The sequence below is a fragment of the Chionomys nivalis genome, chromosome 21 (assembly GCF_950005125.1).
Source record: "Chionomys nivalis chromosome 21, mChiNiv1.1, whole genome shotgun sequence".
Lineage (NCBI taxonomy): Eukaryota > Metazoa > Chordata > Mammalia > Rodentia > Cricetidae > Chionomys > Chionomys nivalis.
Window position 1 is genome coordinate 26,521,088 of NC_080106.1, and position 144,179 is coordinate 26,665,266.

The following is a 144,179-nucleotide window of genomic DNA, read 5'->3' on the forward strand; positions in this document are numbered from 1 at the left end:
TCATAATTATTCTAGACATCATAAAAAATCAGTCATATAGCATAAGAGAAAATTTATGAGGTAGATAAATATATCTACCAACACTATCACACAATCTATCCTGCCATTAAAATCAGGAAACCAAGGTGGAAAATCATTATATGATAATTACATGTGTGGTCATCTATTTTAGCTAGGGTATTGAGACTTTGATCAGTCATCTGTCTTGAATGTATCTATGAAGGTTGTTTTTATATATGCTTAACAGTTAAGGGAGTCTCAAATAGAGGGTTATCATACATTCCTGGGGTCGTCTTCATTGAACACTTCAAAGTTCTTAAAAGATGGACTACAGTATCCAAAAAAGAAAACCATCTAACTCCAAAATCTTCTGCTTCAAGATTTAATGTTAGTTTCTCATTAAATTTCTTACTTGCCAGCCTTCTTAGCCAGACCAAAAATAAATTACAAATATATGAGCTAGTTTCTTAAAGTTGTTCTCTTTCATATATACGTAATACTGACCCTTATCTATGTGTGTAGATGGGTATCTATAGAAAAATAAATATATATCCTTTTGGTTTTCATCTCTTACATTATCCTTCTAGAGACAAGTTTTCAAACGACTCTAGAAATGGGAAATATAAGCTATTGTTTTGATGTATAATTCTATAGTGAAACTTTCAGTTTATCTATTTGTTGCAGAAAAATATTTTTGTATACTGTGAAGATGTGTCTTTGACAAGGTCCCTTCTGATTGGTTTAATAAAGAGCTAAATGAACACTAGCTAGGCAAGAGGTATGCACAGGACTTCCAGGCATGGAGAGGACACTGGGAAAAAGAGAGGCAGAGAAGTCAAGCAGAAACAGAGTCACAAACATAGAATAGAGCAAAGGAAAAAGTCACATCATAGAACTTCGGTTAATAATATTATGAGTTAATTTAAGTTATAAGAGCTAGCTAGGAACAAGCATAAGCAATAGGCTGAGCTTTCATAATTAATAGTATGTCTGTATGTCATTATTTTGGAACTGGATAGCAGGACAGAAAAAGACTCATTACATTTATTCCACTTTGATTAATAAAGTTCAAGCAAATGGTGACAATTTGTATGTGTGTGCATATGTGTAGGTATGTATACATGCATGTATGAGTGTCTTAGTTTTAGAATTTTGTTTGTGTTAAAATTATACAAACAATTACTTGCTTTAAAATAATACACACACAGACAAAATATCTAGTTCCTTCACGATACATTGTTTGTGCCCATCAGCCATCAATCTATTTTCAGTTAATCTGCTTAAGGATTAGGATGATTAATCAGCCATTCTTATTAATCAGTCCCTCAGCTTTGAATCACTTAAGGTTAAAATATAGTTCACATCAAATCTGCTTCATTGAACTAGAGGCGTGTTATTTTTTGTATTATTTAAAAAAAAACAAGAGAGAGAAGCATTCTCGAAAACAAAGCGGGATTTTGATTTGTGTCCATAACTGTTATTACTTATGATTGCGTTTTTAAGATTGAAGCCACTATTTGGCACAAATGTTAATACAAATTTGGTCTCATTTTAAAAGGTTGATCATATTTTAACATTTTGTGACTTTTTGGTTTTTGACTTATATTGCTGCAATAAATTTTTTCTAATGAAAGGTTACTGCATTTTTATACTTCCTCTATTTTCCTACAGTTGTGATAAAAAAGATTTTATTCCATTTCCAAAGCACAGTTCAAAGAGTGGTTTTTCTTTCAGGAAATCGCTGTGCAGAGTCTGGTACTTACAGGCTGATGCAAATGGTCTGCTTTCAAATTCTTGATGCTAACTCGACATTTCTAAATGTGAACACACGTTATTCCGTGCTCCTCTCTGATAATGTAGGATATGTAGACACATGTCAGTCAGATCCTGTACACCCAAGCTCTGGTCTTCATATTGCTTAAGACACAAGTAAAAGCATCTGTGACATACTCAAGTAGATTCCCAGGACAAGGGCCAGGAGAAAGGTTTTTCAGCTTTATTTAAACAGTCTCTCCTGTGATACTGCAGCTGAAAAAAAAATCACACACACAATACTCCGAAAGAGGAAAAGGGAGCACTGTAATTATTTTCCCTTGGGAAAGAGGTTTCTTTTACACCCGAAATGTAGATGTTGCCACTGAAAGCATCAATCACTCAGTGAAACAGACAATAACTGATTGCATAAGAGTCATCTTGCTAACAATTTGGGCGACTGAGCAACCTTTCTGATTAAAGCATTGACTTTGATTTATGAACTCTCAGAAAACTGTGCAATTAAATAAAAGCAGAATGTGAATCATAACGAAAATATTTCCTAAGTCACCACCTCTTCCATTGTGTTGAAAAGTAAGAAAATCATTCATAAGGGTTGAAGGTTGAAAAGAGAGACTGAGTCCTTGCAGCTGAGATGTCCCTGCTACACAGCTTCATTATTTGACTGTCTCCAAGGAAGACAGAAAACAGAATGCCACAGAAATGGCAAGAAACTTGTTTGCACAAGAAATTCCTTATTCCAAAGATAAAAGCCTCTTTCTCAAGAACATATTCATGGGTGCCAGACAACAATGCAAACTGCATTAATAGTAGGACTATTTCTCCTTTCACAGTGTTTACTCAATAGAGTTAGATCAACTCGTCAAAGATGCAAATATATTGCCTTACGTTAATGCTGAAAAAATACAGAAAATTTACAATGATCTCTAAACCTAATGTGTCTGACTGCCAGGAGGAGGAAGAATACATGAAGTTCATTTACCTCGTTTAACTTTTCAGAATATTCTAAACATTGTATGCTGTCTCTGTTATATAAATAAAACATGCAAGTCTTTGAGGTTTGAAATATTCTGCTTCTAATTACAAAATACATCCAAAATTCAAATCAGTGCCTATTTTATCTAATATCCCTGAAATTTTCCATGTATAATAATGACTTTCTGTTTAAACCCATTAATCATATTGTACAAATAGTAGATTAATACTTCCCCAACATTCTCACAGTAGATAAGATTATCTGCAGTTGTATCAACAATATATCTATATGATATATATATATATATAAAACCTTGAGCTACAGCTTAGAGGACAAAGGATGTAGTTCCTAATATTTAATTTTTAGCTGTCTCTTTCTACACAACAGTGAATCAGAAAGCATTCTCAAGAGATTGCATCATGGTATAGCCTGAATCAATGAATATATATCCATAATGAACTGAGGTTGAATATGTGCACAGTTGAAAATAAATTTAATTGTGTAAAGACACAGAGTTGCTTGATTTTGTCACTACAGTAGAAATTAGCCAATGTTGGTAAAATTAATACTTACATTTCTTAAAAGTCTGAAAACTCACAACATAGAATAATTCTTTAAATAACAAAAGGAAACACATCATACATGAGCGTTGTCTAATGCTCAATATTGCATTTAGTTCCTCTTAAAACTTGGGTTTTGCCGGGCGATGGTGGCGCACGCCTTTAATCCCAGCACTCGGGAGGCAGAGACAGGCGGATCTCTGTGAGTTCGAGGCCAGCCTGGTCTACAGAGCTAGTTCCAGGACAGGCTCCAAAGCCACAGAGAAACCCTGTCTCGAAAAAAAAAAAAAAAAAAAAACTTGGGTTTTATCATCTTATATGAGGAGACGATATAAGGATTCGCGTGGTGTTATGTGTGTGGGGGAATATTATAATGTGCTAACAGCTGATTGAATGTGTATGCAAATATACAAGTTCTGTGCTTCTTTTCCTTGTCAGTGGTCAAACTCAGTTCTCAGTGCCAACCCTAATAAAGGTGTTTCAGATCTAAATGGACACTATTGTCAAGCTTCCCAGGTGCATTTGAAGCTATTAAGGTCACCCCTCTGAAAGGTCTATATTCTTTTGATTTCAATGATACTATTTTTCTTTATTTGCTCTTTCATCTTTCTGTGCCTCCTTCACAAACTTTATTTCTTTTGTCCAGTCCATAAATATTAATGGTTGTAAGTGTTCTCAGGTAATTTCTTTCCTGTTTCAAATGTCTCCAAATGGATGATCTCATCCACTCCCATATTTATAATTCTCATTTTAAAGCTAATGACTCTCTAACTTACAGACAAGCATGAACACATTCTGGAACTCAAAATTTTCTATAACACAGTGGTCTCAAGAAGCACAAGAAGGTGGGAGGAGACAAAAGCTCCCAATTCATTCTGAGACAATTCCATCTGAGGACTTATAGAGACAATATAGCAATTTTGAAGAGGTAAGAGCTAGTGGCTGACTTCTCTGCTTCTCTAATCTTATAGTTTTCAACACCTAATATCTGAATCCAGGTTTTTATTATTAAGACCAATTAGAACTTGTTCTCAAAATGACAGAGAGAGAGACAGAGAGACAGAGACAGATAGATAGACAGGTATTTAGACAAATGATAGATTAGATAATTTCATGAATCCTGTAACTGTTCTAGCATAAACACTAATTTTACAGGTTCAAAGGTCCATCCTTGTGATACTATCTTACCTTATTTACTTTATTAGAGATGTTACTTCAAAATACAGCCTCTTTGTTTTCAATGAGCCAAGCAAGCACCACACTCACCAATAACATTTCATGCAAAATTAATTGTGTGTTTCCTTGCTTCCCACAAACTCACCTACTGAATCAAAGTTAAAGTAATACATCCAGCTATTTAATTAACTGCAGGTGTGCTCTCTTTCCCCTTACCACTTTGCCTTCTCCACATTTCAAAAGAGTTGGTTATAAATGTTTATTTTTTGATTCTTTTTTACTCTTCAACAAGTTTCTGACATTTGTACAATTTGTCTTGTGTGTCAGTAGTTCTTTATTTTTTGAACTGTATTTTGACCTATTCTTTGAGAATCTATACATGTGTACATGTATAGAATGAAGTATACAATGTTTGATTAGTTATAACATCCCAACTTTACCACTTCCATTTATTCCAAATCTCTCCTCTACAATAACATAACATAAATTCTAACATAAGTTCCGTTCTAACATAAGTTCCTTTTCGTTGTTGTCTTTTTTTCTTTGCCTGTTTTAATTCACTGAGTCCAATGAGGACTTCCAGTGTTTGCACGTGTGGAGCATCATCCAAGTGAACAGGATCTAACAGGGTGCACATCTAATACAAATAATCATAGATAGTAGAGAATAAGAAATCTAGCTCTTTGTTTTTTATTGCTGAGTAGTGTTTTTAAAATGATATACTATTATTTGTTTACCCAAGCACCTTTTGCAAAATGTTTAGGCTGTGTATACACCATCTACAAACACTTACATGCAAGCCTTTGAGTATGCATTTGTTGTGTTTTATTTAAGAAGCACATCTAGGAAATCCAAGGACCAGGATGGAGGGCAGGGAACCCTGATTGCTCTTAGGGCTGAAGAGGGAGGGGGACTTGATTGGGGGAGGGGGAGGGAAATGGGAGGTGGTGGCGGGGAGGAGGCAGAAATCTTAAATAAATAAATAAATAAAGAAGCACATCTGGAAATGAAATTCTAAGTTTGTTTATTGTCTAATTGTTTTAATATTTTATTAGTAAGAGTCAGTAGGAAGTCCAAGGTGTTTTCAAAACTCCAAGTCTTTGAAAGATTTGAACATTACCATGTCTTTTCTGAAAAGCTTATTAAAATCCAATATTTGATTTACTTTTCCAGGAAACTACACCTTGTATGTGTGCCTGGTCTTTGCTTCACATGGCTTTTATTATGCCCTAAATAGTAAGATGCTTGGAATAAAATCATAACAAAAATGCACCATTACAGAAGTACTGCTGTTCTATGTCTTCTGCCCAAATTATTTTTAAAATATGATTCGATGCCTAATAGCTCTCTATTACATCCCCAGGAGGTACAGTCCAGTAGTCATAAACGCTCTTAATCCTCACATATACAAACTATTGCAGATGTTTTGGGACAGGCTAAATAAACTTTTGTAAGTTTTCTATAATGTGCAGTTATAGTGCTGCAGTAGTTTAATGAAAGTTAAAGGGACCGTGGGATGAGAGATACTTTCATAATAAATGGATTGTGTTCATGATTTTGGGTTGTGGGGCTAGCCTTTCACAGCTGCGATATCTTTGCTTCTCAAAATGAGTATGTTAATATGACTCCATAAGTTTTGGTAAAATAATAGCATTGGCGATTCACTAAAGCTAATGACAAACTTCATTTGTGTAAAGGTTTTCCTTCAAGTCGTTTTATAATCTATGTTGTTTTTGCCTTCGATCTATAATGGACAAATCATTGACTCATCTGTTTGGATAGAAATCTTCAAATTCTGTGAGTTTAGTTTATGCTGTCAGTTCTCTATTTATATGACCTCAGTTGTTATCACTTCTATATATATTTGTTGTTTTTTTAACTACGAAATTGTATGACACTTGTATGTTATTCTTGCTCCTAGAGAAGACATCCTACTATGGGGCAGGACAGAATAACCACTAGTGTTGCCCATGCTCTCAAATGGTCACCAAACTCCTTCACTGAGTATCATCATATTCTGGGACACAATATTGGAAGTGTCTTATACAGCTCAGGTGGGATAGAACTCTGTTTACCCAGATGCCAGAATTGTTCCTCCTTTCATTTATATTTCCATTTCTTTTCCTATTCCTCTGAAATTACCTCTCAAATTAAAAACAAAAACAAAACTAATCAACCTTTTCCATACGTTATCAGAGTCTCAGCTTCTGGAGAAATAACTTACAATACACAATGATGAAAATTCACACAGCTTCCTATAGGGAAGGAATAGTTTTTAAAAGTCAGCACAGCTAAAACACAGACAGTCAGATGTTCAGCATTAAGAAGTGAACTTAAAAAGTAGGATGTAGTGTTAACAAGACATTTTTCTGTTCACCCATCCTCTTACCAAATGGCTCTTCACTCATAAAATAATACAAGTTTTGACTCCACTGAATTGAATTCATTTTAATTATATTTCTTACTAATATGGTCTTTTAAAATAATTTCCATTCAACATCTAGTTAATAGTGGTGCATATTTTGCACGTGTGTGCATATTTTGCTTATATCTGTGCGCATATATGAAGATCTAGGTAGAAATATGTATATATGGGCATGCCGATGGCAGCGGTCAAGAGTGTGCTTTTCTACATCACTTGTTGCCACTATTTATTTATTTATTTATTTATTTATTTATTTATTTATTTTGGTTCTGTAAGATAGGGTTTCTCTATGTAGCCCTAACTCTCCTGTATCTCACTCTATAAACAGCCTGGACTCAAACTTAGAGATCCACCTGCTTCTGACTCCTGAATGCAGGGATTAAAGTTGTGCATCACCACTGCTGGCTGATGATCTGTTTCTAACTCACTTTTCAACCTCTTTCCTGATGCCTAACTTACCATTCAACCATGTTATTTATATATTAGTTATTTATATATTTATATTAGTATTTATATAAATACTAATTTGCAACATTAAGATTTAGGAAACTTTTTTAGAAAAACAAGAATAGTGATAAATATTAATATATTAACAATAGTATCTAAGTCAAGAATATTTGTAAGAATGAGTCAACATAATACAACACATTATTTAAAAACCTTTGTTCTCGGTGCTGGAGAGATGGCTCAGAGGTTAAGAGTATTGCCTTTTCTTCCAAACGTCCTGAGTTCAATTCCCAGCAACCACATGGTGGCTCACAACCATCTGTAATGGGGTCTGGTGCCCTCTTCTGGCCTGCAGGAATACACACAGACAGAATATTGTATACATAATAATTAAAAAAATAAGTTAAAAAAAACCTTTGTTCTCACTGAATATTGACAACTTCTGTTCTTTGATATTAATATTTTATCTGTTATTTTAAAAATAATACCAAGTGAACACTTATACAAAAATAAGGTTCAAGGGCAATTGGTCCCTCTGAGAGCACAGGCAAACTTCAGATTCCCAGGAAATAACCCATTCCAGATGATTTAATCCATAGGTAAATAGCTCACTTTCAGCAATAGTCTGTTCCCAGGATTTTGTATATGTGAATGAAAAAATGTCATCTTACAGGTCAAAGACAAAGAGAGAGTAAATAATCTCATCTATTTCTAACAGTTGGTATTCTTCCAATATTTTCTGTGGCCCTAGGCGACAGCATATGATAAGTGAGATTATGTAAAAGGTACCAAACTAGTTTTGTTTACAAACCCCAGAATGTTAGTGTGTTCCTGTTGAGGCAAGATTGTTCTTACGAATCAATAGTGTGTTTCCATGAATTACCCAAGTTTGTAACCTGTGGCAAAGGCAAGATAAAAGCTTTCAGCTATTAAATAATTTTAAGTGCCAGGTCCTTTCAAATATCTCCTATTTTTAGTATTGTTATCATTAAGTTGAAAAGAGAGAACCTGTTTGCTTTCCTTTAAGTGTCAAGCAGCAGGTGCTTGATGCCAAAGATTATTTAATATAATTACGTGCTGTGTTAAAAATATGGGTGGGTGGTGCAGGGTGGTGGTGGCGCGAGTGAGGCAGAGGCAGGTGGATCTCTGTAAGTTCGAGGCCAGCCTGGTCTACAAGAGCTAGTTCCAGGACAGGAACCAAAAGCTACGGAGAAACCCTGTCTCGAAAATCAAAAAAAAAAAAAATATATATATATATATATATATATATATATATATATATATATATATATATATGGGTGGGTGGGAAGGATCTAGAATGAGTTGTGGGAGGGGAAACCATGTATTAAAAAATATATTTTAAGAAATAATTTAAGATGTGGAAGAAATATTACTTGATTCTGAGACAAATTAAACATTATTAAATGTTGGCTTGCTAAAATAGAACATGGTTTACAATTGCAATGCTTTCTGTGTACAAAATCTACTTCCTTATAATAAAAAGGTAGCCTAAGTGAATAAGGAAATTATTAACACACTGAGAGTTCAAAAGAGGTAATAAACTATTTCAAAGTGAGATCCATATAGGCTATAAAAGAAACATTTGAACCCAGGGAGACAGTATTCTTACTTAGCAAATGCTTAATCTCTATGCAGCAGACGGCTTCTAGCAAATGATGGAATTCTATTTTCTCACTTCTTAATGCCTGTCTGTTCTACCACCCAATGATTCAGCACTACTTGATGTTCATTGTAGACTAGTGTTCATCATTGACTATGTCAGATTCATGATTATTCATAATAAATAGATGCTTAATAAAAATAGGAAATTGGAGAATGATTTACAAGTCACCCCCTTTGTATTTTGGGGTGATAGACACTTTGCTCATGTCATTTTAAGAAATTAAGTATATGTGTAGTTCTACATTTTATTTTAGCACAAAGGTCAAGAAGCAATATATATAGTTCTATGAAATAAATATTTTAATAGCCGTACTGAATTTGGTACCTAATATCAAACTTTTTTCCCTGAATAGATCCAAACCCTGACGTACAGAACTTTGGATGGCTTTTACCTGATGAAAAAGGTACACTTTAGGTTAGATTTACAACATAAAATAGGGTATGCAAAGTTCGTGCTGAATGGAATCCTTACTTCCTTGGTGATAGAGTTATTCAAATCACAACAGTATTAAAATCTGGAAATCTTTTCTCGTTTTTGGTCACGGATGGGATATTAAAACAAAAGGATAGTTAAACTAATGTTATGTTAGCAACATGTAAGACAAAAGTAGAGAGGCCATAATTTGAAGGCTTTAGCAAAGATTATGTTTAGAATCTTAATCCCCATGGTAAAAAATGAAGACGGGGCTTAGTCAATGTAATTAGACCTTAAGAACTCTGACCATTTGGAAAGATTAATGCAATCATGGATTCTATACAATATGATTAGTTCTCAGTGGCCTGAGAGATGGCTTAGCATTTAAAAGAGTGTCCTGGTTTTATAGAGGACCACAATTTACTTCCCAGCATTCATCTCAGGAATCTCACATACAAAGTCTTGGGCCCTCAAAATCACCTTCACTCACATGCACATACAGAATAAGATACCATCACATATGCATTACTTAAAATAATAAAATAAGTCATTGTAAAAAAATATTAAAGATTTACAGTCCCTCCAATTTTTGCAATCCAAGACTCAGAAAGTAGATTTCCTCCAATGTAGCCCTTAAGTCTTGGACACTGCAGAATCTAGAACCAAGAGCTAGCATACTACAATTAATTAGAAGTAACACTCTATCAGTCATTCTCTATAGCAGCAGTAGATAGGAACCAAGGCACATGATTTTCCCAATGAACAGAATAGCCAGGAAAGAGACTTTTCCAGAAGCCTCTAACACTAAAAGAGATAAAGAAAAAAGAAAGAGCCCAGTTAGCACTTTGATTTTAGCCTAATGAGAATTGTGTCTAACTTCTGACCTAAATAACTATGCTGTAATAAATGTATCTTGTTTTAAACCATTAAACTTTCGATAATTTGTTATGACAGCAATGGAAAACTCATCTGCTAGGAACGAGATGAGGGTCACAGAAGGACACACACATCCTAGATGAAGACTTATGAGCATCTTGCTGCTCCCCGTAATAGCTCTATCACACTAAACTGTGTTCAGAGGCTTTATTTTCTCTAGAAGACTCTCCCTTGTGGATCAAGGACAAATTTTATTGCAGTAGATATCATAATTTCTGCAGCTGACATAAAAATACCTCTACAGAGTAACAATATAATATCACAGTCTCAGAGTTTCTGAAAGGTAACTGGAAGAAATATCATTTTTAAAAGCGCGAATTTTTGCCTTCAAACTTGCAATTTAATCTGCTGTCTCTGGGTTAGGCATCATGGCATATGACACGTAATGCCAGCAGTTGGGAGGCTGAGGCAGGAAGATCATGACATGAGCAGGTTCAGTGCTTTCTAGGCCAGCTACAGTATCATAAATATCTGAAATAGTCAAATAATATAAAACTTTTAAAATGGAAATATTGAAATGGAATATATTTTAGGTCTTCTGAATGTCAATGTCAGTTATATTAGGTTTGCAATGACAAGTGTCATACTGTTATTACAGGACACAGTCATTTTATATTTCAACGTTTTCTATATATTTTCCTTCTGTTCCCAGAAACGAAGAGTATTCATTTTAAAGACTCAGATCCTAGTCACAAGTGTTGAGTAAATCTACTTCCTGATAAGCCAATCTAATTTCATAAGTTTGAATGAAGGTACACAGTGCTGTGTTTTAGTGAACTTGTTTTGCTTCACATGTCTTTGTTTGGTTGTTACACTCATTGTATAAATCATATTAGCCATCCTTCCACTACTTCCAGTTTTCACATAATTTTATGACATGCATTGGGGGAAAACATTATGAAATATGAAATTGTAGCATTCTTAGTGTAAAGCAATAACAAATGTGTTATTGAAAATTCATTTTATATAATGTTTATCCTGTGAGTACTTGCCTTTCTCCCCTCATCATATTCTTATTTTATTTGACTTCTACAGCATATCACATTGATATTATAGATCATTTTGTAAGGTATAAGAAACTGTAGGTGAAAATAAGTAAGGCACATTCTACTCCTAGGGAGTCACTGGTTCTTTGCTTCTTATTTTCCAATCCTAAAGTAAGCATGACAGTATGCAGCACATATATTCAATATTTGATACATATAATTTAATTAAGATATCTAGGTGGACTCTTTTGTATCCTGCGGTCTAAGTGAAAGTGTAAGTTTAGTTTTACAACTGAGCTTCTGCATTATGAGTTAGGAACTACAAAGGGCAGAAGAGGTTGTCAATCTAAGTGCATGTTATCAAAAATATCATCTGGGTTTCTGAAGTCTCAGAGAATATCAGACTATCGTTTGATATAAGAAGAACTTATCCCTTGGGTTTTTGTGCTCTACTAATATGAGGTTTGACCACTGAATGTTAATTTATGTCCGTTATTTCGGTGCAGCACTGGGTAAAAAAGTATTTTTGTATGTTCCATAAGCTGGTTTTGGCATTATGGCAGAGAAAGAGAGAAATGTGCCTCAGGATAGCAACCTGTTATAAATACTTAGCAGAAAAGCAGGTAATATCTTCAGTAATTAACATAAAACATGGCATAGGTTCCATAGCAGAAACATGTAGACAGAACCACCATGTACACAGGATAATTATATGTAAATATTCCTTTGCAAGTCCAGTTTGTCTCCAAAGAGCATCATTCAAACTTAAAAGTTCATACATGCTTGTCCATGCATAGTCACATAAAAACATAATTACTATAATGATATGATTTGTTTCTACTATGAAGAGAGCAAACATTTTAGACAATATGTTAACTCAAATTATGAATTTATAACGACATGATCTAGTGACTTCTTGATACACTAAAACATAAAAGGCACATAGATAAATTACAAACAACTTTTATAATAGGATCAGCGTTTTGAATTATATCAGGAGTTTATATAATCACTATAAGGCAGTATGGCTCCAGGATCTCTATTGTAGTAGTTCAGTTTTCCATTGTATGACAAAGGTCTTCCTAGTCAAATAGAAACATATGCTTTATACACACAAGTAGACAGCAACTTTCCATCTTTTGATTAAATAATTAAAGAAAATATTTTAAGTAATGTGTGATAATAAAATAATGCATAGTTAAGTCTTCATAAATTAGATAACGATGGAAAAAAACGATATATCAGACATCACGTGGAAACAGCACACATCACTTAAAATCAGCACATAGAATGGTGGTCGCCCCATGGTACTGGTATCTTTTAAATGCTAGGATCTCTATTGTAACTAGGCTTTACCTCTACCACCACCAATGTATCCCCCTTCCTGGTCTCTCATACATGACAAGCTTCAGTGGTTCTGGTTTCTTTTTAATCACATCTGATCTTTCATGCCCAGCTCACCTGAACCATGACCCTAATAGAGTCTTTGTTTCCTCTGAAATGTAACAAGCCAGGACTTCATTATCTACATTAATCTCAGCATTCTTATTTCCAAGCTCCTATAGAACAGTTTGTTTCATTTTAGATTTCTAGGTAACAGTCTATCACCGAGGGAAATCTGGGCAACAAATGGAGTGGGATAGCTACCTGGAGGCAGGGGTGATGTATAGGCCATGAAAGAGTGCCGTTTACTGGTTTCCTTCTATGACCTGCTCAATACACTTTCTTGTATACCCCTGGACCATCCACCTAAGGTGGTACCTCACACAATGAACTGGATCTTCCCCTATCAAGTACTGATTAAGAAAATGACCCATTGGCTTTCTAGAGGCCAATTTTATAGAAATGTTTTCTCATGTACTGGTCTCTTCTTTGATAACTCTCACTTAGGTCAAGTCAACGACAAAACAAGCATAACAACCATTTACATTATACTCACTGACTCACTGAATATCTCCTCTGTCTCAACCAGTACGCACCTTAGTCACCAGTATTGATTATTGTATCCACAGGATCTGAATAGAACATCTGCAGTTAAGACTCTTGACCTATAACTGTATAACTCTGTAAGAGTAAGTAAGTAGCTTGTGTTAGAGGTTAGTTGCAAACAGAATCTATATAGGGAAAAATTTGGGCAGGGATTTGAGAGCCCATATTCCACCAAGTGATATCGGAAGTCTCTCTAAGCGGTGGGGTTTTATTAGTTTTCAGTCTGGTGCTTGCTCTTATAGCATCTAATTACGACTCCTAAAGTTTCTAACTCTTGAGAAGAGCTGATTTCATGATACAGAATTTACTTTGAGAATGTTCCAAGCAGACATCTTGAGCGAGTAATTTATTTTGACGCATAAGCCCATAGTACTTTCCCTCCTCAAAGATATTGCCTAATGGACCTGCTTCTGCAAGAGATAGGTAACAACATGATTCACTCCAAATGGGCTCACATTTACTGGAAAGGCTTTTTTCCAGGAATACATCACTAAAGAATGGGGAGACCTTGTCAAGTCGTTCAATAGACTCAGCTTAGTGGGGCAGGCACGGCTTCTCTTAGGGTGGATTTTGCTTCCATATCATGGAGTGAGAAATCACAATTGCAACATTCACTTACAAAGGATCAATATGCTTCATTCTAAAAACTCGTCTATCATCAGCAGGTAGGGGAATCTCCCTGTGGTTGCTGACTTTCTTGGCAGCTGTTAGGCAGTGCCTCCTGCTTCAGGGAATAGTGTAAGCCCCTGTCAGAAGTGAGTGGGATTCAGCATGAAATCATTCTCCTTGCAAGAGCACTTATTGGGAAACTTATCTCCAAAGTCACTCGAGGTTTACTGAGCGCCTCTTAGGATGGTGCTGATATCATACCTGGCAGAGAGATACAGACTTGCGAATTGGAAGAAGGAACCGTTGTCATCTTAATTTATCTCACTCAGCAAAATATATCAGTAAAATCTTCTGGGCAGTTTTCTCGTAATTACATCACTTTCCATCACTCCAATAATGGTTTAGCTGCTGTCTAGTGATAATTTTCATTCATCCAACCAAAATTCACTGACACTCATCTGAGCTCAGGTCGTACATTTAGCAATAGACTTAGCATGATGAATGCACTGCCCACTCTATATGCAAGAAAATCCTAATCCATTTGTTTGCAATATTGAAAAGTGGAATATAAAGCACATTTTGAAAATTATTTCACATTAGAACTATCTCCTCACTTTACATATAACCCTTTGCAAAGATAATTTTACCAAACAGATAATAGTAAAGGGTAGGTAAAACTAGAGTATAAATTTTAAGATAAAAAAAATGTCTAAAACCCCTGCTCATCGTCTGTTTCTTCAGAGTTACTCAGTTAACTAAGAGTTTTCCCCCTTGACCACTATGTTTGGTGTTTAACAAAACTTCATCACTATCTGTATCCTTCCATGACAACAGAATCTAGGTGATTTGTCTCTCTGTTGTAGACTGAAAACCTATAGCTCTCCAGGAACCCTCTGTACCTTGAACACCAGATAAGCCAAGCTGAATCATTCACTCTCTTGACTGGTTCTCAGCCTATCTAGCAAAGAGATACCAATGGTTGAACTAGTCACCCAGCCTATATCTGTTAAACAATCTTGAAAATCTGTTTCATAAGAAAATTCTTGGTTATACTCCTTAGAGAATTCTGACTAATACAAATCTCCGGTGTGCTCTATAATGAAATAGTACCCTCTTCTTTTGTTGTTGTTTTTTTTGTTTGTTTGTTTGTTTTGTTTTTTCGAGACAGGGTTTCTCTGTAGTTTTGGTGCCCGTCCCGGAACTAGCTCTTGTAGACCAGGCTGGCCTCAAACTCCCAGAGATCCATCTGCCTGTGCCTCCCGAGTGCTGGGATTAAAGGCGTGTGCCACCACCGCCATGCGAGCCCTCTTGATTGATACAGCATTTCCAACCTTAAATGTCAAATAAGTGATCTATGTACAATTGCCACTCTTTTTATTTTATTTTACTTTATTTTAAAAAGAAAGCAAACTATGTTTTATCATTTTACATATCAAACCCAGCTCCTACTACCTCCTCTCCTCCCGTTCCCTCTACCTTACCCCCAACACCACATCCAATTCACTCTTAGAGGGTAAGACACCTCGCTTTTGGGAAAGGACCAAGACCATATCGAGGCTGAGCAAGGTATCCATCCAAAGAGAAAGGGTTCCAAAAAGCCCGTGCAAGCAGTAGGGACAAATCCAAGTGCAAGTGCCAGTGGCCCCACATTCTGCCCTATCCTTATAACTGTTCACATCCAGAGGGTCTAGTTTGGTCCCATACTGGTTCCTTCCCTGTCTGGCCAGAGTTGATGAGTTTCCTTTAACTCAGGTAAGCTGTTTCAGTGAAACATCATGGTATTTACATCTTTGTTCATATTCTCCCTCCTCCCATTCTTTGACTGGATGTTGGGAGCATAGTCCAGAGCTCTATTGTGAGTTTTTGCCTCTATTTCCATCAGTTGCTGGATGAGGGTTCCATGGTGATGTTTAAAGTAGTCATCAATCTGACTACAAGGCAAGACCAGATGACATTCCCTCTCCACTTTGCTTAGCATCTTAACTGGGATCATCCTTGTGGATTCCTGTGAATTTCTCCCTCAATCAAGATATCTCTTTTCTTGTTCTCTGTTTCTGTCCTTTCCCCATCTCGCCTACCCTGTTTCTTCAGGTTCTTCTCCCCCCTCCCCTTCTCTCCTCTTCCCCTACCATCCTCCCTTCTCTACTCATCCCATGCTCCCAATTTTATCAGGAGATCTTGTCTATTTTCCCTTCATAGGTGGATTTATATATTTTTATTTTAGGGTTACTTAGCTTTTCTAGTGATCCTATCACCATTTACTGCCATTGTTGTTATTACATTTTTACTTTACACTGTCATGTAGTAGATGGACACACCTAAAGATCACATCTGTGTGACACATATGAATGTTAATTTGCAATGCTCTTATAAATTTGAATGTATAAAGAGCACATGTATTACATATATCATATTAATTTAAAAGTTGTATCTTTTGGAATGACATGGTTAGTTTATTACCATGTTTCTGTACATGTATATCAATAAGTTATTTTTATAGACATATATCAGTAATTGTCCCTTTACATCATCAAAGAAATCACCATTGTCCAAGAAAATAAGGAGAATAAAAATAAATTGCAGTAGGAAGCCAATATTTATTTTTTACTTTTAATTTCTTTGGGCAATATTTGGTAACACCAAATGCTGAGAATATTTATTTTATAGACATCTCATTTTAGAGAGAAACGTCTTACTCTTCCAGAGCCCTTAGAGAGGGTAAACACATTTTCTGTGAAGTAATATCAACACCTTTCTCACAAGAGGATATTACTTATCTTCTGTGTTATTATGAGGTAGAAATGAGTGCCCGATATTCAATGTGTATGTCCACTGTGAATGTGAATGCTTTTTTTTTACACTTTCTTTTTTATTGATTTTTATTGAGCTCTACATTTTTCTCTCCTCCCCTCCCTGCCTCTCCCTTCCCCCTACAATTTTTTGAGTGCATGTATATATTTACTTTTCAAAATGCACTGTAAAGTTTTAATTTATTACCTATGGTATTCTGACATGAATCCATAAAATATATTATGTATATGTGGGGTTAAAAACAAAGGAAGATATCATTGCCTATTGTTTCCTTTCCAATTACTATTTTTCTCTGTAAACAAGTTATGAAATCCACATTTCAAGGATATATACTGCTTATTTATTCCAACAAGCTGAGATTATTTATAGGTAATGAAACCAATGTTCATAAAAATCAGAAGGTTATGGTAAGTATTAGCAGAGGAGAGTCATCCTGGTGGCAGGCTGCACATTTTTTTCAATGTCTGTAGAGCTTTCATTGCAAGGATGGAATGGTTTGGGAGATCCTTCTGTCTATGTGTTGCTTTTATTGGTTAATGAATAAAGAAACTGGCTTAGCCTGATAGGACAGAGTAGATCTAGGTAGGGAAAACAAAACTGAATGCTGGGAGAAATGAGGCAAGGTCAGGGAGAAGCCACAGAGCCACCACCAGAGACAGACATCCCGAAACGTTGCCAATAAACCACAGTCACAAGGTGGTACAAAGATTAATAGAAATGGTTTAAATTAACATATAAGAGTTAGCCAATAAGAAGCTATAGCTAATGGGCCAGATTTAACATTTTTGCAAATTAGCTGTTGGTTTCAATTTTCTGTTTTCCTTTGGAAAAATAGTTCAAATATTGTCTTATGGTAGTTTTCACAATAAGGGTGTGTTTGTGAGCATATATAAATAAATAAGAGTCTCCTGATTTTATTGACTCCAAGATTAGGTAAGCATTTAATGCAGCACATACGAGAACTACAGTACTATCAACAACCAATAACATTTTCCATCCCTCAAATTTCCTGTGCTTTCCCTTCTTCTGTAATACAGCTTTGTTATAATATTTTGTTAGCTCAGATGTGGATTAGTTTACATTTAATTAAATTTATTTTTTTTACTTATCTAGGTTTCATGCATATCAATGTATATATGTGTCTGTGTTTGAGTGCAGAGGTGTGCATGTGTGTGTGAGTGTGTTTGTGTGCGCAGGTAAAAATAACACTGTAGGAGTATATTTTCTCCTTTTATTTATGTGAGTTGTAGAGAATCAAGTGGTCAGATTTGGCAATGAGCCCCTGTTAAACTATCTTTTCAGTCCATATTTCTTGATTCCATATGCAACAGAAATTTATTTTTCGATGAAATATTAAATTGTAGAAAGGTTTGAAATTGGAAGCCAGTTCATTGCTCTAATAAAGATATTGAGGTCTCTTATGCCTGTTTTTCATTTATGGCTACCAATTGGTTGGCATTATTTATTTACCTTTAATAGCTTTAAAAAATCTTTCATGCCAGTTTATGTCAAGAATGTTCTAAAAGTCAGCCCTACTGTTATATTGATGACATTAGCTGACGAGTTTTGTATCTTCAAGTTCTAACTAAGGTGTCATGATGTCAGAGATTATGATGACCTTTAAAAGAATGTGATACAAACATTTTCCCTGGCACTTCCATTCTTTATGTTCTCCTCACTTGAAACATATCTGAAGAAATGCCAAAGATCTAGTCAGTAGCCCTCCAGGCAGAGAGGTCTTCTGAGTCAGTTCAAATAGCCATACTTTGATCTGGGCGTCACTATAGACTAATAATCATTATAGTAAACTATCGAATCTCTCTTGCTTAGTGTTGACTAGAGGGGGATGTTGCAAAGGACCTCTTCAGCAGCCATGATCTTGTTTCCCATTGCACCAGGTGTCCTCTGTACAAGAGATGCAAGTCTTTACGAAAGTCTTTCTCCCATGGATATCCAGCTCCTTGCACCGTATTATATAAATCGCAAAAGCCAATAAATGCTTGCTGAATTGATGCAGCTGGCAACTTACTCACTTTATTCTAATTAAAATTTTCTCTTTAGTTAGAAAATGACTTTTCATTGAGCACAATAAAAAAATTTCAGACAAAGAAAATGTAGCCACTAAATGAACCCACAACTTACTAGGTTTGATGAGCACATTTTATTATCTACAGTTTGTTAGCAATTAAGTGCAAAAAAACTTGTTTTGTAAACACAACAGGGATTAAAGTAGGGCAGGCTCACCAACTTCATGGGAGGCTCTGTAGCTTTGTAATGCAATTCAGATAAACTACTTTGGTGTTAGTCTTGTTTTTTTGTTTTTTTGGTTTTTTTTTAAATTTTCCAGGGCATATCCTTCTCTCAGAATCATTTAGTAAGAGCAGTATGTAAGCATTTAAGAAAGGATAGTATGGGCATATTAATAAACTCTTATTTATCCAGAGATGATAACCCACTTTAATCATCTTGCCTAAAGATCTCCATGTCAATTTAGTTCCTGAATCTTGGAAGTTTTGTTACAGCTGTGTATGAAATATTATGTAATTAAATTTTACATTACATCAGACCAACTGTATAATAAAATGTCATCTGGTTAATTTTGGTTTCCAAATGTGTTTTATAGCTAACTCCAAGGAAATACTACATGCGATTCATACTACAAATTGTTATGTAGGCATGTACCAGCATATTTATGGTATTATGCAGAATGCCAAATGATGTACTAAATTCCAATATGGACATGCTAATTTCCCTTGTGTTGACAATATGAAGTTCTAAATATTATTCTTTATTCAGAACATATCAATCTTGCTAAAGTCATGGAATTCGCTTCTGCAAATTTTGCTTCTTTTCTTCTATTTTGCCTAAAAATGAGCTCATTTGTCTCTCAAATATCAGTAAAAAATAGCACGAAATTAAAGATTTTAATATAACTGTATTAAATATATCAATTATGGTAGGAACATATATAGAAATGTTCTGAAACTAGAGTGTTAGTATCTTTCAGAGTCTTTACTGGCAAAGCCTTTTAAAAAATTGGTCTGAGCAAACAAATGACATAGGTAAAAGAAAATACTGAGGTGTGGCTAGTGTTTTAAGAAAAATATTAGCTCCGATAAAAGAGCTGTTTTACCTCATAATGAAAACCATGTGTTCTTATACACACATGTGGCTCAGTGGCAGATCCTGTATTTAGCATGCTCAAGGTCCTAGTTTCAAATAACAGAAAAAGAGAAATAAGAAAGTCAAAGGGGTTTCATTTATTATTTCGTTGGAATTTTTAAATTATCTGGAAGAAAATAATGGCTTAATCATGTTTTCATTAGGTTCTAGTCACTGAGCTATTTGCTTTATAAGTATTTTCTAATTTTACTTTCTCCAAACTCATTTGTGGTTGCTATTTTTATGTTTGTGTTATTGTTTAGTTTATATTTATTTCTTTGTTTCTGCCATTAAGTTTGGATTTACAATGGATATCTATATTATAAGATAGGTGTACTTATTTGGCACATTTGAAAGTGATATAAAAATACAAATTAAATGGGCAAGTTATCTAAATTAAATATATGAGTGATTTTGGTGAAAATTATTGTCTCATTGATTTATTTAACAAACACTGCCATCATTTTTTTTGAATATGCATAAAGCAGTAGCCCTGCTGCCAGTAATAGATAGTTCTGTGGGAGACCTTATGTTCTCATCAGTTATCCAACATAGAGTGAGGAGAGGATCATGACTGGGTGTGAATTATAACAGACATGTCTCTCCAGCAGTTCAAATTCAGGCAAGATGCTGGTTCAATTGCCCAAACTAGTCAATCTAAAATAAATCAAAGTTTTTAATACATAAAGCATTACAAAAAAAAGTCTGTTGTATGTATTGATAAACCCAGGCTAGGTATTTGGAAATTGTGGGTTTTCCATGTTTAATAAAGACAGGAAATTCTAAACTGGACTTCAGGAAATGAAACCAAAATCTCAAGAAATGAAATTACAACCTCAGTGACAGATATGAATGCTAAATAATTTAAAACACTCAACCATAGATACGAAATATATATCGACATTCATATACATACACAAAGAGTGAGAATCAGAAAAACTAATAGTACAAATCTACAAATAGCAGCATTAATTTGTTGTCTTTTATTTTTTGTCATAAAGCAATCAATGTGTAGGCCTGTTTTTTTAAGCTTAGAACTCGATAATTTTGCAATGTTCTTTAATGATTACACTTCCTCACTCCCACTTATTTGATCAAGTAAATTAATTAATTAGTTAAAAAACCACAATCTTAGTCCTTGTGGCTGCCACTATAATAAAAGAAAAAGAAAAAAGACACATGCGCATCTTCTAAAGAGAGCACATCCTAATTTGTGGAATATGTTAAGAGAATTTACAAAACAAACCTTGAAGATGAATATGTTGGCACACACCTGTAATTCTATCTCTGGGGAAGCCACAGTTCATAGTTAAAGTTTTCAGTGCCATGCCTCACATTAATTGTGAAGTCATTCAAATAGAACTAAAGAAATATTCTAGAGTAATATGATTTCAATGTTCAAATTTGGGCTTTGAGAAACACAAATTCATTCGAAGCAGAAAAGATATCTTTAACAGTCCAATTAAAGCGATTCAATTGGTATATAGTAGCAATTTACATTACATTGCTATTTTTAAAGAAGTCATTACCTACTGTGCATCAGCATGCAAATTATTTGATAATATGAAGCAGTAATTGTCTTATACTTTTTATTTGAACAAGTTTAAAGAAATCAAGCAACTGTAAAAGCAGAAGACAATTTGAGACTTTCCACGGTAGATAAGAAGGCACAAGAAGTATTTCCTGACTATATGGCCTCATTTGTGTTGCTCAATGAATATGGATTAGCAATTAACCATGGCAACACTCAAAGCTAAGATAAATTACAGGAATAAATTTAAAATGGACAGTGTGGTGTGTAGTCAGTATTGATCAGCTTGTAAAGAAAGGACCTGGAAGATACTCTAAACTTGATGTGTTAAAGAAAATTCTTGAACCAATACATTGTCCAATTATACAATGAATTGTCATTAGACCTTTTGGGAAATTGCTAAGGAAGCAATTAGGCCTGGGACATTTTCCAGAAAAGCCATATTTATTTGGAAATTTTTTTAAAAAATAAAATCCATGTTCACAGTCTCACAGGATTATAATGTTATTTATAGTTGAATGAGTACCCTTTCCTTCTTAATCTGTCATTTCTTCAGCAGTAAGCTGCCCATTGGACTATGCATTTCTTTTTGAAGAGCTCTTGTGTTTTGAGCTCTACACACTCAATCCAATGAAGCAATTGGAGACTTAAATAGAATAGGGGATTCAACGTTTTCACAGAAATTTGAAGGAATATGTAGAATATGTTCTAATTCCCTCATTTTGTCAATATTCATATGGATTAAATTTTAGTAACCAAGGGAAATTACATGTACGCTCATTTCTAAGCCATAAGAGCAATTCTAGGAGGCATTCTTCTGTTGTTTTCAAATTTTCCCTGAGAAAATAGCTTTTCTTTGTTTGAGAGGAACTTAAAGGAGAATCTCTATTTGTACAATAGAATAATGAAAGGAGAATCTCAGTTTGTTTTTTTACTTGAGAAAACACAATTAACAACACATATATTATTTTCACTAGGCTCAAAAGCTAGATAACAAAGTACAGAATTCAAACAGGTTGTCTCATATTAGGCCTCCAGTGTTTTCAGTAAACACGAAAGAAGAGGTGTGTCATAAACTATGAATTATGTGGTGCTTACAGTAATGTTTATATGAAAGGTTCATCTAAAATAATATGAGGATGGATAAGAATATGTCCACCGAAATATAAAGATGTATGTATACACAGGGACAGATTATTGTTTTCAATAAAGATGAATGTCCAGCCTTCTTATATTTCTATGCATTAGGTTTTCTAAATTTCAAGTATGACATAAAGAGTAAAGATTGATTTCAGACTTGGGTAATGTAAAGATTTCCTGAAATAATTTCAAAACTGGAGTATCATTGTATTAGATAATCCTTTCATTGCTGGTACCAAATGCCTGATACAATACTCACTCAGGGACAAAGAATTTATTTCAGCTTATGTTTTGCACATACCTTCTATTGTGACTGGGAAGACAGGACAGGAGAGAGACTCTTGGCAATAACAGTCACTGCATAGGACTGCTGCTTGCTCACATCTCTGTGGATAAGGAAGCAGAGAAAAGTGCAGTGATAACGAGGTGTTGTTTTCCTTTTCTCCTCTTCATTCCTTTTAATTTACTGCAGGTTTTCTTCCTGAGAGTGAAACTGCCCACCAAGCAACCAAGCAGTTCTTCTCCTATGTAAATGTCCTCGCAAAGACAGATCCACTGGTGTGCTTTATTAATGCCCTAGTTGGTGTTTTTTGTTTGTTTGTTTGTTTTTTGTTTGTTTTTTTTATATCCAAATCAAGTTGAGGGTATGTAAATGTCCTCGCAAAGACAGATCCACTGGTGTGCTTTATTAATGCCCTAGTTGGTGTTTTTTTGTTTGTTGTTTGTTTTTTGTTTGTTTTTTTATATCCAAATCAAGTTGAGGGTATGTAAATGTCCTCGCAAAGACAGATCCACTGGTGTGCTTTATTAATGCCCTAGTTGGTTTTTTTTGTTTGTTTGTTTGTTTGTTTTTTGTTTGTTTTTTTTATATCCAAATCAAGTTGAGGGTATGTAAATGTCCTCACAAAGACAGATCCACTGGTGTGCTTTATTAATGCCCTAGTTGTTTTTTGTTTGTTTGTTTGTTTTTTTGTTTTTTTATATCCAAATCAAGTTGAGGGTTAGAATTTCCTACCCAGTATTGAAGTTAGCCCAACTTAGACAGGAAATTTTACCAACAATATGTTAGCTCTGTATAGTAAACTCTTGTTATATACTCACTTCAATGTTCTCATCCCTTTTAATGATGATCTAATAAAAACAATTCAGAGGGAATAACTCAATATTCTTGGGTCTCTTTGTTTCAAAATGTAAGGAGAAAGGGAAGATTCACTTATTATATTTTTAGTATACAATATTTTATAAAAAAGATTTTAAATTCAGAGGGTCTAGTTTAATCCTATGCTGGTTCTTTCCCTGTCTGGCTGGAGTTGGTAAGCTCCCATTAGCTCAAGTAAACTATTTCAGTGGGTGTACCCATCACGGTCTTGACCTCTTTGCTCATATTCTCACTCCTCCCACTCTTCAACTGGACTTTGGGAGCTCAGCCCAATGCTCTAGGACGGTTACTAATTCTTTGGAGTTCATCTTGTGTACTAAGATTACTGAAAGTGTTTATCAACTGTAGGAGTTCCCTGGTAGAATCTTTCAGGTTACTTAATATGTAAAATGCCATGGCATCTGCAAATAATGGAAGTTAGACTTCTTCTTTTCCACTTTGTGTCCCCTTGATCTCTCCTTTTGCTGTTTTACTGCTCTACCTAGAACTTTGAGTACTATATTGAAAGTTATGGAGAGAGTAGACACCTATGACTTGTTCCTGAAACAGCTTTCAGTTTCTTTGCGTTTAGTTTGATGTTGGCTGTTGACTTACTATATATTAGCTTTATTATATTCATGTATGATTCTTGTACCCCTCAAAAATAAAATACAATATTAATTCTGTATATCGTTCTTTAATTAGTTTCCATTCATTTGCAGCCATGAGAGCTATCATTTTTGAATATCAGCTGTTTTTGGTTTTAAGTGGTTCTTATTTTCCAAGATCTTGAGTGTATTTTTTTTTTTTTTTTTTTTTTTTTTTTTGGTTTTTCAAGACAGGGTTTCTCTGTAGCTTTGGTGCCTGTCCCGGAACTAGCTCTTGTAGACCAGAGACCAGGCTGGCCTCGAACCCCCAGAGATCCACCTGCCTCTGCCTCCTGAGTGCTGGGATTAAAGGCGTGTGCCAACACCTCCCGGCTTCTTGAGTGTATTATTAAGTTATTAATTTTTTATCTTTCTGGTTGTTTAGTATAAGCACTGGTATCTGTAATGCTTTCTCTTAAAATGACCTAATCTGCATGTAAAATATTATAGTAAGTTTGGCTTAATGTTCATTTGATTGTGTTCATTTTTAAATATCCTACTTCAGTATTCCAATGTCCTACTGGTCATTTCAGAAGACTTTGCTCATGCTGCATTTATTTGTGTCATGGCAGTGCTTTCTGTTATTGGTTTCAAATTTTATTCCAGTCTGCTCTGATAAAATGCAATAGGTTGTTTTGTATTTAGTGTATTTAGTATTAATTTCTTTGTGATATAGAAAGTAGTCTCTTCCAAATAAGTTTCCACAGGAATGCTGAGAAAATGTGTATTGTTGTCTATTCTACGTTTGATAAAAATTAACTCATTGTTTTGCTTATTTCCATTTGAATGACCTATATAAGCTTGAAATAGAGAGATGAAAATAAAAGAATGCTATCAGGGTATTCTTACTTACATGTTTCTTTGTTTTTGTTTTATGAGATCTTCAGGCTTAGTACTTTAGGAGTAAATATATATATTTACATATATTTTATAGTAATTATATTTTAATTAAATTATAATTTATTAATATGTAATAGTTTTATTACTCTTCCAATTTTAGTTTTAGTTCCATTTTATCTGGTAAGCATAGCTGAAACCCCCTGTTTTTATCTTCCTTTTGTTTTAGAGAAAACTATCTACTCTTTGACTCACTCCATGAGTGTCTTTAGCATTGTGTTGAATTCTAATAAGAGATAAAAAAAAATGCTGTGATTTAGTAGGATAGGGAAATAGGGAGGATCTTGGAAGATTTGGTGGAAGAAAACTGTAATAATAATAAATTGTGTTAAATACACATTTTCAATAAAGAAAAAACATCACACACACACAAAGAAAATCAGTGAGTTATGTTTGTTGTATTGAACTGCTGGTTTGAACTTTCATGCTAGTCAGTCAGTCTGCTTCTCAATGTTGCAGAGCTGGGACCATTTACATTTAATGTTATTATTGAGAAATATTTACCAACTCATGTAATTATGCTGCATGTTTGCATTATGGTTTGTTCATCTTTTCTTTTATATTAATAATAGGAGGTTTCCTCTTTTTTGATTTTATATGTAATGAATTCTTTCATATCTTTGTTTGTTTCTTGATATTTCTTCTATCTGTGTTCTTGAGATAATCTTTATTCTTTGTGTATAGCCTTTTAAAAGTAATCTTGCAGCATTGGTTTGGTGGGTATAAAATGACTTAGTTTATACTTGTCTTAAAATGTTATTATTTCTCTGTCAAATTTAATAGATAGCTTTGCTGTACATAGCAATCTTTTTCAGCAGTTATTTACTTTGAAGACTTTAACTATATCATGTCATGATGTCCTGGTATGTAGGGTTCCTGATAAGAGATTTGGTGTTCTTTTGATTTGTTTTCTTTTGTGGATCACTTGGTATTTTCACCTTATAGCTTTTAATATTTTTTGATCTTTTTTTGATATCTTGCCTATAAATGTCATGGAGAAATTCTGCTCTCTCCATGTCTATTTGAGGTTATAAATGTCTCTTGTGCTTCTATTTCTTTTTCTCTAAGTTTTGAGACTTATTTGATATAATTTCTTTAATAAATTCTGTAAATCTTTTCTTTATGCTAGTTCCTTACTCTACTCATTAAGTCTTGTCTTTTGTCTCTTCAGAGTTCTCAAATGTTATGTTCATGATAATTTTCTTGTCATGACTTTTGCTTGACTCAAATGTTTTTTCCTTTCCTCATATTATTTCTTTTATTTTATCAAATCTATTTGTGATACTTTCCACCTCCTTTTAATTTGATTTATTTAAGTTTTTATTTCTAATACTTCTATTAATTTTTACAATTTCAAATTTTATCTTTAATTGATTAACCAAATTGGTGATTTTTTTTCATTTATGTGACTTAAATTCTCATATAGTTTGTTGACTATTTTCTTTGGTGGTGCTGACTTCCTAAGTTACAGTGTAGAATTCACATGCTTTTTTGTATCCTCTTTTGGAAAGAAAAGGTCATCATATTGTCTAATTAATTAATAGTTTCTATTATTTCTGTGTCCTGGTTTGTACAGCTGTACAGCTGCTGGACTAGTTATTTCTTCTCATTTTATTGATGAACTTATTGTTGCATTGTCAACACTTGAAAGGTCAATTCCTAAAACAACTCAATAAGGAGAAAACAATACTGATTTGATAATACAAATATCAATCCTTACAAGGTGAATAGACACACTTGAATATGTGAAAGCACACTAACATCACCAATAACAATAAAATAAAATAAATATTAAACTGATATATATATGTGTGTGTGTGTGTGTTTGTATATATATACATATATGTGTGTGCATATACTATATATATTGTGGTATGCAATTTAAAATTATATAGAGTAAATGGTAAATGAATTAGACAAAGAAAGGAGACAATATGAGAGGAAAAATAGGAAAGAAGTAAGGGTAAATAAAAGAAAGAAAATAAGAAATGAAGAAAGCCGGGCGGTGGTGGCCCACGCCTTTAATCCCAGCACTCGGGAGGTAGAGGCAGGCGGATCTCTGTGAGTTCGAGACCAGCCTGGTCTACAAGAGCTAGTTCCAGGACAGGCTCCAAAACCACAGAGAAACCCTGTCTCGAAAAACCAAAAAAAAAAAAAAAAAAAAAAAATGAAGAAGACTATAATGGACTGCAAGGGAACAATTTAACAAAAATTACTTATGAAGCTAAAATCAGTATTAGATAAATACAAAGAACATCATTAAAAATAAAAGTATACAGTCTAAAACAGGTAAAGTCAAAATACTACTTATCATGCACCTCAACCCCACTAATTTTTCCATCCTTCTGTATCAGCCCTTCACTCTTTTACTCTCCCACAGAAGAAGGAAAACTAGAAAAGAAATAATAAAAGTAAGATAAAAGTAAAATAAGAATATTAATTAAAAACAACACAAAAAGCAAACAAATAACCCACTTCATTCCTCTGCCTTTCCATTGCCTTTTCATTAGACTTAGTGGAACTGGGAGCTGCTGGATATTATGCAGCGTACCTCTCTTCCGGTACAACTTTAATTGCAAATTTTCATTGTTTAAGGAGTTGTTGGTCTGGTTCAGGACCCTGGCTTCTGATACACTCAAATACTAGATTCTCATTAGAAACTCCTTGCAGATATCCTGCCATTGCCTAGAATCATGGAAATCCTGAGCCTATGGTTACACAGCCTATGTTACATGTGAACAGGCTCTTCACATGCTCCAGCAGAGCACAGGTGGTGTAGCTTTTAGGCAGTGCCAACCATAAGCACTAGATATTTTTTTCTGTTTGGTAGCTGATAGGGCTGCTGGAATCACTCTTTTTAGGTGTGAAGTGGAGCTCGCTCTCCCAAGCCCAATCTGAATGCCCTAAATTGGCACGTGGGACCTTGGAGACATTTAAATTATAGTGGATGACTATATCTGGGTTTATGACCCGACTGTAGCAGCCAAGGTCTATGTTGATGCTCATGGCACCTGTTACCATCAAAGGTGGTGTATCCATACAATTCTGTGTTAGAACCACTTTACAACCAGCTTGCAGTCAAGGTGATACTGATCTGAGTGGCCTATACTGCCACCTGTGGTCATGGTGATATTCAGGGCCATGCTCCCATGACTATACCTGAGTCAGTTGTCCCACCACAACTGGGATTTCTGTTGATTTCCATGGCCTGAGTCACCAAAAATATTATAAAAATGATAATATAGTAATATTTGTCAACAGAGTAGTAAAATGAAAATAAGTAATCTTTATTCAAGTCAAAAACAAAAGTTTCAAAATAGGATAAAATGGCGCAGCATTTCTTTCCGGTTCCTCAAAAATTTGAGACTATAAGTTACTTGGATGTTAATGAGGGTAGTTGAATTTTGCCTCTTTTTTATTTCCTATGATTTATGCTCTGGATGAAACTCTATCTTTCAAGTGATCAATGTCTACCAGTGCTATCTTCATTTTGGTAGTTGTCTTTCTTAATGTATTACTGACAACTGTTAAAGGCTTAGCTTTGCAGTTTGTGGCATAGGCAGATTCTCTCACTCTCAAGATGTCCAATGTATATTCCTTCAGTGGCTATCATTCTAGGTGGAAGCATCTCAGAAGATCTTTGGAAGTGTTGGAAGCAAACAAAGAAATGCCTGATGATATCTCCCTGTTATTTTAAGACCTCTTGATTATTACTTACCTCCTTTATGCGATGCAGTTGGAGAATGATCTACAATTCTTAAAATCCTAGCTTTTGATCTCTGTAAGGGTGAATAGAGAATAGTAGGTGGATGAATAGATTCACCCATCCATTAGCTTCAGGCTCAGCACTATCGAATCAAGGTTATTTTCAATTATGAAGATGTAGTCTTAGACAAGGGCTGTTGAGGATAGAGTGATCACCCCCTGTGCACTTCCTTCCCTCAGTTGAAACTTATAGTGCTTATACCCTTAAACTTCTCTGGGCCTTGACCACATCTGTTGTCCTGGGCAATCTGTCTCCTTAGAATTGTGACACACCAAACTGAGGCTCCAAGATTTGTGTCTGCTTCCTGTTCTTAGATTTCAAGGGCAGCTCAATTATTTCTGTTTTATTTTATGTTCTTATGCTCTCTTGTCCTCTTATGTTGGATATGATTGCAGGTGTGCAAGTGTCTTTATTGCTATCTACTATTTTGTTGTTGTTGTTGTTGTTTGTCAGTTTGTATTTTTTTGAGACAAATATTTTTACACTGAATCTAAGGGGTATCCATCCAGTTACACTGGCTTGCAACTGGGAACTGCTAGTTTCTGCACACCCATTACTTAGTTACCATTACTGGGACACCCCACAATCCTGACTTTTCTGTGAGTTCTGTTTATCGGAATTCAAGTTCTCATGTGTGCATGCCAATCAGTTTACCCACTCAGCCATCTCCTCAAATCCAGGGGTAGCTCAATATTTAAAAATAGATTTTTTTTTTTACTTCAAGGTGGTCCTTTTGACAGAGTCTATTTTTGCTTATTCTGATTCTCTTTTGTCATATCACACAGAGGCTGTCAAATTACCTAGATGTCTTTTAGGCATGAGTTGGTAAACTAGAATTATTACAAAAAATGTAGAGAAATACAAACATTCATTTCTTTTAAAAGATAATTGACAGAAACAAAAAAAATGAATAAACAAGAAAAAAATCTCTGGGTTATCACTGACTTGTTTTTTTTAAACTAAACTACAGAAAATAGACAGTTTAAAAAGCTTTAAAGGGTTAATAAAATCAATCAAAAGAGAAAAATCAAACTGCTTCTATGCTTTCTGTGATATTCAGGAGATGTTACATGCTGTCTTCCTCAGCCCTTAAATTCCCATACACAGTTACTGTCAACTCTTGTCATTCCTTCTTCAGTCAGTTCCCCAAGCATCAGTAAAGTGATAAAGATGTTAATCTCTTTTGTACCCAGCTGGTAGATAAATTGATTGAATCAAAAGAGACAAGGCCATAAAAAAAAAAACAAACAAAAAAAAAAAACTGATTTTCATTCTTGGCTCCAGAAGCAAATCTAAAGATAATACAACTCACAAATATTTTGAGGGTTGTAACTATGTCAAAATCCATACTAAATTCCATTAAATCAAATGTGATGACATTTGATTGTTTTGTAACATGATACTCTGTGCTTCGTGCCAATATTGATATTTTATCTGATTTTTTGTTACTTAATTCTCCTTTGAATTAAGACCCATCAAAAAGCAAGCAATGTAAAGACTTTGAAACATAAAAAAACAAATGATATAATACAAATAGTCTTATGTAGCTATAATATAGATCCATTATAGGAACCATTTAAAAGACAGGCAATATTCATAATTGAGATTAAGGTCTAAAGGCTAAGTAAAATCCTGACAATTGTGGCTTTCCTTGATGAAAGGGGATTTATAGTTCTAAGCTACACACATGCTAGCAAAGGACATTTGAGAATATTGCATTGATTATTTATTTGAAATAATATGTGATAGGAAATACTTGTGAATTGTTGTAAGTTATTATGGGACTCTTTTGATCTATGCATATGTTTCTAAGAAATAATTAACCATGATGATGAGAAAATGGTTCTATGATATGTCATCTACAATGGAAATATTTCAGCCATAAATATTGCATTTAACCACATCAAAATAAGAAGAATTACTTTATTCATCACCAAATAATATAGTCTTTTATATATACACCATGCTTGATATTGGAAAAGGAGGGAAGGTGAGTCAGGCACTAGATGGATAAGGGAAAGCAGAGGCCATGCCAGTCTAGCTTACATGGCTTCCTCATGCTTGCCAGCTCTAGAACGGTCAGAGGTCATTGTCAGTGATATCACTCAGTGATAGGGATGGAGCACTGCTGTTTGTATCACACACACACACACACACATACACACATATACATACAATAATATATGAATGTGTACAGACATATGTAACACATTATATGGATGGCAGTGGTTCAGAATTCGACTCTACCACAAATCCCTGTATTTAGGAGATGCAAACAAACACTAGCTAAACCAGAGGAAAAAATGTAGAAATTATGTTCTAGTGAGTCCCAGGCTTCTGCTATCTTTAGCTAACTGTTATCTTATTTATACAAAAGAGGGAAAGGTTTAGAAGAAAGGGTCTACTGTATGTTGCTGCATTTGAAGTTGAACTTACACTTTTCAATAATGTTTCATGGAACTAGAAAAGGTATCGCACTGAGTGGTATAACCTAGACCCTGAAATATATATATATATATATATATATATATATATATATATATATACACATACATATATGGTATGTGTTTGAGTATATGTGGATATTAACAGTTAAGTAAATGAAAGCTAAGATATGATGCATAGATGCAGAGAGGTTAGGTGTAGAGGAAGTATCAAGGAGAGGAACACATGTATCCCCCTGGAAGCAAAGAATAGAAAAGATTTAAGGGAAGACTCAGGGCAGGTAAAGACAGAAAATGAAGGAATGAGCAGGTATAATGGGGGAGGAGATGTAGGATAGACTGAGAGATTTCAGGGTGAGAACTGAGGGATGATGTGGAAAGCTAGTGCAGTGGAAACTCCTAAAACATATGAAAGTGATCCTAACAAGGTCTCTTAAAAATGGATATGGATTTTTAACTGCTCATTTCTTATTACTAAACCGACATGGAGAAGTCCAACTGCTACCTACATAGAGTCTTCACCCTATGTTCTAGTATCTTTTGTTCAGAAAGGTACTCTGAAATTTGCTAAAAAACAAACTTAAATACCAATTAAGCAACAAAACCTCTAACTTACAATTTGTCCTGCCTGCAAGATATGCTAGGGAAACAGTGGCACAGAACATGTCTGGTTTGATTTAATATCCACTCCACAGGATGGCACCCATATCCGACATTTCTTGGGTGACAAAGAACCAGAAACTAGATGTCCCAGAGACCTCAGTTAAAAATAAATGCTACAGGTATTAAAATATATTAATCAAATGACTCCTAATGATATTCTGATGTACCATCAATGCCTTATTCAGTTATCATCACAGAAGCTTCCTTCAGTAGCACCAGGTGGGAACAGATACAGGGACCCAGACAAAGCCATTGTGCAGAGAGAGTCTAAATCGAATCTCTCCTTCAAATACCTTCCCCCAGGAAATACCCTCTCAGATGTAGATGGCAAAAGTGTAAAAGCCAGAGAGGATGGCATATCAGAATAGAACAAGGTTCTCTGAATCAGCTAAGCAAGGCAGATAAGGACTCACAGAGACTGATTTGACAAGTACAGAGCCTACAAGGGTCTGCCCCAGGTCCCCTTCTTAAATATTACAACTTTTACCTTCGTGTTTTTTTGGAATTTCTACGTGTAAGAGAGTGGATCTTCGATTCTTGTGCCTTTTCACAGAACTTTTTCCCTTTTTCTGGGTTGCCTTGTCAAACTTAAATGTCATGGTTTTTACTTTATCTTATTATATTCAATTTTTTAATGCTTGATTGTTATCTCTTAGAAATCTACCTGTTCCTTTCTAATGAAAGACAGAAAGGAAATAAATCCAGAGCAGAGGGGAGGTGGCAAAGAACCAGTAGGAGTAGATGGATGGGAAATTAATCAAAGCATATTACGTGGAAAAAGAATATATTTTAGTAAAAGAAAAATAATAAATCTGGTTCTGAAATTATAATTTTTAAGATTATTGGAATGGTTCTTGTATTTGTTCAGTCCCCCAAATATTGTCTCAAATAGAATGCTGGTCACAGAGGCTAAAATTTAGGCACATTTTAATCAAACAAACAATATTCTTATATAAAGACTCTACATGCCTGATACCCCATCCCATGCCCTTCTATCTGATGTACTGGTGTCTGTATTTTGACAGAAGTGTGGATTATTTCCATTAGCTTCCAAGTTTCCTTAAGTTTAGGGGAGGAAAAGGTAAGAGTAATTTCTAGTATCTAAGTTTTCCTATTTTTGTCTCAACTACAGAATGAGAAATATCTACTGTATTTGCACAGCTTCTAAACTGCCTCACAAGAGAATTCATGATTATTGCTTTGTTTACAATCTAAAACCAGTAGCACAATTTGACTGCAGAACATGTCTACAGCCAAATTGATTACTGTTCATAATATTCACCTAGGTACACATTAAGAACACCATCTACAGTGATAACTCCTTCCTATTCATTTTAAACCCATGCAAGTAAAATTTTACATGAAAACCTCTTACTCTTGTGCTTGATATATATGAGGCCCTTAATTGCTAGTTCCTTTTCCTGATAAATAGATTCTGCTGAGGAAGCGGGTAGAGAATAAACAGTTATTTTCCTAATTGAATTAGGCTTATTCCGTTAAAGTCTGCTGGACTAGAATATAACAAGATTTCAAATATATGAATGAATCTCTATGACCTCAGTTTCCACTTAAATAAATATTTGAGATCTTAAACAGGTACAAAAATCTAGGATTCCAACCCTTTGCACTCTAGTTAGTCAATACCTTATGTCCTATTTTTGATCTAAGTGTCCCTGTTGTTTTCTTTACTTTATTTCCAGACAAATTAATCCCAACTTTTGTCCTTCACAAATATATCTGGTCTCCTTCAGTCTCTGAAGAAAATAAATTAAATGCAAGTATTTACATGTGAAAGAGATGTTTATCTAGGCTTCTTCCACATGTTTCTATTGAGACCAACTTTAGGGATTTCAGAAGTTCAGATAAATGAATGCACAATGAGCACACCGTTGTCCCTGATTTTAATGCATTTGAAATATAAAACATGTTATTGTAGTCACTGCCTTCCACTTAAAGTAGCTTGATCTTCAATTGGAGATGATCAGGAAGATTTCCAGTACATTGTTTATGAGACACTTTAGTAAAAAGATTTAAGAATGGAATGGCATTCCTTGTTTCTTCTAACTTTGATTATTGGCAGTTGTGTTAGATGGTATCTACATATGGGCCTTGAAGCTGTAGCTGTTTTCCTCTTACAAAGCAGCAGCAGCAGCAGCATTGGGTATACAAGTAATTGGTCTATATATAGCAGATATTGATACTCTTTTTCTGAAGCCCAGTCCCTAGATGAGGAGCTATTGACAATGGATGACTGAAAAAGAGTACAGATAGTTTTGAGAGACAGTTTTCTTCAGGAATGAGGGAATGAAAGGATGTCCTTTTCCCTTATTAAAGATCCTACAGTCATCTCTATACAAACATCACTAAATTGGTTCACTGTGCTAAAAAGGAAACAACAACCAAAGCAAACACAGAATACCTGAAGTTGTGATGAAAACAATGAGGGGGCTGGGAAAGAATTGCAGAGAAAGAAAGAAATAGGAGGGTTAATTAGATCAAAACCTCCTTGCAAGTTTGTATAATGTTCTGAAATGATATAAAAAGGATGATAAATAAAGGTACAATCTCTTAAACTGAACTATAAATAATTATTTACATATATTGTGTCAAATCTTCTCCTTTATCTCAAATCCTTTAAGATGATTAATATGCTGATAGCTGAGGTAACTACAATTTAAAATGTTAAATATCTTACCATGAGTATGTAGATAGAAGGGAACAATGTGAGGATTAAAATGAAAGCTTCTGTTCTGGACCAGTTGGATGTGCTGATTTATCTACAGTATCTTTATAATAGCAAGAACGTATGGTGGTTTGAATGAAATGGCCCCAAAGGGAGTGGTATTATTAGAAGGTATGCCCTTATTGGAGTAGGTGTGGTTTTACTGGAGGAAGTATGTCATGGTGGAGGATGGTTTTGGGTTCTCATATATGCTCAAGCCACACACCCAGTGTCTCAGATCACTTCCGGTTGTCTGTGGATCAAAAAATGTAGGATGCTTGGCTTTATCCCTTCCCCAGATCCTTGCTAAACTGTATGCCATCATATTAAACTGTAATATTAATGAATTAAACCTCTGAAAATATAAGCCACCCCAATTAAATGATTTCTTTTTATAAAAAATGCAGTGGTCATGATGTCACAGAAATGGAAACCCTAACTAAAACAGAAGTTTATAACAGGGAATGAGCTATTGTTGTGATAGGCCAGATCATACTTTCGTTCGAAGGGATGTGAACCTTGGATCCATGTATTAGAAAAGCAGTTGAATGATTTAAGTGTTACTTAGTGGGTCAAACTAGAAGCAGTGTGGAAGAAAGTGGTGCTGAGGGTAATTTTTTCTGCTCCCCTCCCTGCCTCTCTCCGTTAACCCTCCCCCAAGGTCCTCATGTTCCCAATTTACTCAGGAGATCTTGTCTTTTTCTACTTCCCATGTAGATTAGATCTGTGTATGTCTCCCTTAGGGTCCTCATTGTTATCTAAATTCTCTGGGATTGTGGTTTGTAGGTTGGGTTTCTTTGCTTTATGTTTAAAAGCCACCTATGAGTGAGTACATGTGATAATTGTCTTTCTGTATCTGGGTTACCTCACTCAAAATAATGTTTTCTAGCTCCATCCATTATCTTGCAAAATTCAAGGTGTCATTATTTTTTCTGTTGTGTAGTATTTTATTGTGTAAATGTACCACACTTTCCTTAACTATTATTTGGTCAAGGGGCAATAAAAAAAATTTAGTACAGACTGATGGAGGAAGGTCATTGGCTAATAAAGAAACTGCTTTGCCCCATTTGATAGGCCAGCCTTTAGGTGGGTGGAGTAAACAGAACAGAATGCTGGGAGGAAGAGAAAGTGAGCACAGATGCAGATGCAGGGCAGCTCCTCTCAGGGCCAGATGTGATGAAGCAAGCTGCCAGGTCAGACATGCTGAATCTTTCCCGGTAAGACTACTGCTACACAGATTATTAGAGATGGGTTGATCGGGATATGAGAATTAGACAGTAAGGGCTAGAGCTAATAGGCCAGGCAGTGTTTAAAAGAATACAGTTTGTGTGTTGTTATTTTGGGTATAAAGCTAACCATGTGGGAGCCGGGCAGGACAAAAAGCAGGCCCGCAGCTCCCCACAACAACAGACCTAAACAGAGAACTCTCAACAGAGGAATCTAAAATGGCTGAAAGACACTTAAGGAAATGTTCAACATCCTTAGTCATCAGAGAAATGCAAATCAAAACAATTCTGAGATTCCATCTTACACCTGTAAGAATGGCCAAGTTCAAAAACACTGATGACAATTTATGCTGGAGAGGTTGTGGGGAAAAGGGAACACTTCTGCATTGCTGGTGGGAATGCAAGCTGGTATAACTCCTTTGGATGTCAGTCTGGTAATCCCTCAGAAAATTAGGAAACAATCTTCCTCAAGACTCAGCAATATCACTTTAGGGTATATATTCAAAGGATGCTCAGTCGTGGCACAAGGACATGTGCTCAACTATGTTCATAGCAGCTTTGTTTGCTATAGCCAGAACCTAGAAACAATCTAAATGCCCCTTGATAGAATAGTGGATAATAAAAATGTGGTACATTTACACAATAGAGTACTACACAGCAGAAAAAAATAACGACAGCTTGAATTTTGCAGGAAAAATGGATGGAGCTAGAAAACATTATTTTGAGTGAGGTAACCCAGACACAGAAATACAATTATCACATACACTCACTCATAGGTGTTTTTTAAACATAAAGCACAGAAAACCAACATACAAACTAGAATCTCAGAGTACTTAGACAACAATGCAGACACTAAGAAGAGACTTAAATGGATGTAATCTACATGGGAAGTAGAAAGTAGAAAAAGACAAGATCTCCTGAGTAAATTGTGAGCATGGGGACCTTGGGGGAGGATTGAAGTGGTTGGGGAGAGGCAGGGAGGGAAACAGAGAAAAATGTAGGGCTCAATAAATATGAATAAAACAAAATAAAATAAATAATTGCAGCTACAATATTTATATATAATTTATCTTTTATCAAGCTTGAAAGTCTGGAATTCTCCCTCATACCACCAGGGGGCAGCCAATCACAAGCCTTGAGGCCTGAAATTCCCAGTCTCTGCCCCTATATAAACCTCCATTTTTCAGTGTTCTGGATCCCTCTATGCACTGGTTATGTTGCTGATGCTGCTGCATGGTTGCAGCTGATTCAAATGGATGGAGGGACCTGAGTTAACTCATGAATAAAGATTCTTTGTTTTTGTTTGTTTGTTTTTTGTTTTTTAGGCTCTTTGTTTTTGCATCAATGTTGATCTCGTGGTGATGATTCAGGTTCTGAAATCTGGGCATAACAAAAGCAACAGTCTACAAAATGGGAAAGCTTTTACCAACATCATATCCAATACAGTACTGAAACCCAAAATATATAAATAACTCAAAAGAAAAACTCTAGATATTAAGAAAGCAAATACCCTAATTAAAACGTTCTCAATAATTTCCAAAAAAAGGAAATTTAAATGGCTGCAAAACACATGAAGGAATGTTCAAACTGGTTAGTCAACAGGGAAATGCAATTCAAAACTACTTTGAGATTCCATCTTACACCTGTCAGAGAGGATAGATGAAAAGAAAGCTGTTCATTTTCTTCATGGAAATAAGCTAGCACCCATGCTTATGAGTTAAATGAATGTTCTTTTCAAGGGTGTACTTGAAACAGGCTAGTTTCCTTTCAGAGTCCTGTAGTCGCTTCTGTTTAGTTACTTTTTTGACTGTGAAACACATTAACAAACTGCAGGTATAATTTAATTTAGAAGCTTCTGCACTTTGGAAAATGGTGTTCTCATATGGTCGTTTGAAAAGATTATAGTTTTGGTGTCAATTTTAGTTACTTATCTGTTCCTGTCATAAAGTATCCTAACAAAAACAACTTATGGGGAAAAAAAAGAGTGTATTTTAACTTATAGTTCCAGAGAGGATAATGTACATTATAGTAGCTAAAATTTGCTCAGCCTTTTAATTGATTTGGCACTCATGAAGCTGAATGAGAAGGGGAAGTGTATTGGGCATTCCACCATCTAAAGGATAAAAAGACTTCCTTGCTCATGTTCTCCCTCCTTCTGTTCCTCATTTGGACCTTGGAAGCTCAGTCCATTGCTCCAATGTGGGTCTCTGTCTCTATCTCCATCCATCGCCAGATGAAGGTTCTATGGTGATATGCAAGATATTCATTAGTATGGCTATAGGATCTGGCCATTTCAGGCTCTCTCTCCTCAGCTGCCCAAGGACCTAGTTGGGTACATCTCTCTGGACCCCTGGGAACCCCTCTAGAGTCTTGCCAACCTTAAATGGCTCCCTTGATTAAGATATATACTTCCCTGCTCCCATATCCATCCTTCCATTATGCCAACCATCCAATTCCCCCACCCACCCACTGAGACGGTGAGGCTGATCTATTGGGAGATCACCTAGGCCAGCTGGACTGAGACTGAAAATGCATGGGATAAAACCGGACTCTCTGAATATGGTGGACAATGAGGGCTGCTGAGAAGCCAAGGACAATGGCACGGGGTTTGATCCTACTACATGTTCTGGCTTTGTGGGAGCCTAGCCAGTTTGGATGCTCACCTTCCTAGACCTGGATGGAGGGGGGAGGACCTTGGACTGCACACAGGGCAGGGAACCCTGACTGCTCTTTGGACTGGAGAGGGAGGGGGAGGGGAGTGGGGCATGGGGAGTGGGGGGAGGGGGAGGGAAAAGGGAGACGGGGAGGAGGCGGAAATTTTTAATAAAAAAAAATTAATAAAAAAATCTATTGTGTAAAAACAAAAAAAAGAATAAAAAGACACATTCATCAATGGATATGTTTTCTATTTAAATATCAATGCCTGTTTCTTGAAAGAACACTAACATAGATTAAAACTAAATAACATAGATTAAAACTAAATAACTTTGCTTATTGTAATAGTCAAAGGAATTTCTTGTAAATAAATATATATATTTTATTAAAGAATTCATATAAATTTTCAACAATAAAATGAACAAACGCCAGTATGGAGACATGGAGGATTTGTATAACTCCTTCTCTTTCAATTAGCAATGAACCAAGGGTCACTCCAGCTCATACTGCTTGGAAGTGAATGCCAGCAACATATGGAAGACCTTGGGGTTTCTATAATGCTGAGTGCTTTTCCTACATGAACTTCTTTGTCTGGATGTAGTTGTTCATGTTTACACAATTCAGAATCCAATATTCTATCCATAAAACTATGTCATTGTACTCACTACATAATCTTTCACAGAAGCCTGTTGCATTGTACAGCACATGAAATCCTTTTGGCTTCAAAACAAAGTAATAGAGTGTGATATTTAAATAATTAGTTTCAGTTAAAATGTTATTTTCAAAATTACTGTATTTTTGCTTCACCGTGAAAAGAATTTAAGGTAGAGAGACAATGGGTTGACTGTAAAAAATATCCCATGTGACAGGTATAAACTCTGAAGCATAAATACATTTTGAGTCTTTTTCAGACATGCCCTGATTCTCTTGTCTAACCAAATGCATTGTCCTTGATAAATTAGTCTAGGCAGGTATAAAATGAGCACAGTATTATAGTGTCTAAGGTTTTCTTTTACTTCAAGCTATAAAGATGGTCATGATTAACCATATTTATCTATGAAAAAAATAGAATGACAATAATGTGAGTTTTAAAATATATTATAAGTTATAAGAACATATATATTACTTTAGCTTCATATGCTAGGATTTCACATTTCATCTATTTCATACATTAAAATATGCCCTAAAATTTTTATACCTGTGACAGAACCATTTAGAAATAACCCTTGTTGATGCTTCATGTGGGTAATGAGTGCTCTGCTCTTAAGTTACCCTCTGGGTACATCTGTTTAGTTCCATATTCTCATATGCTCTTCACCATTAGAACCTCTGTTATGTGGACTGAGTCTTAATTACTGTTTTATAATGACAATAGATCTTTAAGTTGGTATATCTTAACTTATATTTTAAATTTTACATTTACATTTAGAGAACATGACAGAGTTCATTATCACCATAATATTTCATAAATATAATGAAATTAAACATTCAATATTTTTACTTTTTAATGATATCTTTAAAAGCATGACATGTACTCATATCTCTTTCAATGTATTGTTAACTTTTGTGTGTCCCATAATTTGCTTTTACCATTGTATTCTTATTATGATTAGAATTTTTCAAAATTGTCATCTTGTCCTCAGGGAGACCATTATCTTTTCATTTGTGTTACCTTTAGATATAACTCTTTTGACTTTCTTTAACCTAATAAAAATAGTATTTGGTAAAAAAGAAAAAAGAGCAAGGAAGGGTTCTCTGTGAATATACAATGTCACTTGTTCTTGAGCACACTATGCTGTTGCCCATAACTTCACTCCCCTTGGTTCTATTAGAGAAGGATTTTGTTGACAGGGGTTGTTCATTCATTCCTGGCTGCCCAGACCCAAAATAATCACTCAGAAGCTATATTATTTGCAATAATATTTGGCTAATAGCTTACGTGTATGTCTAGTTAGCTCTTATATCTTAAACTAGCCCATCTCCATTAATCTGTGTATTACCATGAGATTTTGGTCTACCGGCAAAGTTCCAGCTGGCTCTGGTGGGAGTGTCTGTCTCCTTTAGTGGCTACATGGCTTCTTCTTGACTCTATCTACTCTCTCCTCTATCTACTTGGATATTAATCCTAGCAACATTTGCTAGACCCTTTTTAAGTGAGCCCCTAGTGGAATCATTGAGAAATATGCAAAGATGAGCAATGATTTTCCTTTTGCCATATTAAAAAGTGTATTGTATTGTTGCACACATAACTACATTTTTCAGCACATAGGAACAAGGAAAGAGATGGTTTAGTCGGGGGATCAGTGACCATAATTGATTGCTCTTTCTTTTCATAGTTTCAAGCAAATAGTGTGATAAATGACACACATTTCATTTTTATCAGCCTGAAATCTTGTTTTAGTTGTCAAGATTGGGAGAGACAAATCAGAAGTCAAACAGAACTGACATAGAAGTCTCTCTGTGTTGTACAGACCTTTAAATTAAATGTTCCATGACAGGATAGGCAAATAACTCCAGGGCAAAATCCAAATTTGCTTCTGTTTCATTTTGTAGTGTTAGACAAAGAGAAATACATTTATAAACTGAATATTATATATTATTTTTTATTTTGCTTATAAATCCAGAAATGCCAGCTACTCAGTTCATTGAAATAGGTGTCATTAATCTTACAAATCATTTAGATAATACTGATTTCCCTCTGACATGTGAGGGTTGCTGCTGTCAAAAGCTGTATTTGTTTTCTAATATGACATAAAACATTCAAGGAATAGAAACATGTATAATACAGAGACATGGGCACAAAAACACACAGAGACACACACCACTACCACCACTACTGCCCCCAATAACAACAACGTCCATATGGTTGTCTTCTGGAAGATGACAGTAAACAAGAGAAATGACTAATTGACTTGGTGTAATGGCACAATGCAGCCACAAACACTTACAGGTGAAGGGTAATGTTTTCAAGATATAGTTTGTGAAGTGTTAAAATTTCACTGACAGAACAAAAACACGTATTTTCTTTGTGAAGGAATCATGTTAAATTCACAAATATTTGGACTAGTTACCATGTGGCTTAAAAGGCACTTTTAAAATGATCTGTAGCTCTTTTTTAAATTGATTTTTATTGAGCGTTACATTTTCTCTGCTTCCCTCCCTGCCTCTCCCCTCTCCTTTCAGCTCTCTCCCAAGGTGCCCATGCTCCCAATTTACTCAGCAGATCTTGACATTTTCTACTTCGCATGTAGATTAGACCCATGTATGTTTCTCTTAGAGTCCTCATTGTTATCTAGGTTCTCTGGGATTGTGATTTGTAGGCTGGTTTTCTTTGCTTTATGTTTAAAAACTACTTCTGAGTGAGTACATATTATAATTGTCTTTTGGGGTCTGGGTTGCCTCACCCAAAACCTTTTCTAGCTCCATTAATTTGCCTGCAAATTTCAAGATGTCATTATTTTTTTCTGCAATGTAGTAATGCATTGTGTAAATATGCCACATTTTCCTTATCCATTCTTTGGTCGAGGGGCATTTAGGTTGTTTCCAGGTTCTGGCTATGACAAACAATGCTGCTATGAACGTGGGTGAGCACATGTTCTTGAGCACAGTTGAACATCCTTTGGATATATTCCTAAAAGTGATTATAACTGGGTCTTGAGGAAGGCTGTTTTTTAATTTTATGAGAAACTGCCACACTGATATGTAAAGGGGCAGTACCAGCTTGCACTCCCACCAGCAATGCAGGAGTGTTCCTTTTCCCCACGACTTCTCCAGCATAAGTTATCATCAGTGTCTTTGATCTTGGCCATTCTTACAAGATGGAATCTCAGAGTTATATTGTTTTGCATTTCTCTGATTGTTGCAAGGAAGAGAGCTGTTTGTTCATCCGGGCCACCCAATAAGCTTAGCTCCAAAATGAGGACACAAAAATTGTATTAATTAAAACACTGCTTGGCCCATTTTCCCTAGCCTCTTATTGGCTAACTCTCACATCTTGATTTAACCCATTTTTATTAATCTGCATATCACCAAGTGGCAGATGACTTACCAGGAAAGATTCGGCATGTCTGTCTCTAGTGGCTCCATGGTGTGTCTCTCTCATTGCTATACACAAAAAAGAATGATTCTGATACTTCCATGGGCTTAAAAATTCTAGAGTCCTGCAACCAGATTTTAATCTAAACTTCCCTTTTATTAGTTATATTGCCTAGAGTAAGTTGCTTAAATTTTGCTCTCAACTTCCATATAAGGAACATTGAAAAGTAACACTTCTCTCATTGATTATTACATTTAAATATTGCCTAGCCACAAAAATGAACACAGGGTTGCCAACTAGCTGAAATCTGACTCACACGGGTCCATAAATGTTGAAAGCAAAATAGGTATGAAAACAAAATCTAATAATCATTGCTTTTTAATCCCACTCCCTCGCTTCTTCCTCCCCCATCTGTATGTGTGTGCCCATGCACATACATACATAGGCACATGTGAAACACAGTGTACTGATACAGGAACACCTTCAGCTAGTAGTTTTTAAGATACCAGCTCACTTGGTCATGGCATGTTATATCATAAATACTGATGCAAAGTGCATGCGCTCTCTCTTTTCTGGCTGCTGGATTCTGTTCCTGTTTCCCCACTTGTGCATAGGACTGTGATCTATGAGTTTACCCCTAAATAAATAACCCTTTATTAAACTCAATTCAGAGTTCATGTGGGATTTATTTTGAGCATCTTTCTTCATCTGGCTCCCATGTGGATCCCAACTCCATACCTATCGGGTGGACCCATACAAATGGTCCAAAAGGTCCACCACCCAAAAGGTCTCCCACCCCATCTGCCTGTCTTGATTTCTCCTACTAAACTGCTTTTTGTTGGGGGCTGTGAACCCAGACCCTGAATTTCCTATAAACAACTTGTTAAGCTTGCAGCTGCTCTGAACAAAACAATTTGTTTTCCTGTGTTTGTAGCTACTCTGAGCATGAGACCCTCAGGAGTTCCTAATGGCAGGGGATTGGTTTCTGGTGGGTTTGGCTGGGGCATGGCTATCAGTTAAGGATCCATATATAAGCAGCTCTGGTACACAATAAAGGGGGTATTCTTGTTTCAGAAATGGCCCCTGTCTCTGTCTGTGTGTCTTTGTGTGTTTACATCTCCAGGCCCTTGCCTGGATCATGGATGGTCCTGTAGTTCAGGTTCCACACTACAGGCACAGTACCATAGTACACATAGTATGGACAGTACAGTTTTTTCCAAATAGTCCTACCTTTAAAATGGTTAACCGAGAAACCAATATGGGTTAAACAACGGCCTTTAAGAGAAGACAAACGGCAGACTCATGTCAGGAACCCTCTGGTATGGGACAGAAAAAAAATAGGAAAAAATTTATTATTATTATTCTCCATTCCTATTTTTATCTCTACCTTACCTTTTATTGAAAATATGTCTATATAAATATTGTTTAATTTTTCCACAATGAGCAACAAATTTTTCTGCAGTAATTTTTGAAGATTCCAGGATTTAGATGGGCCCCCAAACAACAGCTCTGCCTCATTGATATGATGTAATATTGCTTATAGCACTACTATAAGACTGATTTTGGGTACCAGCTGTTCGAGATGGTTCCAACATTGTTGTTTTTTTTTTTTTTTTTTTTTTTTGGTTTTTCGAGACAGGGTTTCTCTGTGGTTTTGGGGCCTGTCCTGGAACTAGCTCTGTAGACCAGGCTGGTCTCGAACTCACAGAGATCCACCTGCCTCTGCCTCCCAAGTGCTGGGATTAAAGGCGTGTGCCACCACCGCCCGGCTGGTTCCAACATTGTTAACTGCAATGGTGTACCTTTCTACAACATTTCTTTGAGCCTTTGACAGAAATATTACAAATTAAATGCTGTCAATATACTTGGAATTTGAATAGTAAATATTGACTGGTTGCATCTTGAGAACTAATTCAAATGGATATCAGCAAACATTTTCATGGCTAAGCCAAAAATTTCCGTGACTTAATATTGATTTTTCTTTCTTTTGTATAGTTCATTAATAAGCTTCTTGAAGGACAGCATGGCATTTGTGAAGAAAGATGTATGACAAGGGTAACAATCAGAGAAAATAATTGCTTGACAAATGGGCATTCTGCTTTCTCCCATACTCTGAACAATAATGTCCCAAACTTTACTTTGGTCCTAGAAAATTGATTAAAACATTGAGCAGGGCTCTGTAGATGATATCATGACTCACTGCTCTGTCATAAAGAGAGCAAAATTAAGGACACTCTCCCCTCATCTTCTAGCTCCCTATTCTTCCTCAGTAGTAATTCTGATCGTATTGTCTATTTCTTATTTACTCTACTGCATAGAAAGCTGTGAAGCATCAAGGAAACCACATGTCTTCCACAAGCCTGATCATTAATAACTTTCTAATAGAAAAAATAAAACGAATGCTCAGTATTGTCTATTCCTTAATGGACAGAAAATTTCATTAAAATATTGAAATAGTTATATTTTTACAATTGCCAGAGGAACCTTTTTAAGTCAATCATTTCAGCTAATTGCTCATTCTCTTTAATCACTACATACTCAAATCAAACAAATTATGCAGTAGTTTAAATCTTATGTATAGTGAGCCAAACTCTTTATTCTTATAATGCAATTTCTTTGAGAGATAGGAAAATTAGGCCTAATTTATTTTTTTTCTGCTAAATTTTGTATACTTGGCATGCAAACATGGAGAGTGGATTTTTATGTACTAAACAATTCAAGGGTCTTAGGATTTCATTCTTCTGATTTGTGATTTAAGTTTGTTTGTTTAAACAACAGTTTATTTGACATCTGAAAATATTTGAGTGTAAAGCAGGGTAATTGTCTGGTTTGTCTTTTTTTTGTTTTGTTCTAATTAAAACAAGAGGCTAAGACTATTAAACTTTATCATAATTCATTATCTTTACTAAAATAGAAATAAATTAAATTCAACTCAAGCAAAAATGTCTTGTCTTTAGTGAGAAAAATTATTTATATAATAACAATCTCAAATTAGCTATTTTTGAAGGTCAATGCTTTGTTCCTGCAAGCAAATTGTATAGTCTTATGATTGAAAATAGCATTGTGTTATTATATAAATGAACAGACAGACACATAGACATACACACATGTGTTTCTGGTGATTTGAATATGAAGAGGCTATTTAGAGAGTGACCAGATATGTTCAGATACCTTTCCTAGCGCCATCATCTTTATGCATTTCAATTTTGTCTTTTGGTACACTTGTTTTGACCATGACATCACTCTTGGAAATAAAGCCTTAGCTTTTTTCTTTCAGAAGACATTAAAAGGAGCCATTTCAACTTAAATTGTTCAAGAATGATATAGGTCACATTCACAGCTTTTAGCTGGTATGATATAAGCTTTCCTTTTCCAGCAGGTTGACAGGGTCTAAGTGTGTAGGAAAATGAAAAAGGAATCATGGCTTCCTGGGCTTATTCTCACATTTTCCTCAGTCCCAGAGGTAGTTTTTCAGCTCTTCAAATTCATAAACTTAATTTCACTGGTTTACAATGTGAGAGGCTTTCTCCATGTGGAATCAATTGATTCTGTTCGAATCACAAGAGGCTGCTAGAGAAGCTACATCAGAGGCATTGGTATGTATTTTTTAAAGTAGCTAATAAAAGACACGTACTAGTGTCTGATCAACAGAAATATCTGTCCTTACAACACAGAAGTCATAGGAATCTATAACTGTATTGTTCCTCCAAAGAACACCACTTTGTGTGAAGTGCATTGGTGAATTTTGACTTCACAGGGAACCCTACATTCAGAACCAACATTTTGTACTCAGTTCTGATTCAATTAAATAGTTTCTTCGTGAACTCACTTAGTAAAATAAAACCTCAGTGAGAGTATCAATAACACTGTGACCTGTTTCTTCAAAATCATCTGTGCACAGATTCCTTGACCAAAGCAGAAAGCATAATAATAACACATAAAGTTGGGTATCTTATATGGATCACAAAGAGCTCTTTAGCCATATTTCTGACTACATAATCTGGGTAAAACCATAGGTGTTTTATTCCTTAAAAGGCAAATAATTTATCTATACCTTTTAGTTCTAGTTCTACAAATAACAGACATACATTTTTGATATATTAGAAACATTGTAGGTTCTACATTTCTCTGTCTCTCTCTGTCTCTGTCTCTCTGTCTCTGTCTCTCTCTCTCTTTCTCTCTCTCTTGATTTTTTGAGATAGGGTTTCTCTGTAGCTTTTGGAGCCTGTTCTGGAACTATCTCTTGTAGACCAGGCTGGCCTCCAACTCACAGAGATCCACCTGTTTCTGCCTCCCAAGTGCTGGGATTAAGGGCGTGCGCCATCACCACCCAGCTTTGTTTTATATTTCTCAACATGAAATTCAAGATACAAAATATTTATGTATTGCCCACTAACCTTACCTCAGTGAATAGGAGCTTTATGTGTAAAATATCTAGTGTTATATCAGAGCAATCTTAGTTTTCCAGTTTAAACTCCAATGATGACTATACATTTATTTTTATTTTGAATCAATTGCAATGACTTTGGATTGAATTGACTCACATTGGTATAAGTTTTCCTTGGGCATGTTTTACAATTATTTCCATGGGTCCTAAAAATAACCTCTTCATAAGAATAATGATTTCTGTATTATAAGAAAAATGTGTAGCTTCCAACCACAACAAGGGAATTAATATCAGATTAGACTTCATGTGTGTGTGTTAAATTATATGTATACACCCAAATATACAATAATATGTAATATATATATATGTAATTTATTTCATTTGCCACTTCATATCTACCCTAAGAACTGCTATGGGTGTTTTACCATTGCTTGTGTGTTTATCTAATATAAATATTCCATGTATATGGGCAGGTTTTTTTTTTTTTTTTTTTTTTTTTTTTTTTTTTTTTGGTAGTGCAGGATCCATGAAATACTGTCTCAACTCAACTTCTTTTGGCAAGTTCAACAGTCATTTTTCTGTGGGCCCTGCATGTCCAGTTCATACAGCATATCATCAACCAGTCCAGCCAAATGGCTAGTAAATTCCACAGGGAGACTCTTCAATGCCTGTCTTCTTTTTTATGTAACTGGTGTTGTCACTGTCAAGCAGATGTGTGTCATTGTCAAGAAAAGTCCTAAGTTCTTAAAACATTTTAAATGCCATATTCTGTAGGTCTTAAAGTATTGAAGATTATCTATCTAGCTAAAATATATCTCTGTAAATCTAGGAAACCTAACTAATATGACTATAAGTTTGACTATGATTATAAATGACTACCTATTAATCTACAATTTTTAATTATACATTACATTTTTAAATGAGTTGTCTAAACATAATACCTTAAACAAAAACAGAAATACATGTAACAAAATTGACCCCAAATTTCTATCAATAAACTAAGATCCATACCAATGCAAATTATTCATCTCTATATCATATCCGCCTTATATTTTTCCTTTAGAAATAAAGTGTGACCATTAATCACTTAAAATCAAGCCCCTTTAAATGAAAACAAACATTTATAAATAATCATTTTGTAAATATGGGCACTTTTCCTTCCTGCAGTTTGTTGGGTGAAGTAATTTTAGGGGTTCATGGATATCTTTTGGGGGGTCTTGTTAAATTAAGACACATCAGCCTGGAAAGAATCCACAGGTTCTCATGTTCTTGAAAACAAAAGCAGAACCTCTTTTTCAAAGCAACATATACTTAGACCCAAATTTTGAAGTCTAGACACCTTTATGTTGGTTTAACTTAGCAACCACCAGAATCAAATATCTCTTTGTAGTCAAAAAAGACAGAATAAACACAAAAATATACATAATCTAGACTCTGCGTATATTTCATCATTACATAACTTATTTTTCTTTACTTTTTTAATATAATACTGTCTGTACTCTGTTGCTTTAAAGACTTTGTTTTATTTTTCTTTTTTTTTTATTAATTAATTTATTTAATTATTAAAGATTTCTGCCTCTTCCCCGCCACCACCTCCCATTCCCTCCCCCTCCCCCAATCAAGTCTTCCTTCCTCCTCAGCCCAAAGAGCAAGCAGGTTTCTCTGCCCTGTGGGAGGTCCAAGGACCACCCACCTCCATCCAGGTCTGTTAAGGTGAGCATCCAAACTACCTGGGCTCCCACAAAGCCATTACGTGCAATAGGATCAAGAACCCATTGCCATTGTTCTTCAGTTCTCAGTAGTCCTCATTGTCCATTATGTTCAGCGAGACCGGTTTTGTCCCATGCTTTTTCAGTCCCCGGCCAGCTGGCCTTGGTGAGTTCCCGATAGAACATCCCCATTGCCTCAGTGTGTGGGTGCACCCCTCGCAGTCCTGAGTTCCTTGCTCGTGCTCACTCTCCTTCTGTTCCTCCTTTGGATTGTGAGACTTCAGTCCAGTGCTCCAATGTTGGTCTCTGTCTCTGTCTTCTTTCATCGCCTGATGAAGGTTAATATTCAGGGGGATGCTTATATGTATTTCTTTGGGTTGACCTTCTTATTTAGCACTCTCTCCATACCTCTTCAATATAGTGCTTGAAGTTCTAGCAATAGCAATAAGACAACATAAGGGGATCAAGGGGATCCATATTGGAAAGGAAGAAGTTAAGCTTTCATTATTTGCAGATGATATGATAGTATACATAAGCGACCCCAAAAACTCTACCAAAGAACTCCTACAGCTGATAAACACCTTTGGGAATGTGGCAGGATACAAAATCAACTCCAAAAAATCAGTTGCCTTCCTATACACTAAGGATAAGGAAGCAGAGAGGGAAATCAGAGAAGCATCACCTTTCACGATAGCCACAAATAGCATAAAATACCTTGGGGTAACTCTGACCAAGGAAGTGAAAGATCTATTTGTTTTATTTTTCTAAAACATTTATTTCTTTTCAGAACTGTCTATATTCTTTGTCGTCTCTCTCTCTGAAGCCTATGTGCATTCAGAGTTTATTTCAGTCTTAATCTGTCTTAATTTAATATCTTGAAATCATTTTCTGATGGTGGGAAGCTTGATTTTAAAGTGCTCAGTGGATGTGGCCAGACTATCTCTGCAGCCCTGTCTGTTTGCCCTCTCCAGTCCAACATGGCAGAGGTATGTTCACCACCTCTGAAAGCCATGCTCATAGCCCCAGTTCCAGGTACACAGTGGGTTAATTTCACCAATAAACAAGTAGTAGCATGCTACTCAGAAACTCCACTTAAGTTCAAGACCACCCAAAAGAGTCAAAGTTTGTGCTATCAGCACAAACCAGGAAGTTGCTGTTTCTCAAAGGATCCATGCCCTGTTTGTAGCCAACAAACAGAAACTACCTGAAAAAGAACTGCAGATACCAAGAAGCTGTGCTTAACTCTGTTCTTTTGTGCCTATATTTTCTTCCCAAGCTCTCTCAGTTTTTATGAGAACGTAGTTGACCCACACTGGCACCATTTGTAGGTGGAGACTGCAATCACACAGAAACTATCTTAATTAGAACAGTGCTTGACCAATAGCTTAGGCTTTTCACTAAATAATTTGTACATCTAAAATTAACTCATTTTTACATGTCCGTGTATCACCATAAGACTGTGGCCTACCTGTAATTTTCTTTCTGGAATCTGTTTCCCTTGTCAGCTACATAATATCTCTTTGACTCCACCTACTCTCTTTCAATATCTCTGTTCTGATTTTCCACCTAGTTTTACTCTACTAAGTCACTGACCAAAGCAGCTGTATTCATTAACCAATAAAAGCAACACATATACAGAAGGATTTTCCACATCAAAGTCCAGAGAGAACTTGGGGTTTCGGTTCAAAGCAGTGTTATTACCAATCAAAAGTTTATTTATTTACTTAGGCAGTTATCATCCACCACTGGCTACAAGTCATTCATCCTAGCTGAAGATGTTAAGAATACCAAACCGGGACTATGTCAAGAATTTCAGGAGGAGAAAAAGGGCACTGATGAAAATAATTATAGAAGAATGGTAGATGGCCAAAAAACCTCATAATTTAAATATTAGTGAATATTGTTATTTCTATGTGTAGCATTATGCTGAAGTCATTAAAATTAAGGATGTACTGTTCCGATTCATTAGGGCTGCATAAGAACATAATAGAGTACCAAATTCTGACACCATGAACTTGATTTCCCATAGTTAAAACTTTAGAATTCAGGAGCAGGACACTGCTGTCTTAGAATTTTGTTCAACCTCAATTCATAGATTAAAGGTTGCTGTTTTTAAATATGACATTTTCACTCCTGATCTCTGTGTATGCATTTGCTAATTTTTCCACAGAAGGTCACCTATTACATTGTTTTTGAGAGCACCCAGAAAGCTCATTGTTAACCTAACTACCTCTCCAATATGTTTCCTAGATAGATGATTATAATCCGAGGTCCCAAAAGTTAAGGCTGTGGGGTGAAGTTATGAAAGGAACATTATTATTATTATTATAGTTAAATTTTACTTCACTGTCCTTTGTCCTCTCATGGATGTATGCTCTAAAATTCATCAGATAACTGCCTTTATATTAGAATCACATCTTTTAAGCTCTGAAATTCTTCATATAAGCTTCTCAGAATGCTCCATTATGAAGCCACCATACTCCGTTTTATTCATGGTTGAAGAATAAAATCATATTCTTCACCAGAAAATGCATGGAAGTGGAGATCATTGTGTAAGCAAAATTCTTCAGAGTTAGCGATTGAGCATAATTCCTCTCAAATTCAGAATCTAGGACAAAGCGCATGAGGGTTAAATAAGAGGAAACACCCAGGAAGAGGGGAGAACAAATAAAGAGGCCATAGTGTGATGTGAATATAATAACCACACGCAGAAGCTACCAATGGTGCGTATTTTTCTGCAGAGCTAATGTGTGTAACATAGTCAATGCATTTCGCATTCTTTGCTTACAGTTTTATCTATAGTAATTTGCACTGTGCCCGAATAATGCTAGAGTGTAGGAAATTGAATCAGCAAATTTCACCAAGAGATTTTCTGTTTGTTGATGGTGACAAGAAACAAATGAGAACCGTTTTTGTTTGTTTGTTTGTTTGTTTGTTTATGGTGGGCATGCACTCTGCCACTGAGCTACATTCTAAGTTACCATTTTAAAGATGAAGAAAAGTGAGACTTTTAAAATGAAGTACAACCAAATCAATGGCTTGTAATCAGTCGAGCTGAAGGCGGATTCTAAATCACTTTTTAATCTACAAATGCATTTATTCTCTTCTGAGCATCGTTATTTGCAAACTTGCTAAAGCATAAAAATGCCTCATTGTACATATGTTAAAATGTTTCATTTGATAATATTAATTAGGATGGATATATTTATGTTTATGAGTTTTGAAAGAAAAATATAGGTAGCTACTTGAACAAATTAACACCCAGGAGAGACAAAATTTCTCAGTATTGGATGAATACAAACAAAATGGAATGTATTGCATTCCCAGTGGTTAATTAAAAAGTGTTGTGTTAATATTAATATAAGTAAGTATATGATAAATTATTCTAAAAACAAGTAGTATGTATGCATATGCACATATGTATGTGATATTGAGTAAATATTATATTACACGTATGCATATGAACATACACTATACAAATTTAAATTTAAATATATCATTACTCTTCTTAAAAGGTTTTTAATGAATTAATATTTCAAACTGACTCTTATGTCCTCCAATCAACTTTTTATTTACCACAGAAAGGGCTCCAGAATCCTTAGGAAAATTCAAAACATCTCTATTAAAGGTAGATCAATCAGTTGTAATCTGAAGACAAGGGAGAAAAAAGGATAAAAGATGCAGTTCCTTCCTTCTAATGGGCAATGATGTAAATGAGCAGGTTATTCAAAGGGAAAATGCATTTCCATCTGCCTGAGGAGGAAGAAATGTGTGACCTCCAGATGAGTAGGAGAGGACTGCTTTAAAGATGAGAAATGAAAATGTCACCAAAATTTTGAGAAAATACTGCTTCCCAGGAGCAGATTAATGAAGCAGAAGCTGAGTCCAACTGTCGGCAGCTGAATTATTAACGGGAGAAGCAGAACCTGAGGACAGGTGTGGGCTTGTCCAAGAAACGAAGTATCTTACACATTTCCAAGCAAAATCACAAGATGCCTCATCTGAGTTTTAGCTGAACATTTTGATGGCTCATTTGCTTAAGACTTTAACATTTTAATAGTTCATATTTCTTAGCTACATCTGTGTCCATTTCCTTCCACAGAGGAATAGTCCCAAGTTCAAATGGGTAAAATGGGAAAAGAAAGTGAATTGATATTATAAACATCACAAATGTTAAGAGCTGCTTTGATTAATTTCTTAGCAAGTGAGGTAGAATAGTGGATTAAAATCTATATCTTTGGTTACTAGCACTAAATTTAAAACCTGGATCTGTGCAAATATGTCATGTGTGACCTGGACAAGCGTATCTAAAATCTCTTACCCAGATTTCTCATTTGGAAATAATTCCTTATTCCAGTTTATTTTGAACATAATATAAAATAGAGCTGTTTCTGCTCCCTTGTTCTAGCACCTCAGATTTACATCTGAGACAGCATAGTTTGGTATTTTATAACTAGAGAAAAGTGTTTGCTCAGATCCATGCTTAAGAAGGAAGTCAAATATTTGACGTCAGTTGACACTGTTATCTGTGAAAAAGAAATATCTTTTATCTCTGAACATAAAACCAGAGACACTCAGAATAAGTGGTTTCTATTTTCCTTTTAAAATTATCTTGATTAAACTTGTTTTAATGGGTCTCAAAGGACTGTGACAGATTTTTGGTCAAGTTGTTTCCATTAAAAAGTACTGATTTTGAAAACTAATAATTTTAAACTGCCACACACACACACACACACACACACAGCCCTCAAAACATTCTCCTTTCCTTCTAAAAGTTTTACAATCCATTGTTATTGTTAACCAGTCTTTTACTATTAAACTTAAATAGTCAATAATTTTTAAATAATAGTTACTCAATTGGAAACATAAAATCAGACATTTTGTTTATATTAAACCAAAAACCTTGAATTAATTTAAGAATTTAAAATAAATTTAATATATAAAACTTATTAAATTTACTAATTCATAAGCAAGCTGAGCATGGTTTCGCGTGTCTCTAATTCTAGCACTTGCAAGGCAGAGGCAGCAGGATCTCTATGAGGGCAGCCTGGCCTACAAAAAAATTTACAGAACAGCCAAGGCTGCTACACAGAGGTACCCTGTCTAGAAAAGCCAAGAAAAAATTGAAAAAGGGGGATTCATATGCAAATGGGTCCCTTCTACCGACCAACAGCACAGATAATACATACAGATGGCATATCTTCCAAGTTATAAATGTGTACACGTAACACCTTTATTTTAGTTTTGTATGTATGTGGGGGGAGGGTATTGCATGCGTATCACAACACATGTATGAAAGTCAATGATCTGCATTTCAGAGTCTTTTATTTCCTCCTTCCATGTGGGTTCTGGAGCTCAAGCTCAAGAGTCAGGCTTGGAAACAAAACAGCTTATCTGCTGAACTATCTCACTGGGCGTGGGCCGTTTGAAATGGTGTTAATTATGCAACCATATTTTCCTGGAACTATATTATCATTTGATAATTATAAGAAAGCATTTCTCAAATGAACAAAATAGTCAGTGCACATGTGCACATAGGCTGCTCTGTTTAACTTATAAACTATGGCAGAGTTTAAGGGGATGTTGTATTACATTCATAATTTCCTCTTCAGGAGAAAAGGGATTATTTTCCCACTTGACAGGACAGGTGATAAGGCAACCCACAACCACTAAGAGTAACTCCAAATTGAGTATGTTCCCAGATGAAATGAAGCCTTCATTTCTCTCCTGTACTCCCCTTAAAAGTGTATTTATCACCAAAGGAAATACAAAGTTTCAGATCCTGTCATGGCTTGAGAGTATCTCCCCAAAGTAGATGTCATGAACTCATTCTTTTTTTTTTTTTGGCAAGTTTGGCAATAGTCTTTTATTGATTAAGATGGAAAGATGTTTTACTTTTTTTTTTTATTCTTTTTTAATTAAAATTTCCACCTGCTCCCCGTTTCCCATTTCCCTCCCCTCCTCCCAAATATTGCCCCCCCACTCCCCTCCCCCTATCCCCACACCTCTTCTCCTCCCCCCACACCATTCCCCCTCCCTCTCGATACTGAAGAGCAGTCCAAATTCTCTGCCCTGCGGGAAGACGAAGGTCTTCTATCTACGTCCAGGAAGGTGAGCGTCTAAACAGGCTAAGCTCCCACAAAGCCAGTTCATGTATTAGGATCGAAACCTAGTGCCATTGTCCTTGGCTTCTCATCTGCCTTCATTGTCCGCCATGCTCAGAGAGTCCAGAATCAACCCATGCTTATTCAGTCCCAGACCCGCTGGCCTTGGTGGGCTCCCAATAAATCAGATACACTGTCACAGTGGGTGGGTGCATCCCTCGTGTTCCTGATTTCCTTGCTCATGTTCTCCCTCCTTCTGCTCCTCATTTGGACCTTAAGAGCTCAGACCGTTGCTCCAAATTGAGACTCTGTCTCTACCTCGATCCATCGCCAGATGAAGGTTCTAAGGTGATATGCAAGATATTCATCAGTATAGGATAGGGTCATTTCATGTTCCCTCTCCTTAGTTGCCCAAGGTACCAGCTGGGAACATATTCCTGGACACCTGCGAACCCCTCAAGAGTCAAGTCTCTTGCCAACCCTAAGATGGCTCCCTTAGATAGGATATATACTTCGCTGCTATCGTATCCACCCTTCCTATATCCCAACCATCCCAATCCCCCGAGCTCCTCCCATCCTCCCCTTCTCATGTTTCTCATCCCATTTCCCCTTTGCCCCATGCCACCTCACCCACAAGTTCCCAGTTTTTGCCCTGCAATCTTGTCTACTTCCCCTCTCCATGCGGATGACTATATGATTTTCTTTGGGTTCACTTTCTTATTTAACTTCTCTAGGATCACAAATTATATGCTTAATGTCTTTTATTTATGGCTAGAAACCGATTATGAGTGAGTACATCCCATGTTCCTCTTTTTGGGTCTGGGATACCTCACTCAGGATAGTGTTTTCTATTTCCATCCATTTGCACGCAAAATTCGAGAAGTCATTGTTTTTTACTGCTGAGTAGTACTCTAATATGTATATATTCCACATTTTCTTCATCCATTCCTCCATTGAAGGGCATCTAGGTTGTTTCCAGGTTTTGGCTATTACAAACAATGCTGCTATGAACATAGTTGAACAGATACTTTTGTCATTTGATGGGGTATCTCTTGGGTATATTCCCAATAGTGGTATTACTGGATCTTGGAGTAGGTTGATCCCAAATTTCCTGAGAAATCGCCACACTGATTTCCAAAGTGGTTGCACAAGTTTGCATTCCCACCAGCAATGAATGAGTGTGCCTCTTTCTCCACAACCTCGCCAGCAAAGGCTATCATTGGTGTTTTTGATTTTAGCCATTCTGACAGGTGTAAGATGGTATCTCAAAGTTGTTTTAATTTGCATTTCCCTTATTGCTAAGGAGGTTGAGCATGACCTTCTTTAATGATTCTTGGCTGAGGAGTAGTGCATATAAGAAAGTGGCTGGGGCACACAAATTGAGCCCTAATGGATGAGTTAAGGGTTTCCTCTCATAAGTTACCGACATTTATTCATGGGTGTCATGAGAGCTGGTTCCTACAAGACAGGGTATCCTCATGCGTGATGTATTTTCATGAGCTACTTGCTTTTTTACTTAGTGTAATAAATTGAACACCATAAGATTCTTACCAAAAGCCAAGAATAATGAACTAAAACACATTTATTACTCTTGAGGTGGCAAAAATTCAAGTATTATGTTATAGTAGAGATAATGAAACACTAGGGTCCCTAAGCCCGAGTCTAACATGCAACCATTCCACGTGGTCAAATTATCTTCTGAAACAGATTTTTCAGAACATTTATACTTAAAGATCTTTTATTGTTTCATCTTCTTCTGAAGACCTGTTTTCTAGGAGATAACACCTGAACAAAGACTAATGTAAAAAAAAATGGAAGACAGATGAAAATAAACATCAGAAGCACAGTATGTTATTGATTTTTTTAGCGATTAGGAGAAACAGAAAGCATAGCGATGTCATTTTCTCAAATATACACATTACAACTGTACCTTTTATTTTTGCTTCTACTCTGCTTGTATATATTTAGCAAGCCACTGAAACCTTCTAACATCTGTGTAATAAATAAATGAATGAATGCCTGGCACATAGCATTAAGTGTAATATGTAGCAAAGCAACAAAATGACAACATTAATTAATCACTTGAACTACAAAGATTATTACTATTAGTTGCTATATTACTTTTAGCGCTGTCTCAATATTTTATTTTCTAAATAATACATTTTTCTATTTTCCTGTATAGTATAGAATCCTAATCACTCATATTCATAAACCAAAAGTTGAAAGGGTGACTATATGCATCTAAAGCAATACTTCCCCTCTCCCTCCCACACAAAGTCTACATTTGTCTGCAGTGTCTTGATTTGTCATAGAATCGATTTAAAGATACATGCATTTTCATTTACCAGACTATATTCTTGCTTTCCCAATTTTATTTTTATTATTTACTTTTATATCAGTGTATGCATGCATACATGTGTGTATGTGCATGTGTGCATGCAAATGTACATGTGTAAGTGTGCCTGCCAAGGGGAGAAGACATTGGATCTTTTAGAGATGAGGTTACCGGCAGTGGTGAGGTACTTAACATGGATCTTGGGAACAAAATGTCATCCTCTACCAGAGTAGCAAGGACTCTTTACCACTGACCATCTTGAACATCTCTACCTTATTCTATTCCAAAAATGGATTAATGACAAAAGCCAAATAGGGTCATGAAAGATTTATGAGCAGACAAACGGACACTACACTCACAGGACAGAGCAAAGTTGCTGCTGCTGCTGCTGCTGAGGGCACAACCTTCTCCATTTCCAACACTGAGAACCAAGCACCAGTCACATATGCTCACCTTGCTCTATGATAGCTTGCCTTCATACCAAGGGAGTGTCCTTTGCCCCACCCTGATCTTTTATTCAGGTTTTCGAGTCACGTACCCTCAGAGAAGACCACGTTCATTGGGCCAAAATGCCCCAATACAATTGACAAAAGTCTCACTGTGTGGCTTCTCTTTATTTCCTTCTGATCATATCAGCTTCATAAAAAAACAACAACAACAACAACAAAACACTAACAAGTGGTCAAGAATTGGGTAGACAGGACTCCATATTTATGTCCTAAATTCCTCTATGTAAGCTTTTTGTTGGTCACTATGTTCCTCAACAAAGAGGGTGGTTCATATCAGGTCATCTGTCCACCCTTCTCATTTATATTCTCCTGCCCACTCCATCCTCTTATTGTATCATCTTATGTATTATAATTCTTTACTATTGCTAGCCCTGGGGTATTTTACATCTGCTTGCTACTTTCTTAATAAAGTGTATGCACACATCTTGATAAATAGTGACTTTATTAAACTTTGTGTAAATTGCTAAGCTTGAATGCTCCATCTCCCTCTTCCCTGCTACTACATTAACTAACCCAAGAGATTTTGCCTGAGGATTAAAAATGTGATTATATTTGCAAAATTCTGTTTTCATCTACCCTTTTCTCATAATCATTTTTGTTCCTCATATGGGGTATGAAAATAAATGATCTGAGCCACATTCATAGTAAAATTCCTATAAACTGTATCCACAAATTAAATATATATTCAGTTATAGCTATATGTCTGAAATGAGCAAATAGATGAATAATTGATTATTTTGAAATGAAGAAACCTCAGCACAGGGGTTTACCTAAGAAAGAGACATTCTTTAAATAGTTTTAATACTGATTACTCTAAGGAAAGAAAATAGCTGTTTATATTTCAGTTAAATTAAGGAGATAAGTGTTAATTGTTACAAATTTATAAAAACTGATATAACAAAAGAACTTTTTGTTTCAAGATTTTAATTTTCCTATAAATTTCCTTTATATCAGTTACTACAATCAAACAATTAAATATCAAATGAACAATAAGAGGAAGATTTTGAACAAAATAGTAACACCTTATGGAATATGCCCTCATTCTACGTGGTAAAATACCAAGATGGATGTACATTTTTAAATATCATGAGTAATTTTTTTAATATATAACAAGTAGTGTGATTGCATACAATGCAGAAAGTAAGGGTTGGGTTATTTGTTTTTCAAAATATAAACTTTGAAATTATTCCTGAATAAATATATATTAACATAAAATATATTGGTTTTCTAAATTTTAAAATGAAAAAAAATAATTATAAAAGTTTTAATACATTTTTGTATATGTGCAAGTGTGATACAAGTATTTGAGTGTGTGAATTAGCACATGTATGCACACACATAAATAACTAGATCATGATTTTGGATACATTTTTTCTATCACTCACTGCATAATGTTTTGAGACTAGGTCGTCTTGAACTGGAAGCTCACCATTTTGGTCAGCCCGACTTAACAACAAACATTTAGTACCTGTATATATCTACCTCTTAATTCTATGTTTACTCTTTTTTATTTAAGATTCAAACCATTACTGAGCTAACACCCTCTCCGTGTGTGTGTGTGTGTGTGTGTGTGTGTATCTCCCTGGAATGAACTTCCTTTAGGTACATAGATAAACTACTTTATCTATTAAATTTTGAAGAACAAAGTGAACAAGTGAACATTCTAAAAATTATTATATTTAATAATAAAAAAACAAAATAGCCAACAATTCTTAGATAAGAATACAAGAAGGATCATCTAATTAATCCAAATTATACTTAATTGATGCACGCATGAATCTTGCTATTCTTTCTTAGTACTGAACTTGTCTTTAAAAAGATTCCATACCAGATCAATATGCCTTTCAAATACAAAAGTATGACTATTGAAACAAAGCAGGAGATTTTAGAAAAAAAAAATCACCTAATTCTCTGGAATTTAAGACACAGTCCTTTTTGTCTTTGTGACATATCTTCATTTTAATCTTTATGAAAATAAGTATTCTGCCTGATAGTAATGTTACTAATATTTTTAAAAATCCACATTATAATTGTGTGGGGGTGTGAAATAGACACACCACGTTTGCAAGAAACATGACAATTTATGCCAGGAAAACTTTCATCATACCTCCCGTGTGTGTGTACAATTCCATCCATGCTTGCACACACAGAAGTCAGAAGTCTTTGCCACAGTCCTGTAATACAGAAACACTTCCTGTATATATGTTTGAAATCTGAGCTCAGGACCCATGATTGCCCAACAAGCACTTTACCCACTGAGCCATCTTCCTAATTCTTTCCACTTTCTTTTATTATCTCATTATTAAGTTATTAATCATACATTTGGCATATGAAATAAGTTAAGGTTGGTTTAATAATTTAAAATAAAATAAATTTAAAAAATCTTGAAAAACATGTTAACAGGATCCGTCTGTCTTGCTTGATTTTTTGCATTGATTGTCGTTGCTCGAGTGGCCTAGTTTGGATATTACATACTATTTCTACACCTACTTTGACTCTGACACTACAGTAAACATATTTGCTCAGAATGAGGCTGGCTAAGACTGTAGATTGCAATTCCATCCAAACAGATTGGCTGATGCTTACATCACCAACCATCTCCAGATTAGTAAATATTAACAATATCTTAATTCTTATGAGTCCCTACAACAAAATATTTGCCTGGATTTCATCCAAAGTCACTGTGAGATTTGAGTGGGCCATTAGTCCACAGATGCCACGGCTGTGTTTGTGTCTCACATCAAATAATTCTCATGACAAGAGAATATATATTTCCTAGAGTGTCTGTAAGGTTATGTCAGTGTGGGAGTTACTAAATGACAGGGTACAAAAAGACCAATTGTTATCGTGTTGTGGGCACTTGTATTGGGAAAGCTGTGGATTTCATAATATATATATATATATATATATATATATATATATATATATATATATATAATACGTTAGAGTATATATAAATGAGATCAACTATGTTGAAAGCCTAACACAGAAGCCTTTATGATAAGAATATATTCAATAAAGTTAAAAATAAAGCAAGCTAGATATAAATGAGGAATACTCCAGATTTTGATTAGGAAAGCACATACACATGAATTCAATTATTTTGGATAATCTACTGTTGTAGGAGGCCATTTGTTTGTTTCCGTCTGCTGATCCATAAAATAATCACACAGAAACCATATTATTTGCAATACTGTTTGGCCAATAGTTTAAGAATATTTCTGGGCAGCTCACATCTTGAATTAACACATCTCCATTAATCTGTGTATCACCACATGGCTGTGGCTTACTGGATAAAGTTCTGGCATCTGTCTTCAGCAGGGCTACATGGCTTCTCACTAATTCTGCACTCTTTCTACCAGCCTTCAGTTTTGTTTTGCCTGCCTAGCTCTACTCTGCTGAGCCACTGGCTGAAGAAAATTCTTTATTGACCAATAATATTCACAGCATACAGAGGGCAAATCCCACATAATCTCCCCTTTCCTGTTTAAATAAAAATGAAGGTTTTTAACTGTAACATAGTAATTACATACAGGAGAACAGGTATCAAGCACAAATTACAGTTACAAGATTTATGTCTACTTTATCTTTTATCGTAACTAAGGAAAACTAAAACTATAACCATCTATTCTTTAACTACATCAAAGGTCCCAGAAGGATATGATATTACCTAATTAAACAAGAAGTGCATTGTAAGTAACTTCCAAAACTCTAGAATTGACAGAGACATCTTGCTGCTTAAACAGTCACCCAAAGTTCTTCTATACAGTAGTTCCAATGTTCTATTTTTCATTTTGTGCTTACATAAGACTGTGTCTTTATATGGCAAGAGAACCTCAATCAGTTAGGGCAATGTGAAATACTCAAGGGAGTTTTCTGAGAGAACTTTTTCATAAGCATATTTTGAAAAGTTTTTAATCCTTCCTGTACTTTTCATCTGAAGTATGAATCCACAGGCCATCTAATTAGGTTGTAAGACCTTCCTTATTTATCATAACACAGGGTATGGTTACCTCAGCCTAACTTCAGCATACCTTCTTTGTTATTTAATCCCTAGACAATTAATGTAAAATGGTTAGTTTTAAAGAAAGCATTCTTACATTTTTCTCATTATTCATTTCTCTCAGTGAAGGAGATTAGAACATTTTCAGTGTGTGTTTTTCATGGATCGGTGGTAGTACCAAACTATCCATGCAAAGAAGACTGACAAGAGTATTCAATAAATTAGCAGTTTTAATAAAAGGCATAGTGAATTAGGTTATATAAGCTAAGGAGAAAAGTCACATATTTTGTATACATAAAAATGTTGTTGTCTGTGATACCAATGGTTTTTGCACTACACTCTCTCAAAAATTACATAGCCTGACTCCATCTAGTAAGGACAAATTCTTTCTTTTTGTGTATCATTCTAGGGTTATATGTAGAGGTGTTAATATGAATGGGGCAATATTCTGGAGAGATAGATCATCTGACCCACCCTGAGGATAAATTGGACAATTGATGACATGCCAGTCTGTATTTATATTATCAATAAAACATATGAGGAACTAAAATAGTGAAAGAGATTATTGGCACAATATTAAAGTGACTTTCTTCTCTCTGAGCCCTTCCATTCTTTTGGCCACACACTAGAGCATTTCAGAGAAATGATGAATATGTAAGAGAACTACTGGCAAAACCAATAGACAAATACATTTTAGAATCTATGGACTAGAACGCATTAAATACGAAGAAAATAAACAATCCTATATTTCTTGGACTGTGAGATTACTTGAGATACACAGTCAGGTGGTAGTCATCTAGATGAAAGAGTTATGAATGAAATTGTCGATCCTAACTACCCATTATTGATGTGCTGGCAGCAGGTTAAAAACATAGGTGTATATCATCTTGCAAAAGAGAATTGGCAGCTTCTAGTCCAGTGTGGAAAAAGAAAGGGAAATTAAGGACTACCAGAAGAAAACTTCTGCCAGGTTTTCCAGGCCAAAGAAACAGGCCCCAGATGGAGTCCTGTGGACTTCTTCCATCTCCTTGGCTCCTCTGAATTCCTGCCATTTGCCTACATCTGTGAGTTGCACAAGGCAGATTCTCTTGCCTTTCACCCTCCTACTTCTATCTCCATCATCATCCTGGCATTTCAAAATATAGTTCATTTCACTGTCTCTTTACTTACTGGAGAGGAGGCTTGAAATCCTCTTCCAACCAAAGTAGCCCACTTTCTGATGCTTGGGTACTTATGTTCTGCCTGGAGCAGGTGTTATTGTTTAAAAATACTAAACAAATTCCTATATAAAAAGCAGAAATTTAGAAACTTTATATGCTTGTCAGAGAAAATGGCAATAGGAAATTTGATCTTGCACCTGCCTACTCCTCAAATTTGCATAAAAGTTCATTGCTTGTAAATGAAGCATGACATTTGGTTCTATTTCACTCAAGAGAGGGGCCCTGTCCATCTGTAGAGAATCTTACTAAAGAATCATAGATCCTTGTTTTTCTCGAGCACAGGCAAGAATAAGGAAGATTTCCAAATTTCACAATGTACAAAATAACAGAATTAACAGAAAAAATGTACACATATATGATTTTATATAACTATAAATCTAGTATTTCCCAATTCTGAGCAAAATATAGCATTTGTTTTTCTAAATATGACTTATTTGGATTAATATAATGATGAACAGTTATATCCATTTTCCTACAAATGAATAATTTCCTTTATCTCAGAATAAAGCTTCATTTATATATAGGTTACAATTTTATTATCTATTTTCTGTTGTCAGAGATTAAGGCTGATTTCATTACTTAGTTTTTATGAACAGCCCCGAAACAACATGTATATGCAAGGGTTAAAATCATTTGGGTATAAGCCAAAAAAACCATATATTTGAGTCATATGCCAGTTCTGTCTTTAGCTTTCTTTTTTTCTTTCCTTCTTCCTTCCTTTCCTCCCTCCTTCCTCCTCTTCCTCATCCTCCTTCTTCTTCTGCTTCTTCTTCCTCTTCTTTTAAACCCTCCATAAAAATTTCTGCAGTGGCTAGACTAATAAGTATTCCCACCATCAGTGTACACATGTTTTGTTTCCTTTTGAACTTCATATCTTTACCAGAATTTTTATTTCTTTCTTCATGTAACCCCCCCCCCCTTTTTTTTTTTTGGTTTTTTGAGACAGGGTTTCTCTGTAGCTTTGATGCCTGTCCTGGAACTAGCTCTTGTAGACCAGGCTGGCCTCAAACTCACAGAGATCCACCTGCCTCTGCCTCCCGAGTGCTGGGATTAAAGGCGTGCACCACCACCGCCCAGCTCATGTAAACCCTTTTAACTGGGATGATAGTGTCTCCACATAGATTGTATACTTGTGTGGGTTTGTGTGTGTGCACATGTGCATGTGTGCATTTCATTTTAATTAAATTGAAAATATGGCTTCACTTTTCAAAGTACTACATGCAAAAATACATAGAAACAATAAAAAGTGATCATGTCTAACTATAAATCATAGATGTAATACATTTAGCGGCCATGGGAGACAAAACAGAACAGATAGGTTGTAGTCATATCACAAAAATCTTGATTGTAAATTAAAACTTCAAAAACTAAGCAATAGATAGTCTTGTAACAAAATACCTAAAAAGAAAAAGGGAGGAAGTTTCATTTCATCTTATAGATGGAACAAGGAGATGCAGTTCATAATGATGTTAATTCATGCAAGAGATGGTTGTTCACGTGGTCTTTTCCATCAGGAATCAGAGGGCAGTGAATAATAGTGTTTAGCTCATGTTTTGCTTCCTACTCAGTCTACTCCACCCATTAGAAGAGTGACACTCCATTTAGCTTAGGTCTTTCAACCTCAGAGAACAAAATTCTCAAACTCCTTTACCAGTGTCAGGAAGGCCAAGTGGTCTAAGGCACTCAAAAAAAAAAAAAAAAAAAAGAAACCTACACAAACATTTTTTCATTGTTAAAATTTTATTATTATTATTTCTTGTGTTATGTGAGCATTGTGTGTATGTGTGTGTATGTATGTATGTGTGCCTGTATGTGTGTGCCTGTGTGTGTATGTATGTGTGTTTATGTTTATGAACATATACTTTATGAACATATACACACAACACATGAGTGGATATCAGAGGACAGCTAGACAGAACCAGTTCTCTCCTTCCAATTGGGTTGTAAGAATAAATCACAGATTTCTAGGATTACACTGCAATGTCTTTTACCCTCTGTGCTATCATCCTGTCCAAATAATACTTTTAAAAATGCCCCTGCCTCTTATTTTCTCTTTGGTTATTTTTTGTTTGTTTTAGGATAGTGTCACTGTATTATATAATACTCAATGTCCTGGACTTCACTATGTAAACCAGAATGACTTTGAACTCATAGTTCTCTACCTTCCAAGTGCTAGGTTTAAAGGAGTGTTATCACCACAATTGACACCTATTCTTTATTTTAATATGTTGTCTCTGTCATATCTTTCTTTAACATTTTCATATATCTTACAATGAGTTTTTAATCATTTTGGATTCATTTTCATAATGGGTGAGAGACTGAGATAAACTTTTGTTCTTTTTATGTGGATATTGGGCACTTTGTTCAAGGTGAATTTTGGAAATTTTGTGAAAATAAAGTGATTTTGAAAACAAGTGTTTATATCTGGGTCTTATGCTCTGTTCCTTTTCTCTGCACAACAGTTTTGGCTAGTTGGGTGTGTTTCTTTTATGGTTCCACAATATAACTTAAAATTAACTATGTTGATACATCTAGCTTTGCATGTGTTACTCAGGAAAGAAATAAGAAAATTGCTATTTGTATTTTTATACATGTAAATACTATAAATAGAAAAAATAGAAAAATTCCAATACATACTTTGCACATAAATATACATGGAAACTTACTATAGTTACAATACCATACACAGTACACAGTATCCATCCCTTCTGGGGAAAAATGTTTTGAAATAAACCTAAGCAATAAACCTAAACTTGTACAAAGATAGTGTTAAAACAATGAAAAAAGATTGAAAAAGTTCCTTCAAGACAGAAAATTCTCATGTTCACACATTAGCAGAATTAATACTGTAATACTGATTTATCATTAAAATCAATCTGCAGATTCAATACAGTCCCTATCTTGTCTACTACTAATCTCAATAAAATAGATAAAGACAGTATTTATTTAATTCATACAGAAATCCAAAACAAAAAAACGTTGCTAAATCAAATTTAAAATGCTTCAAAAATAATACTAAGAAGAAAAATAGAGAATTACAAAGTGAGTTAGATTATTGCTCTTTGTAGACATACCTTTTACAACTTGATTAAATGTCATAGTTTACTAGGTAAACTTCCAACATCTGTGTCCAGTGGGGCTACATGGCTTCTCTCTAACCCTGTCCTTCTTTCTCCCAGCATTCAGCTTAGTTTTACCCACCTAGCTCTGTTCTACCCTATCAGGCAAAGCCAGTTTCTTTATTAACCAATAATATTCAAAGCATATAGAGGGGAATCCCACATTTAGTCTTTTATCCTTCTGTGTACACAACTACTCTGATAAATAAATTTAAAATTATGTTTAATTCTTAAAATTGTCATCACTTCCTTTTTGCTACCTAGTAGAGATTATTCGGGTTGTTGACTTCATTTACAAATTCCCTTTTGGTTCATCTTTACCAAAAACTGTTTTTGCTTTGGACATCCTTAGACAAGTAAGAATTTCTTGATTCGGAGATGAATTAACTGTGCAACATGGAGTACTTTTGCAGCATCTCTGATTTTTGTTCAACCCATTTCTGTAGCATATCCCACAACTATTCTATCAACATGACTCTCAGACATTCATTGTCAAAACGTTTCCATGAACAAAATAATTGTTCCTCTGAGCTTTTATTTTGTAGCACTTCCGTGGTGAAATATTACTTTAGCTAGGTAAAGGTATGTTGCATTTGTTTAACTAGACGAGGATGTATTACATATTTTTATGCTGCATTTGTTCAACAATATAAAGATGTGTTGCTTTGCCTGACTATGGAAACTGGTCTAATAAAAAGCTGAATGACAAATAGCTAGTCAGTAGAGATATAGATGGGGCTGGCAGACAGAGAGAATGAATGGGATGAAGAGCTTAGCCTCCAGGGAGGAAAAGAGAAGAGAATGAGGGAGAAAGAGGTAGAGATGCCAGGGTCCAGAAAGACAGGCAGCCACCAAGCAACCAGACACTAAAGAAAGCTAAAATAGAACATTAAAAGTGAAATAAAGGTAAAATGCCCAGAGGCAAAATGTCTATGAGGAGAAAGTGGTTAAATTAAGTTAATTAACAGTGATTGAGATAAACATGGTAGAAGAGTGAGAGAAAGGGAGGGGAGTGAGGATAAATATAAAGCTCAATAAAATCAATTTTTAAAACAGCAAAACCTTGGAACTTTTGTCTGTTAATATGAAATGAGCATATTGGAAATATTTCCTTTATTTTTAATTCCATCTGTTTGTGTAGATTTGTTCATCAGTGTGGGTGTTTGCAGAGGACAGGACTGTCAAATCCCCAAGAATTGCAGTTACTAGGGGTTTTAAGACTCCTGGCATTGATGTTGAGAATTCAACTTGGATCCTCTATCCTCTTAACCTCTGAGCCTTTGCTTCAACTCTTGTATGAACCCCTTTCTGTGACTTTTCAAATAGTGATAGAATAACTATTCACTTGAACGCAATTGACCATGCAGTGACCGATGTAGAGTGAATGCAGAGGTATATACAGAAACAAGAAGTAGAGAGATGAGTGAACCATGCAAGGAGACACATTGTAGGTTCCTGTTTCACTAGAACAGAGCACATTGTTGTTGATGGTGAACTGGATGGAGGCTAGATACATATGTTTCTTTTCATGGTTATGGCAAAGTTCCTTTTGGGGGGAACTAAGACATAATTGGCAAATAACTGCAGGTATGGCTGAGGCAGAGCTTGAAGACATGAATTGAATCCAATCAGACATTCTTTATGAGTAGTGTCACTTGGGGTTTTAACTTCAGCGTCTTATTATTACTATGTCATTGGCTGCTATAGAGTTCTTACAAATTATACTCGATGTAAGTTGTGAACATTCTAATGGAGATTTTGCTTTACTTAGAATTATAAATGTAATTATAAATGTAGTTCCTCGTTTGTATTTGAAGGTTAGTTTTGTAGCTCTATGTGGATGTATAAAGGTCTTCTGTAATGAGGATGAAAAATGAAAGATTATTCTTTTCCATTCCAATGTTTAATATTTTTGCTCATGAACAACCAAAATTCTTTTTCTTCATGCTAATATATAAAATTATTGTTTTGAGGATAAAAATAAGTGCCTTGCATTAGATATTAAATCTCACACAGAAAACATTTTCTAGTATAAAAAAGCAATGTATGTTGTTGTGGGGAATCACTTTTTGTTCTTTATATCTATAACTAGTAACTGTATTATTTCTGAAAACATCACAAAATTATTTTTTTTTTCCAAAATAATTATTGGGAAAATGATATGATCAGCATTTCATAGCATGGAAAAATAAATTGCTCAAGTATGACAGTGGAAAGCAGATTAGAAAAGAGCAAAATGGAACACACTGAAAGTAGTGGACACAGACATACCTAGACAAGTAGGACATTTAGAGATAATCAATCACTTTTCAGGCTTTGGACTCAGAGCTTGTATAGGATATTTATAACAAACCAGACTAGACCTATATATCAGTGTCTTCGACTTGACTTATCTTTTTCCTTATGAGTATCTTCTGTATCACAGTGGCAGAGATTTTTGTCAGAGTTACCAATACAGAACCTTGTACCATTCACAGTTTCTAAAACATAGTAAGATTCAGCAACAGCTTTCATTGTTTGGAGAAATATGACTTAGTTTCACTGAATGTATAGAGTCCCAATGACTTAGAGATATGTCCTATAATATTTCCCTTAGTACTTATGTTTTATCTTCTATCCATATACATATAATGTTAAAGAATGTGAAAGGCATGCAAAGGAACAAAAATATATATGCCATTCCAATATGTAACTCCTAATGCTTTTATGCTTGTCTTCTTGATATAACTCAGTAAATGCATTTTGAAAAAAAAATTCTGTCCTTAAAGAATATATTTTCTTGGGGAAAATTGACAAACAAGGAAATACTGAATGGATATAGTGTGACCTAATGAATTGAAGGTCTTATTTCTTTGTTCACATTGAATGAGCACCCTAAATATTCTAAACTCATTTTCATTCTGAATATTCATATTTCTTTGATTATTGGCTTCCTTTCTTCCCTTAGAAAAGCAAAATGAAGGGTTTATTTGTAATAGATGTTGAGATGGCACCATTTGTTCAGAATCACTTGAGGTAATTTAATAATCTACATTTCTTTCATGTATGTTCAAAAAGTATATTCTGTTATAGTCAATAGTTGCTGAAGTCATTCACATAAAACCTTGCCATTTCATTCCCTATTCTGTGAAACAAAATATCTGAATCAAGAATTATCATATCTTAGAGACTCAGACTCTATAATTATTCTAATTTTCGAGGCAGCTCAAATGGTTAGATAAAACGCATTTGAAAATCAGCATTTTACACTTATCATTTGATTCAGTCTCACTAAGTAATGTTACCTGACTCTCAGCCATCAATTAATGCTATGACTCGGAGATAAAATTCTCTGTATTCTTCCCTTTAGTTTGCCCTCAAATTTTGTGCAAAAAAGAAATGAAGGACACAGATCAGCAGGCTTGAAAAAAAAACCTTAATGATTATTGAATATGAGTTCACAAATTAATGAGAACATTTTGGAACTAGAATTGAAATCATGAGGTTTCCAAGTGAAATAATACTGCAGTTTTCTTTTCAAAGGACTCCAGGGCTTCTTGTATGACAGGCACAGCCTATAATAGGCTAAAAAAATGATCTCAGAAATTATTGTATGAGCATTTGCTTTCATTATATTATTTTTAAAAAGTTCATGGTAGTACAAAAGTGAAATTGTGCTTCAATCTCAAATTTGATCTTATCTCAGACTAGCACTATTCAGCAGGATCTCCGAACATCTTGGGCAGGGATGATGATCATGGGAGACACAAACATATAATATACCACTGAGTTAGGGTGTTTGATAAATCCCTTAATGTATTTTTGATTTTTGATCATGCCAATTTGTCATTGGTACATGTTAATGTAACTCTTTTCTGCAGAGTCAAGAGAAGCATGACCCAGGATTTTTGTCCCAGGTGAAAATAATTTTTTAAATGACAAATAAAAATCAGTAATATCAGGATAAAATCTTTCCAAATAATATTAGACAAAAATATCACATAACCAGCTGAAAAACAGTAGCCCCTATAGGAACAAGTGACACACGCACCAATTAGATGAACAACAGTCCCTATAGTCATAAAAAAAACAACTACACTGAAGGAAGAATAGACACCGACACAACTCACACCATTAGAAAGAAGAGTCTCCATTGGTACAGGCATAATTCTTACCAGTAAGAGAAATAGATGCCATAGGCATAGGTAAAAACACACAGTCCAGAAGAACTCGAGAATATGCTTCATTTAGGCACCAAAACTCCCACAAACTTCAACTGAGACAACCCTACTGGACCTGAGAACCATTGGCCATTCAGTCAAAAGATAATAAAGGAACCAGATAATAAAAAGGAAAAGATCCATCCACCAAAAGCATCACAAGAATCAACACCTATAACTATAATATCTCAAACCTAGATAGGTAAACAGCAGTGTAAGATTGCATGCCAAGATTGACATTACATGAACCAATGATACAATATGGTAAGTGACTAGCCTTCCACCTGGACAACCATGACTCTAGGTATAGGTCACTCCTCCACCAATTGCATCCTCACTGGCTAGTCAGAAGGAAAGGCTTCTGCTGGCAGACTTCTCTACCACCAATGGAAATTGCACCCTGTAATCTACAAGTCCCACTCTGCTTCCCAACCCCAACCATCCTGCCTACATCAGTGGCTCTGGGAGACACAAAAACTGCCTGCACCAATATCACAAAACCCACAAAGAGTAGTCCCCAGAAGCACAGACACTGCATGCACAGGTTGAACCAAGAGCCATCCATTGAGTCACAGGCACCACCTGCACCAATTGGAGGAAGAGATGGGTAGGTGCCAGTGCAAGTATACTCTCAACAACATAAAGGAAAATGTGACATCACCAGAACCTAATGTTTCTACAATGGCAAGTCTGGAATATACCAACTCAGAAGAGGCAGGAAAAAAAAGGCATTAAAAATAATTTTTTGAAGATGATAAATGCCCTTCCTTAGGGAGGAAATAAAGATTCCCTTAAAGAAATGCCAACAATTGGAAGAAATTAATAAATCCCTTGAAGAAAGTCAAAAAAGCTAAGAAAAAACAATCAAGTAGGTGAATGAAACAGTACAAGATTTGAAAGTTGAAATAGAGGCAATAAAGAAAACACAAACCGAGGGAATTTTGGAAATGGAAAATCTGGGTAAATAAAGCAAGCAGGAGCTACAGATGCAAGCATAACCAACAGAATATAAAAGTTAGAAGAGAAAATCTCAGGCATTGAAGATACTATAAAGGAAATAGAGTCATTAGTCAAAGAAGATGTTAAATCCAATCAATTTTTTTTTGAGATGGTATTTCTCTGTAGCTATGGAGCCTCTCCTGGAACTAGCTCTTGTAGACTAGGCTGGCCTTAAACTCACAGACACAGAGATCTGCCTGCCTCTGCCTCCTGAGTGCTGGGATTAAAGCCCTACACTACCAACGCCCAACAAAAGCCATCAAATTCTTAAAATATAATAACCAGGAAATCTGAGACACCATGAAAGACAAAACCTAAGAATAATAGGAATAGAAAACAGAGAACTCCAGCTCAAAAGCACAAAATATATTTTTACAAAATCATAGATGAAAATTTTCCCAACCTAAAGAAGGACATACCTATGAGGATATAAGATGAACACCATATAGACTGGACCGAAAGTACAAGTTGCCTCTCCACAATAATCAAAACACTAATCATGCAGGATTAAAAAAAAAGAATACTAAAAGCTGCAAAGGAAAAGGCTAAGTAACATATAAAGGTAGACATATCAGAATTACACCTGACATCAATGGAAACACTGAAAACCAGAAGGTCCAGGTCAATCATTATGCAGACATTAAGAGACCACAGATGCTAGCACAGACTACTATACCCAGCATAATTTACAGTCACCATCGATGGAGAAAACAAGATACTCAATGACAAAATGAGATTAAACAATACCTTTCCACAAATCCAGCCCTACATAAAGTACTGGAAGGAAAACCCCAATCCCAGGATTTAAGCTGAATCAATGAAAACACAAGCAAATCTCAAAGAAGGAAAACACACACTATCTCCATTAACAAAACCAAAACTAATGGAAATTAATAACCACTGGTCAAGCCAGGTGGTGGTGGCACACGTCTTTAATCCCGGCACTTGGAGGCAGATGAAGGCAGATCTCTATTTTACGCCAGCCTGGTCTACAAGTGTTAGTTCCAGGACAGGTTCCAAAGTTACAGAGAAAAACAAACTGACAAACAAAATATAATCACTGGTCATTAAAATCTATTAATATCAATGAACTCATTTCACCTGTAAATAAAAAAAACACAGGCTAACAAAAACGTTATGAAAACAGGATATATCACTCTGCTGCATACAAGAAAAAAATTTCAAATTCAAAGGCAGGGTAAAGGGTTAGGAAAAAATTTTTCAAACAAATGGACCTAAGAAACAAGCTGGTCAGTTATCCGAATATCTAACAAAATAGACTGCAAGCTAAAGTTAATCAAATTAAATGGAGAAGATCATTTCATATTTATCCCAGGAAAAATTCATCAAGATGAAGTCTCTATTGTGAACATTTATGCCTCAAATACAAGTGCACCCACATTTATAAAAGAAACATTACCAAAGCTTAAATCACACACAAAACCTCACACATTAATAGTGGGAGATTTCAATACCCCACTCTCACCACTGGACAGATCTGCCAGACAGAAACATAACAGAAAATAAGGTAACTAATAGATGTTATAGCTCAAATGATCTTAATAGATATCTACAGTACATTTATCACAAACACAAAAGAATATATATCTTCTTCTCAGAACCTAACAGAACCTTCTCTAAAATTGATCACATACTCAGTCACAAAGCAAATCTCAACAGATACACAAAAAAATATTGAATTATCCCATGTATCCTATCAGATCACTATGGGATAAAGTTAAATAGAATTCAGCAGCAACACAAAGTACAGTAAGCTTACGAATTCATGGAAACTAAAAACTTTCAACTGAATTATCACCAGATCAAGGAAGAAATAAAGAAAAAAAATTGCAAACTTCCTAGGATTTAAGGAAAGTGAAAACACAGCATATCCAAACTTATAGGACTCGATGAAAGCAGTGCTAAGAGGAAATTTAACAGCACTGTGTACCATATAAAGAATTTGGAAAAATCGAACGTGAGTAACTTAACATCACACCTGAAAACTCTAGAACAACAGCAAGCCAAACTCACCAAGGAGGACAGATGGAAGGAAACAGTCAAAATCAGGGCTGAAATCAATATAGTAGAAACAAAGAGAACAATGCAAAGAGGCAAAGAGATAATGGAAGAAATATTGGGTTCTTTGAGAAAATTAACAAGATAGACAATCCATTATCCAAATCCAAAAAGCAGCGAGCAAGAGAGCGCGCGAGAGAGAGATAGATAGAGAGAGAGAATCCAAATTAACAATATCAGAAAGGAAAAGGAGGATTTAACACCAGACACTGCGGAAACCCAGAGAATCATCATGTCATACTTCAAAAATGTTTCCTTCACAAAATTGAAAGATCTTAGAAAATGAACAATTATGTTGATAGATAGCACATAACAGAATCATGACTAGATAAACAGCTTAAATAGACTTAATACCTTTAAGGAAATAAAAGCAATCATTAAAAGTCTCCCAACCAGCAGGTTGCACTGTAGAATTCTACTAAAATGTGAAAAAAGAGTTAATACCAATCCTCCTAAAATTGTTCCACCCAATAGAAACAGAAGAAACATTGCTAAATTCTTTTCATGAGACTACAGTTACTCTGATAACTGTGGGTCCCTCACCTCTATTCTCGAAGAGGTGAAGAACTATTTCCTTACAAAATGTTTTAAAAATAGAAATGCAGACTAGCTTATTCCCAGGAAGATAGTGGCCTTCCCTCCTCCCTCTCATGGAAATTAAAAGCACAAGGCCACCTGATAGTAAGGACTGCAGGAGTGACCTTGTCCTGGAAACAAAGAACAAGCAGTTAGCTAACATAGCATGATAGGAAAGGGCAAAAAAAACCTATACCTGTGCCAAAGCAGCTCTAAAAGGCTTTCTTGTAGTTTTTCCTTAAAAAGACTAAACCCGCAGAAGGAGCTCAACTCCTCCAATCTCACTGCATATCAGGGTATCTGGATGAGCTCAGAACTGCAGTTTGATTTACGCTAATTAGCAGCAATAAACCATGCTTTTGCAGTCTGGTCTTCTATGGTTTCTGGTGACCTCTCTGGGGGTAGAAATCTGGGCACAACAATAACCAAACCACATACAGATACAACAAAAAAAAAAAAGAAAGAAAATTACAGATTATTGCTCTTATAACCAAACCGCATAAAGATGTAACAAAAAAGAATTACGTATCAACCTCCCTCATGAAAATTATGCAAAAACACTCAATAAAATACTTGCAAACCCAATTCAAGAACATATGAAAAAATCATTCACCATGAACAAGTAGGCTTCATCCCAGAAATGCAGGGATGGTTCAACATACATAAATCTGTTAATGTAGTCAACTATTAACAAAAAAAGGTCTTGGAGAGATAAGGTATACAGGAAACATTCCTAAGCATAATAAAAGCAATAGCACTATACTGCAAGCTGACAGCCAACAAAAAATTAAATGGATAGAAACTCAAAACGATTTCATTAAAATCAGGAACAAGACAAGGCTTTCCATTCCATATCTTATCAGTTTAGTACTCAAAAGTTTAGCTAGAGTAATAAGACAACAGAAGGAGATCAAGGGGATACGAACTGGAAGCAAAGGAGTCAAAATATTAGTATTTGCAGATAACACGGTTGTATAGATAAAAGACTCAAAAATCTCAACCTGGAAATTACTTGAGCTGATAAACACCTTCAGTAATGTGGTAGGATACAAGATTAACTAAAAATATCCATAACCATATTATATACAAATGATAAATTGGCTGAAAGAAATCAAAGAAACAACACACTTTATGACAGTCACAAATAACATAAAATAACTTCGAGTAACTCTAATCAAAAAGTGAAAGACATGTATGACAAGAACTTTAAGTCTTTGATAAAAGAAATTTCAGAAGATAACAGAAAACAGAAAGATAGCCCATGCTCATGGATAGGTAGGATAACCAAAGTAAAAACATATGATCTTACCAAAAGCAATCTACAGATTCAATATAATTCCCATCAAAATCCCAATACAATACTGCACAAAACTTAAAAGAACAATACTAAATTTCACATGGAAAACCAAAAAAACCCGGATATTTAAAACAATCCTGTGCAATAAAGGAATTTCTGGAGTTATCACTATCCCTGACTTCAAATTCTACTATAGAGAAAAAAAAAAAAAAAACAGCTTGGTATTGGCATAAAAACAGAGAAGTGGACCAAAGGAATCAAACTCAAGACACTGGCATAAATCCACACACAACTACGAATACCTGAATTTTGAAAAATAGGTCAAAATTATACAATGGAAAAAGGAAAGCATCTTCAACAGCTGGTGCTGACATAACTGGATGTCCACATGTAGAAGAATGCTAACAGCTGGTGCTGACATAACTGGATGTCCACATGTAGAAGAATGCTAACAGATTCATGCTTATCACCCTGTACAAAGCTGAAATCTAAGTGGATCAATGATCTCAACATAAATCCAGTTACACTTAATTTTCTGGAAGAAAAAGTAGGAAGTATCCTTGAACACATTGGCACAGGAAACTATTTCCTGAATAAATGAACATCAGCAGAAACACCGAGATCATCAGTTAATAAATGGGACTTCCCGAGACTTAAAAATGCTTTGGTAAGGCAAAGGACATGTTCAAAAAACCAAAATAGCAGCCTGCAGAATACAAAAAGATCTTTACCAACTTCACATGTGACAGAGGGCTAATCTCAAAATAGATAAAGAAGTCAAGAAACTAGACATCAAAATGCTAAATAATCTAATTAAAAAATAGGGTATAGAACAACACAGAGAATTCTCAGCAGACGAATCTCATGTGGTCAAAAGATACTCAATGAATTGCTCAACATGGTTAGTCGTCAGGGAAACACAAATCAAAATGGCTCTGAGATATCATCTTATATCTGTCAGAATGGCTAAGATCAAAAACACTAATGATAACTTATATTGGAGAGGTTGTGGAGTAAGGGGGAAATTCCTCCAATGCTGATGGATGTACAAATTTGTGCAGTCACTTTGGAAATCAATATGGCAGTTTCTCAGAAAACTGGAAATCAGTCTACCTCAAGATCCAGCTATACCATTTCTGGGCATATACCCAAAGGATGCTCAATCATACCACAAGAACATTTGCTCAACTATGTTCATATTAGCATTATTCATAATAGCCAGAAACTGGAAACAACCTAGATGCCCCTCAACGAAAAATGGGTGAGGGATATGTGGCATATTTCTACAATGGAGTATTACTCAGTTGTAAAAAAAAAATGACTTTATGAAATTTGTAAGCGAATGGATAGAACTAGAAGAAAAATCATTCTGAGTGATGTTGTGTGATATTTTGTTTGACTTCTATCCTTGTCTGGAGATAAGAGGGCAATACTAGCCACTAGTTAACCATAGAGGCCAGACAGTAGGAGGTGCACATCTTTAAAGTCAGCATTTGGGAGGAGTAAGCATGATGATCAAGATTTCAAGACAACCTTGGTCTACAGTGTGGTGGTGGCTCACAGCTTTGATCCCAGAACTTGGGATCTCATACATTTGATCCCAGTACTTGGGAGGCATTCTTTTAATGCTAGCTCTAGGGAGGTAGAGACAGGAGTGAAAGGTGGGTAGAAACAGGATCTGGGGCTCATTCAGTCTGAGGATTTGACCCCCCACCCCATTAAATGAGGATTCATAGATACATGATCTCACTCACTAGGTTTGATATTTTCTAGAGGTAAGAAGTCTCAAGAGACTGGCTACTCTGCTTCTCTGATCTTTCAGCTTTCACCCTTGATATCTGACTCCAGGTTTTTATTTTTAAGATTAATTAGGATCACGCTTCAGAGTGAGGTAACCCAGAGACAGAAAGATAAACATGGTAAGATCTCACTCATAAGTGGATTTTAGAAATAAAGTACAAGATAACCATGCTATAATCCACAGCCCCAGAGAGGATTGATAACAAGAAGGGCCCAAAGAGGGATGCATAGATTTCTCAGGGAAGGGGAAATATAAGAGGCCTCCTTAGTGAACTAGAGGTGGGGTAAGGGAATAGAGGGTCAGGAAGTAGAGACAGCAGGTTGGGAGGTCTGAGTTCAGAAGGAGGTCTGGGGATGGGACAGAGGGGGGGAGTACAGAATGAAACATCTTGATGGGAGGCACTTTGTAGTTAGGGAGAAATCTGACACCAGGGAAACCCCCAGGAACCCATAAGTATGATCCCAGCTAAGTCTCCTATTAATAATGGAGAGGGTACCTGAACTGGCCTTCTGTAACCAGATTGGTGACTACCCTACTTGTCATCAAAGATACTCTACCAGCAACTGATGGAAGCAGATGCAGAGATTCACAGCCAAGCACTGGGCTGAGCATTGTTGAAGAAAGGGAGAGGGATTGTGTGAGCCAGGGAGTCATGATGGGGGAACCCACAAAGAGAGCTGATCTGAACTCCTGGGTTCAAAGACTCTGGACTGATAGTTATGAAGCTTCTATTGGATCATTTTAGGCCCTCTGAATGTGTGTGATAGTTGTGTAGCTTGGTAAGTTTGTAAGGCTCCTAGCAGTGAGATTAGGACCTGTCCCTAGCATTTCATGGCTTGTGGGAGCCTGTTCCCCGTGCTACATCATCTTGCTCACTTGACTTGAGGCAGCTCATCCTAGCCTCAACCTGATGTGTCCTGCTTTGTTCAAGTCTATGGAAGGGAGGTTTGCACCTTTTTGAATGGAGATGGAGGAAGAGTAGAAGGGTAGCTGGGTAAATAGGAAGTGGGTGGAGGGAGAAGATGGAGGCGAAACTGGGGGTCCATACGTAAAATAAATGAAAAAATATTATTTAAATAAAAATTTTTAAATTCCTCAAGTCATATTATTTATGTGGGAAAATATCAAACACATGCAAAGGCAAATGGGCAAGATTCAATAGATGAAGAAATGTGAGGAAATATTTTTCTATCTCTAAAACCTGGTCCAAAAAAAAAAAAACTGGTTCTGAAAATATGAAAGAAAATATATTCACAGAAAAATGTGATTTAAATTTGCCTGTACTGATAATATTTAATTAAACAATGGTATTCTAAAACTATGATTTAATTCCTAAGAGTAGCACACCAAACTTACAATAAATAAAATAGGAATTTTGATGGATATATTCTCCCCATCACAGTACATGAAAATTAAAGACAAGTCCTTCCCTTGTGCAAATGTTCCTTGTTACTGAGCTGCATAATGTATAATGTCTACCTTTATGACCTCATGGGAAGGGAGTTCATCCTTACTTAGATCGTTTAAAGGTATTGTACTCATTAAGGTAAAGTTACATAGAAAGGAAAAATAGAATTTGTTTAATATTTACTGTAAGATTTTGGTAAAGTAAATAAAAATAATTATTTATAGTTAGCCTTATGATAAAAGCCTTATGATAATAGACCATTGTTATATAGATTTAAAATACACCAAAACAAATCTTCTACCAACTGTGGCAGCTGTGTTCATGGCTAAATTTCCTAATCCTCATGAGGCAGTCTCTGAATTCTGTTTACTTTCTTTTTATGTTTCCCATTTCTCTTTTGCTAGCTCCCTTGTTGTTGTTATGAACAACAACAGACTTGAGCTAATTCTAAATTCACATTCCAGTTTTAGCCACATGAACCTAGGGTAATACCGATCTATAAGGAGAAAGAAACACATTCCATGTTAAAAGAAAATTTTGGCAAATTCTATTTACTAATCCAGATTTATAGAAGGGATTAGATGGAAATTTTCATCCAGAATAGAAGATTAACTACACACAAGTGAATATTGGAATAAATAATCCTATAATAGTTAACAGAAAATGCTAAATTGAATTTATTGATTATATCAGAAAACCAAAAGGGTTGTCAGGAAATCTATAAAATTTTTTGATTAAATGACAAATACCATACAAGTTTAAGAGTTTTGTGACCCACAGTAGTTAAATATGTGATGATATAACTACTGTATACTGGGTTGTGTTTAAAAAAAGAAAGAAAATATTTTAATGCCTAATAGTAGCTCTTCCTGTGGTCCATAAGTCATTCTAATCAATTCTTCATGGGATGCCTAATGTTCCATTGCTTTGGACTAAAACAAAATCTTACTAGCAATGCAAAATGTGGCTATGCCTTTTTTTGGACAATATTTACCATTGAAGATATGTGTGTAAAGGAATGAAACAAAAGGGTAACCATAAAAACAGGAAAAATCTAACAAACAAACATATTTAGGATATGTAATAGCATGTAAGCAGAGCTTTTGTGGAGATAATTCAATTGCAAAATTGTGGCCATGCTCAATATTTACATCAGTAAAGACAGTATCATATATTAATTTTGTCCAATAAATACAGTTTCCCCAGAGGAAAATTTAATCATCTTGAACAATTGAACAGATGCCTTAAACTTCCTTCATGAACAATGCAACTTGGGAAGTTTATTTTGATTTCACTTTTTGGGCTAAGCATTGTTTTTTTTTTATGTTTGTTTGTTTGCTTGTTGGGGGGATTTTTTTCTTTTTAAAATTGCATCATTTTTATTTCAAACGTCTCAAACATTTTAAAGTTGTGACAAATGTTTAATAGCTTGAGCATATACAAGATTACATAAACAGTGAATACAAATCTGCATAACCAAAAGACAAGAACGTTGTAGATATGAATCTCATTTTTTGCAGTCTGTGCCAAGAAGAATTGCAATAGCCCTCTACCATTACCCATAACTTATGTGAAGAGCCTTGAAGTTAAGAAGAAAAGGATAATGGCTGTAAGTAATTCAAACAACAAGTAATTCACTCATAAACATTATTTTTGAAATACATTTTTAAAAACAGGGAATAGCTGTAAGCATATATACCAGATTTTTTAGCATTTAACCAAACTTTAATCTTTAGATTCACAGCTAGATATATAGATTAAAATGAAAACTCTAAATACTAATTGAGTAATTCAATGTTTATGAATTCTGTGTTTGCTTCTCCGTGAAAGAACTACAAGGAGCACTTTCCACCACATTTCTGGGTGACTTTAGAGGGAAATTTTTAATTAAAACACGAATAGAAACATGAACATTGAAAGTAAATAAATCTTCAGAAAAAACTTGCAAAGGGTGGTGAAGAAAGGTTATTACTGTTTGCCTTCATTAATTATAAATGTATAGATTATAGAAAGAGCACTGGTATTTCAAGATAGTTGTTTTAAAACATGCTAAAATAATTTCTCTCAAAAATGAATAAAGAATATATTCAAGTTCATAAATAAATAAACAGATGGCTCATGCATAGTAATATATCCACAATAATACACAGCAACAAAGAAGACTCAGCAAATAAAAATAATGCAGTGTGTATATGTTGAAGAAAGAATATGAGGACCATGCATCCCAGGTACTTGCAAGTCAGTAGATAAGAAAGTGGTACTTCTGGAAATTACAGATTTTATTTAAATTATCTATCCAACATATGTCAGTCTAGGTATCTATCTTATCTATCTATCGATCTATCGATCTATCGATCTATCTGTCTATCTGTCTATCTGTCTATCTGTCTATCTGTCTATCTGTCTATCTGTCTATCTGTCTGTCTGTCTGTCTGTCTGTCTGTCTATCTATCTATCTTAGTTCTAGCAACTCATCTACCATTTATCTGTGCATCATCTCTTCTATCTATCTATCTATCTATCTATCTATCTATCTATCTATCTATCTACCTACCTACCTATCTGTCTATCTGTCTGTCTGTCTGTCTGTCTGTCTGTCTGTCTATCTATCTATCTTAGTTCTAGCAACTCATCTACCATTTATCTGTGCATCATCTCTTCTATCTATCTATCTATCTATCTATCTATCTATCTATCTATCTATCTATCTCTACTTATCATCTATCTAACATCTACCTACCTGTCTATCTATTGATCATCTACCTACATATCTATCTATCTCATATCTATCTCTTTTTTTTTTTTGATTTTTCAAGACAGGGTTTCTCCGTGGCTTTTGGTTCCTGTCCTGGAACTAGCTCTTCTAGACCAGGCTGGCCTCAAACTCACAGAGATCTGCCTGCCTCTGCCTCCCGAGTGCTGGGATTAAAGGCGTGCGCCACCACTGCCCGACTTCATATCTATCTCTTTAACCCTATCATCTGTCTATAAATAGACATCTGTCTATTTAACTATCATCTATCTATAAATACTTTCTCTGTTTTAACTTCATAAATCACTGAAGCAGGTTTTATGGAATGAGGATATAGTTATTTATTTACTGATTATATATAATTCAATGCAATGAAATAGTTTTCTAAACTGTATGCTTGATACAAGTCTTCAAAATTAAAATATGGTGTAATATGTTTGGGAAGACTTAGAGAAGACAGAATGTACATCTAACACATAAGTCATTCTCTTGACTGCAAATATGATATTCCCTCTCTCAGCCAATTAATTTGGCAAGTGGAGTGAGTACTACTCATTCCTAGATACCCTTTACAGCAGAATGTAAAGAAAGAAAAGATGAGATCATATTGTAATTGAAAGCTACCATCATAAAGGATGTTTTTTCTTTACATAGTTCTAGGTGTTAGTGTAGTTTGGGCTGTGATCCTTCTCATTAAAAACTTAGTCCTAATATTAAGTAAATCCTATGAACTCCATATATGTTACATCACACCTAAAGTCTCATGTTATTCCTAAATTCTCTGTAATAGAGTAGGATTTAATTTTTTATTTGTTAAAATTATTTGCTCTTAATCTTAGTAACACTGTTTGATATCAAAGACCCCACCCAATATTCTTGTCTTCTGCCATTATTTATTATTTTGTCTTCATCTAAATAATTATCTTTTTACTAGGATCTAAGGCCACTTTCTCTTTCTATAACAAAATATTATGGACTGTTTAGTATTGGAAAGGGGTTGCTTTGTCTTGCAAATCTAGGCAACAGAGAACAAGGTTTCAGCATCTACCTTGAATTTGGTGAGGGATTCCTGCTCTCATACCATGCCAGAGGGTATGATATAATGAAACAAGGCAGGCATGCTCTTTGGAGCATCATCTTACACAGCCATGAATGTCATCAGGGAGGCCTCAGAACTTCATTGTGTCCTGGTTAACTGCCATTAACATATAACTTAGAGATTAAGTTTACAATTGATGAACATTTGAAGTAACATTCTAAACCTAAAAATTTAGTTAAAATATGTATTTCTTTATTCACTTTATGTGGAGGCCCAAAGAAGCCAAAGGTCAGAGTTTGCAACTTGTTTTTAGTTCATTCAAGATTTGTGCTTTTAACTCAAAAAATGATTCCACTTAGTTGTAAACCAGAGTTCTGCTCTCTCAAGGCTATTGACAACATGTGTGGCTAGTTGCCAGACTGTGTTCTACGTAAAACAAAGTTCTAAGGATTCAACAAAGTTCCAGTTCTCTTTATGGAAATAACTTGGGATTCCACCCAGATAGTGGTTTGCCTCCAGAGTGTTCTGCTAGGGCATGAGTCATGAATGTACCCTGTGACTTTCAAATTTTATGTTAATTCAGTCTTTTTGATTTACCCCTACCTTTTGAGGTCAGAGATATATTAAGCTGTTGAAAAATAAAACAAGTGTGAATTTTTAGTACTCACTGAAAACTCCCCCCATAATTATCCTATATGTTTCTGCGTTTTATTATTTTCATTCGTGCCTTTATATTCTTTATTATATTTCTAAATTTCCATGCCTCCAATCTGGAGAAAGGTATTTTTGTTACTGGCCCCCCTAACAACTTTACAGAAATAATTTAAATAAAAAGTTACAATTTTACAAATAATAGCAAGTTTTAATTGTTATGAACATATGTATCATAGTGCATGAAAGAATTGAAAATACATGTAAATTCTTTCATGCACTTTGATACATATGTTCAAAAATGTTTGAAGCCTGCTATTAATGTTAACAATGTTAGTAACAGAGCTAAGCATATTTTTATCTACACATCTGTATACTTACATTATTTTGTAACTTCTGAATCTTTAAAAAATACTTAAATCTTGATTACATGACATCTTTCATAAAACAGTATTTTGTGAATGACCAATTTCTACTTAACTACAGGTTGTAAAAAAAAAAAGCAAGATATGTTCCTTCAAATTATGAACATCAATTCATACTCCTACATTAGGATATTAATAAAACATTAAATTCTGAATCTGAAAGGTAATAGATTTTAGCACGATTTCTACTGATTGTATTTTACGGTCATGGAGATGGAGGAAGGGTGGATATAAGAACAGGGAAGAAAATATCTACATTAAGGGAGCCATTTTAGGGTTGGCAAGAGACTTGGCTCTAGAGGGGATCCCAGGTGTCCACGGGGATGTCCCCAGCTAGGTCCTTGGGCAGCAGAGGAGAGGGTGCCTGAACTGTCCTTGCCCCACTATCACACTGATGATTATCTCGAAAATCATCATAGAATCTTCGTCTGGGGTCCGGCGACGGATGGAGATAGAGACAGAGACCCTCATCAGAACAAGGATTGGGCTCCCAAGGTCCAGCTGAAGAGAAGATGGAGAGAGAAGATGAGCAAGGAAGTCAGGACCATCCGGGGTTGGTCCACCCACTGAGACAGTGTACCTGTTCTAATAAGAGCTCACCAAATCCAGCAGGACCAAGACTGAAGGAGCATGTGATCAAAGCTGACTCTCGGATTGTGGCTGACAATGGGGGCTGACTGAGAAGCCATTGATAAAGGCACTGGGACTTGTTTTTACTGCATGTACTGGCTTTTTGGGACCCTAGTCTATTTGGATGCACAGCTTCCTAGGCCTGGATGTAAGGGGGAGGGCCTTGGACTTCCCACAGGGCAGGGTTCCCAGCTTTCTCTCAAGTTGGGAGGGGGAGAGAGGAGGGGGAGTGGGGGAGCAGGAGGGGAATGGGAGGAGGGGAGGAAGTGTAAATTTTCGATAGGAAAAATAAATTTAAAAAAAGAAAAAAAATACGTTATTTAAAACATATAAGGGGCCGGGCGGTGGTGGCGCACGCCTTTAATCCTAGCACTCGGGAGGCAGAGGCAGGTGGATCTCTGGGAGTTCGAGGCCAGCCTGGTCTACAAGAGCTAGTTCCAGGACAGGCACCAAAGCTACAGAGAAACCCTGTCTCGAAAAACAAACAAACAAACAAACAAAATATATATATATATAAGGGACCTGAGGATTTAGCTTAGTGGCAAAGTACTCACATATCATTCATGTCATCCTAAATTCAGTCCTCACTACTACCTAAAATAGCAATTAACCATTTAAATCTTCCATATACTCCACTTACAAAGCCCTGATACAAGGAGACAAAATTAAGGACATGACAAATTTTTTTTAACTCGGGAGCCCCTCTAGGTTCAAGTCTCTTGCCAACCTTAAGATGGCTCCCTTAAGTAACATATGTGCTTCCCTGCTCCCCTATCCGCCCTTCCTTTATCCCAATCATCCCGTTTCCCCAAGATCCCCCCCCCATCCTCCCCTTCTCACTTTGCTCTCCCCAGGGCGATGTCCCCAGTTAGTTCCTTGGGCAGCTGAGGATAGGGAACCTGAAATGGCCCTATCTTATAGCCATACTGATGAATATCTTGCATATCACCATAGAACCTTCATCTGGCGTTGGATGGAGATAGAGACAGAGTCCCACATTGGAGCACCGGAATGAGCTCCCAAGGTCCCAATGAGGAGCAGAAGGAGGGAGAACGTGAGCAAGGAAGTCAGGACCTTGAGGGGCGCACCCACCCACTGAGACAGTGGAGCTGATCTATTGGGAGCTCACCAAGACCAGCTGGATTGTGACTGAAAAAGAATGGAATAAAACCGGACTCTCTGAACATGGCGGACAATGAGGGCTGATGAGAAGCCAAGAACAATGGCAGTAGGTTTTGCTCCTACTTCATGTTCTGGCCTTCTGGGAGCCTAGACAGTTTAGATGCTCACCTTCCTAGACCTGGATGGAGGGGGGAGGACCTTGGACTTTCCACAGGGCAGGGAACCCTGACTGCTCTTTGGACTGGAGAGGGAGGGGGAGGGGAATGGAGGGAGGGAGAGAGGAGGGGGGGGAGGGAAATGGGAGGCTTGGAGGCGGCGGAAAATTTTTTTTTTTCAATAAAAAAAAATTTTTTTTAACTCCTTAGCAATGACAACACATCCACCAAACAACTGATTGCAATTTAATTCAATAAATACGTACTGAATCCTAGAGTTGGGGCAAATACAATGTTAGGTAAACAATCGTAAGGAAGTAGCTCTTGCCTAAATCTTGCAGAAATGTTAGAAATTTGATTTAAGCCCCAAAACATTCAGTGCCTAAGCATTCTTAGTTAAGGTAACAAACCATGGTCATTTTCTCCATGTAAGGAGTTGTGCTATAATCTTGATACATAATTTAGTGATACTGTGCTCTCTACACTATAAACTCACTTCCAAGATCACTACAACGGTAAATAGATAGTAAATATTAAAATAATGTGAATATGGTGCCACACAGGCAAAAAGAAGGCCAAAAAATCTTCCCCTTTGAGGAAGATTTAATACTTGAAAGCAGCATTTATGATGAGCCTTGAAGGACAGGTTTTGTTTATCTGGTGGGAAGGGATAAGGAGTTATTTCTATGACAAAGGTGCAGAGTGGGTAAAGATATGAAGGCATGAAATTACACAGAGTTTGCAACCATGCATATTAATGTAACAGACAATACTCACTAGGGAATTTTCTCCTTAGCTTTAAATAAATAGTAAAACTTACCAGACTGTCACAAGCTGTCTTTTTCCCGTTACTCAGAGGAATTTAGACCTTGAATGGAAAGCCTACTAGACATTCTGTATGGCCCTGCAGGCTTCTATACAGATGTTCACACATTCAACCATGGACAATTTTTTTTTTTCAAAGATTCCTTTACCTCCATCTAGAGAAAGTTCAAGCAGTGGAGTGGAACTCAAATCTTCCAAGTGTGTTAAATATTCATATTGTCAGGCTAAATGACTTTATGCATAAAAACGGAAAATGGAAGGCTGCCACATCTGAGTACAAAGTCTTTGAAGGCATAGTTTGAAGTACTTGGTGTCGCAAAACCCACAGTCAATGTATAACCTGAAGAGAGTGGAGAAGTAGAGAGATACAGTTTCCTCCTTTATCTGCTGGATATACACGCAGGTACTTTGATAGTTTGCTAGAAGATATAGGAAGAATTGTAAAATGGCAGTTGTACTTTGTCTGGATATTACAGTTTTTACTTCAAAGCAATAGGGAATTTTGTATGAGTTAGTAAACTAATAACTTGGCATATTGTCTGAGGAATAGAATTATTTTTTTTAAAAGACAATGGTCTCCTTATTTGGATATGTGAAGAAGGAGACTGGCCACAAGAGGGGAAAGTAACAATGGCAATATAGGTGCTAGAGGTTAAGGACATATAGAGTTTCTTTTGGCAGTAGAGGAGTTCATCAGAGGCTTATTATTTGGTGACAGGACTTTGGGAAAAAGGAAATGCAAAGAAGGAAAAATTTATCCTACAATATTACCTTAGTTTTAGGAGGAATATGGGTTTCCAGGAAGTGACATTAATAAAGATAATTTTCTAACATGTCTGTGGTGGGGTTTGTAACAGATTGCTTTCTAATACCATAAAAGAAATGTTATAATAGTAGTAAATATGTAATTTTAATTTGCACATAAATTATCTGTAAGGTTCCAAAGCAATGCATTCAATTACTAGAGAAAAGCTGGTGGGGAAGTAGTTCAAAGCATAGTATATAAAGTTGCAGAAAAATTTTAAAAATGGGAGCATGAACCTTTCTCTCTTTAATGATTAAAACATTAGAAATAATGTAAATGATGAATCAGAATTCTTATTGTTATTTATTTATTTATTTATTTATTTATTTATTTATTTATTTTGTTTTTTTCGAGGCAGGGTTTCTCTGTAGCTTTGGTGCCTGTCCCGGAACTAGCTCTTGTAGACCAGGCTGGCCTCGAACTCCCAGAGATCCACTTGCCTCTGCCTCCCGAGTGCTGGGATTAAAGGCGTGCGCCACCACCGCCCGGCTTATTGTTATATTTTAAAGACATATAAATTCCTCATAAAAGGGGTTGTGAAATGAATGAGTCAGGGAGAACAATCATCATTTAAAGACCCGGTAAAATGGTGAGAAACATTTGATAAAAACAAAAAGGAATTTGTGTTCCAACAACTAATTGAGATGTCTTGCTAGGCAGTTCTAACCCCATAACCTCTTCTATTCATCCCAAAAGGACAGCTGTGGCTCACTTGCCATGTTTCTAGAGAATCTGGATGCCGAAACTTGAACTTATGCCTCTATTGCAAAGAAATTAGAGAAAATTAGATATGCAAACACAATGAATGACTTCTAACACATATATTCATGTATTTTGTAAACACCTCTTTCATTTTTTAATTCGTGTTCCTTTTAACAGTCTCTACAGCCAATGATTATTTTTCTTTACTGCATCTCTAAGTTAGGGTGGTTAAACCCCTTCAGGTTTTATCTCTGAGACTATATCCTCCCTCATTTGTTCTCTTAACTGCAATAGACCACTCAGAGGGCCCAGCTGATGAACTTACTCTTATGAAATTGATTAATCATTTTTTTTTCTCCATGTGAGGGACCCTTTTCTCTGCCTTTTTGTCTCTGCTCTAATTATTTCTGCTATGGAGGTCTAGCCTTTCCATTCTCCTCTTGGATCAATGTTCTTTTTCTTGTGCAGAGTCAGGACCACGGATTAGAGGCACTCATGTCAGGATGCCAAATTACCAGTTAGCAATTAAGGAAGCCCATTCACATAGAGACATAATCATTCAATTATGGGAGAGTCAGAAGAGTCATCTTTCTCTCATGCTGGCATCCCCAGCCACATCAAAGTGGCTGGAATTTATTTCCTATCATTTTACCTTTATGAGCGCTCAGCTTGACCACTGTCCCATTCTGTGAGGCAAACCAAAGGAGTCTTTGTTTGCATTTCACAGTCATTTATTATTTCTCTGGCTTTAAAAAAATCACAGCTGAGATAAAAGGGAGAGGGTAGCCATGGTGCTTAGCAGCCAAAGGCTGCGAGAAGTGTCTGGGCCTACCTCATTGTTTCCTAATTGTTTAGTGTCTTCTCAGCGAATTTTGTATTTCAGAATAAGGCAACACTGGAACTATTGAGGTAAATAATTCCCATAATATATCATGTCCAAAATGAGCCCTCAAATGTTGACTGCAGTTCTGGGTTCCAAGGCAGATGCCCCTGGGAACTGCTGGTTATTTGCCCTGTAATGTAACCCGTAGTTTTCCTCATGTGTGTCTGAGTTCTCGCACATGTAAAATGAGGGAATAGGAATGTGACGATTTTCACTCTTTCATTAACAGATTAAAATTTTAGATGTTCTATTCAAGTAATGTATCAAATTAAATATGTTCATCATTATTTTTTATTCTATATTCGTAATTTATAGTTTAAGAATTGGAAATTTTAATTAAAAAAGAATAAAAAAATGCCTTCTCAATGGATAAAAAAAAGAGTATGGCAGAGAAATAGACACAGTGATTTTACCACCAGAAACGTGTATGTATAATAACTATCTGCTTATAATATTTCTGTGGCTGTGTTTTAGCATTGTACCACAAATCTAGATATATATGGGAAGGGAGATCTCAATTGAGAAAATGTCTCCATAAATTTGGCCACTTCATGTTAGCATGAGATTTCTTGAAGTATGATCAGACTCTGTTTGGTTACTGCTGTTTATTCTTAAGTTATATAAGTAATTAAGTAAATGATAATGAAAGTGACACCCAGTCCCCCAAATACCATGCATCTGTCCAGGGACAAGCACATCCAATAATTTAGCGTATCCATCACATTCCATTCTACATAAATGCATATTTATGCTTGGATATGAACAGGGGCACATATTCATATGAGCATATCTCTACATTTATCATTTGCATATATAGGATGAAATTTTAAACATCATATTGTAACATACATTTTGTTTCCATTCATCAATAAGCCTCAAAGAACTTTCTGCACCAGCATAAATTCAATCTCAGACTTTTCATTATAGATCCATATCTTTGCATCTTTTGACATACATTTGTTTAACAAACTTCCAGGAAAAAGTATTCAACCATGTTTGCATTTCATTTACTTATTTACTATCATTAAGAGTCCATATATATATATATGTATATTTACATATACATACATGTATGTATGTATGTATAAACTTATGGTGGCAACCCAATATAATTATTACTTCTACAATATAATGGTTTGCTATTTAAAAAATAAATTTATAATTATAGGGGCAGAGATTAATATTTTGACTAGTGATGTTTTCCTTTTACTATATTTTTAGATGAGTCAGGATGCAGCATTATTTATGAATATGAGAAAAAGCAAAGAATTTTATAGATAACTCACAATTACTTCCTCAGGGAAGGTTGAGATGATCTTCTTCCTTTCAAATGTCCATTTTTTGTCTCAGTAGAACTAAAAAGATTGTAAATATAACAAAAACTTATGTGGTAGAAAAAACAAACAAAAGGAAAACTTTAAAGAAATGTCAAAGCATATCTTCACTTGCTATTATTTTATTATTTATTTATTTTCTTACTCATACCTCTCCCGCAATGATTTTTAAGCATGTGCTCTTGTTATGAATTTCTGTGTGGGAACAATCAAAGGCATTACTTGTCACCAAGGATTCTGAAAGGCAAAAATGGAAGAATGATATTTAAAAAGCACTCACTGTGTTTTATTTCCCATTCAGTGTTCTTCTTATCTATTTATGATAGAAGTGGCTAAAGGTTCTGTTTTAACTTGTTATGTAGATATAAAGAAGCTCCGAGAACAGTTTCTTCCAGTAAATAGAATGAGAGGTTTTACTGTCAGACAAAATTGGTTCTGAATCCAACCTAAACCAAAGAAACAGTGCATGTCTTTTTCGAACTGCTTCCCAGTTGTTGTTTTTCATCACCTTAAATCTCATCTGGTTATGCTGCATTTTGTTTAAGACAAGACCCACCAGGCTGTATAATAAAAGGTTATGACTGCTTGATGATTTTGTCATTGGAGTCTACACTATGAACTTGGATCAACCGAGAGCACTTCAGATGAATGGAAGCAAAAGTTACCTGATCAGTAATGATGGGGGAGCTGGTCAAAGGGGGACATTAGTAGTCTACTTTTTTCTGGGTCAGACTCAGAATTGAATACAGGAACTTACTCATGCTAACGAAGTGTCCTACCATGGAGCTTTGCACATGCTCTCAGATTAATTTCTCACAGCAAAACAAGTCAGAGTGCAAAGATTAAAGTGTTACTTTTAAGAAGAGGTAGGGACAGACTGTCCTATGGGGGAGAACAGGCTGATTCCACTTCTACAAAGTGATTTTACAGTAGATGCCTGCAACTAGGTGAATTGAAATGCCCTTAAAAATGGGTTTGCTTTAATAATTGTGTTATCCTTAAACTGAGGTTACTGCAAGATTGCTTTGAATATGTTATAACCAAAACCTTGGTAGACTGAAAAGATTGTATTGCTTATTCTAGAATGTCTTTTATCATCTACTAAGTTAGAAAATTAGACTTCCAGGGAAGTGTCAGCATTTATATGTACTCTGTATTTATTCTAGCTATTTTGACATCATATAGTCTATGTGGTGGATGACAACCTCTAATTCTTTTAAAGTACCTGTATTATTTAGTGATTATTTATACCTTTACCAAGTTCCTGGAACATTCAACCATTATTATTCATAAGAGCAGACAATGAAATGTAATGCACAAATTCGTTGGAATTAAGATTTTTAAAACCCAAGAAAAATCTTTTTAGTCACTGATGAGAGTGATTTCAATTATCACAGGAATCACCCAGTTGTGCTGTTTGAATCAAGATATATGAGGGCTACACAAGCCCCAAATCAATACTTTAAGTAGTCTCCAACAGTAACCCACAGCTTTTTAAGCAGGCCCATTAACCATTTATTTGGTTTTATAACTGGCATTTTTGAGATATCGTTACTTTATTACTTATTTGACTAATGGTGGAAATAATCTTACAAAAATGAAGACAAATGTGTTGGAAGAGCTGGATGGAAGTAAGGAAATTATAAGAAAAAAATTAAAATACTCCTTCGAGAATACTGGAAGTATAGAAAACTGTGATGGAGGCAAGGTCTGTTTCTTATCCCTCTTTACACCTGGCTAAGTTTTTCTTGACATCATGAGTTATTTTCTTTTAGGATGCACTCACAGAATTCTTAAGAATCTAGATGAGGTTCCCTTCCTCTGCTTCTATTTGTAATATTTTTTTTGTCCAAATTCTTTCAGAGTATATTGTAACAGGCATCTTCTCCTCTACCTATCTTCAGGACTACACTGTAAGTCTTGTCTGAGTATTCTGTTCATAACATCAACTCCTGTATATGCCAGAAAGTTAGTACTCATTTAATCTTTAATTGAATGTGGTTGACATGGAGCATTACTTTAGAGTGTGGTTTTTTTTATTTATTCTCAATATCCTGCACATTTTAAAATAAATTAACACATTGTCTCTGTATGTATTTGTATGTACATGTGTGAGAGTAGCTACTGGGGCCAGAAGACAGCATTGGAAACCATGCACACACACACACGCACGCACACACGCACGCATGCACACACGCAAGTGCGTATACACAACTTTCACAAGTATGACTTTCTGTGTTCAGGTCTCTCCTTCAGCCTTAATAAATCTGCATTTTGATTCTTGTTTATGCTGCCGTACTGCTATTGCTCCTCTAGTTCAAGGCAATTGGTTTCCATGCCATGTAATCTTCCTCTCTGCATTTCCCTCCTTGTCATAGGAACATGGAGAAAGCAAATGGTACCACCACATTCCTCTCTCTGTGTGGGTTATAGGGATGAAACTGTGCCCATTAGGTTTGCACCACTAACCCTATATCAACAGAATTATATCCATGGCCATGGTGTTGAAATTATTTCCCATTTTTGTTTGAATATTTTTATACCTGCATAAAAGATATTCAGAATTTTACGTCCCATTCCTCTCTTTATTTTTATCTTTCACTGGCACTCTTCTTCTTTGCAGTACCTCCCCACAGAAACATTCATGTGTTATTTTTGTGTCTGGCCTACTGTGTTTATTGAAAATTATCTGTGCAGGAAATGACACTACAGAAGATAACCCTCCCATGAGTATTGTTTGCTCCCAATTCCTCTAAAAGAAGGAGATCTCATGGATCATTCCATCATCGATGATAAAATATTGGGTCCAAATTTGTATGCATTTTGAAGATATAACCACGAAGCTGCAAGAAATTCTTGGGTGCAATAGCTATGCCACATCCAGACACCTTATTGTGCGTAAATATTTCCTCCTTTTTTTCTCTGTTAACATGGGGTGTCCAGATTGCTAAAGGTGCTAGCTGAGGCTAGAATATGGTATTGTAAACTCTGAAACTAGAATTACAGGCATTTGTGAGCAGCCCAAAGTGCATGCTTGGTGCCGAATTCTGTACCTCTAGGGGAGCAACAACACTCTTTAAATTCAAGCTGTCTCTCCAACTCCAAAAACACATCTTTTTTGCACAACACACCTCTTCTATGATGTTTTCTGAGACTGATAGGGGTGTTAGAACTTTTGCTGTTGGAATGTGTGCATACCACAGATCCTATTCACAAGAACAAAGGACCAGAGAAGGCAGGAAAAGCATCCATGTGCACCTGCTTTTAAGGTCAACCAATGTGAATCTCCTGTCAAACTCTCTAAAAATGAACATAAATGAGGATCTTGGGACTAGGATGACTGCTTTCACTCATTACCTTTACTATATAGGCCACTTAGCTGCAAGTAGGATTTAACGTGTAACTAAAGAGAGGAAATGGATAAAATGGATGAGCTGTTACCAAGCAAGATTGGAGAAATTGACATTTAAGGACATGAATTTAAACTCAGAATTTTTCTCTGAATTCTATTCATCAGAGCAGATGGACCAAAAAATAATAATAATAGAATTTGGCTTTTGCACTTATCCGGGTTTCGCCAATGAAAAGTGTTTGGCATACATTAATGGTCTGGCTGTATGGTTAGAAATTGCATGGCAGAGGCTAGCCTGAGTAATCTGTGCACACAGAAAATAAGACGGGGCACACTTATTGTCATGCTGTTCTAAATGCTATTACTGGGGCCTAAGTTTAGCATGAGGTAGGAAGTGAAAATATATATGCATTTACAAGGGCTTGGTAAAATTTTTATGAAGTGGGTACTATGAATATGGTCACAGAGAAATGATGAAAAATACCACACTGTAAAATGTAAATTTAATGGGAATAAAAGCGTCATGCTCTGCCCTTGATTGGAGACAAGCTTATGTTGTTCAGGATGACCTATCAGCTTGGACTGCTGATCCTCGTGTTCTATGCTGAAGTGCTAGGATTGCAGGCATGTGACTCTGTGGTGAGGCCTCCACTTGAATTATGCACCTCTAACTTCCGGAAATTTGTTTCTCCAACCATAAATAGTATTCTTAAACACTTCATAAATTGTGTAAAGCTTTCCTGTAACCGACTTCAGCACATGCAGTTGGCAGAATCTAGGGACATCCTGAAAACTACAATTTATTCATGTCCACTACACTCTCAGATGTCCTATAATTCTCCAGGATGAAAAAGTGCAGCTGGCCCCACTCTCATTTTTGGCTTTCCCTCATCAACAGAGACTTGCAAATACATAGACACAGGAAGAAATTCACACAGCCATTTTGGTTAAATTTGGAAAGAAAATTGTGTCTAGACTGGAGAAGAAGAAACCAAACATTAAACATTGTTAAGACTTAGATGAATATCACCCAATCAACCTGAAAATCCATTTCTTAAGAATTTTATTTTGAAACTATTCTTCCTTTGTGATATGCTGACCTTCCACAGATCTTGACTGCATTTGACAACAAGGAATGATGTAAACGTGAACATGGCATCCTTTAGGTAAGCTAATTGCTACATGTCTTTTAAAATGATAATAATTACAATAAAGACAAATAAACTAAAAAAAAAATCAAGTCATCCTCAATTAAAAGTGGCCTTTTGCATCTAGAATACAGTTAGATTCAAAAGATGTGGGAGGCAGGAGGCAGGTTAGACAGGTTCCAAATTAAGGGAACTTTGTTGTTGTGAACATATAATATTTCTTTTCAAAATCTTTACTGATATGTACACAATATAGTATAGATGGATCTCACGTGAAATGTAGTTAAAAAAAAAAAGAGAAGCACTGTTTTCCATGTTTAAAACAGCAATAAATTAGGAACGGCTCCTTGAAGGAAAATGGGACAGATGTGTGATTGCTTAAGAGCGAAATTCAGCTGGAAGAAGACAGGTGATGGCCCCAGCTGACGTGGAAATGTCAAGTGAGGATTCTGAGCACTCAGCTTTTCCCAAAGATTATCGATAAATGGGCCTTCTCTAAATGTTTATCCAGTGGTACAAATAGACTATTTCGTAAGTTTTATGTAGCTTTCTCTCATAACAGGCTTGAGAGCACAAAGATTTCTACAGCAAATTGTTATAAACTTTTAGATTAACCTAACATTCTTTAATACAATATATATTTTAAAAAACATGTGTGTGTGTGTGTTTACAGTCTGTAAGCAAGGTTTTGGTCACAACTGCAATGACAGGTTTATTGAGAATCATACACTCTTCAGAATTTTTGAAGCAAGACTTCATTTGTCTTCCAGATCCTTGTTAGCTGACGGCATGTAGTTACACCTATTCCAACTCTGAATCCAAATTCACATGACTTTTTCCTCCTCTGTGATTATAAAGCCTTTCTGTCTGTTGTCCAATGCCAGCTAATACTATCTAAGTGTATCTTTCACATAACTGATAAACTTTTCATCTCCAAAACCTTATATACTTTAGATAGATGGACTTAATATCTTCAGGTGGCCATCATTCACCTGCAGGTGATCTCATGCTGATATTTAAAATTTTTAATGTAAAAAATTAAGGTCTTGATAATCCTTTCTAATAATTCTTTAAAATGTTAAATTTTCTTGCTTTGTAAATAAGTGTTAAAGCAGAACCTCCCTTATACTCTTATCATGAAGACTGTGAAGATAACCCTTGCAAACACTTAGAACAATACCTACCACAGAACATAAGCTCTTGAACTTTTATGATATACATTACTACTTCCACGCATTTATATGGGCTTTATAGCCAGTCAATGTTGAATGGTCTTGTCTACCACAGACACTACATGGATTCAGTCACTTTTAATTTGATTCCTAAAGTTTTATTAATCAAAGACATTTATCAAGGTCATTCAGAGCTGTTCAACAGAAATAACCAGTGTGTCCATATAGTGTTGCCATTATAACAGCAAGGATAGACATTTAACATTTCATTAAGCAGTGTGTTCCTAATGAGGTAATGTTTTAGCTATGAGAACACTTGATAAAATAGTGAAAATATTTTTTCTATACTAAGTCTTCCAAATATTCCATCTGCTTTGTAAATCCTTTTAAGTCATATTTTATTATTCATTGTTCAATTCCAACTCTCATTTCATCTACGTTTTAAGACCTAAGAAAAACAAAGATAGAACTCACTGAGGATCCTGACCTCAGGCAAATTTGTTTCTTTAAGGCAATTTCAGTTCCATTATTGAAATAGAAATTCTGCATTAGACACCTCTGAAGAAAGTGTGAGAAGTAGAGGCCATCTCATAAAAGCTGTTGTAATACACATCTTACCACTAACCTTTAAAATAGGGCTGCCATGCAGGGTGTGGCTGCTCACAGGTGTAATCTCAGCATTAAAAGGGTTTATACAATAGTGTTGATTATTTGAAACGAGTGTGCACTATATAGTAACATCCTACCTCAAACAATAATGACGAAAAGAATTATAATTTGTTTAAAAAATAAGCCTATCAGGAAGTCACTTCAAAGGAATTCAGTTTTTCATTCCATGGATTATGGCAAGATGAAGGCAAAATCAGCAGCCCACACATTACAGAGAAGTGAGAAAAATATTGCACGTATTAGATGCTGAGGTTGTTTGAATTGCAAAATCTGTAAATGTCCATCTACAATTCTTTTCACGAATTCCGAGAGAGGAATTCTGAAACATGATTTACAGCTTTATAACAAAACTTCTTGTCTCTGAAAGTTTTGTAAAAAAAAAAAAAATAACTTATAACCTCTTAGGTAAAGCTAGCCATTGCAGGGGGATAAAAAGTAATATTTTGAACTCAGAATAGAGCCTTCAGAATATCTTCCGTGCTATGCTCTGATGTGCCCGGCTATTTATTTTTTAATTCTTCCTTTACAGTATCCATTCTGAAATAATATCGTGACGCTCCTACTCTCACCTAGTAGATCTGGCTTACATACTGAATACCTTCTTCCTAATTTCTGAAATTTAAAATTGTAACCAACTATGCAGTATAAAAGTGAGCACCCTATGACTTACACTGATGCCTTTTCTCAGATTGCAAAACCCTGACAATCTCTCTCTGAAGACTGTGGGCCTATATATTACCACTACTCTATCATCAAAGTGGCCTTTAGTACCTCCTTGTCTTGTGGGGCACTTCAGTGTGTTTTATTTCTGTTATATACTCTGCAGTCTTATACATAACTTTTTATGAAAAAGATTAAGAAATATAAACTAGAAAAAGTAAGATGTTTGAATCAGGTCGAAGATAACATGGTTTGGCCATGGCAATATAACCTCAGTATCTCATCAGTCAGCTAATGGTGATGACAGGATTTACAAGTTTTTAATGAATCAGAGGAATAAACACTTGTAAGTAGGGCTAACAGGATCAGGAAGATATCAAATGCTAAATAACTCTTTGCTATCATTATAAATAAACTGTCTCTATTTGTAAATATTTATTTTTTAAAAGGACACTTATTTAACATTTCAGAATATTAATATACTATTTTTCTTTCATCCTCAAGTCCTGTTCTGGCACTAGCCTATGACAGGTGCTCCCATATACTACAAAAATTGAATGTCTGAGCAATGTTTATATTTCAAATAAGTCCATGGAAAATTTTAAGGTCAAATAGTCTCCCCGTTACATAAAATTAATTCCTTTGAAATTGCAGAGGAATATAATAAGAGGGGAGATGTACACATAGGAGAGCAGGGGGAAAATATGATTCATGAGATATTTATCTAAATAGCCTGCCAGCTAAGAATGGCAGACTGGGGAGCATCTCCTGCCAAGACAGGAGTGAAGATGGATGGCTTCCTGTGAAGATGAGAGTTGGCTTTCTTAACCTTGTTTTAATGTGGGGGGAAGGACGGAGAAAATCAGAAAAGGAATACAATCTCTGTCTCCTACAGTACTTCCTCTGACAATGTTGGCTCCCTTGTAGCAGCTGTGATGAGGGAATACACAGAGAAGTAAGAAGCATTTAAAATCTGACTGGGCTGCTGCAGCTCTGTTAACGTGAGCATACTTTTTGTCTTCTGGAGTCTTTATCCATTTGCAAAACAAGGAAAATATCTACCTCCTCAGAGAGTTACTCTCTTGGTTAAATAATATAAACTTCACTAAAATTATTAATGTAGTCTACAGGTCCGAAATGCTAATGGAGGTCACCGTCTGGGTGTCATACATATTTATTCATGCTTAAAATGAGGAACATTTGGGGTGTGCATATCTGTTTGTATTTAATGATAACTGGCTCTCATTTGAAGCAGTTTAGTGCCATTGGTATTTGCCATATGACCTTGTCTTCCTGCCTCGATTTTTATCTACTACAGGTGGGTAATTGGTCTAAATTGAACAATCCACACTTTTTCTCATGGAATGTACATGGGGTATCTGTTATTCTGTGTGTGAGAGTGCGTCAGTGAGAAATGGGGGATGCCTTATTACTACATTACTACATTTCCTGGGAGCTTTCCATTAATAAACCCCTTTCACAAGAATCCCACTGGCATTCTCTTCTCCTGGAAAAGTCCATTTAAATCAATTGGCAAGGAAATCACTTGCTCCAGAGTAACCGGACTAATGCAGGTGTTCTTAAATTACACCAAGAAGGCCATTAAAAGAGATGGCAGGAGAGAGGTTTAAACCATTTGGTTTCTCAGGCATTTCTTACTGGATGCCATATGACCACATAAAAGCTCCACCATACTGTACCTCAGTTTCCTCACCTCTAATATTTATACTATAATAGTATTTAGTGAAAAGAAATAATACATATAATTGAAACTCCCCAAATGTCCTCATATGTCATGCAAATTTAGTCAATAGTCACTATGATTATTATGATGACTGTCACTACAGCTGTTTCTCTGTAAATGATTTCAATTCAGGGACACAACTCAAAGTATTCTTTTGCAATACTTTTCAGTTTTAACTATTTACAACAGTTTTTTTTTGTTGTTGTTGTTGTTTTTGTTTTTGTTTTAAAATCTTTTTGGGCAAGTCAAAGTTAGAACTTTCCAAATCAGCAGTTAAATTGGAAACATCAGTGCAAACACCATTGAAAGAGACTGGTTGCCATGGTGATGCTTTTGCCAAAGTCATAGAGAGGTAACCTAAATGGCAATGGAAACGGTACAGAAGTTTCTTGAAATTTTTTTTTTTTTTTTTTACATTGTACAGTTCTTTATTTTTCTCATGTTTTCTCGTGGATTCAAAACATTAGATACCTTACCTCAATCTGTTAAACCTGTTCTATGTATTAGAATATGCAAACCCAGCTCTTCCCATCCGGTTTCCAAGTTAAAAACATCATGCTATTTTTTTTTACTTATTTATTTATTTTTATTCTTTTTTAATTAAAATTTCCACCTGCTCCCCATTTCCCATTTCCCTCCCCTCCTCCCAAATATTGCCCTCCCCCCACTTCCCTCCCCCTATCCCCACTCCTCTTCTCCTCCCCCCACTCCATTCCCCCTCCCTCTCGATACTGAAGAGCAGTCCAAATTCCCTGCCCTGCGGGAAGACCAAGGTCCTTCTATCTACGTCCAGAAAGGTGAGCGTCCAAACAGGCTAAGCTCCCACAAAGCCAGTTCATGTATTAGGATCGAAACCTAGTGCCATTGTCCTTGGCTTCTCATCAGTCTTCATTGACCGCCATGCTCAGAGAGTCCGGAATCAACCCATGCTTATTCAGTCCCAGACCAGCTGGCCTTGGTGGGCTCCCAATAAATCAGTTCCACTGTCACAGTGGGTGGGTGCATCCCTCGTGGTCCTGATTTTTTGCTCATGTTCTCCCTCCTTCTGCTCCTCATTTGGACCTTAAGAGCTCAGACCATTGCTCCAAATTGAGACTCTGTCTCTACCTCGATCCATCGCCAGATGAAGGTTCTAAGGTGATATGCAAGATATTCATCAGTATAGGATAGGGTCATTTCAGGTTCCCTCTCCTTAGTTGCACAAGGTACCAGCTGGGGACATATTCCTGGACACCTGCGAACCCCTCAAGAGTCAAGTCTCTTGCCAACCCTAAGATGGCTCCCTTAGATAGGATATATACTTCGCTGCTCCCGTATCCATCCTTCCTATATCCCAACCATCCCAATCCTCCGAGCTCCTCCCATCCTCCCCTTCTCATATTTCTCATCCCATTTCCCCTTTGCCCCATGCCACCTCACCCGCAAGTTCCCAGCTAGCAGGACAATTTCAAATAGTACTCAGCAGACAGATCTTCTGTCTTTAAAAATCTCTTACAATGAGCCTATTTTTCTCTGGTGCTGCTTTTATCCAGAACAATAACTGTCTGTCTCTGATAAATATTTCTTCAGAAAAAAGTTTAGGATCCATTCATAGTTTAAAGTTAGTAACCACAAGTTTAAATCGTAGTTCTTCAGAATGTTTCCAATGTTCATTCATTTAAGGCTTATATTTATCATATACAACATATAAAGAAATAGATGTACTTATCTACATTACTGTTGTGTGGAGCTGCGGGCCTGCTTTTCATCCTGCCCGGCTCCCGCAACAGCTAGCTTTACACCAGAAATAACAAGACACAAACTGTATTCTTTTAAACACTGCTTGGCCCATTAGCTCTAGCCCTTACTGGCTAATTCTCATATCCCAATCAATCCATCTCTAATAATCTGTGTAGCACCAGTCTTACCGGGAAAGATTCAGCATGTCTGACCTGGCGGCTTGCTTCATCGTGTCTGGCCTGGAGAGCAGCGGCATGGCATCTGAGCTCACTTCCTCTTCCTCCCAGCATTCTGTTCTGTTTACTCCACCCACCTATGTTCTAACCTATGAGGGCCAAGCAGTTTCTTTATTATTTAACCAATGACCTTCCTCCATCACATTACATTGATTAATTCATGAAATTATCAGTCTGCGAGTTAATGTACATTAAAAACAGGTTAGTTATTAACACTAAATTATCATCATGATTATTGTCTTTGTGGACTTTATCAATGCAGTCATTATTTTAGAACTACTAGAATTTGGACAACCTTAAAGGGTCCTTTAGATACAGGGTATTTTTTTTGGTGTTGTTGTTGTTGAAAAGATTACTTGTCAGACATGGTAGTAATAGAAATTAGCAGACTCTGGCCTGCCTGAGAGATCATGATCTAATACTTTTTGAATTACAGATTCAAAACACATAATGGTTTCCTTCTTCCACACCTATTGAGTCCAAGCAAAGAAACATGTGCGGCATGGTACATTGCCCACATTAGGCATTCAATATGTCTAGATGAAGTTAATTAATGTATAGAATTATTACTGAATTAATATGTACATTAGTGTTAGTTAGCAGATAAAGACTCCAAATGAGTGTACAGCAGATTGATGGGATATAACTAAGCTAAGGATTAGCATCAACAAGTGTTATCAAGAATTTTCAAGTCACAACTTTATTCCTGGAGCTATTAGTTAATTGTATCTGTTCAGTTTTCTTGGCACATGACACTGAGTATGTTACTTAGGGACAAATAAATACCTCTTTAACTCCTCCATCTCAACTCTCCCTCCTCCAAAAAAAGGACTTTGCTTTATATTAGGCTTCATATTTGATATATATATATATATATATGTGTGTGTGTGTGTGTGTGTGTGTCTGTGTGTCTGTGTGTGTGTATATATATGAAACAAACCTCTATCACTAAAAATTTGTGACTATTAACTTGATTAGAAAGCTTTCACAGTAAGCCAGGTGGTGGTGGTCCACACCTTCAATCACAGCATTTGGGATGCAGAAGCGGGTGGATCTCTGTGAGTTCCAGAACAGCCTGGTCTACAGAGTGAGTTCCAGGACAGCTAGGACTGTTTCACAGAGAAGCCCTGTTTCAAAAAAACATAAACAAACAAAAAAAATAAAAACAAAACAAACAAAAAGATTGCAAGCAGAAATATTCATCCTATGATGTACTGATAAAACCCATGATGTATCCCTAATTCATGATCAATGTTGATACAGTTAGAACACACGTCTAAGTGTGGATGGATACATATGTTTCTTTCTGCTTGTAATTTTGAGATGGATAGAAATATTAAAATTTGATAACTGTGAAAGCATTTCAGTGAAGTACAAATGAGACACAGATATTGTGACTAGTACTTTGGAGATAGTGTGATATTATCTTGCTTACTGAACCATTCATAAAACTTGATCCACTTTGAAATTCATCAGGAAGCTCTCTCCTATTCCTTGTGTGTTGCTCAATGCTCACCTGACTGTTACTACACATTATAGCATTTGTCAGGGCAAGCCCTCAGCCAGAAATCCTGACATAGGTGCTGAGTGAATCTTAAGTATTTATATATGTAAGTCAATACTCTATTTTAAGTTTCCCCTTTACTTATAGGCTTCAAATAAGTATAGTTTTAGAGCAAAATTTCATTCTGAAAACTTTTTCTATGATTAATTACACCCATTACTTGCTAGACAAAGCTTGGTATTAATATCTGAAATAGATCTCCAATTTATACTTGAGGATAATTTAGATTATCATTTTCCTGCTACTTCTTAAACTTAAAAGACAATTAGACATGAGGGTTTCACTTTTTTTTTTAATCTGAAAATCTTATCATAGTAGCAAGATGGATTTTCATGTCCATTTCAACAATGAGGAAGATTATTAGAGAGATTAATTTGTATAATATTAATGTATGCATGTATTATTACTGGTTGGACAGTTTGTAAAATGTGCACAGTTAGATATAAGAACTTACAGCTAGTGCCATAACATTCTAGAAGGTATGATTCCAGCAGATAACACTGTTAGTTAAGCCACCAATTGCACCATTCTGTAAAACTGATATATAGAAGAAATCAGAGTTTTTAAAGTTTTTCTTGAGAAAGAGAATGTTATGCATGCTGAGTTCTCATCTTCCTCCAAATTTACATATAGAAACCAGTTTCTTAAGGCAGGACTATCAGAACTTCAGTAGATCATTAGCCCAATAACATGAAGGTAAAAATCTTAACAAATTCCCTAATGAATCTACTTTTTCTTTTTCCTTTGTGAGCATATGGCATCAAGAGGAAAAGACAAAGCTAAAAAGATGGTTCCCTATGAAACATTAAGCTACCTTGATGTAGAATTTCCCTCTGTATGCTGTGATTACCATTAATGAATAAAGAAAACTGGCTTGGCCTGTTGATAGGGCAGAACTTGGGTAGATGGAGAAAACTAAGCTGAATGCTGGAAGAAAGAAGGGCAGAGTCAGAGAGAAGCCATGGAGCCACTGGAGACAGATGCTAGGAACTTGAGCCAGTAAGCCACAGTCATGTGACAATAAACAGATTAATAGAAATGCGTTAAATTAATATGTAAGAGTTAGCCAATAAGAAGCTAGAGCTAATGGGCCAAGCAGAGATTTAGTTAACACAGTTTCTGTGTGATTATTGTTGTTCTGGGTAGCCAGGACAAACAAGCACCCCGTTTCCTCCAACACTACCTCTTACGTGTTACAAATTTACCAGCATCTGAAATGTAGGACACAGGTTTTCATAAGTGTGCAGAGTATGTTAAATATCATCTTCCTAGTCTTTGCTATTCTGCCAGATGGAAATAACACAATGGGTCAGAAATGTGACTATAAAATGAGGAACATGTCATCAAGACTAAACTGAGGAGGTTCACATCCAACCCTGTTGTATTATTATGGTGTCTCTTCTCAAGTATATTATCTAAAACACAACTTCTCTTGAAATTAAACAGTCATGTCTAGTGCTTTGCACAGTTTCCAGTTTATAAGTCATGTTCAATAAACATTTGTCATCATTCAGTATTATTTTATTTTGACTAAACTACAAGTAAGTAGTATTAAAGTACTAAAGTAGTATTAAAACAGAAGCCGCTCGGTGAACCTCAATACAAGGAAAAACTCTGTGAAAATGATGGACAGTTCTTCACTGAATGTTTAACCTGGAGAATTTTCCTGCTTTCATAACAGGAGATTAATCCTTGTCAAGGATTTGGAAGCCCATTCAGTGAAGTCATCATTCTCCCTAAGAAAGTTGTTTCCTCTGCCCTGGTATCCCTTTGAATTCACCTCTATGAATTGTTCTACCTTTGGTTAAGAACACCCATTTCTTAGTGAATATACAAGACAGGCAGATGCCTTTGTTTTCATATTCTGAGACCATTCAAATACTAGGAAATTCAGAAGAAAATAACACATCATTGACATTTTATACTAATTATAGTAATTCTACATATTTCACCTTAAATTCCAAATATTCTTCATAAACATTCAACTTTAAGTCACTCTCCATACATTTTAAAGAGTGATATTGATTAGAGTTGGTAGACATTTACAGAATACTTCAAATCAATCATTTTGGACTTCTAAACCTTGCCCCATATGCTGCAACCTCATAGAACATGACAGCATGTGAGTCTCTACATGCTCAAGGACATGGACAAGTACTCTTACTAATGCATGCTTTATTTATAGCTGCAGAGATGCAGCAAATTACAAATTAAATTTAAGAAAAGTCTCATTTCTAGTCTGCAATTCCTAACTCTTAAAATCAAATGACTTTAGGATTAATAGGGTTTAAAAAATTCTAGAGAAAATAATCCATGGTAATTAATACTGAAATACCTAATTTCTGTAGGTGTTCACTTATCAAAGCTCTATTTCCTGCACAGAAAATAAGAATTCAGCCATTTACAGTAAGAAAAATAGCAGTATACAATAGTGAAGGTATCAAACTTACAAAGTGTTTTCTTGTTCTTCAGAAATACTCCCTAAACAGTGCCAAGAAATAATTAGATTAATTATTATTGTCCTTGTTAATTGTCCAAGAAATTCAGGATCAGATAATACAAATATTCACTAAGCTACCAGAGAATTAATTGAATAAAATACATGTATATGTATTCATTTATAAAGATACATATGTGTATGATTATATTAAGCATTGTATTATGAATATATGTGTGGATCCATGTGTTTGTGCAAACACACAGAAATCAACTATCATATTGAGTATCATTTGTTGAAGTATTCTAGCTTTCATTTTGAGACAAAGTCTCTAATTAGCCTCAGTTTACTAAATAGGAAAGGCCTGAGATCCACACAGCTACCTGTCCCTACCTCCCCAAAGTTTTTTTTTAATTATTTTTATTCTTTTTTAATTAAAATTTCACCTGTCCCCGTTCCCCATTTCCCCCCCCTCCTCCCAAATATTGCCCCTCCCCCCACTCCCCTTTCCCTATCCCCACTCCTCTTCTCCTCCCCCCACTCCTCTATCTCTTGTCCTTCTCTTCTCTCTTCCTCTCCGCATCCTGTTTCCTTTTCTTTTTCCCCTTCCTTCTCTTTCTTTGCTGAAGCAAGTATTTCACAAGCTGAGCAGTGTCCCCAGAACGAAATACAGAATAATTTTATGACTACTTGTTCCCCTACCACAAGTTGAAAGAGGGTATGAAAGGTGGCCAGCCTTTCCAAAGTTAAATGCCAATGATCTAATGCTACACAACACTTTTATTCCAGCATCCAAATACTTGTTAACCAATCTCTAAAATCCAGTATTTCTACATCTGTGATAGCAAGTGATATAACAGGTTTACATAGATGTCTGTGAAAATCTCATTGTAAAAACCATATCCAATCTTTAGTAAATGAATCAATCATCTGTGTGTACAATAACACTGGCACAAAAGTTAGTATTTAAATTTTGTGTACTAGTTTTGATCATAGAAGTCATACAGACATATATGTCAACCATATCAAAAGACTAATGTCAGAACTTTTGTGGGCAGCTCCTTATTTTGACATCTCTAGATTTGAATACTTTTTATCAATAGCCAGAAATCTTCAACTGAATTCCATGAAAGAAACATTTGGTGTCAATTTTCATTTAGTTGTTTCCTATAATGAGGTGGAAGAATTTGGCCTGTGAAGTTACTTAGTTTTGACTTTCTTTCCAACCAATAGAAGAATAACTTTGAAATATTATGTTAGTTTCTTTTCACATTAGATCACTTATAAACTGGAGATAACTATAGCATCTATCATATTGGGGGTAAATATGAAGTATTACTATAAGATCTTCAAATTCATGTTAACAAGTGTCATCTCTCATTTTTTTCTTTTCAAACTTAATTAAGAAATAAATCAGATTTTAATTTATTATTATTCATTAGATAGGGGATACCATATACTTCAGGGTGAGATATTCTGCTTTTGCTTTTGAAATATTGTGATTACTAATGTGTGACATTGTCAAGGAAGAGATTTATGTCACAGGTTCCAAAGTACTGTGCAAGATGCCCTGGATATTACATATGAGTCTTTGACACATAGATACAAAGAACTTATTAAGTATACTTCTTGGGGGAATAATCAGGTGAAAGAAAAGTACTTATGTTTTTGGGATATTGACAGGGCACAAAGTATCTCATCCACAGGGAAGGAGAAAATCTACAAAGAGAGTAAAGACTTTGCTTATTTATGAAACCTTAAAAATATTTTCTAGTATTTTGATATTATAACATAGTTACATCATTCCTGTCTTTCCTTTACACCATCCAGACCCTTCCATGTACTCAGTTTGTCCTCTTTCAAATCCTTGGTCTCTTTTCTTTAAATTACACACACACAAACACAAACACCATACATTAAACGCATAATTGAGTAAATGCAACTTGCTCTGTCCATATACTGTTACTTATATGTATTCCATGTCATGACCATTTTGTACTGCATAACCTATTGTGTTCTACTTCTCTCAGTATTTCATAATAGCTCACAGTCCTTTGTGTATGTCTAAGGCCTCAAAACTTGTTGATATGAGGAATATTTTGTTTCTGGGGAGAAAATAGAAATAAGAATAGCATGATGCACATACAATGAGTATTGTGTATGACCTGTAAGTTATATTCTCTTGGATGGTAATGAAATAAGCAGTGAGATTGCTCTAAGTTATGAGAATGACTACTTCTTGCTGGGTATGTAATGCAGACACTTTGTTATAAGGCTCCTTTAGAGAGAAGCATGGAACTGAAAATTTTAAAAAATTTCCTTTATACTACTTTGTCACTTTTTGAACTGACTATAAATTCTCACATTAAGGACATAGGATGTATGTTATCATTATTCCTGAGCAAATTAGCACACAAAAGGACCAATGCAATACATAGAAACACACACAGAGAGAGAGAGAGAGAGAGAGAGAGAGAGAGAGAGAGACTAGCTGATAGCTATTTGAGACAGGTGCAAAGTTATGGAAATTGAGCTTGCTTGTATTGGAAATAGAAAGACCTGTTGGCCTATTCTGATTTCCATTCTCCTTTGGTTTCTCCTTTCTTCTTAAAGTTTTCAGTTCTTGTAAATTTCATCAATATTCCCATCCTGCACTCTCTAAACAATTGATATCGCCAAGCTGGGTGATACACTGCCTTTAAAATTCAAACCACATACAAGTGTGATTGAATTTATATGAGCACAATTGCAATGAAGTTATATTGCATTTAAAGAGGGAAGTTCATCAAGAGGGTAACAGCATTGTATCTTGACCCAACTCACTCATTCAAACTACTGTTTTATTCTTGCATGGTCAAATGAAACGTTTATCTTTCATAGCCTAAAATACAATATTTTCCAATCATCATTCATTAACTAGCAGTATATTTTGCCTTACAACAAAAGCCTTCCTTAAATTCTTAGAATAAACAAACACGATAGACCCAGAAGTTTGTAAATATTTGAAGGGGGTAGACAACATAAAGGTTGTTCTTTTCCTTCTGTCTATTGCACAGAGCCAAATTGCATTAGGCCAATTATATAAGAAATGTCAATCTTGCTCATTTCTCACCATCTTATTCCTATGATACATTAACTATTCATTTTTTATATTTTATCCAATATGATATCTTTTTTAAACAATGATCCTTTTGGCTGTTTTATTCCGATCTAACAATCTTAACTTACTCTTCATTCTTTGTAAAATAGGCTCAAGGGGGCTGAAAATCAGACAAGTTGTTTTTGTTATGAAATCTGTGCCATTATACCTAAAAATTAACACAGTCTGTTTTAAACATGTATTATAGAAATCACTCATTTCAGCATTAATTTAGTTGCACCCATGTATTGCCTTTGAGGACATATGTAAATAGATGATTCATCAAAAGAAAACAAAATTACGGTGGCAAGAAGGTAAATCTTTGTTTTTGTAAAAAGTACAAACATTTACTACAAAACTCTCTCTTGCATTGAAATAGAATTTTACTGATTTTCCATCCCTTAACAACTTGAAGTGAGATGTCCAGCTTTTATTTCTTTCTGCTTGTTTCTGTGAAGTTGCTAAATTAAATAACAGTGCTTTTTTTCATGATGAATTTCATCTTCTTTATAGAGAAATTATACCATCATATAGTGAAAAAAAACTGAGTTTCAAAATGAAAATTCCTGGAATTGTGATTCAACTTTTAATGTATTTGATCATTTTAATATGGGTGCAATAGATGTCATTTTTAATAAATGAAATCTAGATTCAAGCCAAACGCTATTTGGGTCTTGTAAAGAGAGAAGGGTATAGCAGAAGACAACCAGGCCAAGCACCACCCAGGCCTCACAACCCTGACTGCAATAGATGCCACTACAATGAATAAATATGTGACAAAGAGAAAAAAGAAGCAAAGTGATGTGTGCACTATGGATAGGAGCAGAACTGGTAACCTGATGGTGGTGACATCTAAGAGTGGGAAAAAATGACATCTGTCATTGCCCCGTAGGTTCAGTCAGATGGTGTACAGCAGCCTGGATCTTATACTTGTTGTGGGATCACATTCTGCTCCTTCAGCCAATAGCATTTAAGATACCAGCCAACCTGGGCATGGTCTCCTATACTGTAAATGCAGCTGTAAGGTGTGAACTCACTCTCTTGCTTTTGGCTCTCACTTTTTGACTGCTAGACTCTGTTCCTGTTTGTGTAGAGGACTGTTATCTAAGACAGTGATCTGCAAGTTTTCCCTAAATAAGTAACCCTGTATTATTCATAATACTGAACTAGTGTGGGATTATTTTGTGACTTTTGCAATCATCTGGCTCCCAATGTGGGACCTGAACCCATGACTCTGAGACTAAGAGTCTCATGCTCTACTGACTGATCTAGCTTGGGGCTTTTCTTGCTACAGACTGGTCATGGATCTTTATATTTTGTCATTGCAGCACCGTGGAGAAGGATACAGATAATTTGGCATATAAAACCCAGTAAATTACAGTGGGTGCTGAAACATATTTGTTTATGAATGGCTTTTTATTGAAGACTTACTTATGGGTGTAGATGTATCATTACTCCAGAATCTTGGCATCTGAACTGACCTCTTTAAGAAGTAGATGTTCAGTTCCTAGGAATTGGAACCCTATCTCAGGTAAAACAAAGCATGAGATGGGTTGAATGCCTATGGCCAGAAGAACAAATAGGAAAACTGAGGCCATATGTATCTAATATCACAGTGAATTTGTGGGGTTGTGACCTATTGCAGCAATGGAATACCCAGATTAACATTGCTGCAACCACAAAACTTATGTTTCTGGGGAAAATATTAGAAGATATTATCGAAAATGGTCACCAGCCATTCAAGCTGTACAAGAACACAATGCAATTGAAAAACTTTCAGAGGTACTGATGGCCCTGCCTTTAAAATGGTTAACTGAGAAACAAATATGTGTTAAATAATGATCTCCAGCTGAAGAAAAGCTGAAGGCTTTAGAACAGCTGGTACAAAAGCAAATGATGCTCACCATATTGAAGAATCTACCAGCCATTGGAATTCTTCTGTACTTGCTGTAAAGAAGAAATCTGGAAAATGGAGAACAGTGAGAGATCTTAGAACTAACAACAAGGTTATTCAACCTATAGGCCCTCTACAATCTGGAATTCCTCTGCCCTCTCTATTACCAAAGGGATGACCTCTCAAGCAATAGACTTAACCTTATAAAGAGAACTTTTTGGATTCTTCCACGAATTGTACATGATACAGCAATAAATAGAGCCCATACATTTTATACTGATACAAACAAATCAGGCAAGGGAGGTAACAAGTCATAAGAATTAAGTAAGGTGGAACAAAGCCCTTATAATTCTGTCCAGAATTATATATGGTACTAAGGCATTTTAAAGAACTTCTCATTATAGTTTCTGATTCACAATATGCAGGAAGAGTTGTATCGCATATTGAAACTACAGAATTTATACCAGATGATATTGGAAGTGTGTTGCAGGCCTCTGAATTTCATTAAAAAACAGGTAATTAATACACACACAAACATATATATATATATATATAAACAAGTATATGTAAAACATATATGTATTTGTCAATAGCAAAGATATAAAGAAAGAGTTTTCTAATACATGGCAACAAGCTAAGGAGATTATAAAGAGATGTCCTATTTGCTCTTTCTGTAACACCATTGCCTGAAGGGAGTAACTTCACAGAAGGTACTCAAAGGAATGAAATCTGGTAGATGGATGTTTTCCATGTTGCTGAATTTGACTAAATTAAAAAATGTACACCACACCATAGACATGTACTCAGGTTTTCAAATGGTAATTGCTTGAGCTTGGAAAAGTCTAATTCAGCAATCAGGCATATATTAGAAGTTATATCCATCATGGACATTCCTGCACAAATAAAGACAGAAAATGGTCTGGAATGTGTTCCTAAAAAAATGAAAGGGTTTTTTACTTATTATACTATAATGCACATTACATGTATACCAAATAATCCTACTAGTCAGGCAGTTATAGAAAGATAATATTGTACTATAAAGGATATGTTGAACAAACAGAAAAAGATGGAAAATAATACCAGAAGTAGATTACATAATGCTTTATATAATGCTTTATTAACTTTGAATTTTCTTAATGCTAATGAGAAATGAACAACAGCAACAAAGAGACGTTGGATAATGAAAAAAAGAACTTCTGAATTGAATCAACCAGTGTATTTCAAGGATGTGTAGACCTCACAATAGAAATGAAGAGATCTGTTATCATGAGGAAGGCGTTTTGGTCTTGTTTCCACAAGAGAAGAAAAACTATAGATACCATCAAAATTAATGAAGATTCTCTTTGAAAAGAAGAAACATTTTGAAAAAAAAGAAAAGACAGCTCATGCACAATGCTGACAACTACACATGTGGTAAGGAAAGCATATATGGTTTGGGCAGGGCTCTGCTCTTATCCTTACATGAAAATATACATCTTCAGAAATTCAAGAGAACCTGGATGTTTGAATGCTGACAAAAGGAAAAATAACTATCCACTAAAGAGTCTCTAGAAAAGAGAATATGAGTGGTGAGGTCAGGTAATTAATACACATACAAACATATATATAAACAAGTATATGTAATATATATATATATATATCTTGTTTTGGAGTTGGACAATAGCCCTGCCTGTACTTCTCTAAATCCAAGCTTGTTGTTAAAATGTATCTTTAATGTTCTGTCTCATATAAAGAGCCATCTGGTATAGGACAGAAGGAAAGATTTTACTTTCTCCGTGTCTATTTTGTCTATAGTTGTACTCTTTACTGAATGTATGTCTCTATGAATAATGTGTAAGTTTTCCACAATGAACAATAGTTTTTTCTACAGATGCTTTTCTTTCAGTAATCTTTGAAGTTTCTAGGAAGAAGATGGGTCCCTACAGCAACAACTCCGCCTCATTAAAATAAATCATCATGATGATACAGCTACTATAAGACTGGCTTTTTGGGTACTAGTTGCTGAAATGGTGCACCTTCTCATGATGTTCTGACCAGAACTCCAAACAAGAACTTTGAAAAACAAAACAAAACAAAACAAAAAAACAAAAACAAACAAACAAAAAACCTATTGACTGCTTGGAAATAGTTTGCAACTATACTAGACAGTAACATTGAAACTTAACCATCACTTAACTTTCACAGGATCCTATTAAAAGAACATTGCCCCCAGTACATATTTATTATCTTATTGTAGAGCGAGCCATCGCATTTCATCCACTTGGACTTAGAATAATCTTTAATATTAATTTTTTCTGAAATATATTTTACAGAAAAGAAGGTTCTCTTTGCAATATATAGTCATATATACACTCATAAAACATATAAGAATTGCCTACTTAACTAAAGCAAAAATACATTATCGAATGTTGATTTCTAACTGAATATGAGTCAAGATTTAGTAATGCATGCAGTGTGAAGCCAAAATGTAACTAGAGTGAAATCTGCATGCACCGCCACTGCTTGAAAAAGAAATTCCATCAGGAATCTAGTAGCAAAGTTAAATTGGAAGGAGGTTCAAGACCTGACATCCTATTTAAAATGAATGACTTCAGAATCACTATACATTGCACTGATATTTAATATTTCACAGATGCATGCACTCTATTTGTATCTGCTAATATTAAAACAGAAGCGATTGAAGAAATTCTTCCCACAAGATCTGGAAAGTTTTTAAATTTTAATCTTGCAATGAATTCCCAGAAAAAAAAATCAATGGAAGCAAGGTAAAAAGAGCAATCATACAAAGGTGTTTGCCAAATTTTCTACTGGAGTCAAAGCTGTCTCTCTCCATTAGATCTATTTCATACCAACTGCTCGTTATGACATACAACATGCTTTATCTATATCCCCAAGAAGTGGGTGTAGAAACAATGGTATTTTGAACCCATGAGTCATCTGAATATAAATAATATCTTGTCAATCTACTACAAATATTAACTTAATCAATGCAAATTAGTTTATATAATATTTTAATGAGATATTAGTAGCATAGAGATAAATATAGGTGAATATACTGATTCAAATAAATATTATCATTGTAGTTTTATATGTTTATGTTCAATTATCTTACTAAAATTGAATAATATTTGATTTTATTTATATTTATATGTAGAAAGGATAGTCTCTCATCTACTTTTACCTAGTTTTTGTACTTAAGAGGTAGATTTATAATCACATAATTTTGTTAAATTTTATTTTATTTTATAGTGAACATAGTATAGTTAAATATATGACAGAGCACTATTCATTGTAGAAATAATAGTTTTATTAATAATATACAGCTTCAGGAAATTATGTATTTACTTTTATATAACATCATCTATTACATGCTAAAAGTTTCAGTCCTTCCAAAGTTCCTAGACATTACCATAATTAATCTTTAATGCTACTTTATGAGGTCAAATATTCAAATCTTCAGTCAATAAAATTGTTTGAAATTGATTAGATTCAAGTGTTTTAAATAAACTTGATTCAAATCCTTTTTATATAAAACATTTAATATCAGAAGATTCTGTTTATTCCAGCTTTGAAATAAACCTGTTGACTGTGAGTATTATATCCCTCACAACACTCTTGAATGGACATCTTCATCACTGTGGTCTGATGATTGCAGCTAGAAAATATGAACTCTCCTGCTTTTTCTGAACCCTGCCATCACCTTGTCACAAACTATCCCAAAGATTTGTTTATTATGGATGGCGGGATCATTTTTAATGTGTATCTATCTTTTGTTCTGTATGTTATTTCTGACTGACAAATTCTTTCTTGTTCAGTTGTGAAAGCCAGACCTTTATTTGATTTATTTCTTTCAGAAAGGTGCACCTAAATAAGTAATTAATATTTAGAATGATAAAGTATTACATCTTTATATCACATATATGAAGTAAATAGCTATTTTCTTTTTTAAATAATGAAGTTGAAGGATCAGTTTCCTAACCAAACTGTACCTGTTAGGGTCATGGTCATGGGAACCCATCTACCTTCTCTAGGTCTTTATGTAGCTACACTGGACTGAAGGATACAGAGGCTCACATCCTCTTTAAAAATATCACACCATCCTACAAATTTCAAAATGATTGAACAGCAATATCCTTTGAGAGACATCTCAGTGTTCATCAATTAACTGAGGAATAATTCCATGATAACTGAGGATCATAAAATATATTCCTAATTTTTTTTAACTTTCATTTGCTGCCTCATTCCCCTGTCATCATGACTTCCCCTCCATGAATTATTGCATTACTTGAATGATTGCCTCTTAAATTACATTACAAAATAAGCCCTTCCTCCTTTACATTGCTTCTTGTCTCATCTGGAATGACAAAAATAAGGAAAATAAATAAGGCAGAAGGTTCTGTAGAGATGAGGAGAAAGGGAAGTTTAGTTGAGAAACAACTATAATTTACTGCTATGAGTGTTTACTTGCATACCCAATCAATGAAAAAATTTACTTACCAATTTCCATTAAAGATGAAAATTTCAGATATCTCCATAGAGTGGTTAAATTGTTAAAGACTAAGCCATATCTTTTGAAAATATTCAAGAAAAATAAAATGCTCAAAATCGATTATAGACATAAATATAGACTGTGAAATAATAAAACAGTAAGATGAAGACAAATTCCAGGTGGCCTTAATTTGGATAGATACAAGATCAAAGTCTCTAACCATGAAACAAAGAATTGCTAAATTGTAATTAACACAATAACAAATCAACACTATCAAGTAAAAATTTTGCAGTAAAAGACACAGAGATAGAAAGAGCAGAAATGCTGTAAATTGGGTAAATATTTGCAAAAGCGGAATCCAAATACAGAAAGAACACATAAAACTCAGAAAGAAAACTGTCTAGTGTGCTAAATTTACCAGATCTCTTCCATTAGAGCACATGAAAGATTGTGCATGAATTTATTAAAATTTTACACATGCCATAAAATTAGTGATAGCATATGAATGATATAGGAAAGGAATTATTATTCTTTCCTACAATTAAAATGACTCAGCTATAATTTATTCAAATTGTCAATCTAAGCATTATGTGTGCATTAGCTCTAAGATTTCTCAGCAGTGGAATGAACATTTGAACCTTGAGATAATAGACTGCTTTCAGTTCCTCCTTGAACCCTGGAATTCCAAGAACATCGGAATATCCATAAGAATACAAAACTCAATTGATTCTTCAGTCTCAGTGGATGATTAGGTGTAGAGCTTAAAGTTAAACATGATGAAACTCAGAAATTTCCTAGTCCCTCCCAGGAGCCTGGGGTAAGAATGGAAATGGAGAAATCATTTCTATTCACAATAATGTGGGTTATTGAACTGACCTACACAAATCTGATAAGGTAGGTATTAACAAAACCATTTTAGAGATAAGAAATTTATTAGATGAAGGTTACTATCCAGGAGGATAACTATATGTTTTTCTTTGGGTTCACCTTCTTATTTAGCTTCTCTAGGATCATGAATTATAGGCTCAATGTCCTTTATTTATGGCTAGAAACCCATTATGAGTGAGTATATCCCATGTTCCTCTTTTTGTGTCTCACTCAGGATAGTGTTTTCTATTTCGTCCATTTGCATGCAAAATTCAAGAAGTCATTGTTTTTTACTGCGGAGTAGTACTCTAATATGTATATATTCCATACTTTCTTCATCCATTCCTCCATTGAAGAGCATCTAGGTTGTTTCCAGGTTCTGGCTATTACAAACAATGCTGCTATGAACATAGTTAAGTATATACTTTTATTGTATGAAAGGGCATCTCTTGGGTATATTCCCAAGAGTGGTGTTGCTGGGTCCTGGGGTAGGTTGATCCCAAATTTCCTGAGAAACCGCCACACTGCTTTCCATAGTGGTTGCACAAGTTTGCATTCCCACCAGCAATGGATGAGTGTACCCCTTAGACAGAGACCCACATTGGAGCACCGGACTGAAATCCCAAGGCCCAAATGAGGAGCAGAAGGAGAGAGAGCACGAGCAAGGAACTCAGGACCACAAAGGGTGCAGCCACACACTGAGACAATGGGGGTGCTCTATCGGGAACTCACCAGGGCCAGCTGGACTGGGTCTAAAAAAAGCATGGGATAAAACTGGACTCGCTGAACATAGCGGACAATGAGGGCTGCTGAGAAGTCAAGAACAATGGCTCTAGGTTTTGATCCTACTGCACGTACTGGCCTTGTGGGAGCCTAGGCAGTTTGGATGCTCACCTTACTAGACCTGGAAGGAGGTGGGAGGTCCTTGGACTTCCCACAAGGCAGAGAACCCTGACTGCTCCTTGTGCTGCTGAGGGAGGGGAAGTTAATTGGGGGAGGGGAAGGGAAATGGGAGGCGGTGGCGGGGGGAGGCAGAAATCTTTAATAAATAAATAAATTAAATTAAAAAAAATAAATTTATTAGAGTAATCAAACACTGATTTGTAACAGACTGCATGTTTGTTCCTGGCTGCTCAGTCCCAAAATAACTACACAGAAACTGTATTAGTTAAATCACCATTTGACCCATTAGCTCTAGCTTCTTATTGGCTATCTCTTACATCTTAATTTAACCCATTTCTATTCATCTGTGTATCACCTGGCTTACTGGGTAAAGTTCTGTCTGGTGTGTCTTTCTGGCAGGGCTACATGGTGTCTCTTACTCCACCCTCTTTCTCCCAGCAGCCTAGCTTTTCCCACCTAGTTCATTTCTGCCCTCCCATAGGCTCAAGATAGTTTTTTATTAATCAATGGTATTCACAGCATACAAAGGAGAATCACACATCACCTCCCCTTTTCTGTTTAGTAAAATGGAAGATTTAACATAAAAATTACATATAACAAAATAGTTATCAAGCAAGAATTACAGTTACAATATTTGTATCTACTTAATCTTTCATCATAACTAAGGAAAACTATAAGTATATATTCTTCAACTCCATCAAAGACGCCAGAAGGATATAATATTACCTAAGTAAACAGGAAGTACAATGTAAGCAACTTCCAAAACTCTAGAAATGACAGAGACATCTGGCTGCCTGAACAGTCACCCAGTGTTCTTCTGTAATTCTGAGGCATCCATATTCAGCTTACAGGCCCATAGTATCCAGCAGACTTTTCCATGAAGCAGAAACTGTCAAAAACAGTTCTGCCTATATTGGCAGTTTGTCAGTCACTTTCTGCTCTATCCTGCGGAATGTCTGGCACACTCTTTCATGAAGCAGGAACTATGAAGGACCACTGATTAATTAATTGAAGTTTTTAATTTCCTATGTTTCATTTTTTTCTGTAAAGATCTTACTTATCTCACACTTTATCTTTCATGAATATATATATTATTTAGTAACATTGTCAATGTTGCATTTTTATTTCTTTTATAATTCTAAGAATATGTTAATGTGCAAAAATACAGCATATAATTTCCTCTATTTTAGATTTTTACTTAATTTATAAGCACCAATATCTGTTCTATTTAAAATATTTTATTAGGTATAGCAGAAACTGCTTCCTCATTTCCTAACTACCCAGACCAAAATAATCACACAGAAACTGTATTAATTAAAACAGTTTGGCCAATAGCTTAGGCATATTCTTAACTAGCTCTTACATCTTAAATTAACCAATTTCTATTAATGTGTATATCATCATGAGGCTGTAGCCTACTAGGTAAGGTTCTGACATTTTTTTCCTTCAGCAGCTACATGGCAATTTTTTGACTCTACCATTCTCTCTTTATATTTCTGTTTTAATTTCCCAACTGCCAAGGCATTGGACAAAATAGCTTCTTTATTAACCAATGATAATAAAACATATTCATAGCATATAGTGGGTAATCACACATCAATTAGGTGTTCAGGGAGATTTTTAGTATGTATATGTATATATACATGTAGAGTGAGGATGTACAATTAAAAATAATACACACTTTCAGTTCTTAATTGTAATAATCATCATAAAAATAATACCAGCAGCATCAATACAATAATACATTTATCAATAAACACCTAGAAATCTTAAAAATAATCAGTGAATTCAGAGGAAAATAGCAAAATCAAAATAAATAGGGAAAAACATAAGGAGAACAGTAACATTAATTTTGTTTTGTTAAGTTATTTTATTTTCTTTTATGTTTTATTTCTTTTGTTTCTATAAACACCATCTCCAAAGGTGCTATAGGAATTCCTTCAGCCAGTAGCCTTTAAGATACTAGCCAAATTGGGTGTAGCCTTGTATACAATAATTGCCTACATAAAGCACATATGTGTTCTCTCTCTTCCATATTTTGAATTCAGCTCCTGTTCCCTATTTGTGCAGATGTGGAATTCCCCTCTGTAATCTGTGGATACCAATGGTTAATAAAGGACTGCTTTGTATCCTTATCAGGGTGGAGCATTGTTAGGTGGGGAGTCTGTACAGAGCTATATTAACATATTTTTAAGAATATACATTTTCAACTTCCTCTTTATTTAGAAGTTTCCACTAAATACATTTTAATTTGGAGTCTTAAATATAATTTTGTGTTATTATGTGTGTCAGATAGATTGATTCTTCAATATTATGAAATTTCACTTTATATATCCATTATCTTAATGATTTATCTTAATGACTAATCTATATAATGTTACTACACCTACATAGCTTTGTGCTAGTGATTACATTGCCTTTCTTTTTCTGTTATCTTCAAACTTGGCATTCATAAAATGAAGCCCTATATTAAGGCCCAGGACTAAGAGGTCAGAGCTAGATAGCTTAGGAGAGGCTATTGGTAAACTTGCAGCCCAATTTGAATGGAAACCTCTACATTTTTTGGAAGCCATTACCATGGAAGAGTCACAAAAGACAGCAGCAACTTGGAATGGAGTTGTCCTGAGCAATGAGATACGATATGTGTGCTGTGTATGGCTAAGCTAGAGAAAAGAAGTTGCCATTTGGTCCTTTTGCGTCCAGAAGTCTTAGTGCGTTCCAGACATCAAGCTTTGGTTTTTGCTTTTCTGATTTTATACTGTTAAACTATGGTTTTGTTTTGATTTGTGTGTAGTCTTATTCATTTTCTATGATTCATACCCCTTAGAGTAAGAAAGTATTTACTTGGTTTTTGTTTTAATGGAGTCTACAGTGAAGACTTTGTAATTTTATAGATAGTTTTTAATTTTACATAGACTTAGAACTTCAGGGAGACTTTGGACGCTTAAGATAAACATTGAACTTCAAAGGAGACATTGGATGTTTTAAAGAGACCAAATATCTAAAGTGTTTTAAATTATAAAGACTGTGGAATTGGAATGTTGAAAATTTTGATACTGTGATATTAATATTAATATGTTCCATCTTGGGGATAAATAATAATGAAAATGTTGTGGGTGAATAGTGATGTGCTGTGTATTAAGTTGAAAAGGGGTCAATTGTGCTGGTTTAATGTCAACCTGACACAAATTAGAGTCATTGGAGAAGAGGAAACCACAACTGAGAAGGTACTCCTATCAGGTTGGTCTGTGTGCATGCCTGTGAGGCTTTTTATAGTTTTATGTATGATGTGGAGGGCACAACTCACTGTGGATACTGCTACCTCTGGACTGGTGTTCCTGATTGTTCTGAAAATGTGCTAAAAGAGATATGAGGAGCAAGTCAGTAAGTAGCATTTTTTTTTTCATGGTCTCTGCTTGATTTCCTACCTCAGGTTTCTGCCTTGTGTTTGTGCCCTGGTTTTCTTCTGTGACAGAGTGTGATCCTAGAGTTGTAAGATGAATTAGACCCATTCCTCCCCATGTACTTTATGGCCATTGTGTTTAATTTCAAGAAGAGAAACCCTAAGACACAGGGTTTAAAGTTGGGTAAGGTCATTGATAATATTTCTCACCCAGTAGCTAGGTAGTACAGCAGTAAGGTCTTATCATCCAGTTCTGGTGGACAAACAAAAATACTAACAAAAGCCTATCCTATCTTGGAGGCATCAGTGATCTCCATGAGCAACAATTCATGAAGCAGAATCCCATACCAGATACTGTAATCTTTTTTTCTTAATAGTCTGAATTCTAGGAACATCTTAAGCCATCAATGCAGGGTATTTTCCATTAAAATTTTTAATCTGTATTTTTAATTGGCTTCCAAAACAGCAATCTTCCATGTGACTTTTTAATGCTTCTTTTCATTCCCTATATCCTCTGTCCTTCAAGCAGCATTACTACTTATACCTTCCCACCCCAAGTTCTATTTTTATGCTAGATAGTTCTACCACTGTCTTCTTGGTCTCTAAAGGTACTGGGAAAGAGAAAGGCAAACCTAACCTAGCATCAATTAAGATAGTTATTATTTTGTTGTTGATGCTGGTGGTGATGATGTTGAATGATTTTCAGGACAATAAAGAACCACATCATAGCCTGGCAGTAGTGGCGCACGCCTTTAATCTCAGCACCTGGGAGGCAAAGGCAGGCGGATCTCTGTGAGTTCGAGGCCAAACTCAACCTGGTCTACAAGAGCTAGTTCCAGGACAGGCTCCAACGGTACAGAGAAACCCTGCCTCAAAAAGAAAAAAAAAGCAAAAACAAAACAAAAAAAAAACAAAAACAAAAAAACATCATTTAATTTTCAACTTTTTGGTTTGCAAATAGATGCATGCATGTAATGGATTTTATTCAAATCTTCCTCCCATACCCTCCCCTAAGTCCTCCCCAAACTTTTCTCTCACAACTTAACAATAGCTTTATAGCACATAAATTCAATTTTCCTCCTTTATGCAAATTCCATATATAAAGTATTATTTAGTAGATTTTATTCTTTGTACAACTTGATTACTTCAGACGTGATTTTTTTCTGTTTTCATTTTACCCCTTTGCTATAAAATATCTTTAATTATTGACAATAATTTTATCCTAATTTACTTTTTATTACTGTAAAAACAGATGCTGGGAGGAGAACTGGGCGGCAGTAGAAGGGTTCGGGGGAACTGTGATTGTAACGTAAAATGAAATTTTAATAAAAACATACACTTATTGTAGAAATGGTTAAACTGAGTTCAAGTGATGAATAAAATGCATAAAGTGTTACTACAAGGGATAAGGTTGTAACGAATTCTATTTTATATTTATGTTGTAATTTGTTTATGAATTAAAATGAATGGGGTGTTCACTTGCACAGTTGAAATCTCCTTGTATTCTGTCATATTTTTGGTTCTCTAATTTATATGCAATTATAATCACTTGTTTCCTGGTAGCTATGCATTTAGTGATTCTTTACAAACAAAAATAAATTAGAAGTAATATATTTTATATTTTTCATGGTTTCATACATTGTTTTGTAGTACATAAAGAAATAGAATCCTTGGACAAAGAGAAACATGCATATTCTCCAGAAGTCCACAAATGTTACGCATTATATAATATTACACTTATATTACAGATGGAGTAGTTCAGGAGTGAGGTGGTTTTCTTGTAAGTACAAGGCCTTGGGTATAATCTTCTGCCCTGAAAATAAGAATTATGCATATTACTAACAGTTTGGTAGCTAATAACTAACAGTTGCTATAGTGGAAGAGGTAGCTAACATCAATAATCAGAGAGAAAAGCCGGCTGTGTGAGGCAGAAATGCGTCATTCATCTCCAGAATTTTGAAATCCACAAATATAAGTAGCCATTTGCCCTAAAGGTAATGGAGGTGTGGAACACAGAGTCCAATTCACGGCAAGGCTATCATTTTTAATCATTGATGTTCTTTCTTCCCAGTGGTAACCACTTGTATTTACAGCACCACAGTCCTGGCCTCCTATTCCTGCACAGACCCTCCTCCTCCTTCATGTGAATGTTGGGAATCATTGTTTGTGGACAATCAACAACTAACCCCCTTCTCTCCCTTTAGGCAAATTGCTTTGCTTTGAAATTGCAGCAAAATCTTCATTTCATATTTGCATTTAGTTGAAAGCCCCACGAAGCCTCAGCAAGGAAAAGCAAATGAATATAAAATGGAGAAGGTAAAGGGAGAGAATGTGAAATCAGATTCAGTAGAATTTATTTTTTCAGTTTTTAAGTCACTGAAACACAGACATACCGCCCATGTTTGCAGGGCACAAACTCAGAAACTCAAAGGTGGTTCTGAATATGAAAGTTACCGAGCAACATTGGGACAGAATGCAGACGCCTGTCATTTGCATAGATGATCTTTTCTGTATAGAAAATCACCAAGGCATGAATAGTTAGTGATGGCCCTTTGTTTAACTCTTCTGTGTCCATAGTCACAATTATTACCCTCATCTTCTGAAACTCATACAGAGGAAGACCCTTTAATCTTTAAAAACTCCTGTAACAATCAGCATCATCTTTAAACAAAGAACTAGGGTCACTACATGCTCTAATTTCCCAAAAATCTTCCCTATTTTCCTCAGTATCTTTTAAAGGACACAAGCTGCACATTAGTATATAGTGAAGTAATTACTTCTAGGCATATATTTGGGAAAATAGACCAGAGAATGTAATTACAGCATTGTTTGTAATGAGAGCAATTGGAAACCATTTAAATAAACATCCATATGACATTGATAAATAAAATATGAGATATTTATGGACTGGAACCTTGTTCTGAAATGAAAGTGAATGAAGTAGAATTTTATGCATCAATATGCCAGAATTATTCTATTTACTAAAATTGTAAGAAACTGAATAATTCATGTTGTGTGATAGTGTTATGTAATGTTTGAGAACATGAAAGGCAATTGCAAACAAAAAAATACAGCTTCATAAATAAATAACAGTATAATAAACATTTGTAAGAATGGAACAGACAAAAATCAGGAGATTTATTACTTTTGCATAGGGTAATGGCAATAGAATCAGAGAGAAATTAGAAATTAAAGAGGAAACCACAATTCCATTTGAATAGTCATAGAGGCAGTGGTAAAAGTTATAGCTTTATTTAGTTGGGCTATAAAATTCTAATGTTTATGGTATTGTTTTAAAATAATTGAGTATACAAGTGATTGTAAAGTAAATCATGATATGAGTACAAACATTATTTCCAAATAAAACAGGCTGCACCTCAGTCACTTTTATTCCATAGATATAAGAATTCAGATGACTTAGTTCTACTGTGAATCAAGTAAATCAGGCTCAGGGAAAATTAAACACAATAAAAAGCAGATGATTCTATGTGTATACTCCTGACAAACAGCAGAATGCCCAGGATGTGTTGTGCTTGTGTTTGCTACAGAGTGCATTTTGAGATGACTGGTTTGGAAAACAGCCACTCAAACGATTTAAACCATATTTTAAAAAAAAAAAAAAATCAATGATATCTTAAGTGTCCCAGAAATTTGATTTCACTTTGACCTACTTCTTTAAAAAGATATAAAGATAATGACTAAAAGAATAATACCACAATCTAGTAACGTGCCTCTACCTTGTTTTCCTGACTACTTGTCAAAATGACACCTCTTGGCCTTGTGCCTCCTTTAGCTTCCATTCTGCCTGCCCGCCTTCCTTTTTCCTGCCAATTCCATCACGTGATATCAGAATCAGCACTTTATGAATCTATCACTGACTATGAACCAACAGCTCTCCATTGCGGCTGTCTTGAACAATCAGTTTCTCTTTGTATAAGGGAAAACTGGAGCTCATTTATGCTGAATAACAGTTCTCAGGTGGAAGCTCTCATTTGGCTAAGACAGGGTTTGAAGGCGTTTTTAGCTCAAGCCCTTTACCCAGGAGTTAATCCTGTTAGCAGCTGTGATAATTACTCTCGGTATGTGTTCCAGGTCCAGCCTCTGGTGATTGTGATTGTTCACTTTCTGTTAATTGTTGGGGTCCTTGTTTGTTAAGTTAAATTACTGAACTCGTTCTTAACCATACCTGGTACTTCCATAATGTGACATTTTGAGTTTCTCTGGACCGTGATCACAATATTCCTGGTACTAATCACTTAGTCTAATCCTTTGCTTCAGTCTTGGTTGTCATTTCTTCTGTCTTTGTGTGATGAACATCATACTTCACAACTAGTTATGACCTAAAGCTATCTACTCAAATTGAGTCAAATAAGGAACTGGTGATTGAATAGCACAGTGGTTGATTCTTGTGTATTCTGAGACACTGGATTCCATCTTCAGCACAGGAAAGTAAATAAATTTAAGTAAAAACAAATGAAAATTAACTCTGAATGTCTCGGCCTAATTGAAGACAGAAGTTTATAATCTACAGAAGGGTCAGTGCAAACGTAAGGCCCAACTCATTAATTTCCCTCCCTTCACTTGCTTATGAATTCAACCAATACATAGATAGCAAAGAAGGCCTATATTTTCACTCTGTATTCGTGTTTAAGACGACTGCAAAAAACTTTTTAGAAAATTTGATCTTTTATGGATCTGAGTATTCAAGAAGCTTATGACATAGAAGGCAAAGAAAGCTGAAAATCAGGCTGCAGTACTTTCTATTGAAGATTACTTAATCACAGGTTGAGCATCCCTAGTCTGGAAATTTCAAGTTGAATGTCTAAGCACTTAACTAGTTAGATATTTAGATGAGGTATGGTTACCCATCCATGCTTATGAAAATAAACCCCTCAAAAGAAAATAACTTAACATACAGTGTCAATATCCATGAACATTTTTATATCCATATCCAGTGAACATTCTCACATTTCCAAAAGTAAGGCCCTGTCTTGTTTGTTTTCATGACTCTAGAACAAAGCAAAAGGAGAACAAGGATACTGAATTCATTAGTTCCTGCCTATAAGTAATCAGCGAGGTTTCCCCATGTCTAAAATCCATGAAGGTATTCCTACGTTTACTCATTCTTTATGTATAACCAGTGTCCAGAAAACAAAGATACTCATTTCAAACAATGAAATAGCTAAAGATGATTTATATATTTTTTCATCACCCAGGTCTTTGTAAACCAGCTGATTCTCAGGCAAACAAAGCCCGTCTCCAATTTCTGGTTTTCCACTTAGTTCTTGGAACAGGTCTCATGATCCCCACTGCTTGAGATTTTTAGAGTGATTCTACTAGCGCACTGACTCTGTTGCACTTTGAAAAATTTTACTTTCTCCTATTTTTATCTGTTAGTTATTTTTTCAGTACATTGGCTAAGTGGAGGATAATTCAGGCCACTTTTCATTATGGTATAGCAATTGTGCAATGTAACAGGCTTTATTAGGTCATTTTCATACACATAATTGTGCACTTTGATCATATTCACCCTCTTATACTCACTTATCTTTCCTTGACCCTAACACTAGATCCCTCCCTTTGTGCACACAGCTGTTCTTTCCCCACATTCTGATATTGTTCTTTAAAAATCTAGATGCCGGGGGCTGGAGAGATGGCTCAGAGGTTAAGAGCACTGGCTGCTCTTCCAAAGGTCCTGAGTTCAATTCCCAGCAACCACATGGTGGCTCACAACCATCTGTACTGGGATCTGGAGCCCTCCTTTGGCGTGCAGACATACATCGAGGCAGAATGTTGTATACATAATAAATAAATAAATCTTTAAAAAAAAATCTAGATGCCACACATCAGAGAAAGCATGTGATATTTGCTGTTTAGAATCAGGCTTATTTTGCTTAACATGATACTGTACATCTGGGTTTTTTTTTTTTGAAAAATGACATGATTTCTTTTTCTTTTTAGCTGAACAACATTCTATTTTCTCTAATTACATAATTTCATTGGATATGCACATTCCTTAATTTGACTAATATGAATGATGCTATAATAAATAAAGCCATGTCGTTACATGTGTTGAGTGCTGATTTATAATCCTTCACACACATACCCTTATTGGAATAGTTGGAGAACATGGCAATCTTCTTTAAGTTTGTTTGAGTTTTGAAAACAGTATTTCTATTGTTTTGAGATTATCATATAACTATATCAATTTCCCATTCCCTATCAACCCTTCCAGGTATCCTCTCCCCCTACTGTCTTTCAGTTCATGGCCTTCAAAGAGATTTATCCAATGTACTAATTTTATAACTTTTTTTTGGCTATTTTATGAAAGACATTTTTTCCATCAAGACCCTGTACTTCACAGAAAAGTACATATAAAAAGTAACCCTGTTGATTTCATAAAAAATTGCTAAAGTGATTCCTTGAGATTTCTCAAAATTCTCAGTAGACAATGCTATAAGAAATCACAGTCCATGTATTGTTACAACCTTAGGAAACTTAACCCTTGAAACATTGGGTTAAGCACATATGCAATTGCATTCATGGCTTCAAAGATTTCCTTAATAAATATTTATTACATTTGCTGTATTTCATAAATAAAAACCCTGAAATTTATACCAAGTGTGATAAGCTAAGTTTGGATAACTGTGGACAGAAATATTAAATTTAGTTTTATTTTAATTTTTGCATAATACATTTCAATATTTAAAATGTTAAACTAATTTTACCACTGGTTTTAGATGTAAACAGTTTAAGAAATCTCTCTTTTGAACAGAAAAATGTCACTGCTTGTGGCTGTTCGACAAGACTTCCTGAGTCCCAGGATGGGTGAGTAATTGGGTTGATGATTAGAGGTAACTATGGCACTTGCTGTGAACTGACACTGGTGTTCTGTGTTTGCCATTTGTTGCCTCAGCCATGAAGATTCCTCCTCTCTACATGAAATTAGCAGCAGTAGCTGTAAACTTTATTCTTTCACTTGCGGGAGCCTCAGGAAAGATGTTTTAAACAGACCACTTACAATGAAGGTCAATGACTCTTTTTTTGCCACCAAAATTCTGGCATGTGATTAGAAAAGGCAAGTGGGACCCAATGGGATGGAGAACTGAAGATTTTGGAGAATACAGAAAAATAGTACTAGAATTAGGCTTCAAGATCAGAAAAACAAGCCCACTATTAATGAGTAGAATAAATAAGGGAGAAGCCACAATAAAGTATTTTCCTCCCTTTCCATCAGAGAAGCTAATTAAATGTGATAGTGCTGTCCCAAATATTTTTTGTGTATTGATTTTGATATCTATGCTTGGCATTTAGGATGATAGAACAGAACAGATATGGTATGAGAACAGGGATTTTTTTAATTTTATTTATTTATTTTTTTGAATCCTCAGTGATTTCTGAGATCCTCACTAAGGCAAATACAATGCAGGTGTTAGAATATTTCCTGTGTTTTAGGCCTAAAACAATGATTTGATATATGCAAATAGACTTTAGAAAATTACTATGAATCTCACCAGGTGTGAATTCTTTATGGAGACTGGTGTGACTTACTGGAAAAAAAAAAAAAAAGTAAGTAAGTCCAGCCCTGACATGGATGCTTGCAGAGCTCCCTCTACCGCCGCCACTCCTAAATTCTAACCCCGGCACCACCTGGAGCTGGGTTTCTGGGTAAAGCTGGTAGATCCAAAAGGGAAGTGACTACAGGCTTTTTGTGATGCCAGAAATATGATGCACATGAGGAAATTGCTGGAAAGCAAGAACAATTTTTCGTAGAAGCTGTAGTCACTGAGAAAGAAAGGGAGGATGTCTTAGGATCTCACAAGATTGATAGAGGTCTCCATTGATAAATACTGATTTCCTTTAGCAAACAGGTCACTATTGGCTGGATTTGCCTTTGACAAATATTACTAATTCACTTCCCTGTATTGATCCTGGAGCATTCTAGTGTGAGAATAATCGCTTAAATTTTTTTATATCTAAGAAAACAAGAGGGAATTTTCCAAAGCACAGCCCTTTCTTCCTGCCTAGAGTATTGCTGTTTGCTTGGAGTGGAGCTGAAACAGGGTCTTTCAAGTAGTATTGCTGTCCTTGGACTCACCAAGATCCTCCTCCATGTTCCATCTGAGTTTTAAGAAAAGTTGTGTTGCCATGCCCAGTTTTTTGTTTATTTTAAATTGTTATTTATTTATTTTTATTCTTACTTCGTGGCAGTTTCCTTAAAGCAGGATTATTCAAGAATCATATTTCTGGTAAGTCTGTCTTCTCAAGTTTTCTGTTTCTCCAATAAACTTTATTCTCAATTCATCTGTTTCCATTGCCCACTGCTTATAACCTTAAATAGTATTCAAATACATTTGTGCTCCTTGATGGCAGTATTTCAAAGAACACTACACGAAAGGAGATCCACTTACAAAGATCTAAGCCAGGACATCCTAAACTGGATGGTATGTTGACATGAAGTACTGTTGAGTGAAATGTGAAGTGGAATACCATTAATAAAATAGAATAATAACTCACACAAATTCAGAAAATGAAGGTGAGGATGGTTAAAGAATAAACAAGTGTCAGTAAAGACACACTGTAAGAGCAAAAGGTCGAAAATAGGCTGGATAAATGGTACAAAGTTTAGGAGCACTTGCTGCTCTTGCAGAGAATAAAAGTTTGGTTTGTATACCTAAATGGTTTGTAGACATACATGTGAGCTCACAGCATCTGTAACAAAATTTTCAGGGGTCCAAAATCATCTTCTGGCTACTACATGAAGTTGTAACTTAATACACACATTCTTTGGATTTCTCTCTCTATATATGTGTGTGTATATGTATGTATGTATATATATTTACAATTTTATATAAAGAAATCAAATTTTAAAAAGAAAAATAATACAATAATCACAAAATGTTGAATATAATTTACAATTAGAAAAATGCAAGTTACAAAACCATAATACATGAATATATGACTATATATCTATGTAATTAGCTAAGTATATATTTCATTGTGTAAACCTACATATGCATATGAGTATAGATATGTATACATATATTTTATATAGTGGTAACAGGAGTACTGGTGAGGGTACATCTAAATGACTCACTCATATTTTATTCATGGGTATTTAAAATACCTCAAACACTCAGGAACATTTCTTAAATAATTAAAATTGAAATTACCATATGACCCAACAGTTATTCACATGGAAAGTTATCCCAATGAAAAGTACACTTAAGTTCATAACAAAATTGGTTCCTAGATATTTTATAGTGGCTATCTTTGTCATATGTTCAAATAAGGAACACTACAGACAGTTATTATTTAGTGGATGCAATGTAGTATTAATTATTTTATTGTTCATACCAAAGGTTACTATCCAAAACTAAAAATTACCAATTTGTTTCAGATATATCTAATTATTACAAATTCATTTTTTAAATTATACTTAGAAAAAGAAAATATTTTAGACAGGCAGTGGTATCATCTTCATTCTTGTTGTTGAAAATACAAACCCAAAGAAGAAGTAGCACAGAAAAAAAAAAAAACTGTTTGAAAGATCATTCTTTTATGCAGTGTATGTACTGAACAAAAACATTCTGTGGATATACTACATTGCACAGGAACAGAAATTTGAATATAGCTATCATTAAATATCAAATATGCCATGCCACACAATGATGACATTGTATACAAGTAAATGCTTTATAATGTTATGGGTTTTTTTTTGGGGGGGGGTATCTGATACAAATAAGTTGTTTTAATGTTAGAGCCAGAAAGTCTGTATGGTATACTGATGGCCATTTCCAAAGTCAGTGATAATGTCTTTGGTAAATTTGAAAGACTAATAAATTATATTTAATGACATGAAATTTGATAAAGAGAAAGCTTTTGGTATCTGTTTAATCTCCAATTTAAAAATCAGGAAGATGAGAATACCAACAATGAATGAATTTAGAGCAGCTGTAGGAAGTCCCAGCATGAGGAAACTAATTTAGGCAATATTAAAATATGCACTTCCCAGATTTCCAAGTTGTATTTCATGGCTGCACTTTCCTCAGTCATCAGGGAGAAATTCAAGTGTATTTTTATCCCCTTTTGTTACAGTAGCATTTATATATTGTGGCAAAATGAGTGGTTTCATTTCTCTCTGTCTCTGCCTGCCTATCTATCTATCTATCTATCTATCTATCTATCTATCTATCTATCATCTCTCTATCTACTTATCTATCTATCTATCTATCTATCTATCTACTTATCTATCTATCCATCCATTTATTATCTATTATTCATCTATTATGTATCTATCATTTATATATTATCTATCATCAATCTATTTATATCTATCATCTGTCTATATATCATTTATCTCTCTCTTTATTCTACTTCTTCTTGACTCTCCATATCCACATTGCTTGACTTTTTTTTTTAAACCAAGCTATCATTCTAGAAGATTCAAGACTATTTGGAAGGGCACATCAGTGTTCCAGTAGACAAGCGCAGCTAGGTAATAGAAGGTAATATAGGTAATAAAAGGTATCCAGGATTAATTATTGGACCTATGAATGGTGAAAGTCATAGGTAATTTCCAGCCCTAGCCTGTATGCCATCAATGCTGATCCCAGATAGGGACTTATATTTGAATGCTTACTTACAAAGGAATGACACTATTTGAGAAGCATTAGAAGGTGTAGCCTTATTGAAGTAGGGGTTGCCTTTTTGAAGGAAATGTGTCGCTGAGGGCAGGTTTGGAGGTTTTAAAAGCGCATGTCAAGCCTAGTAGGTCTCTCTCAGCTGAAGGTTCAACATGTAGTTTTCAGATACTGTTCTATCTCCTGCTAGAGAGCCATCATGCACCCTGCCATGATGATAGTGAGCTAAACACAGAAAACTCTAAGCAAGCCCCAATTAATTACTTTGTCTTGTAAGAGTTGCCTCGGTTAAGCTTTCTCTTCACAGCAACAGAAAAATAACTAATACACTGATATTCAAAGCTGATTTAAAGTTAACACAATTTATTTATTCCATTGAGCTTATTTATTATCTTCTGTTAAAGCAAGGATATCAACAGCTATGTTGTGTGGTTGTTCTACAAATTATAGCTGTGAATATTTTAAAATGTCTGTTTAAGAGATGTGTGCTAGTTAATATCCTCTCTATGTCTTCAAGTTGGCCAGAAGTGTTTTTTGTTGTTGTTGTTGTTGTTTTGCTACTTAGATAGAAAATGTATGTCAATGGTTAGTAAACATTGCTGAGTCATTACCTATCTGTATGTTTTCTGATATAAAATTAAGAACAGAGTAAAGGTTTGTGTTATCAATATATGATTTTGTGTCATCTTGGGCACTACATTCTTCGTTCTGTCAATCTGATGGCAAAGCGCTCCTTAGATGTGAGAATGCATGTGAATTTGTAGACACAAACAATGAACTGCTATTTCACATATCTTTACCTCTAATTCTCTTAGTCCAAAAAGTATGTAAATATATCTGTAGAAAATGTAGAAAATGTCAATAATCTGATTTTGGAAACCTTACAGTATATGGTCTTTTGATACACATAGAATGGATATTACAGAATAAGTCATTAATACAATTGAATTGTTGGCTATGTCCTGCTCAAACTGCAAACATACTGTGAATTTTGCTAAAGAAGAAACAAATTATGACTTACTGAAGTAACTTTGGTATTTTTCATTTTACATAAGTATGCCACATTTCCTAGACAATATATTAAATACATGCTTATTTCTTATGCTGAAATGATACTGATACACTTTAGGAAAGTAAATGCCTATTGTGAAATAAACACATACATTAGAAGTAACATTTATATGAACAATTAATAAAAATAAATATAAACTTTATATAAGAAATGAAATATAGGGAAAATATCTTCTTACAGGTAGAATGAATAATGTTATTTGGTTAAAATAAAACCATGATTGAATAAATGTAATTGCCAAAGTATGGGTTAAAAATCAGATTTATTTTCTTGAACGTCCTTTTTCAAAATAATTACTACAAAATTCCGAAAAACTATTTCAACTTTTGACTTTGGAAGAGAAGCTGCTGGGGAATTTGCATCTTTTTAATAGAGTCATGCAATGGGCCATCTGATGTTAATCTTCAAGTTAGAGTGAGTGTAACACGTTGGGGTATTGTTTGTATCCATAACGCTCTGTTTCTCTCAACAAACATTAGACAATTCAATAAGCAAAGAAAAAGTCAATTCTGCCTCTAGCTCATTAGCATGCCAGAACTTATGGCTATTTAATTTTATTCCAGCAATTAAAATATGAATCAGACACATTGTCACCATGAGTTTCTCCATGGGAGTCACATCCCTTATTCCCAGCTCTAGGAGAAGCAGTTGCTGTAGTAGCTTCTTCTACTAAAATTGCATTTGCATTTATTGAGCCATGAAATGCACTAATCTACCTGACACATGGCACCAAAACATTTTGTACACTGTCAGTTCCAACTTGTTGAACAACTACTTCAGATGAAAAGATATGCCTACACTGGAAAAACTGACCTCTAAACTAATGTTGCTACACACACACACACACACACACACACAGACACACACACACACACAGAGACATCCACACATCATGATAAGTAATAATTCTTAACTACACATGCATACGTGCACACACACACACGCAAACACGCGCGCACACACAATATTTACTTTTACATGCTTGATTTGTGTGCTCACCAAATATTTTCATCAACCTTTTTTAATTTTAGTTTACATCAGCAAAGTTCACAGCTCAATTTCTTAAAAGCCAAGGATTTAAGTTTTCATTGAACATGGTAATTACCTTCGACTACTATCACCTGAGTTATTGCTCTTTTGGCCACAGAAATCCTTTCAATCTTAGAATTATGTATGGTTTTCAGCTTTCTTCATTTTTCCATTCATACTTCCTTTTATTCATAGATTCAACAACCATGCCATCCATGATAGGGGGTTTATAAGTTAAAATTTTAAATACATTTTATTTTATTTTAAAATTAATTTGATCTAAGTGTTTTACAACTTTTTTTCTGTTCATCCTTACTCAATTTCATATACACTTACTTGACTTCTGAGACCTCCTTTCATTATTGTAATTTTCCCATTATGTTGTATTTTAATTTTAATAAACCCTATTATTTTAAGGCAAAAAATGTCAAAATTGAATTTGAGCCACTTGGTAGTTCAATGAAAACAATTGTTTGTTTTCTTTAGAATCACCTAAAACAAGAGCCACATGAATCTATTATAGATATGGATTATAACCCCTTATAGATAGGAATTCTAAATCTTTTGAAACATTTGTCTGAATAATAAGTGAAAAACACACAGTCAAACGGCAGTTGTCTGTGTTTGGGTTATAAAGACAGGCCCTGCTTCGTTTATGTGGCAGTCTTATCAGACCTTTTTCCCAAAACAAAAATATTCTAATCATGAGTATAACTAATATTTTAAACAATACATTCTGTTTTAAATGCTCATGTTATACATAAGGGAAATATTTAAATCAATGCAGCAGATGCTTGTTTGTAAGTATTGAGTACTATTATAAAAAGGAGCCTAGGGAATACACAACTGAAGGTTCTCAAATACATGCCCAGTGCTGAGGGAAATAAATTTGATTTCTAGTAATTTAAGGAATCTAATCACTATCATTAAACAAATAAGGATTCATTAAATGAATGAGATGAAAATGCTGTGAACACAGTAACACTTGGAAACAAATGTGACCTAGAACTTTAATTTCTGTGCACATCTTATTTGAGCATCATTTATTTGAGAAGTTTATGACCTGTGACTATTTCTCAATTTAATACAACTAACAACTCCAGTACTATGTCTCAGCTTCTTGCATAATTGGAATGGAGAGGACGCTTGTTGCAGAGGGAGAAGCCTCTGCATATTAATATTATACAGAGACATGGCTAAGCTGGGAGAGACAAAGATGCTTTAATAGAGGAGGACATCATTCACAGACATAATGGCCCAGTGTATTGAAAGACAGAAAGGCCCTGAGTTAAAATAAACATAATAAATGTCACATATGACACAAGGAAATAGGCGTGCAGAACCAATCTGAGTGCAATACCCTATGGTTTCAACAGCTGTGAAAGCCTTCACTTGCTCTAGCTTGATAACATAGAAAAGGTTTTGAATTCAAACAAGTCTGAGGTAAATCTCAGCTTCACCCTGAATGAGCTTCTTACCATGTGGTCAGGTTAACTCTTGAAGGGTTGAATTTCTCTTATTAAAAGTAGATTCATTGTGAGGAACGGTGTCTAGAATTAGTAATAAATATCCCATTTGGGGGAAGATAATTTTCAGGAATACAAATATCAAAAATATGATTTCTAATTAAAGACAAATATTCACAAAGAGAAATTAGCTTTGAGACTCCCATGGGGAGATAATTCTAATGGTTTAAAAGTTACAAAAAGATATTCAAATCACATATCAGGGAAAAAAATATAAGGAACAACAGTAGAAACATTATACCCTAAGCAATTTGGGAAAATATTTCTGAGCATATCTGGCCTCAATCTTGGTCATAATCAGAGTATTGATTAATATATTCAGGAGGATGTATCTACATATAAGAACCAAGGTAAAGTAATGTAACCATCTACTTGAAGGCTAAATGTACTGAGTAATAGTGAATAATAAAAAACTGAGAAGCCGGGCGGTGGTGGCGCACGCCTTTAATCCCAGCACTTGGGAGGCAGAGGCAGGCGGATCTCTGTGAGTTCGAGACCAGCCTGGTCTACAAGAGCTAGTTCCAGGACAGGCTCCAAAACCACAGAGAAACCCTGTCTCGAAAATAAATAAATAAATAAATAACTGAGAAAATGTGCAGATAGATGGAGAGGATTTAGATTGATAAATAGAGGAAATTTGACCTCCAATTGTAATTTAAAATTTTTAATCTTTTACAGTAACTGTGAATTGTAAATAGATTTTCATTTTTCTACAGTCTTTTTGTTTATGTCACTGTTCAAACCAGAAAAAAACTTCAAGTTTTTTCCCCATATACTACAAAGGCCCACATTTGATTACTAGATTCTTGTATTTGCTTGTCATTTTACAAACATTTTCTTTAGTTGTAGCTATATACACAGAATATATTTTATGTATTCAATGTGCATCTGCATATAGAAACAGTAAACCATGATTGTATCTTTGGAAATTTTATTTTGACAAATATATTTGTTGGGACCAGTTGAGTCCTGGCCTTCAGCTGCTCTTCCCTCCTAGAACCTTCTAATTGAAGTTACTAGAAGCTGTGCCTAGCTTAGAGGATCAGAGGATGGGATTTTCACCTGTTGGCCATTGACTGTAGTGTATTTAAGCCTTCATGGTGTTGTTAAAGATGGGCTTTTGGTACCAAAGTTCTGTGTGTCAGTCTGTCTCTGCGTGTGTATTTTCAACCTCCAGCCCTTTGCCCGAAGCTCGCTAAGTGGGGTCTAGCACATAGAACACAGACCGGGCCTCGGAGCGCGGCAATATTAGTCTATGTACTTAAGAGTCTTTCCCATATAAGTGATGTTTCAAAATGCACATTATGTAGAGTATTGTTAGAAACATACATTAACCGTATTAGAACTTCCATACCTATTGCATCAAGAATTACCCTTGTAGAATCCAAGAGATATGATTTTACAGCACACTAAAGTGTCATTATGATGTCCTAGAACACATATGACTTCAGTTCCAGTTTATTGTGAAAGTTTCATTCGGAATTAAAAGCAATAAAAGCACAGTCAACATTGTAACAAATGTCATTAATAGAATAGAATATTTTGAAGAAGATAAGGACTACTGACAAAGGAAACAGATAGAAATTTCATTCTATATAGAGAAGCTTATCTAAAGGTTCCATCATATAATAGCCATAAAATCAAACATTGATTGTCTTGTCTTCAGTAGGAGAGCACATCTACCATTTTAAAAAAATCTGGTAATCAATCCATTATTTTAATAAAGTTTATGGAAACGAAGAACAAAGTTCAATTTAAAACAACAGAAATGCTGCTAGTTTGTACTTAAGGAGAGAGAGGTGAAATGAACCAGAGGCTGTGGCATTCTACAGGGCAGATCATAGAGTTACATGGATTTACTCAACACTGTGCTTCAACCAAAGGGCACAATTCCCAGGGGTTGGATTCAGAAACAATATTCTTGATTCCAGTGAGCCAGGCAGCCCATGCCAAATTCATTTAGGGTATGGTTGCTATCCATAAATGTGATCATGTTATCCCAACCACAATATCACTTGGTTAAATCTCCATTGGCAATTTGCTGGTGCTTACTTCTAGGTTGATGCATGACACCACACGAAATAATTACTTACTAGCTTCAAAATGTTTTGTAATTTGCCTTGCTAGTTTTATCTTTGATAGAGGCACCTTTTTTTCCTGAGTTTTCTTATGCATAATAAAAGCCTATGCCTGCTCACTATTATATTATGAAAGCAAATGACTTGTCTGGATTCTCTAGTTCACAGATGAAGAAGATAGTGTGTCATGATTAATCAGAACTCTAGTTCGACTACACTTAATAAGAAGACATTTAGATGAGGTGGTCTTAGTGTTGAAATTATGTGTTAAGACAAAAAGATATTTTTGGATGGAGTGAACATACTTTATTATATTTGTATATAGATTAAACATGCTGAGCTGAAGCCAGAAATGTATAGATTGAGTTATCTCTTTAAAATTAATATGTTGAACTAAAAAAAGTATTATAAGGCAATCATACATAAAGTATTTTGTTGAAATAGAAATAATGATGTTATTAATCAAAATTCTAGATAATGCATGTATTACTGTGCTGTTAAAAGGTCAAACTTTCTTAAAAGTCATTATTCAAATAAGAAGAAATGTTATACTTTAAAAATTTATTTGACCTGAAACACGGTATAATATTGAAACTGTTGGTTATCATAAGTTTGAGAGTGATCAAAGCTTATATATACAAATTAAAAGTTACAGCATAGAGAAATAAAATAGCAAAAAGTCTGAAGTTCCTCTTGCTACAGGTTCAGTGTTCTCTAAACTATTTTAGAAGAACATTTTACTTCTGAATGTTCGTCAAAGATATTCCAAAACAAAGGCAGTCACTGTCTGGAACAGAAGACTGATCCAGGTCTCATGTGTCTGCAACTTGGCCTCATTTCTATCAGCTTAGGACGTTAGTTTAAGCTTTGCAGAGGAAGCAAGAGTTTAGATATAATGAACATTGCCTTTCTAGAACTTCAAGACATATCATTGAAGTCTTATAAGTGCTGTAAGTGATTTTCAAGCAGTCTTTTGGTATATATGGTTTGAAATTAAGAAGATTAAATGGGCAAAGTATTGTATGAGGCATGCTAGCTAACTCTTCTACCACTGATTTAAGTAAACATACTTTATACTTTCAAAATTATTAATGTTAAACTGTAGTTGCCTAATCATAAACTTGTAAAACTTCAAGTCATGGTATATAATTGTATTCCAAAGAACAGTGTAGTGGTTTGAATGAGACTATATCTCATAGGCTTATATATTTGCATGCTTAGTCCTTAATTAATAAACTGTTTAGAAAGATTAGGAGATGTGGCCTTGCTGGAGGACCTCTTTTTCTGGAGATGAACACTGAGGTTTCAGAAGGCTAGAGTTCCCCACTCTCTCCCTATTGCCCACATATCAGAATGTGAATCTCTCAACAACTACTCCAACACCATGCCTTTCTGCTCTTCCTACCAAAATGACCTTAGACTAACCCTCCGAAACTGTAAGCAAGCCCCCATTTAAATACTTTCTTTCACAGAAGTTGACTTGGTCATGTTGTCTCTTCACCAATATAATTATCTTAGTTGCAAGATTAACTAAGAAAAACAGGAACCTTAAATGCTTAACTTGCCTGCATAAATACAACAAAAGCCTTCACAGTAAAAATATCTTGGTTCTCTTTTTATGAATGTAATCCACTATTTGAAGAGATTCTACAGGAATTACACATTTAAAGCAGACACTGTACTGTGATCCCTGCCTGCTCTAATGTTATGGTTCCTTATAATCTAATTCAGAGTTTTATTGTTTATGGTGATTATTTGAACCAATCAATTTCCTTCCATTTATCTTGGTTGTCAGACTCCTGAGCAGCGAGCCTAATATTTTTCTGCTCATTAACTGTGCCTCATGTTTCATATCCATCATTTAGATGCATAGAGGAGTACTTTCTGTGTTCTCAATACTTCACAGATCTTTAAAGCATAATTTCAGCTCAACATTAAAACACATACTCATACAATAGCAACAACAAACAAACAAACAAAAACAAGATAACTAAAATTATCCTGTATAATAAATGAACTGCTGGAGGTATTACCACCTCAAATATGTTCTACTACAAAACTATAATGATAAAAACAGCATGGTATTTGCAAAAATACACAAACATTGATATGGGGTCAAAATGAAGACCTGTAGAAATCTAGACACCTATGGATTGACATCTCATTTTTGATAAAGAAGCGAGAAATGGAATAAGAACAGCATCTTTAACAAATTTTTCTTGTCAACATGAATGATATCATATAGATAAATTCAAATATATCTGTTCTTATTACCCTGGAGAAAATTCAATTCGAAATGCAACAAAAACCTCAACATAAAACCAGATACACCAAACCTGATAAAAAAGAAAGTGTGTAATATCCCCGAACTAATTCGCACAGGAGATGTGTTTTTGAACAGAACATGGTTAGCACAGGCTCTAACAAATAGTATGTGGGACGTCATAAAACCGAGACACTTATCCCTTCTACTGGAAGTAAGATGAAGTAGAGGAGTAGATGAAGTAAGAGGAAGAAGAGGCGTTTCGGTTCAAATTTTCCTGGTAACAAAGGATATTTCATATTCCTTTGAATGTTTCTCGGCCATTTGTGTTTCCTCTTTTCAGAAGTCACTGTTTAGACCTATACACTATTAATTTGTATTATTTACTTTCCTGATATCTATTTTTGTTCATTATATATTTTGAATTTTAGCCCTTTATCAGATGTAGAGTTGATAAGAATCTTTTCCCATTCTGTTAACTGAAACTTAGTTCAAATGACAGTGTCCTTTGTTGTGAGAAAACTTGGTAGTTTCATGAGATTCCATTTTTTAATTGTTGATCTTAGTTTTTGTGCTAACAGTGTTCTGTTCAGAAAGTCTTTCTCTGTGCTGATTAGTTCACGGCTGTTAGAACTACACACTTGTACAAGCACTGTAGAAATCAGCATTGTGGTTTCACCTACCCCAAAATTCAGTTATACCACTTTTGGTCATGTACTTAAAGGATGCTTCAACCTACCACAGCTCAAACAGGTTCGTTGCTATTCTATTTATAGTAGCCAGAAATTGAAATCAAAAAATGATTTCCTTTGTCTTTTTTCAAAAATTGATTTTCCTCAACGCGTGAATAGATTCTGAAAATGTCATAGATTTATAGCATGGAGTATTTCTCAGCCTTTAATACAAGAGAAAACATGGAATTTGAAGATATGTTGATTTAACTAGAAAAATCACCCTGAGTGAAGTAACCCAAACCAAAAAACTATACATTTACTTATACGTGATAATTAGCTGTTGAAATAATAAAAACCAAGTTACAATCTACAGTATCACAGGGTCCTCTGGGTACCAGCCCCTCAGCCACCTTCAGGGTCCAAACAAGATGCCACAGCCATTGGGGAAAACCTAAGATATCTGAGGGTGAATGAATAAATCAGATTACACGCATCTTTTCAGGATGCTTTTTTTATTCTTCTCTCTTTATTGTTCTGCCTCTATCCTAATTTTTCTGTCCTACTTCTAACTTCTTCTAGCTTCTTCTTCCAGTTTCTTCTCTTAGCTTCTTCATCCTCTCCTTCTTAAAACCATTTTAGACTCTTCCTGGTGAACTAAATGCTCATATTCAACTTTACATAAGAATCAACTGCCTCCGACAAGCCTTAGCGACTTAGAACCAGTCGTAGGGAGGGACCCATTGGGAGTGAACTTTCCACCAGACTGAGTATGTATGAAGAAGTTGGCCTATAGGTAGATGTAGCCTGTTTTATTTTTTTAAGCAGATTAAATGGAAGTGGTTCTCATGTGAAATCGCTATTAGGTTTCTAATCTGTCCTGATTATGGGACACATCCCATTGGCTCATCTTGTAGGTGAGTCTGGCTGGTAGCTGTAGCAAAACCCACAGGTTCTTATTGCTTCTTTTCAAGTTTTTCAGGAGGCCCTGTAGAGTGTATGGCTAAGCACTGCAATGGAGGACAGCTGGGTAGTTGACAGACTGTTGTATACCTGGAAGCTATAACTCTGACTGTTATGTAAAGATAAGCCAACTGATGAACAAAATTGAAGACTTAAACATGAATACATATATCAACAACTATCTACTATTTGTAAAAATGCCAAAAACCTAAGCTGAATTAAAAAATGCTCATCCAACAAATGGTGATGTTAAACTTTATATCTACACACAGAAGAATGAAGTATCTACCATTTTATACAAAACAAACTTCATATCTTTCAAAATCTTAAACATGCAACCCAGAACACTAAAACAGCTAGAATAAAAGAAACAATAACTTAATTAATATTGGTATATAAAAGGATTCTTATTTGGCATTTACCTCTGTATGCTGTGAATGTAATATGTTTTTATTACCATTGGTTAATAAAGAAATAGCTTTGATCTATTGCAGGGCAGAGTATAGCTAGGCAGGAAAACTAAACTGAACTCAGGGAGAAAGAAGCAGAGAGTCATGCAGACACCATGTAGTTGCCAAAGAAGCAAGATGTGAGTTAACAAACTACAAGCCTTGTGGTAAAATATATATATATATATATATATATATATATATATATATATATAACAGAAATGGGTTAATTTAAGATGTAAGAGTTAGTTAATAAGAAGCCTGAGCTAATATGTCAAATGACATGTAATTAATATTAAGCCTCAGAGTGGTTATTTTATAAGCAGCTTCCAGAACAGGCACACAGAGAAATCCCAGTCCAGGGGGACCAGCAGGATAGAGAATATTTGTAGCAACACAATTCTCTAAATATCTCTCTTATTTTTTTTACAAGAATTAAGGCCAACAATTGGCAAGTGGGATATCATAAAACTAAAAAGACTCTGAACAGCTAAAGAAGCAAGGTGATTGAAGATGAAGCCTATAGAATAGGAGAGCATATTTGTCCAGTATAAATCTCATGGGCGATTGATACCCAAATAAAGAACTCAATAAACAAGGAACAAATAAAACAAATGACCCATTTTAAATTGGGTCATGAATGTAAACAAGAAATTCTCAAAAGAATGACAGAACAGCTTAGAAATATCCCAAAACATATTCATCAGTCCTAACAATTAGGGGAATGCAAATCAAAACAACTTGAGATTTCATCATTCCTCAGTCAGAATGGCAATGTCCAATAAGACAACAATAGCTGGGTAGGATATGGAAAAATGGAGCCCTACTTTACAGCTTAAGGGATTGCAAAATGATGCCATCACTATGTCAATCAGCATGGAGTATTCTTAAAAGCTAAAAATAAATTTACTGTAAGACCTAGTTATGCCACTCTTTAGAATATGACCAAAGAACTTGACATCTTACCCCACAGGTAACTTCGTCAACTATATTTATTGCTGCTTTTTTTTACTGTAATAGCTAGGAAATTGAAATTACTTATATGTCCTTGAACCAACCAAAGAATAATGGAAATGTGGTATATATATATACAGTATAAAAGACTAGACATATGTAATAAAAATGAAATAATGAACATTGAAGGTAAATTATTAGAACTAAGAAAAATAATATCGAATGAAATATCTCAAACCTAGAAAGACAAATTTCCCATGTTCTTTGTCATTAGAGGCTGCAGGCTCCAGACTTTAGATATGAGTACATATTCTGGAGTAACTACTGAGACGGAGAAAGTAAATGGGACTACTATCAGCGGAGGGGAGGGGAGGAACAATAGAGTGGGGAACAGCAGGACACAAGGATCAGATAGAGGGAATGAGAAAGGAGGTGGGACTCTAATTAAGAGGAAGTGAGAGATAGATGCAAAAAGGAGGGTAAACTAACAATACAAATGTCTGAAAACGTTACCTGTGGGGTAAGATGTCAAGTTCTTTGGTCATATTCTAAAGAGTGGCATAACTAGGTCTTACAGTAAATTTATTTTTAGCTTTTAAGAATACTCCATGCTGATTGACATAGTGATGGCATCATTTTGCAATCCCTTAAGCTGTAAATCACTCTATTAATTGCTCACCTAAAAGATCCTATAATAGATGCAAGGGCAGTTATAAATATACGTACATAGGTTAAGTGAAAATTTCAAATTTGGGCTTCCTCCAAGAACAAAAGACCATCTAAGAAAAAGCCTGACATGAGGCATGAGAAAAGTTCCTTTTAGTTATTTGTCACGGTGGGCTGAAAAACTCACAAAACACAGCTTATTGCAATTGTCAATGGTTTACCACCAAGAATTTCAGACATACCACCCAAAGGTCCATGAACAGAAGTTGACCTGAATGACTCTTCCTTGGGGATTAGTTTTCAAGATAATTTAAAGTGCCCTTTAAGCTTCCAAAAGAGATAAACAACAATGGTTCTACCAAGCCATGACACCTATGAATTGTGACAATAATCAGCATCTCGCAATAACTTTGAGGGTACAGTTGTGGCATGCATAATTCAGTGGTGGCCAATGACTTTCTTATATGACTCAAGGCCTGTTCGATTAAAGAGACACTCTGCCTGGTACTAAAAACCTAGCCAACCCAGGTCTAGTGAAGTCAAAGGTCTTTGAGAAGAACCCAAATAGCTGCCTTTTGAAACACCATAATTCCTAACTATATTTTAAAGATTTGTCCTTATACCCATAGATAAGTATACTTTTCACTTATCATTGAGAAAGCTTCTCTTTGCAATAGACATAGACCATTACAGAAAATCACAACCAATCGAAATCCAGATTATGGCACCCAGTCCCAACAGACTCAACTACAAAACAGCTTCTGTACCAAAGTGTCACATAATATTGAAGAAGAGGGGTCTGAATAATTGTAAGCCTGGAAGATTAGGGAGTTTGCTGTGAGATGGTGTCTTCTACTAACATCATTAGCTGCATAAATGAGTCTCAGGTGATCACCTAAATGTGGACTGAAAGTGACAAAAACCATAATTATGCCAAAGGAGATGGGGGAAAGAACATAGGCATCAAAACAGCAGAGAACTACAGGCAGCTAATGAATCATCAGAATCAGAAAAATAATCTTTCCTAGGGAAGAGCACACTACTGGGTTAGCCAATACAAAATGGTCAGATCTAAATGTGTTTGTGTGCGTGTGTGTGTGTGTGTGTGTGTGTGTGTATACTGAAAGAAAGCAAAGGGGAGAGTATATAGGAGGATTTGGAGAAAGAAAAGAGAATACAGAAATCATGTAATTATAATTTCAAAAAGAATAAAAACAAAAAGATACGTCCATTTGTGCAATAGTGGTAGAAATGTTATGAAAGGAACTAACCACATTCTTATTAGATTTAAGGTTTGTTCCGTATATCAGACCTCAAGACTGGTATTTTACTGAGGCCAAGAACCTGGGGCAAAAGCTGTCATAGGACCTAGTGGAAAATCTGTTAGTTATTCAGCTAAGTATATATAGAATTAAACTAAATAATAATGACTTATTGCTATTCAATTATTATTATTGAATCTTTCAACTTTCATCAGATAAGCTTCTCTTTACAATATACGGTGATTAAAACAGATTCACAACTGGTCATGCAAAGAATAAGATGCTGTAGGATGCCTTGTTCTAAGTGGGACATATATATTACACTCGTTCACTCAAAGACTCAAGGGTCATAGCAAAAGTTTGGAAAGAAAGATGATAAAATACAGAAACAATGGATTACTATGTTACAACAGTCTTTTCTGGACAAAAAGTACAGTTGAGCATGTGAATTATCAGTAACTGTGACTACATGCAAAAGGCAAACAAAATTCACCATGAAAAGTGAAGGTGATTACGAAATTCTACTCTTAGTCGAGAAGCTGTCGGCAGGTGATGCCTCTTATGAGAGGGAGAGTCAGTTTTCTTTAATGATATGTGATCTATTCATGCTATAGTAATGCTCTTATGCACAGGCACCTAGGACAGCACTAAGTGAGTTAACAATCATGAAAATGGGAGGGAATTTTTGTATTGATGATAGAGGACAATTTTCTGGGATAAGATTAAAGTATGGACTTGTTCAAAACACGTTACATTCATGTACAGCAGCCTCAAACAATAAAATAATAAAAAATAATTTTCCTAAACGAGAATATTGTTCAGTTGAATTTAATGGAGCAAAATGTCCACTCATACATGGCTCTCATCTTTATAGTTAGATGAACAAAGATTCCTAATGAAGAAGCAGCATACCATGTTTGAATTACAGATCGTACAATTAGAGTTCAAAATTCTGCAACTAACATGTAAAATCCCTGTTTTAGTTCCTCAGGGGAAAAAATGCAGACTCTTATTGCAAATGAGACATTTCTGGGAAGTTCGTTCTTAAACCTGCATGGATGTCTTGCCTTTTTAGTCCTACACTGATGTCATGGGAACGCTTAAAATTAAATTTCCCCAATGTCCACTTTCATCTGCTCTCTCTTGACTACAAAAAGTCTTGTTTTTGTATGTTCTTTAGTCAGCCTGAACTATTTGTGATTGTTTCTTCTATTCTTGCATAATAAATATTTCATGTACCAAAACATAGGATCATTAGGTGGATATATTACTTTTGAGTGTGGTATCTTATGGGCTTTCATTAACTACCTGATTATAATAAAACTG